This window comes from Euwallacea similis, chromosome 11 (assembly GCF_039881205.1).
Source record: "Euwallacea similis isolate ESF13 chromosome 11, ESF131.1, whole genome shotgun sequence".
In the NCBI taxonomy this organism is placed as follows: domain Eukaryota; kingdom Metazoa; phylum Arthropoda; class Insecta; order Coleoptera; family Curculionidae; genus Euwallacea; species Euwallacea similis.
Window position 1 is genome coordinate 3,873,894 of NC_089619.1, and position 144,179 is coordinate 4,018,072.

General features: G+C 35.1%; 5 protein-coding genes and 1 non-coding gene across 8 annotated transcripts; 2 read left to right on the forward strand and 4 right to left on the reverse strand.

The window, feature by feature from the left end:
- Window positions 1-14,222: 14,222 nt before the first annotated feature.
- LOC136412272 (uncharacterized) lies at window positions 14,223-22,561 on the forward strand. 2 transcript variants are annotated; one of them, XM_066395299.1, is made up of 3 exons: window positions 14,223-14,356; window positions 20,923-21,053; window positions 21,104-22,561. In XM_066395299.1, the coding sequence occupies exons 2-3, from the start codon at window positions 20,947-20,949 to the stop codon at window positions 21,903-21,905; spliced, it is 909 nt and encodes a 302-aa protein (XP_066251396.1). In that variant the 5' UTR covers window positions 14,223-14,356; window positions 20,923-20,946; the 3' UTR covers window positions 21,906-22,561. The 2 variants fall into 2 exon arrangements, with proteins under 2 accessions (XP_066251396.1, XP_066251395.1); XM_066395298.1 differs by lacking the exon at window positions 14,223-14,356 and having other exon boundaries at window positions 20,948-21,057.
- Window positions 22,562-53,359: 30,798 nt separating this feature from the next.
- LOC136412090 (uncharacterized) lies at window positions 53,360-57,086 on the reverse strand. The gene is made up of 5 exons (XM_066394985.1): window positions 56,941-57,086; window positions 56,238-56,507; window positions 53,848-54,129; window positions 53,666-53,788; window positions 53,360-53,615 (listed from the first exon to the last, which is right to left on the reverse strand). The coding sequence occupies exons 1-5, from the start codon at window positions 57,005-57,007 to the stop codon at window positions 53,422-53,424; spliced, it is 936 nt and encodes a 311-aa protein (XP_066251082.1). The 5' UTR covers window positions 57,008-57,086; the 3' UTR covers window positions 53,360-53,421.
- Window positions 57,087-59,684: 2,598 nt separating this feature from the next.
- On the reverse strand, window positions 59,685-86,822 carry LOC136412006 (uncharacterized). Of its 2 annotated transcripts, XR_010752377.1 has the most exons (2): window positions 81,651-86,822; window positions 59,685-59,696 (listed from the first exon to the last, which is right to left on the reverse strand). XR_010752377.1 is itself a non-coding variant. In XM_066394846.1 (1 exon), the coding sequence occupies exon 1, from the start codon at window positions 86,023-86,025 to the stop codon at window positions 83,128-83,130; it is 2,898 nt and encodes a 965-aa protein (XP_066250943.1). In that variant the 5' UTR covers window positions 86,026-86,822; the 3' UTR covers window positions 79,899-83,127. The 2 variants fall into 2 exon arrangements, 1 of the variants encoding a protein (XP_066250943.1); XM_066394846.1 differs by lacking the exon at window positions 59,685-59,696 and having other exon boundaries at window positions 79,899-86,822.
- Window positions 59,729-61,892, reverse strand: LOC136412141 (uncharacterized). Its single transcript, XM_066395071.1, has 5 exons — window positions 61,752-61,892; window positions 60,605-60,871; window positions 60,225-60,509; window positions 60,045-60,167; window positions 59,729-59,987 (listed from the first exon to the last, which is right to left on the reverse strand). Exons 1-5 carry the CDS (start codon window positions 61,816-61,818, stop codon window positions 59,806-59,808), a joined length of 924 nt encoding a protein of 307 aa, XP_066251168.1. The 5' UTR covers window positions 61,819-61,892; the 3' UTR covers window positions 59,729-59,805.
- A 16,044-nt stretch (window positions 86,823-102,866) lies between the features above and the next one.
- Window positions 102,867-102,939, forward strand: TRNAV-CAC (transfer RNA valine (anticodon CAC)). The gene has a single exon. It is a non-coding gene; the product is annotated as a tRNA-Val (tRNA).
- A 4,430-nt stretch (window positions 102,940-107,369) lies between these two features.
- LOC136412021 (piggyBac transposable element-derived protein 4-like) lies at window positions 107,370-108,404 on the reverse strand. Its single transcript, XM_066394875.1, has one exon. It carries the CDS (start codon window positions 108,402-108,404, stop codon window positions 107,370-107,372), a length of 1,035 nt encoding a protein of 344 aa, XP_066250972.1.
- Between the last annotated feature and the right edge of the window lie 35,775 nt (window positions 108,405-144,179).

Below are 144,179 nucleotides of genomic sequence, written 5' to 3' on the forward strand. Positions count from 1 at the left end.
AATCGACGTCAGTATAGATATGAAATGTGTTAAATCAATAAATCAATAAAAGTTTTCCATGACCTTCTAAGAAAAAATACTAACACACTCGTATGTTAGATAAGAGACATTAACGATGGGAGCAGCGCAATGAACTACTTTGATTAAAAGAAATAATATGGTATTGTATTAGTTAATTAGACAAAATATTTCCCTATCAACACCTTAGCTGCACCCTTCACGTTCTCAATGCAGCTAAAAACTATAAATGTCGATAATGATATTTATCAAATTGTCATGAAATGTTTCAGTCAAAAACAAATCGGTACTAGGTAGGAAATACCCTCAATCAATATTAGTTGATCGCCATCAATTAGCCAGTGATACAGAAGTATTAGGTACCTAATAGGTATAATTTTTAGTAGTTATTTTTCTCAAAATTTGTTTGTTACTATTGTTTCGGTTCAAGTTTCTTGAATCACTTAAAAGCAGGCAGAAATTGGCAATGCCGAAGGCAAGTTTGTTATTCCTCTTGGAAAATATTATACCAGCGTGACATCTGTCGTGTTCTTTTTGCTCCGTTAACATCCTCTTTCCAAAGTTTGATAAAATTTAATTTTCTGGAATTCTTTTTCTAAACAATCTGCAAAGGTGCTTTGCTCTCAATTTTGTATACCATTCCTTTTTCTCCATAGATGAGAGGAATGGTTTCCTTTTCTTGTTTCATGATTAGATTCCTGTGGCGAGTGTGGATACTTAAGGACAGGCACCATAAGCCTACAGAATTAATTTATTACTGTTATTACGATGGACTTCTGTAACATCACAACCAGCATGTAGAAACATTAGAATATCTAATGAAGAAATGGACCATGTCATCGAATGGTAGTACCCAATTCCCTAAGAAACCCAGACAACGCTCCACATCGCAAGAACTTTCTTCTGAACTTTTATGCATGGCACTGTTGGTGGCATAGCCAACCAATCTATTCTTTATGCAGTAGCAATATCTGATAGATTTCGATAGAAGGAAGGAGGGAGCGAGACTAGTCTTCAGAGAAGTTGAATCCAAATGATGTGTCTGAAGGCCCAGATTATTTGGTGTAGAAGAGTGCTAGTCACCTCAACGTGGCAGTTGATGTGCATCCCGAGACGGATGAAGGAAGAGTCGAAAAAGCTGTTGAACCACTTGAAGAACCAACAACATTCACTATACCGCCACTCTCTCTCAGAAGTCCTAACCTAAACTGACCTGAACCGAATCGAAATTGAGGAAAATCTTGACGACCTTCCACCTGGAGCAAGATACAGTCTAAGATCTGTTCTGCGGATCGAGGGATTATAAAAGTTCCTATTACTGTTGTTTCCTCGTTTCCTGCAATGTCGCCTTCACTCTTCTCTATAGCTAGTAAAAGCGTTTTTGTCTAATTGAGCATTTATTTTAAATACTCTTTTATCTCTTGGCTTGTCTCATTTGTTGGATTAGTTGTATTCACGTCATTAAACTTGCCGGATATAATTTGTTTTTGAATGAAATCTTAAAAAAAGATAACTGAGTCCGAAAATGTTGAATTTTAAAAATCGCTCTATCGCTATCAACCTTCATTTTGTAAGTTAATTTTAACTAAACTTACGTTTTTAGTTTTAAAAAAATGGTCACCCTGTATATATTTCTTGAAATTAATTATTGAACTCCATCATTCAGAACGCGACGACAATCTCCTGTTTGTTCTCGGTATGTCGATGGAGGCGGCACGAGGCGATGCATATTCAGGTAGCAGGAGAGCAGCAAGGCTTCTGGATGATGCCAGGAAAAGAGTTAAGGCACGTGCTTGTTTTAATGCCCGTGTCTAAGGTGATTACAGCAAACCCTAAAAAGTTTAATGCCGTCTAAGGGCATCTTGGAACGGAATAGCTACACCACATATTTAGTATACATTTAAGTTCCATGTATCGGTTAACCACCTATATTGACTAAATTATACTAAATTACGTACATGTAAGACGTAACAGGAGAAATATTAGAACCATGAACAGTATTGAATTACTTACAAATATCATCCAAATATAACTTTAAAACATTTTATCACCTTAACCTAATGCAGTAAATTTACTTCTTAGTAAAATTATCTTCTCGATATCTTTTTCTTTATACGTTCATATATTCATTATGTAATGTTTGCCTCGTGATCAATCATCAAACTCACTAAACCATTTAGCCTACATTATATCGGATTCCTCGACCTATTAAACTCTTTCCTTTCACAATCCGAATGAATGAACGTGTTTTTTCTGCTCTCACATAAAGAAAAACATCCCTTTATTGATAGGGGTGGAATTACTTGACCGATGTTTAAGAGGGTCCGAAGAATTAATCTTTTCTGACAGAGGAAGCCCGTAATCAAAAGGTCGAGTTTATTCTTTATGTTGTCGTGATTCGAGATATCAACACCTCATATTTTTCTATAAAGCGAGGATGTGTGGCCTCGAGAAAAGTGCTACTTGATATCAATTATTAGATTTCTGTACACATTTTTTGAGATGATTTTTTTGAAAGCCAAATTTGATAAATTTTTTTAATAGTATGTTACATTGCAAGATAAGATATTTATATTTATTGATTATACTATGTACATGTCGAGGCAATAATGAATTCCTATCGAGAATAGGATACCATTTTATTTTGAACCAAGAGTTTTAGTTAACTTTGAATATATTGAGATGAAAAAATTAGAATTAAATTTCAATAATATTTGGTTCTGTACACGATTGTGTCATTCTGTTTGTTTTATAAAATGTAATGAATTTTACTACTTATTGTCAGTATCAGATGAGTAACATTTTTCAAAACACTGGTAAATGAAACGTTTTTAGATCATTGCTACGCGTAAAATAACCGACTCGATAGTAATCGATAATTTTGACTTGAATGTGAAAATAAATGCCCTTACACGCAATTTTCTTTCTTGACTTTACTGCTGTAAAGTAATTCAACAACCAATAAAGCAGTAACATAAAAGATTTGTCATGAATGTAAACTACCCCTGGCGGAAACAAACAAGTTTGTAATTAGTGATAAATCTTATGTAGGACATGCTGCCGTTTAGAGATAAAATCACGATTGATGACGCAACTCCACAAGTTCAATATTCGGACTATATCTCTAATTGGAGATTTTGGGTTACTGGTTATCCTTACGTTATTAGCAATTTGCTGTTATAACTGTAGAAAAAAACATTTTTATATTAAGGGCGAAAATAAATTTTGCACAGCGAAGTTATTGCCTTTGTATATTTTATAGGATGAGTTAATGACTAACGTGCTCTATTTGAACGAATCGGTACAAATAAAAGCTACCTCTACTATCGTGCCATTTTGCGGCAAAAATTTAATTTCCGTCTGTTCATCAAAGCTGCAGCTCTAAAATGCCTAACACTGCTTGGTACTATGAATCTAAAGCCGTACAATTAGAGCTTTAGGCATCTAATTTGCCATATAATTTAGAAATTATGTCTCATCGACCTTTGTTGTTTCGACTATTATTTATAAATGACGAGCTTGTCGTGTGTCGACTTTATTAGGAAACCCAGCCCATTGTTTGTTTTAAAGAATGGAGATGGATAATTTGAGGCATGTTTTGGGTGGTGCAATCTATTAATATTAATTAGGTTAGTTTATTCAGTAGTAAATGGTTTAAAGATCTTTTCAAAATAAAATTTTGATTTTGCATTTTTAATTGTAAACTAGCTGAAATCTTGATGTAACCTAAATTAACCACACCATGAGTGATTATGTTATTGCTTCCATATTATTTTCTTGGTTTTTTCAACGCATACAAGAGATAGAAAAATTACATTTGATTTTATAACTATTAAGAATAGGAAATTTTAATTTTGATTTCGCATTTTTATGTACGTCGAGCCGATTAAATATTTAAATCCTGTTCCCCTCCTCGTTTTTGACATAACCTGTATATTATTTACTATTTTTAAGATGTAATTTCATATACGTCAGTGGCGTATCAAGGTATAAGTGAGATCGGAGTAAATTAAATTCATACATCACAACGTTTTAGGCTCAGCAATTTTCCAAAGTTATTTCTCATGTTTCTTTTGCTCTGAGTTATAGCCTCAAAATTGATTCCGCTACGCCATTAATTTTTTAAGATATTATGTTGAGGTGCCTTTCTGAAAGACGTCTTTTTTAATACCCAATTTTTCAAATTAATGCGTGTATATAACTATTTTCTTTTAGTTTTTGTTCTTGGTTGTCACTTGAAAATTGTACTATGGATTTACGTTTTTGCTTTTAATGGATTAAAATGCATATTTCTGAAATTGTATAAAACTCTTGCAGCACTCATTACAATTACGACATTTTGTTGGCGTTTCAATTTGCATGAAAATCAGTGACATTTGATTTCTTAAAATCTTTACAAATATTTTAAATATAAAGTGATTAATGACAACTTTTTTTAACGTTTTAATGATTGACAATTGACGCCTTTAATATTTTATAATCTATTTAATAAACTCGAGGTTAAGTAAAATTAATCTATCTCAAGTTAAAAATATTTGAAACCTTTTTTTGTGAAAAAATCTGACTTGTTGTTACTAATTTGAGCCAGGTCAGGGTTCAGTATGCCACTGCAAAACCAAGTTGAATATTTCTTTTTCGACTAGAGAAAGAATGTAACTGAAATTGGACAAGATCACAGTGACCTAGAATGTTCTTTTCTCAAGTTATCAACACAACTTTAAGCTTTCGCAACAAAAGCAGTCACAAAGTCATAAATGAATGATCAGTTTTCGTTCAACTGAATCGAATTTTAAATCATTATTTTACAACTGGACCTTAATGTTGGGGCTTCCAGTGGCATGACAAAAGTTTTTAGAAATAGTATTTTGAAAATTATATTTTTAGATAAAAATTGTAGTTTCCAGGGATGATCCATGAAATCAAGAATTGGTAAAACTCTCCAATGAGTTGTTGCACTAATGATATCTGCAGCGATTTTACCTCTAAAACCGGTTTAATCTCAAAAACTATATGACAAATCTGCTCTAGAAGTCGAGATTTGAGATAAACTCTTTCGTTGGTGCAGCTATTATATTTAAGCAATTTTTTAAGTGCACAAATTTCCAATGAAAAATGTTTCTAAGATTGTATTTTTCCCTGTATTCTTCTTTCCGTTAACGAATATTGTCCGTTTACAATTGAAAGCCTATGGTGCAAACTTCTAAATAATTTAGCCCGAAAAGCAAGGTCCGCGCAAATAACACGCAGAGAGAGGTAAAAAGTGGGGGAATTCTTTTGAATGCGACCCTCATGTTTCAACCCCATTGCGTAACGCACATACACCCTCATTGTCTTAAAGTTTAAAGTCCAGCTTCGCCCGTACGTAGCTGACCATCATGAGAGGAGAAAGCACGGTGCCAGCGTGCCGAGGTATTGATCTTTGAGAAGGGAAAGTTTACAGCCCCTTTGCTTGCGAAGCACCCCCTTGGCCCCCCGCTCACCCCCTTCTAGGCCTACTACGGCCGCTGGTCATTTCGAGGGGCCGAGGGGGGACGAGTTTGCATATTCTCCTGCGCGCGTAAGGATCTGACGTAGCAGAAATTTGATTTTCTCTCCACCGGGGAAAATTTCAGATATATATATATAGTATATGTATATACATATATATGTATATACATATATATATATATATATATATAGGTGATGTCGACGGGGATGGGGGATAAGTTTAAGTTAATTTTGACCGGGTTATCCTTGCTGCTGATAGGTAGGTATCCATACTTCATAGGTGGATGAGGTTGGGTGATGTCAAACGTTACCTACGTTAGAAAGTTTCTGGGAGATCTAATATTATTACTTTCCTTAAACTGAAAGTTAGCATTACCGAAATTAAATTTTATTCTTCTTACACGATCAATTGATGTTATTATTATTATCGTTAGTATTTTGCAATACGAATATAATGGTCTCTATTCAATCAAGCGTTATAATATTTCTGTTAACATTCATGTATAATAATAGATAGATATTTGACATACACTAAAAATTCCCTTATTGCTAAGTTCTTTAATGTCCCCTTTAAAAATCTCTCTGCTTTCAATATTGGGTGAATTGTTCTGAACCAATTAGGCCCACTTTACCTCAAAGAGCACGAATTTAACGGATTACTAATAACAATGAAAATTTTAAGATCTAATTAACCCTAGAAATTTGATATGATTTGTGACCTAGTTCCCTAATTTTCATTTTAAAAATTTTTTAGAGTTTATTGTGCCATCTAGGAGTGTTATCTAAATAGTGTCCAAGGAGAAATCAAATTTGTTGCTGATATTGTCTTTGTCTATTATTACTACATCTTCCGTTTTTGAATTCTAAATTGATTTACAAGGAACTTTAATTTATTTTGTACATTAATTTATATTCTTGAGACTATTAAAGGATAAATCTGATCTAAATGAATTGCAGGTGTCTAGTGGCACTTCTAGAAGTCTCTTTATTAATTGTCTTTGTTTCACTACTGCTTTACCTCGTAAAGGGCCGAAAACGGGCAGTAATATTGTGGTAATATCATAACATAGGCTTTTGGAGACAGCTTCGCTATCGTAAAATTACAAAACGTTTGGAGACAAGGTATTATAGGTGCTTACACTGTTTTCAAAATAAGGAGGGTTGGCATTGGAATCTCTTACATGGCAGAAGACGCAGAGTAGATTAATTGGGAGAAACCTGTTACTTAATAGTTATTTACCTAATGTGTGTGGAAAGTGATACTTACCGCAAGTCAATTGCCGTCGACCGAAAGACACCAAGCGAAGTTTGGTCAATAGTCGAGTGCGGTGAAGACACTTTGGCACGTGTTAGGTGCAGCATTTTTTCTACTAGCGCATGTGCGTTAATTTTATTATCTTCCGTAAGTTTGGTTAAATATTAGTGTGCGGTAAGATCTTATCGCACGCATGTTAATGTCAAATACTCACAAAAAGTTTTGATTCTGACATATCACATTGATTTGCCTGTGGCAGAATTAGAGTCAGAGAACATATATAAAGTGCTACTTTAAGGTCTAAAAATAAAAGTAGCTTCATGAATTCACCGCTGCCATCATAGTGGCAATAATGTTGTAAAAAACTGTATTAAACTTTACCATAATAGCATTAGGAACTTAGATTATGATTTTGGCTTATTAGGTATGTTTCACATATTTATATGACATTTCGTTTTCAGGAAATCCTCATCAATATACAGAATCTACCATTCACGGATGGACAGGTGAGTACTCTTAAATGTAAAAAGATACCAAAATGAAATTTTAGCCATCGATAGACGCTAGTTGTGGCCACATTTCAAAATTGTTTTGGTTCATATGACTTACTTACTTACAGCATGACCACGTAAGTTTGTGTTCTTGTATTCTTTAATGGGACACCTTATATATTTTTTATATTTAGATTGTTCTTAATTGATTCATTATTGGTTTAAGTAATTTATGTAATTTATATTAATTCAACAACAAATGTTAACGCACTACAACTAAAAAGGAGAAGCCAAACGGGAGCTTCCCAGGCTTGGATGTGAGAGGAAATCCTTTTCGGAGAACAAACTGTTTGATCGACCCTCAGCTGTCCGAAAGGACATTTGGGGGCCGATCAAACGCCCAGACGGCTTCTATGCTTTCTCTGGAAGGCAAACGCCAAACTTCTAGCGAAATGCCATTTCCCAGGCAGTCTGAATCTGAATGGAGATATGAACCAGCATCCCCAGGGCAGGTCAAAACAACACAGAAGCGCGGACTGGGAAGTTTCGAAAAAGGCAGTCAAACTCTCTCTACTGAAAACGATAATTCTAACTTTTCAACCTCAAACGTTTTATTTGTTGCAATAAAAATGTAAAAGTTTTGCTTGGTATGATGTGGTGTAAAATCTCAAAATGAGGAGAGTAGTCCTCCCTTGGGAAACGGCAGTCAGTCAAATAACTAAAAGATAATCAACCTGGAGGTGGATCGAACAAAAAAATCCCCCGAAGAAAATATATGGCTCAAAACATAATTGAAGGGTTGTCCAAAATATTAAATTGGATGAAACTTGGAAAATTCTCAAGATGCTTGAGTTAAACGAAGTCTCAAATTTTATTTTAATGATTTCGAATACCGTCCTCGTCGCATTCATGTGCTGCAACAAAAAACCATCCAGGACATGTGCTTGGACCAGGTAAGAATAAAACTGAGGCGAGTTGTCAAAACAGTGGACAGTCAGAACAGTGGACATTTATCAAAATTCTATATTTTGTGGAATGGAATGCTGACGTTACAATTCAACTTCTGTTTTAAAATATGTAACAAGTTGCCAAACAGGTAGCTGAAGGACCAAATTCTCAAATTCCTTCCCTTCGGTGCTGGGAGGTCAGGGTTCACTCGGGAATCGAGGGTAATGGGCTTCCTATCGCCACGAAGGAAGATGGGGCGGCTATACCATATATCTAAAAAGGAAAAGAAACATAAAGAAAAACAAATAGAAAGAGTGAGGAATTGAAATGTCTCACCCAAGAACTTGGAACACTATTAATAAGGGCACCCAAATCTTCGAGACCGAAACTCCTGTAACCCCTGAAAAACTAATCGAACATATAGCCACACTTTGCGATAAGATATTTAAACGAAAAAAGTCATACGTTCGAGAATTGATAATTTCGATTCTTACGCTATCGTAAAATGAGTAGACTGGTTAGCATCAGTCTTTTGCGCCATCGACTCCCGGCATATACTTACAAAGTGTTCTACTATTTGCCACTAAAAGAGAAAAACTGCAGATTTCAGGAAAAACAGTCATGGAATAAGTAGAAAAATTTATTTCAGAACAAGTAGAAATCTGATGACCGGAAATGAACATAGTTCCACAGACAATTCTCTTGTTTGCAGGGGAGGAATTGACCAGAGCATGCCTTAAAGTGAGAAGAAGAAAAGTCTTCTAGCCTCGATGTTGTGTTGCCAGAGACAACATACCAAAATATTTTTCTGGGTTCATTAAAAACGCCTGAAAAAGGGCAAATTTCCTTGTATTTAGAAAATTACTCATTTGGCGAGGCAAGTTGAAATTCAGTGATCAAAACAGTGCTATAGACACCTTTGCTGAAGAAAGGAACGAACAAAACTTTATCGGCAATACGCAATTCGGGTATCAGAAAGGTAAATCTACAATGAAAAAAATGTTTTTTTGGCAGCACGTGACATATTTTCGTGCATAATATCTCTGTAGTTATTTGTTGAAATATAGAATGATACGCCCCTGTGAGCTCGAAACTCCTTTAAGTAAAAAAGCAAACTCTTCCTGCGAAAGAAGAAAGACAACCCTCAATTCAAGAACAATGCGAAGAGAGACAGAAAATCAGAAGGGTTCAACGCTGACGCTAATGCTAAAATTATGTTACTAATTTATACTGCTAATTATCGATAGAGCTTTTGGCGATAGGTTTTGAATTTTTCATTCAATTACAGTCTATCGTTGATTTTAAGCAGGATTTTGGAGGTTGAGGAGTTTTAGAGACAAACAGCATTTGCCTAATTGGAAGTGGTTTTTGGAAGAAATTTACTCCTTTAACAGAGAAGGATTCAACAGTGGAACAATACAGTCATATATTAAAAGGTAAGCGCGCCTTTCACACATTCCTGTCGCGTATGTTCTTCAATTTCCCAATTTTGAACAAAACTGTGTTATGAGCGATAATTAATTTGCAGCTTGCATGAATAGCCGTATTTAATCAGATCGTCTCATGCAATGTGGGGCAGCTCGTGGGAATATTGCACGTGTTTTTCAAATTAGGTCTTGATACTCATAATGGGAATACCGACACGGCTTAATAAGCTTAGCTATTGCTGATTGTTCACGCATGTTAAATTTAGAGTCAGATAAATGGTCGAAAAACAAGTTAAAAAACACCCCAGAGTAATTGGCAAAATATGGAAGGAAAAGATTGCATTTCATCGAAATTAACAACACTCAAATATCGCACATTCGGTCAAAGGGAACATTAACTGCTTTGAAGTTTCTTCACGGAGTTCTGATTGAAACTTTGATTACTATATGTTATTTGATGGTAAATGAATGACTAATTATCATCAATTTGCGATTTAATATCTTCCGCTGTTCATAAGAAAGCAGATGCGAACTAATACACATGCCATTCGAGGAATATGTTGCCATCATCATTGCCGTTCCAAGAATATGCTCACTTATGTATGTAGTGTATTGTTAAAATGTAATTTAGCCACCCGTGTCCGTGTAATCCTGCAACATTGGTTTAATAATTATTATTACTACTATCAGTGCTCTTACTTTGTATTACTTTTCAACAGTAGTACCTGATATAGTTTTGAAGTTGTTATATAAATTATTATACAAAGTGTTATATAACATATTATAAAACTTGACTACGTAATACTATAGGTGTATGTGCAATAACCTAAGATGCAATTTCAGAACTTTTCTTGAATCATTAATCAAATCAAGAATAAGTAATATAATTCATGTGGTGCAAACGCGTCACAGACATTCCATTCGCATCTCAAATCCGGAAAATTACCATTTCCGGTACACAACGCTCTTTTGTTAATCAAGTCCCATCTACGAAGCACCAGATTCTGATAGTTGCGAGGTCGTTCTCATGACCATGAATTCGGTCTTTTATATGTATGATTCAATATGGAGTGAGCGTTTTATAAATGAAAAGAAAGCAATTGTATGAGATTAGAATAAAATAATATCCTCATCTTTTTTTGAGATGTACAGGGTGATTCACGACTGATAGTAGGTTAGAGTTATGCCGAAACGGACATATGACTTTCCCGAGACTTTGCAGGTAGATAACTAATGTTGCTCTATCGACTTCAAATATTGCCAGCAATGCCATGTTGTTAGTTATAAAAAAATAGAAGTAGGAACTCCGATATGTTAAATGCGACCCCCTATGTATTATTTCATTTTCAGGTTTGCTATTTCTTCTTGATCATTTTTGCTTAATAATTTTTATACCTGTTTCTAGCGGTTTTCGCAATATTAATTAATGTTCTTTTTTTTGTTCAAAATAAGATTTCCGTTAAAACGAGAGTTTAAATTCAAAAAAGACAGAAATTTTGGAGATTTTTTCCTCCAGGTACGCGAATTAACCCCATGCAGAACAAATGTTCCACCTTTTCATTAATAATGATTTATTAGTCGATGGAAAAATGAAAAGTTAACCAACGACTATACACAGCAGTAAGATTTAGGATAAAACAAAATTGTTGGGAACGTAGGAAACTACTTAATTAGTACTTAAGTGACAAAAGTCAAAAAATGACGGTAGTTCCAATTTAAATGCAACTAGGTAGAATACAGTATTACTTCAACAGAAATCCCCACAGTTGCACAATTGTTGGCTGTGCTGAGTGCGGTTATTTGCTTCTTGTAATTTTGGTTTCAAAAGTGAATATTTACTTATATGAGTGTTAAGGAAATCACCCAGTAGACAAATAAAACTTTACGACTGTGTCATAGCTCTTAGAACTTATAATACAGAAGCAGTAATAAATATGACATACCAGCAATGACATTCACGGCGAAATCCTTTATTCTGATCGGTTGAAATATTAATGTGAATTTCGGGGCTCGTTTTATTGTGCTGCTCGGTTATTAAACAAAATTTATGAATTGTCGGCGTTTTGTTAAGAACAAAATGTTATTATTAGGTTTTAATTGGAATTACAAAAAATGCGGTTAACAGCAGACGTAAACGTGTTTGGCGGAATATTTCGGCTAAATTATAACGTCTGCGAACTTTGCGAGATTGTTATCGTTATTAATGCAAATAAGCGAATGGTGTGGAACAAAGAAACAAAAGTATGTTCACTTCAGTTTTGATTCTGTGGAAACCAAAATGAGGTTTGCAAAATGTTGATATTGAGAACTTTAGTACGGATCTTGCATCCAAAGATAAGGAAAAAGCTTCATATAAATATACATATAGGGCCGCAAATGATTCCTTATTACCGTGATACAGGGTGTTAAAATTTGAAAATGGGTATTATTCTTTTCCCTACAGCTCCTAGAGTTCGCTGTTCTATTATTGGTATTAGAGAAATTATGTAAACATGTAAGTTGACCTTTTATATCATTTTTGATCATAGTAGTTTTAAACTTGGCTTAAATTTTGAAACTTAGCATTTTCAGATTTCAATGAAGAAAAAAGAGGCGAAAAAGGCAGGTGTTTTCTTAGTTCATCTCCTAGAATAACGGTGTAGATATGTGTTTTAAATACAAATTATTCGTCTACGTACATCCAAGGTATTACCTGCCAAAATTTGAAAATTAACGAAAAGTAAGTAGGTGCCTATCTATCGCCTTGGGAGCAGTAAGAGATACAAAATCGGTAAATGGCAAAAGTTGTTTGTTTTAGAGCCTAATGAAATGATGTTTTAAAATACGAAAAATATTGACTGCACCCGGAGATATTAAAAAAAAACGAAATTTTGGTAAAAGTTTCTTTTTTTACTTGATTTAAAGGGATAGTTAAAATAAGTGACACTTTACCTTTGCTACTTTGTGCCTTTTACAACGTGGTGATATCAAAATTAAAATCCGATGTTCCTTTCTCCGTTGTGATTCTAATTCTATACTTTCTTTTTATTTTGAACTCAGAAATATATGACACATCGATATTATTGCTCTGAAATTTTGATAAGTCTATTTATTTGTGAGGTTACTTGTAGACAAATTACGAATAATATTTAACTAAAACATTATAAAGCAAAAATCCCACATTACAACAAATATTCAAAGCGAAGGCCTTTCGTTTCTAAGCAAAGCTAACCCTTCTTTTTGCTGTTGCAACAAGAAAATTAGAGACGAAAAAAGAACGAATGTACGGATTCCCTATCTAATGATTGATTGAATCTAAATGCAGACAAATAAGGCAGAATCCAATAAGATTCTATCTGGGATCAGGTAACATTGTTAAATGTAGTTTCCGTATTATCGTAAATCCGCAGTATCGATTAAAGAAAGAACTAAAATAAGTAAATATTTTGCAAGGATGCAAGTGTTAGCTGTCACAGAAACTTTTAGAAATACAAATCAAAATCTCAAAAATTGAGTTCAGTGCTAATCGGCACTGAAAATAATGAAATTATAATACAGTTATAGACAAACACGTAATATATAGCGCATCAGAATCTTAAAAGTTTAGAGAAAACCTAAATACCAATAACCTTGTTGTGTCACGTGTCACTGAATTTAGAATAAAAAGGAGGTTGAATCAAATCCGTTAAAAAAATCCAACACCGTATTTAAAAGAATTAAGTTGATGATGGTTGCCGGAAAACAAAACGTCGGATTTTAAATATGATAAAACCTCTTTAAATGAAGTCAGGAAAAATAAAGAAATTATCAAAAATGTCGTTTTTTTTTTTCAAATATCTCTCAATCTTCAAATAAACTATCTATTTGAAAAAATAAAATAAGACAAAAAATAATGTACCTTCTCTGTTGCACAAATATAAATGTGTTATAAAGGGTTCCGGATAATCCAACATAAATTTTCAAACCACATCACGATAAAATTTAATCTACCTATTGCAATATCAATTTCTCCTACAGAATATCGAATATAACATTTTAGTGAATAACGGCCTCGATTACTATTTACATTATTTCCGAAAAACTATTTATCATCCTGGTGACGTAACGAACATGCAACCGCTTCAACATATATCAGCAGTAGATTGACGCAGCCCACATGATAGCAACAGAGCAGTTATGGTTGCGTGATTCGTAATAAGTTTTTCCATGATATACTTTGTTCACCAAGATTTGCAATGAAAAGAGTAAAATTCATCAAATGATATTTTCATTCATCAGACCTGTATTTGGAAACGTATTTTTTTTTTATTATATATAATAAAAACATTTAATTATTGTAGTTCGTTGATCATTTTGGAGTGACGTAAATGATCAAAACGCCTCATAAAGTTATGTCCTGATAGTGACGTTTGTTAACGGGTGCAGCATCATTTAAACTTTGATTTGTTCAAAGAGCTGCGTAGAAGCAAGAAGTTTTTGATCGTTCCGTATGGCCCGAGATGAACGAAATGTGCCAGCGCCTCGCACATCGAGCTTGAAGGAACAGACTATATCGTGTCTTTTCCCAGGTAAGTTTTCGCTCGGGAGTTTTAAAAACTTCACTTAACTCCTGTCGGCGACTTGAAAAGGGTATGGAGTAGCGCGCGGCGGAGTTTCGCTGGAAAATTGAGAGGTCAATTTCCATTAGATTCGAATTAAAATTGTATTTGAAGCGATGTCTGTTCGAATGGAAATATCTTGTCGAGTTCGAGGTAAAAAATTTATCATATGATTTTACTTTGTCGTTATGCATATTTTTATGACGGTTTATAACTCAGGAAGGTCACTAGTCCAAGTAGTATTTACGCACCGCACGTAGGATTATTATAGTTTTATTCTTACAAATAACTTTTCCTTAGAGTCTTATGACCGTTTACACTAAGCTTTTTTTAAGTGTACTTATTAAAGTTAAGCATTCCTTATATAAAATATAGCATGGGCGTTTTTGACTTAAGTGTGCCTTAACTTTAAGTATAAGTACTCGAAATTGCTTGGTGCAAACGGCTGTTAGAGTAACATTCGGCCAGAAAGGTTCAAATACATAAAGCGTCCTTTATTTGATTCGAAGTCTACACTTATTTTTTATTTTTATGAAATTTATTATGTTTTTTTTTAAAAGGGGCATCTACTTGACGCATACATATATTGTATACTCCTCAATAGGCAATTAACATGTTTTGGTAGAAACGTAATTATTCTTTAATTTATATTTTATTACAGATGTAACACGTGGGTACCCGGAAAAACCCCCAGAACATTTCCTTTAACCAAAGTGCTCGTCATATGTTGTTATTTGCGATTATTTTCTTTGTTTTTGTGACTACAACTTCTCTACAAAAATGTATTCAATTTTGTGAATCCTTTCAATACTCACAAGACTATTTCAGATTTTCTAGAAAAATTGTAACTCAAAAATGCTCTAAAACTTTTATAATTTTTAACGCAGTTTAAATTGGCCGTTATCGATATCATCAGACTTTAGTCAAAATATCGAAAACAATTACACATTATTTGAGAAATTTAAATACTCCGTAGATGTTACGTGGATTTTATTTTTGTTGCACCATATTATTAGACATACAATTAACGTCACCCAACTAGGTTGATAAGAAAATCAAAGGGAATTGATTTGTAATATTTTTGGTAAAAAAATGTACTTTAACACAGTTCTAAATGAAATAGGTGTATTTTTGCAATGGCTTTGGACGTAGCTTTCGATTTCTGTTTAAAATTTTTCACTAATTTTTCTCACATTTTCATTTTTAAAAAGTCCATATCACATTCATTCCAGTTAATAAGTTATTTATAAATATTGAACATAAAAGCAAAATACCATTTGGGTTTGAGGTTTTTGTGATAATTACATATTAGAGCGGACGCCTGTAAAATTCTCCACGATTTTCCTATCCACCTATTTCCGCTATGATTTTCTTTGTGTACATTTAGCATAATTTAAAACAGGCGTGATAAATGGTTCTTCTTAATGGATCGCCATAGTTAAGAATTCTTAAAGGAGCCGGCCGTCAAGGCTGTTATGGTTAAAAAACCCATAAAAATTATATATTTTTATCAGATGGATAAAGAATATTATACATAGCTGATACGTATATAGCTTACCGAGTTGGGTTGATTGTTAACGTGGCATAAGCGTCGGCTTACAAATTCTAACCCCGTACGTTATTTATTCTATTAACCTTGTAACGTTAATGAGCATATCATCAAACGAGCCGGCACTGTGCGAAAAAAGTACCGAGTGGCAGGTAGATAGAAGGTATCTGTAGCGCACAGTTCGTTGGGTCATACACTTGCGGGGTGTTTGAGCAGTGTCCACATAGATGGCTATACCGGTGACCGAATTGAAAATTTTAGTTTTATAAAAATAACAGTTCTTTCTCTTCATGAATTAATTCTTGAATTAGCTCTTGAATTGCTTCACGCTTCCTGGTAGTTTTCCAGTTATTTGGAGGTTTGTGAAACTCGGCGACGTCCAAGTTCACGATCCATCCCAAAAGATTCTGGTTTATTGCTAGGTTTAAATAATCAAATCAATGAATAATCGTCAATAACTATATATTTGTTTTTATAAACAATTACTATTTTTTGCACAGAATCTAGAAACTAAAAAAAGTTAAACTAAAAACTATTTAGTAAGTTTTACTTCACGACCTCGTAGATATACTCGTAAACATTGACGAAAACTTGAACCCGCTTTAATCTAAATTTTCATTCTCGCTCTATATCCCATAAAATTACATAAAATTCTTTGGATAAATTTGTAAAAATTTATATTTATACAAGATCACATTCTTTCAAGGATCGTGGCGCCAATTAACTTGACACAAGTTTCCCTCCAAATTCGGTTTATTGTCCAAAATTGCATGACAAATTCGATCAATAAACCGAGTTTGAAGGTAAACCTGTGTCAAGTTCCTTGGTGCAAGTGCCTAGGAAATCTAATTTAATGCAGGACCCATAAAGTAGCATCTACCACTCCATTACATATCGAATTCGATTTGTGCATTGTCAAAATATGATAAGTTTACGCATAATTAAAATAATTCCACGAATATCGGAAACAGTCTAGTATCATTTATTACGGCTAATATCATAAGGTAACAATCGGGAAAGTGACAAGGACAAGGTTAAGTTTTTAAATAATGAAATCGCAGTAGAATTGATACTATTGAAAACTTTTATGCAGTTTTTAGCCAATGCCACCGAAAATAAAATAAAAAAACATGTTCGGGGTGACTTGTTTAGACCATATGGAAATGCGGAGTTCCCGAATAGCATTTTGCATGAAAAATGATTTCGAATCTTTCCGAATATGATAAATAATAGTAATAAAATCTCAACTTCTTTTTTGCATATATAGTTCAAAATATTCTCTTGATATTCAGACAGATCCATGCTGATCAACAAACTGGCAAATAAATAACCAGTATGAAGTATCTAAGGAGAGCACATTAATGACTACAAAAAAAAAGAAAAATAGAAGAAGCCTTGGCGTTTCGTGAATTGCTTGCAAAGTAGTACGATATAAAAATATGGACTTATATTGCGATTAAAAAGTTTTCCCATAAACTTTGGTAGTAAGTGTTTTCTATTTTTGGCGTGCACTATTTGACAAATAAGGTTTGTGTGCCTGTGGTAGCTGAATTCGTTGCATGTTATAAGTTAGAGTGATATATTATATAGGCTTTTAAAGTAAAGCAGGTAATATTTTGAGTGACATAGTTTTATAATCATTGAAATTAGCTGTTGTTTTTGGCTTAAAAGCTATAGAATCATTCGCCTCGGAAAGTAGATGTATAGAATAACTAAATTTAACTTATTGAAAGTTTCAAAAAAAATGTCAAAATTTTCTATTATTTTTCAATATTTGGAAAACTACAAAGTAAAAAATTTAAGAAAATATTTATGTTTCTTAGGCAATGTCCGATCATTTTTTTTTGTATTTCTACATTTCCAAGATATTCAAATCAGTCCGCAAGTTTGTAACAACAATTTTATTGTATTAGAGTAATTGTTTTAATGAATAATTATTAGCTAAAGCTGTTATAAATAAATCTTTGTAAAGAAAATCAAAATATATAAAAGAATTTCGGCACGTCTTCATTCGAAGTTCACCAGGATTATTAAGCAAGTATTCAGATTAACTTTTCACGGCATTTTTCCCAAACTAAGTGACACAGAAATGGTTTATAAATTCTTTTTTGTATACTTTAGGAATAACACCGGTAGACAACAACTTTTCATAATATATGTTGCCCCTAAAATTAAAAATAAACTACTTTACTCCTGAGCCAATTTCATAATTTTCGAATCCCCCCATATGAAATGAGATATAGAAATTTTGTAAACTACATTTTAAGTTTGAAGGAATGCACAAATTTTTATTAAGAATAAAATTTTCTAATAAATTCAAATTAAAAAAAAATCTCATATGGTGCGTACTTTCTGCTGGTCACTGTATATCATAAAATGGGTCGCCTCGGAAAAGTGGATATATAAAACTAATTGCACTAAATTAAACTTATCATGAGTTGTCAATAGTGTTGCATGATAAAACCTTATCGAAACTACAGACAACATTCGCACCACTATAAATACCAAGATTAGCGTCAATAATGCTGTTTCGAATTTTATTACCTTTGAAATGATTATTATTCATAAAATGTAACGTAGTAAATAAAGATGCTGGAAATAGTAATGGCATAGTCAGAGCTAATTTGGCTATGGTGTGTTAAATGAACTATAAAAATAATTTGATGAACTATAAAACTCAATTTATATTTTTATGTCTCTCAGGTCTATTTCGGAAATCTTAATAAGGATTGTTACATCAGTTGATGCAGCATTCATATTTTAATTCTTTAATATCCATTAGTTTACAAGAATGAATGTTAATAACCTAGAATGAACGGGATAATGTGAGTAATCTGAATGTTGTATTTCGTTCTTGATGATGCCTCGTAATCATGTAGATGTCTAACACTATGCAGAATATGTGAATATTACCCCAAAAGGGAATACAATTTTCCTTCTAAGGCTTTTAAAGATGGGCATACAAATTATAAAACTCATATACTTATATAATATATTATATATTATCATGTATAATAAATATATCATATGCATATTAGCCTGAATTTAAAGGGTTAATAGGTCTCAACAGTTTATTAAAATTTTATAGGTCTTGTGTAAAGTAACCCGTTTGAAAGTACGATTTTTTTACGGTTACGGGTTTTACGATTACGGGGGACATTCAAAGTTTTGAAATTTGGAGGCGTGTTGAGCCAACACGACTCGAATTAGAAGATTTAAAAAATTGCGGAATGATGACCAGTCTTGAGTACTATGACCTTCATGTAAAAATTTTTCAATTGATTAATCCGGGCAGGCGTAAAAAAATAAAAACCGATTTCCCACCTTAATCTTCTATGTCCAGGGTTCCCCTGGACACCCGATATTTAAAAATATACATTAAAGGAAATTAGTAATTTTTTTATTTTGATTTGCCAAAAAAATCAAGTATAACTTAAACAGCATTTTCTTATTAAGTATGGAGTTAAAAAAAGAATAATCTACAAACAGATGCACCCCACTGCTTAGGCCAAATAGAAACACAAAATAGCAACTGTTCCATTTCTGTTTAAACACCTGCATGGCGTAAATTCGATTGTGGCCTTTCTTATGTATTATGTCAGAAAATGGAACGAGAAAGCCATTCTTTAAAATATCGAATGGCGTCAATAATGGTTTGACGTCTGAACGATTGGGGGTGGAGAACAAATAATTTCTGTGCGTGATTTTTCTATTGTGGAATTTGCATCAGGACATGTAAGGGTGTGGGAAATTTTAAATGTGCTTCCGTTGATGTAATACAGTTGTTTTGAGAAACAATCTGTAGGCCAAATGTGTATACAGTGTCGCACATAAAGAACGCGTCATATGGGAAATGATTTTACTTACCAATTTAGTTACAGTTGATTTTTCAGTTCTGTTTCAGAAATGTTTCAGAAATTGGTGAAAGAACAAATGACTGTTTATAACTGTCAAATTACATTAAAAAAATCAAAATTCTCTATTATTTTTCAAAATTTGGAAAAACTACAAAGGAAAAAGTTTACTCTAATTTTCAAGTTTCCTGCGCGACTGTCAATTAATTTTTTCTGCGTATTTCTATATTTCCGACATATTTAAATCAGTCCAGCAACTTTGAAACAACTAAACTAATTGTTTTAATGATTCATTATTAGCTAAAGTTGTCATAAATAAATCTTTTTAAAGAAAATACATCAAAGAACCTACGTATGTACGTCTTCATGCAACATGCATCTGGATTATAAACCATTAGGTTAGCTTATTGCGGTATGTTTTCCAAGCTAATTGACACAGAAACAGGTTTATAAATTCTTTCTTTTATTCATTGGAAACAACGCCTCCCTCACCAGTAGAGGTTGATGGAGCGGTCGAATTTCAAAAAAGAATAGGGAAATGGAGAGAGAAAAACCCAACAATCTCTACTGGCGTGTGAAGAGTTATTCCCCCCCAAAAAATAGTAAAAATGAACAATTCGCCTCAAACGTATGGAACATATTTAAAGTTAGAAGAGAAAAGCAAAAATGTATTCCAAAATAATAATTATTGTGGTATTAAAACAGCAAAAAAACAACACCTATTTCCATTTTTATGGAAATTTAATTTATGATATATATAACGTTAGGCTTAGTATTAGAAAAATGTATCTTTAATGACAATTGGTAAAAAGAAAAAAATATATGCTTCTATGTCCTTGCCATCGCGTTCAGACAGACGTGTTGTCCTTCTAAATACAGTTGTAATTGAATTTTTCATGGCTTGCGGACTTATTTTTAAAATACATTCTGGAATAACTGTTTCAAGACTATGGATATGGCAAAAAGGTCTTTCATTATAAATATTTTGTTTAATAACAAAAAAAACATACAAATTCCAGTGGGGTTAAATCTCAAATCTCAAGTGATTTATCTAGAGCAGCCATAGATTTGCTCCATGGTATGTCCAATTATTCTGCTGTAGAAAATTTTCAGAAGGTGTTCTTTAACGCTCCTTGAATTATCTTTATTTGCACACATTTTTTTTTAAAGAATATTAAGCATGGCATTCAATTAACAAATTATCAATCAAAGTCAAAATTTGCCTAAATTCATTAAAAAAAATTCTCATATGATGTGTACTTTATGTGTAACCCTGTGTTTAAAAAAAAATATATATAAATATATTTTTATTTCAGGCTTTCAAAAGGGTGGGGCTCGTTATGAAGTGCACTAAAATAGTGTTGAATAATCGTAATAATTCTTGTAAACCCAGGGAGATAAATAAAAATGAAGAAAATGTAGTTTGGATTACTACTGGCCACCATGGGCAAGTAGAACTAACTATTTTTATAAATATTTTTTATTTTCCTTCTCCAGCTACTCCTACAAACTCTCGGCTAAAACCAAGCAATTCTCTACGCCGAGAGGATCTGCTGAGCCTCAGCTAACCATAACGACACTAATGTTCCCAGAAAACATAAATAATTGGAATACGGGATCATCTCTGGAGAGATGGTCAAGAAAAACACCAACACTAGTATCTGCAAAGCGAAGAAATTATTCATCAAGGAAAACTATGATGGACGATGAATACGAATTTTATTATCCTGTCTCAGATATTCTAAGCGAGAGCAAATTAGAGGATGAAGATGCATATAATTATAATCCAGAACTTCTCGAAAACGGCTGTGATACATTTGATTTTAAAGATTATTATGTTTCTGAAGACATAGAAGAGCTTGTGTTAAAGTCACAAAGAGCAACGGAGGAGAGGTGTGAGAGGAAATGTGGCAAAAAGCGTAAGAACAAGAAAAAGGATGCGGGCAACGATGACAAAGGGGACAGCGCAAAAAGCAAGAGGAACAAATTCAAAAAGACAATTAGATTCTCTCTGTCCAAACCACCTAGCCCTGAAACTGAACAAGTAATCCGTGTGGACGTCACCTCGAACGTTTCATTCGATGACACAGCTGAAATCGAAGAGGTCATCAAGGGCAATCCATCTCTAACAGTGAACAAAGACTACAAGAGAAATTTTAAAGCAAACAGGAAAGAATTATCTGAAAAACCATTCGACAACAATAATAATGAAAGACAAGACAATTTAGGCATTGAAGGGGTTGAGGAAGAATTCCTTGTTAAATGTAGGCAATTAGCTTTGACTAAGAAAAAGCGATAAGGGGTAGGTTTAATAAATATTTATTGATTTTCTGTCCTTCTTTGTAATGTTGGTTATTGAACGATGAATTGCAGGGAAATTAATGAGGAAAGCATTCTTTTTAATTTGATTTTTTTGGTGTTGCTAAGTGCTTTCAGATGTGGATTATCAACTCTTATTTGACGCAATTGAAAACAGAAATCCAAATTATTGTTAAACGTCCTTGGAATTGTAATCTTTGCTACGTAAATTAAAACAAAGTATAAAAAGCGGATGGCTTAATAAGATGTGGTCTAGACTAGCCAATCACTTGTGATCAGATTTTCAAGGTGCATCTATCAAAAACGCGAACAGTTATAATTTCAGACAGTGAGATTTTTTGTCTGTTTTCGAGAATCTCAGACAATGCAGTTCTCGGAGCTATATCATATTTCAGTTTTAATTATTGTTATTAATTTTGACCTTTCCATGGGAAACACACTGGTCCCGAATATCGTCATGTGATTTGTTCGATATGGTCCTGACGTGTAGTATTTTTGCCTTCAATATAATCTTAGTATAATTTAACTTCTGACTGTAACAGCAAGTCGAGACAAATCGATTTGCAGAAAAAAATGTGATTAAGAGGTATAGATTATATAACATTAGCCGCGTTTACAATTAATTCATGACTGTTTAAATTTGGATGTTAATTTTCAACATCCCTAACTATTTCCTTGTGTGTGTTTTAAACAGGTAGGTTCCTTAAATCATACCGCAGTACTATGATTTCGATTCCTACCTTTTTTTTCTTTCCTAGGATTTCTACCTCTTTTGTTGATTTTAAGCATATCGGTGATCTAAAAAATGAACAAAATCCTTGATCACATTGAAGTCTGATTAATGTCGCCAAAATCAACATTCCTGGAGACATTCATCAAGAGAGTTAACAAGCACCATCCATAATGCAAATTTAAAGAAGGAATATACTTTGCATAGATAGATTGAGGGACTTCTCACCATTACACCAAGATTCATGTTTTTCATTCACTGTTTTGTGTTGTGTTAATAAATAAATCCTACCCATTTCTAATAAAGTTTTATTTGAAATATGCATAATCATTTGCTTAACAAAATACACAATTATTTGGGCGGTAGACGCAAATGGCATCATTACAAATCACAATCAGCATAAGGCGGTGGATTATGGGGTGATGTCCCTCATATGCGCATTCAGCAACTATAATGGTTTATTGACAGGTTAATGACTATGTGTTGGCCAGAGGAAGGTCTGGAAATTAGTGTCTTTTTTTGTTGTGCAGATATATCGAGTGTCAGTAATCAAGTGGGTGAAATTTCACGGTTAACCAATATTCGGAAGTTCCGCCGTACCGAAAATATTTTACATTTTTTAAAGTTTAATACGATTGCGAATGCTCGCTCACATTTATATCCCATATGACAGTAATTTCCAACTCCCGTGTGTTAAGCGACATATAAAAACCGTATATGATATTATCTATCGAATTTTGTACGCACGAGCATATATTTCTCACGCTATTTAAAAGATTTGGACCATATTCTTTAGAACCACATTTCACAAAAAAACCGCAAATATACCTAAAAACGTCCCCATTTACCCTAATTTAGTAATATGCTCCTAAATCTGTATCAGATGCACCATAATGTGGCGATTTATAAGTGTGCATTTCTTTTATTATATCCAAACCGCGTTTTTTGCTCAAAATAGCATACAAAAGCCTAAAAGTACGTGGAATTTGACTTCTTTTTTAAAGACCACGTTCCGTTGAGCTAATGTTCATTTACATAATGGAAAAAACGTCAGATCAGGGGGACCTTAATTCTATTTTCCCTATATTGGCATTTTTATGGTCATTTTAGGGTCGAATTTAATCTGGAATAGGGAATGAGGCCCGGCCATCTGGTTATTTCGCCCTCATTTTTTGACGGGAGACAAATTTATTCATTTTTAAATGGTACGAAATATTTGATACGTCTAATAATTTCGGGAATTTCTAATGTATTTTGATACGTTTTATCGGTTTCAAAGTAGGTCGAAACTTTTAGTCTTTACGTAAAAGTTGACGAATGGTGCGAAATGGACGAACGCGCAGTCCCATCTAATTTGTTAACTGCAATTTTTCTTTGATAATTTTGTTTATTTGGAGGAACTATCAACTAATAATTAATTTTTCCAGTGATTCTCACGCACATCTGCATTAGTATGATTAATTTTACTTTTTAATTTGAATAATTCATTATTTTAGTACGAGAAAAAAATGGTTCTAACCGCTTCTAACAACGTAAAAATCCGGACCGTTATTAAGTTTTTCTCTTCCAAATTAATAACCTGTCCAACCTGAAAATAAACCATCATTAAAATCTCATAACTTGATTTACTTGCGAAATTTTCACATTTTTGGCCGTCGAAATCACGAAATTAAACAAGATTAACATTTGGCCTCAAATTTACTCGTTTTTAGTAAATTTTAACTTTTTCTATATTTATTGGATCACTCGGATGTATTTCTTTGATCGAAATTTTGAATTCTAGGCGACGAATTTTAGTTACAAAATTTGAAATTCTTATTCAAATTTAGCAATTATTGATATTTTGCGCCCTCAATTCAAATCCAACAAATTATCTTTTTGTTCGTAAATTTGATTTTTTTGGAGTTTTAAAGCACGAAAAACGCAAATTATGTAATTCTGTCTTAAATTACTGAATATTTTACACTTCGTATCTCGACTCGAATCCCTCGAATGTGATATCTGACCGCAATTTGGAAACTTTTGCAATTTTAAAACACAAAGTTAATTCAAAAAAAATGTAATTCAGCCTCGCATTAGGGAATACTTTACATTTTGCATTCCGGTTTTAAACCCAAAAAGTATATTTGTTTGTTCGAGATTTTGTAATTTATCGCCATTTAAATCGCTAGGTGAAACCACGATATACTTAAATCTGGATAAGATTTGGCATTTTTTGACAAGTTACAGCTACAATTTCAGCCTCAGAGTTTGAATTGTGTCCAGGAATTTTGAACTTTTGAATTGTATTTCAAACTATTAAAAAAAAACAGATAACGTGTACTTCTATCTCCAAATAATGAATATTTTGCATTTTGTGTCTAGAATGGAATTTCCAGAATGTTTAATTTTGATCGAGATTTGGAAACTTTTGTCTCTTGGGTTTGCGAAATTAAACCATAGAATTTGTAGTTCTACCATGAGTTAGTGAATAATTTACTTGCCTTTTGTGTCCCGTATTTAACCCTTAGAAGTTATTCTTCTCGTGATTTTCAATTTTTTTGTCATTTAGGGCACAAAGTTAAAAAGTTAAACTTGTAATTCTGTCTGAAATTGAGATTTTTTTAAATTTTGCACTCGCAATTCAAATTCCAGAATTTAATTTTTTGCACGGAATGTTGAAGCCTTTGGCGTTTTAGCGCACGAAGTAAACCACAAAATTTACAATTTTGCCTCGAATTTTGCATTTTTTTTTTGTTTCCCCATTTGAAGAAGTAAAGTGAGAAGGCAAATTAAAAAGGACGGTAGTTAAGGTGCAGAGAATTGTTTGAATTCGTCGTTTTTGTCATAGATACTCATTGTTCGAATTACGAGAAGCTGCAAATGATTAAAAAATGTGTAAGCATGGATTAAAACAAAATTAAAATGCGAAGGAAGCGTAAAGTACATAAGTACCTAAAACAAGGTGTGATCTCCCAAATCACTGTTTTGTTAAATGTCTAATGAAGCGACTTTACTACAATTTAGCCGACGCACTGTGAACATCTCTTATGGTTTCTGAGATCTCAATGTCCAGCCTCACGAAGGCGGACCGCCTTGTAGAGAATGTTCTGCACACTGTTCTTATTTACAACAATATTTTTAAGTTTATGATAAGTGCGAAATTACACATACGGTAATTTTGTAGTAGCGTGCTAACGTTCGACCGCAAGTCTAAATGTCCATTGGTTACTATTCAAAATTTGTGCAAAATGTTTTTTTGATTGAGTCAGCAACAAATTTTAATTTAAATACGCTTGAAGCGTCCTCATCTCATAAAATATTAGTAGTGAAAATTAGTAAAGGGTATTATATTCCAGAGGGCTCGTAATAGTTTATGATGAAAACTCCATTATAATTACATACGCATGCAAGTGAAGTTCCTCACAATTCTACAGACATAACGTAATAATACTTTCCTAATTTTCTTGTCTGTTAACATTCTCCTTAAACGAATAAGAACAAAGTAGGGTTAATCGTCCATTAATTTCTGCGGAAAGCTTAACGTAAGTAGGGACCAAAGTAACAGGTTGGGTCGGGTCCACAAGGGATGAGATCTTTACCCTTCTTAGCGTTTGATAGACCCCAGTGGCGATCCAGTGGGAAAAAACTTTTGTTTAAAAGAACAAATCGTTCATTCGACGAATTGAAGTAGGCTCGAAATACAGCAGGAATTGATTAGGTCTGTTAAATGATTTTCAAATAATATCGCAAGGAGAAGAGAGAGGATCGCTCTCTTGTTAACAGAATTGGCCGCAGAAAATTCTAATGTATTGCGTGTATGGCATTACGTAAATATGTAAATATAGCTTTATTTAATTAATATTTTACGTGCATACATTTTCTTCTATAACAAAAGTGTTACACAAACAAAAGATGTCTGCTCACTAAATTAGAAATACCAACTGACCTACCTTGAAAGTCTTGTGCCGAATCTCAAACAAAACCGCTGCTAAATTATATGTTTTTTTTAATGCTTCGCTATTCGTTTAATTTGTCGGCAAACAGAATACCAAAACCCAGTCAGACTTCTCATATTATACTGCTAATAGGATGATAGTTTAAATAGTTCACCGGAATAGTTTAGAGCGAGAATGTAGGTCATTGAGACTTGGTCTAGGTCTTGGTTCGTCTGGCGACCTTCGACAAGTTTTTTCAGATTCTTCTCACCATTGTCAGTGCAACTTAACTTACATAAGAAGGAGGCCTGCATTCGAGGAACTGATTATACACGAATAGAATTAGTCCACTAGTTTCACTCTATTTGAGTTAGACTAGGTTACTAAACTAAGACGTCGATAAAAATTTCGCACAGTGACTCATCTAACTAAAAGCAAACGGTTCCCTCCCGCGGCTGGCAAATCCCTATCAATCTTAATAACAGACATAATCGAAAAAAGTTTCGAAGCAGACGCCGCCTTATAAGAAAGGAAACCGAAAGTGTGACCTATTACGCCAACATCGCATCATCAGAAAATAAAGTTCATAAAGTTTCCAACCCTGACCTACTCTAAAGGGGATTCCTTCCACTTTTATCCATATCAATGGCGGACCCACCCGGGAAAAGCAACCGCTCTTAAGAAAGGGAAAGCGAGATGGATCCCAACCGGGACGACAGAATAGAAAGTGCATTTCCACTTAATGCAGGGGCGTACAACATTTGATCCAGACTTGTCATCTCTATACATACTTCTTCATTTCGCCTTTTTCTCAGACAGTTTACAAACTAATTTGAGGAGTACGGAATACTCGTAGCTATTTACCTAACAAATCGAGCTGAGCCCTTGCTCTGTGAAGTTGGGAGCGTTGTGCGCCCCGGTGGAATATGTACAGGACGGTGGCTTCTATGATGGAAAGAGAACTTGTTCAGGTTAACTTGTTCAATTTTTTTCATGCGAGTCATTCGATAGAGAAAAAATGGTTGTTACCACCACTACTTCAAAAATCTTAGTAATAGCATTTAACATTTTCTAAAAAGCCTACGGTCGACTCCGAGCGAAAGGCACTTCCTGTTCGGGTGGTGAACACTCACCGCAAACCATGAGCATTCCTGCTATTTCATCAACAACTCATTAAATATGTATGTATTGCCAACTCCTGGTGTTTATCAATTATTCGGTTTTTTTTATTACATTTATGTTCTTGGATATTTTTTCCAAATAATTAAGAATATTGTTCAAAACTTAACGTAATTGAACTGAGAACTTTAACTGAGACTCCAAATTATATCCATCCATCCAGTATTTTTGGTTTCTGAAACGCATTTTCATTAAATCGGTATGTAGAATTGAATATTTAGAGGAAAGGAACACGGCACGCTCTGAGCTTTGATTGGGCTATTTATTATACAAAGCCGACACAAACATATAGGGATTTCAATGGAAAATACAAGCAAACTCCTGTTTTCCGTCCAAGTAATTTGCAGATTTATACACACGAATCCCACAAGACTAAAGAAACTGAGCTCATTTACCAATGATTGCTTTACCTACTCAATTCGACTCGATATCTCGGGCTTTGATTACGAGAAATTTCTCGGAATATGACTTAAATGCCCAGAAAGCAGCAGAGAACGCGAGGAAACACAAAAATTAATAATTAGATAAAAATAAAATGAAATTGAGATCCAATGACAGACAATTTTAGACATCTCCATGGAAAACCCGAGTATTTGCTAACATTTTTTGTTAGATCACCTGCTGCTTTTCCGAGCATTTTCACATGAAAAATGGCAAAATTTGACTACTTCTACTTGTTTTTTTCGCATTTTAGAGGAAATGTCATAGATAGATAATCAACAGAGAAAACTCCAAGTATTTTTTTGCGGCTGGACACATTATGATATCTCTAATGGAAAAAGCAGGTTTTTATTTTTCCGCACTTTACCCTTCGACTTGCGGGACTGCCTCCAGTGCAGGAAAATTGTCCAGGATATGCTCTTTTCAGTCTCGCTATGCAAAATGGTCAAAGCGGCTTAAATAATGGAGTCATTACTAGAAGCGAGCCGTGTAAGCGAAAAATCTCGCAATACTTAATATATAAATTATTCTTGTTCAATTATAAAGACATCATGGTCGCAACTTTCTTAATAGACACATTTGTTCCTTCAGCCTCGCTCCCGTAAACTGCTTTAGCTTCGTATGTTACAAATGAGTTTTTAAAAAGTAATCAAAAGAGGAAATCACACGCTGAAAGCTGGGAAATCAGCAAGACCTGTTGCATGAGGAAAAAATGAACCCTATACATTTTTTGTCGGGATCGCGATGGGGATCTGCCTCCCACTGTGTCTGGCTGTGGTCTGGCGTTCGCTTGGGCTGTGTGTGTATATTTGGGTGGTTTTACCCTTTTAAGGGGAATGAAATGCTTCCAATTCCGTTATTGGAATTAACAGGTGATGCAGGTTTATGTCACAAAAAAAAAAATATATATATATGTATATTAAGGCTGAATGCGTTACTTCCTCTATACCAAAGTGGCAGTACATCACGACGTCGTAAGCCCATCATCATTCCTAACAAGAATCCCATCCGAAACCGCAATTATTTGAACAATTCAAGTATAATTCGACCTGGAGATGCGATTTTAGCATTTTTTGTTTCAATCAACTAGGATGATCTAAGCGGATATTGGAAGTAAATTTCTCAGAATGCGTCTGAAGGAATGTACGCGTAGGTGTCATTAATAACATCTAAGGATCCTCAGCCAAATTCATTAAGGTTCTTAAGTATATCTCAATGTTACCCTAGCCAACAACGAATGTTAACCAGCGCCATATAATTAGATTTTGCGGCATTTCTCCGAAATTTTGTAGCACTGACCGCTTAACCTTCTAGAGCTCGATAGCCATGTCGGTTTCGAGATTTATTTTTTTATCGCACTTTGTGTTTGATGTATTCTTTTTGTTCTTTCGGGGTGGACATCGATTTAAAACATATTAGCGGCTTGGCCTTTAATCCTGTTTTCGGTCGTGACAGGGAGATAACTGCAAGCAAGTTAGTTATCATTTTACCTGATCCTCGAAGGCATTTCATAAGCACGCATTTTGAGGGTAATGGGGGGATATCTGCAGTTAGTAACGTGTGCCATTTATTATGTTCCCATTAATAACGTTCGAATTTTAGTTACGGACCTGAAAGAAATCAGATACAATTTTTTTTAATTCGACAACAAAATTTATTTGCAAAAGTTGTGCCTGGTAATGGGCTCCTGTTTGAATTGTTTTTAAGTTTTTCACGCAACATTTCGAAACAATAATTATAAAATGCGAGATACGATGGTACTCCGCGAAATAAGAAAAAAACACTAATATACTCATGATCAAAAATGTATCATTTTCGATATACGGAGTGGTGAAGTTTGACACTTTTTTCTTATATTTTGCGTTTTTTTCACGTATGCCTTGAGCCAGTTTTTAAAAATTTACTTTAAGACACTCTACAACCAAATGTCTAAATCATCAGTAGCCATATACAGGGCGTTACGTTTTTTTTGGGTCGTATATACTTTGTATCTTGAACACCTTGTATGAGCTCAGATACCAAATATAAATTACTTCTTCAATTTTTTAGCTTTTTAGTCTGTCGTAGTATTTTCGCATCTTTTGCCATTTTCGTAGATTTTGCAAAAATGTCCATCGATGCACATTAAGAAAATCCAGTCTGCATAAAATTTTATTTCGGTCTGTAGTCTAGGATGCAGTGGCGGAGTATCAGCTATTTTAATATATTTTTTTTGATCTGTAACCTTTTGTGCTGAAACTTTTTTCGGCCACAGCTTTCAAGACGATCATTTTTGTTTATTATTAAAGAGTGCGTCTAGTAGGACGAGAAAATAGATGTCTTTTAATTTGGCTTATACTCTCAAATGCTATTTAAAATGTATTAAGAACCATAATATTTCTACCTACTTATTTCTTAATCGTTCAAGACTAATGACGTTTCTAGGAAGGAAAACATCCCCTAATGAGGCGATTGTTAAACGCAAATAAATAAAGAAGAATTTTGTTTATTCAAGGAACAAATGCGACTTATCTCTTAGTTCCAAAAATCGGAGAATTACCAAATTTTAAGCTGCTTTTCATGAAACCTCTTATCCTGTGAATCGGTCCAAATTGAATTTTCCTGTCTTCGTCTATAGGTACTCTGCCTCGGCACCTGCTATCTCTTTCTATCACAAGTGTTCAATCTCTGAAGTAGGAAACAGTTAGTTGCAACCCCGAAAAGCTCATCTCCGCACAAGGCCAATCTAGAGGGTTGGTCGTACTATCGGTCTTAAGAATGTTGGTTCTTGAAGAATGTAGAAAGTACCACGGGCATAGGCGGGCGGAGAGAGAAATACGTAGGATGCTTACATTGTAGTAGTTAATTTTTAAAGATTTATTTACATACATACGTACTATGTATATTGTCTACTTATTAATTATATTGTTTTAGTGCCATTATTAGCTTAATGTTTATATCGTACTTTCCGTATAGGGATTACACATTATTAGGAGCCAACAGTTTGTGGCACCACAGAATAAATAAATACATTTGGGTGGTACTTTTTCAGATCGGATAAAGGGAGAAGTTTCCCCATATAGATTTTTTTGAGGATGAACATCCGTACTCACTTTGAAAAATTGCTTTAAACATTAGCGGCGTAGCTACAAATTTGCCCCCCCCCCCTCTCGAAAGCAAATGCAAGTTTTATGTTAGGTCCCCCATACAGGAGGCGCTTTCTTGGATTGTCACGCTTAATATTTCTGGCGAACCCGCATCATTAATGGGCTCCCCGCCATCATGATGTTTGGGGGAGGGGGCCTAGCGACGCCATTGTGAAATATTTGAAAAGCTGTGGATAAGAAATGAAAAGTAACTTAAGAAAGCCCCCCTCTTTTCCTCCTTTGTAAATCCCTGTGGTTTGAATCCTTGACCAATTTCGAATCTATATTAAGTATACATATTAGCTTATTTTACTTTTAAACCTCGTTTGTTATAGCTCACAAAGCTTGTATACCTACTATTACATTAAAAATAAACTACTGTCAAAAATTCTAAAAACTGTAAAAGTAATAGAGAGTTAAGTTTTAAAATTACCCTCACACAGATATATTGCATATTTTATTATAAATCATTGTTTTTATTTTAGTTAAAATGAAGCTGAATAGGATACAGTCCAGTTTACAGACGAACCAACATGCCTGTAAGAATAAAAAATGCGAAGAGGTTAAGAAACCAAAAAGTAAAAAAAAGAGCATTTTCTTTGATCTCTCCTTAAAAATGTTTAATTTCGATTAAGGAAGAATGAAATCATTGTACTTCATGGATTTAACGTATTAAGTAAGCATTATTCTCCCACATATTTTTATCAATTGCATGTTATCCTCTTTATTATTTATTTATTTATTTTATTATTATATACCCTATTATACGACCTGCCAGAAAACACTTTCCTATCTAAGTGGGCACTCGTAATAATACCTTTAGAAAGCTTCCTCTATAATGAAATATGAAACCTGATCTTATAAATGGCGCTTGGCAATTTTTTCCATAAGCGGAGAAACGGGGCAAAACCTGCGAGTTATTTACTTTTTATATATAATTTATTATATTTATTATAGTATAATATCTGGCATCATATGAAAGTTTTAAAATGTTTCTCAGCTTTTCCCTCCGCTATTATTTTAAAGCTTTCATGATACTTAAATATTCTCAAAACAAACGACACATTTTTGCTTGCAGCTTGGTACATACATATATGTGAGCATGGCATAAGGTGAATTTTCAACATAATAATCAGCAATTTCTTTTAAACAATCGCGAAAAAAATCTATACATTCACTGAAATAAGCCCATTATATAATATTAAATCAAGACCTTGGCCCGTTCTCCCTTAATACCAGCAAAACCCTTAAGCACCACCTCGAGGTTTTCATTATGTTTCGCTGGTATTGGGGGTGGGCGAAGTGGCAAGGTGCCAGGGGCGAGGGGTAGGTAAGTAATCAGTTGTGCATCACCTTGACGTCTTTTATGCCGAAAGACTCAAAAACGATCTCCAAGAACTTTGAGATTACATCCAGTACTATTCAACCTGAAAAGATAGAGCAGTGCGCACCTTACGGGGTTGCCAGAACTTATCTCACCGCTAATAAGATAACGTGGGTGTGAAATTTGTCGACTGAGAATGAAACTCAGATGAAAAAAAACGGATATTCATTAATTTTAAAGCTTAACGAAGATACTTTATTATTACGTAGCCTTAATATTAGAACAAATATGTAAGGGTAAAATCAATAGGAAGCATTAACGCACTGAGGACAAAATGTAACTGTGGCAACACTGTGTGCGCATAATTGCGTTTCTGCCTCGTGGTGGTAGATTTTCGGTATGGCATGATCACACCTTATGTTTTGATGATTTTTGTCTTTTAAGACTAGAAAATATTTTATGCCACTATCGATTTGTTTGCTTTGCATTTCATTCGATATCTATGGATATTTTTAAAACAACTTTTGGTTTTTAGTCATTTTATAAGTCGCCGGTCTGTCATACGTATCAATAATCAATATTCAATGAAATAAAAAAATTAAACAAAGGACCACCCGATAGTGAGGTCGTTAAATTTCATGAAAGTTAAAATTAGTGGAACTTCACTGTTAATTGAACTAAACTTCGAAATGAAAAAATTCACGAATTTGAGATAGAGAGATATGTACACCAGAGCTTGTGTTTTAACGAAGTATCTCAGGTATCGGGATCTAAATTAAAATAGTTTGAAAATGAATCATAAAGTTGTTTTGGAATTACCTGCAAATCTTCCCACGAAATAAAATTATTTTTATTATCTGAGAAGCAAATTCCTATTATACGTTTTACGCATTTTATATAGGGTGTGTAATATTTAAGTTACAATTTAAAAACATCTGGGAAGTGATACTGCAGATTTGATTATGCTCTATGTACATTCCTGAAATATTTCTAAAACTGCGTTGATGCCGTTTCCACCATCAAAGACTCGTTTCTTATTTCAAAATAATTTAGCAATCACTTACATATGTATTACATCAAGGACCATATTTTAATGTAGTCTCCAAAAGGTTCTTGAAAAACGGCATGAAATGTTACACCCTGTAGAAGTAGTAATCATACCTTACAAATTTTAATATTGACTCATCTGAGTGCGGTTTGCTTTACTCTATAAAGTCAATCGCAAACCGGGAACTATTAACATATTTAATAATTGATTTTTTCTTGATTTTGTTTAGGAATAACGCGTCACGTACGAGTAAGGGTTGTTGACGCAACGAAATTGCACATTCTCAGCTCAAACTAACTATGAAGAACATTCACCAACCGCAAAAAATTATTTGAAGAAGGAAAATTAACAGAGCTAAAGTGCATACAGTGTGAATATATAAAATATGTGAAACACTTCGAAAAATTACGCACTTTAATCGGTGAGGAATCACGTCATTCATATCTTCGTTCCAAAAGACTGATTTGAGGTAAGTGATTGTTGTTTGACTATTGCAGTTAATTTGGCCTGTTTTTTTATTATCTTTGTTATTTGTTTTTATTGTTTGTTTGTATTTTTGTTTAATTTTTATTGTCTGTGTTGGTGTTTTTTTATGTGTCTGAGGTTGACTTGTTTCTCAAGCTTATGTAACCAAGTGGTATTCATGCAATTCATGTTACCCACGCTTCTTTGAAATGATTCCTTAGATAGGATCCAAGCGTCGGACAGGCGTGCGAGCATTAATACATACGTATTTTACCTATCGATTTCCCTATTTTTAACATATGTATATTTAGAATTCTTTAATTTTTTTTAATATGATTTTTATAGGTGATGTTTTTTTGTGTTCATTTTCGCTTCGTGGTTTCATCTTGCCAGTTTTGAATGTAGTGCGTTTTCTATCCTAGCAAGAGTTAAATTTATTTCCTAACCGCTTGATTTGGTCTGATTTACCTGCTATGTATGGTATAAAAAGATTTGTAATAACAGACCTATTATTTTTGATTTTGCCTCATTATCCCAATTAAAAAATCGCAATTTGCGAGGGAACAAGACGTTTCGTTCAAGCTTCGAAGAATCGGAAATGTTTTATATAAAATGCGCGTTCGATGTCGTTATAAAAGTTATTTGAGTTGACACAATATTCTCGTTAAATATATTAACATTTTCTTAATAAAAACCAGGGTGGGCGGCAATAAATTTCACTACTAATGACTAGCACGGATGGATAAAAACCCATTGTCAGGAAAGCTTTGGATCTTTGCGGTTTTTACAATACATCCACGTTTGACATTGATATTAAAATAGACCTTATCTGCGAAATTTTGTTAAAGAAATGCCGGTGAGCTTTTACTTCTTTAATGATCCAATTTGGAAATATGTGGCTTAAAGGCCTCTGAAAGAACGATGGAAAAAAATAACTTATCGACGCAAATTTTGTCGTTTTCGACGATTAATATTATTTGACACAGGTCTCAGATGAATGTTTCTTCTAAGATTCTTACCCTGAATTTTCTTGATTATATTCATGCTGATTTGCCAAAAATGCATCTTGTGTCCATTGGCTGGAATTATTTGTTAAATTTTTTTCTGCTGAAGTAAACTACAGCAATTTCAATAAAACTTTAAGCTTTTCTACCGGAATAATCGTATCAGACGGTGTTCGTTTCATATTTAAATGCGGTTCCCCAGTGTCCGAATATTTGTTTCGTTTTTTACGCTCCACAGCACGAGAAGCATAAGCGAGATTCCATTGATCAGGTTTAGTCCAAGAGATGGTGAATCACGAAGATGCAGCGTCAGACGTAGAAAACATTTCAGTACTAAGCTGCGTTGCCAAGCTTTATTGTATTTTAGAATAAGCTCTTTAATTCCATTGTGAAAAATCCAGCTGAGGTTGAAGAGATGGAATTTATGGAGAAAAGGCTTCACCCCACAGAAAGATGTAACATGCTCATCAGACCCCATGCATCATGGATGATACTCGAACTCATTTTTTCACGCTGAAACGTATCTCGGCGCCGCAGCATCGCATATCTCCTTTAAAATATCTTAGAACTTATCACTTTAGTTTTTAAGCATTCTCGCTCAGAATCTTCAGCTTAGATTCATTAGATGTTTTGTTTAGGTTTGCGCCGATGTAATATAGCTTCAACCCTGAGATATTAAATTTACAAGAACTCGGTCTACCAGATGGAGACGTTAGAAAATATATATTTTCAAAATGTTTTCCTCGATTGAAGTCCTTTTGGTGCTGCCATATTCAGAGCTAGTACGGATGATCGAGAATCAGGATGTTTTGGGTCCGAAACACCAGAGTAATTTCTGGAATATTTTTGGAAATTGTGATTTTTTGCTAAATCATGGTTAAATCTTGTAAAATATTAGGATATTTCGAAAGAAATCAGTATTTCAGATAGATTTTGGAAAGTTCGGCCCATGCTGAATGTGGTATAACGTGGATGTGACAGAAATCAGCCGTCATAGTAGCTACATACAATGCCAATGTGGGTGGACTAGAGCTGTTAACAATACCATTGAAAAGTATCCAAAGCATGTGAAAACAAAACAAATGGATTATTCATATTATTTTCCAAATTTTTATATTGCAGTTTAGTATTTGTAGAACCAGCCAATAAGCCAAATTTAAAAAAATAAAATAATTGCTGCATCATAAAATAATATGATGCGCCAATGGTTTTTAGAGTTTGCTTCCGGAGTGTAGAGATTCTTTACAAAATGAACATTCTGCGTTTACGTACATTAAATCAAGGCCGTGTTAGATACATTTTGAAGTCCAAAAAATTACAATTAAAAGAAATAATTTTGGAATATTCCTAAGTCTTAAAACATTACAATAGACTAACGACTTATTTGTATATTAAGTGGTATAAAAATTTCCATATTTTTCAGCAAAATTTGGTTTTTAATTTCTCAGCGATGATTCATCTGCTTTTAACCATAATTGTCCGACATGGCGACAATAAGTGCTTTGCAAATTTAGTTTTATTCATTTAGGGATTTATGACATACTTCCTGAATCTTTTTCTTTAAAGATTTACAATAATAGATCATAAAAACAGAATATAACTTGCGGCAAAAACACAATTATCCAAAAATTGATGATAAGGGAAATACAGGTTCCAAACTTAAAAATATTTTAAAAAATTGGCGAACATCAAAGTGAAATCATTTTCCATTTTTGTTAGTTTATAGGTTTTAAATTTTAGAAAACATATCGGGGCATGTGAAAAACTGATATTGAAAGTTTGAAACTTAGAAAATACGAAACAAAATGCAAAACTTTAGGTAAATACGGGCAGTCGAAATAAATTTTACTGGTAAAAATAATAATGTTGTGGGTTGTATTCGTTATACAACAATTCCATTTGATTTTCTTAATGTGTGCAATCAGAACAGATACCTACACGGTTAAATGCATGGTAGTTAAGTATTTTCTACCTTAAGCACACGCTTGAGTGTTTACCGAAATTTCCTGTACACTAAAACTAGTTTTTTCTTGTTTTTTTTTTTAGCCTGGATTCATCGATTTCAGTGAGTGGTCCGAGACAGAAGGTATTCTTAATCTTTCTCTTTGGTTTGAGTCATGCTCAAACCTACATTCAAGCTTCCTAAATTGCACTCAACTGAAATGCAGCAGTGTTTTAGTTCCTGATATATTCATTTTATGCGTTATACCAATTATCTATCAACATTCTAACTGACTCGACTATTTTACAGTAGTGAAAACCTGAACAACCAGGCAACGTAGCAGTCTATATGACCCGAGGCTGTGGGCCAAAAGTGACCTTCAAAAAATACATTACCAGTTCTAAAACAAAGAATCCACTCCACGACGTGATGGAGTTGCAGCCAAACACCGAGAAAAAAAGAAGAGACTGATGAGGCACATGAAATGAAAATGAAAATGCAATGACTTTTTAATGATGATTTGCAAGTCTGACGAGTGTTATTGCGTGCGTTTTTTTTTTGCTACGATAGGTTTTTGACTTGTTTTACTCGAGTTTTCGACTTGACATCTAATTTAACATGAAGAATGGCTTTCTAAATAGCTGCAAGATCATACTGATGAAATTAATGAGGGAGATGCAACGTAAATAATGCAATTTAACCTCGATATAGACGGTTTTTTGTGCGTCGAATATGGTTCGAAGCGGGGTTTAAGAGTGTTTGTGTAATTAGTCATTATTAGCCAATATGATAATGATGATAACAATGTTTCGATTCCTTTTGTACACAAATATGCATTGAAGTTCATGGAATAATGGCTGTAAATTCGTATAAGAAGCAAAATTCTTGAGAGAGGGATAGCCGGTGAAACAAGTAACCCTCTGTGTCGCAGGGAAACATGTTTATCAAATTTATATGATTATTTTCTGCAGAATCGTGATTCATGGTCTTATGTTCCATTAGATTTGCTCTTACCTTTTATGATATTATTTCACACCCATAAAATAATTCATTGTAGCACTAGTACGATAAAGTTGTTTTCAACGACCATACACTGATTCATTATAATCCTAGTAGAATAAGATAGGTAACATATGCACTTACTGTAAAAGCAATAATGTATGCATATTTATTAACGGACACAAATTTCTTTAAACAGACGATTAAGTATTTCGGAGAAGTTCTGAGACAAAAAAGTAAAGTTAAAATTTCAAATAAATGCAGCTCCACAACGTACAATGAAGAAAATAGTATATTTTTCCACGGGTGAAAATAATATTTTGTGTGAGTGAGAGAACAATTTACCAAACGAGGCGAAGCCGAGCTAGAATTACACAAACTGATTTACGACCATAGTTTGCATGCAAGCGGTAATGAAATTATTAAAAAATTTAATCACCAATTTTAAAAATTGTGCCTTGGTAGAGCATGATTCTATTATAGAAAGCCAAGAATACACAAAATCTGTAAAAAAGGGTAACATTACATGTTAAATAATTACGGTACCTCTACGTTGCTGTTCTCGGCGCGTATCCGCACATACACAACAGACAGAGATAGATTATAAAACAATCAGTTTTTTGCTGCTTTATGTCATAATTAAGTCATTGTCAGCCGGTTTGAATTTTTGAAATAAGCTGCTCGCATATTTCCAACAATACTCCTATGAATGGAGAGGTGCGTTCACGTGCTACTGTCAAACGTCAAGTTTCGTCTCTAGAGCCGAAAGTTGACGTTATGGGATATTCGTTTTCTAAAGATGAAAATAATATTTTCAGTTAGGGTCGCGTATGATGAAAGTTATCTTTTTTACAAAGCCATAGAAAAAATGCTTTTTCTAATTCGAAACGATTATGGGCACTTTATCGCGCCGCAACAGTTTGATTACGAGTTATATTATCGCATTATTATGGTTATTTTTTCTGTTGTGCTTGGTTAAGATTAGTGCGTATCATTTAAATGACAAATTTCAGAAAATTAACTGATAAAAATGATGTCTAGAAATGTGAGTTATTTTAAGGTAAAATGTAAAAAAAGTAATCATTTTTGATTTTTTATTATAATTGAACGCCCTCAGTAAAAAAGTTATATACATGTGAGGTACATGTTTCATAAATCATCACAATAGTGAACGGGTTTAAGGTTGCAAAACGAGAAGGGAAGCGACGAGATGGCAATGGATGAGTGTGAGATTATCTTGTTATATTAAAAATTAGCAATACGAAAGAAAATAACTGATGATATCACTCTTCATGATTGTGCCATTTTTTGTCTCAAACAAAACACTTCGCTTTAAGGGCTAATATAAATATTTGTCTCTTAAAGTCTTACTCCGGAAATAGCCAACTCTCAGTATTTATTTTAGCCTTTCTAGGAAATTTAAGTTATTAGCTCAAAGGACCAAATTATTGAAGTGTTGCTAACTTACCCAGGAGCATAGTTTTCAAGGAATTGCAGCAATAAACCAATTATCCTAAATATTCACTTTAACAAGAATGTTAAGTATCCCCTAAATTTGACGGAGAAATCCATACTTTACAAGATAATATAAAATAAAGAGCAAAAATTCCTCGCATCTTCTCTCCTAATTCTTCACTTTGGGAAGTTTTTTCAAATTGAAAGAACTGTCGAGCAAAACCTTTGATTTAAAAAAAATGAATCGATTGAAAGCTAGATTTGTGATTTGTTAAGTATGGACACCTATTCGGCACTTTCTGTTTGTCAAGCAAGACTTCGTATTGTTTGTGAAGCAAGACTATTTCATGCCCTTTTTAATAATCTACCCATTCACATGAATGGGAGTTCTTAAAAATTACCGTTTTTTTTCAGCTACTGTTTTTCCAGAAGGGTTAATGCGATATTATCCATTCTATGATTGCTTGAAAGTAATTTTGCTCTTATTTTAAAGAATGCAATAACATCAGTTGGAATTAACACTCAAATTGCATTTTTTTGCCCTACAACTAAAGTGCACGAATTCCGACGTCGAAATAGGTATAAATCAAAGATGCCCAATGAGTTTTTAATCGAAATCTTGATTAGACGTCGGAACGACGTCGGAGCGACGTCGGAAAATTGCACATACATGTAGTTGTCTTTATAGTCTTTGTAATAAATCGTTATTCACATGAATCGTTATATACGATATGTACATACAGACATCTGTGTCTTCTACAGGAAAAAGGTATTACGAACCGCACAGTCTAAAACCTGTAGACGTAGAAACAGTCGTAAATGCATAGCTCTCTTACATTAGATGCAGAAACTGTAGAGAACTTTGTGGTTGTTCTGCTACTGCAGGATATCAGGACTATGACGAACATTGAGAAATCTTAATGCTGAATGTTGCGTTAGCAGCTCTGATAAAGACAATAGTTCAACAGATTATACTGGACACAATTTTTTGCTGTCGTTGGCAATTTCATGTATTACAAACATTTTCGTTTAATCAAAAATTCACCCCATTTCGATTTATTCGTCTCAAGTTGTACGATTTTGGTAAATTACCGCATAAAATACGTTCTTTATGTTGCAGCCCGGACAACACCCTGTACACAGAATATATATAGGAATTCGACTTAATTCAGTGATAGGAAATCGGAATCATTGTTATTTCACAACATATATATTTGGATAAATTGAGTGCTTCTGAGTGAATGTGAATTCTGTGTTAATGTATAAATCTCTGCTCCCCCAATAACAGAAAGAACGATGCTCATAAAATATCTAGTATGCATTAATGTAACTGTCCTTTTTTTCTACTCCCATTTAAAAACATTTTTATCTTCGGCAATAAAGGAAGTTTTCCATAAAAACTTAAATTTCCTTCCCATTATCGCATTATCGTGGATCAGAATTGTTCCCATGATCGCCTCCCTCGCGCGCCACCTGTTTCTCTTCATTACTTCGTTTCCGGTGATAAATCAGAGCTGGTTCGATACTCTGCGATGGGCCCTTTTTAATTAATAATTTCGTGGATCAGCCACATCAAGCAATTTTTTGATTGATAATACATAACTAGTTCATTATTTTTGGCACTTTGAATTTCATCATACCTTGGGTGTCTTAAAACACGCATTTATCAGCACGCAATTATTCTACGGCTGAAAAATGTAAATTAGCCTGTCATAGTATAATAATTATGTAAGAACGTTACAGAACTATTACGCCAGAACGTAAAGGTAGATGTTGACCACAAAAAGTGGGTACACCCTGTAATTTCTTTCAAAACTCATCTACATACATAGTTTTGTCACCATTACGGAACTATTCGGAAAATTTGGAAAGTTTTCCATTTTAAGTACCTTCGAGGTTGGCCCAAATTTTTGGCCATTTTTGTTGTGTTCCTAGTCATGTATATGTGGTATAATTTAATAATTTATCATTAATTTTCATTTTCTGTGGGCCTCAGTTCTTTTGAAAGTTTGACCTTTAACATCTTTTCAATATGGATAGATGGAAGTAAAATGAAGTTTTCAAGGCTGACGAAACAAACTCAGTTCGTGAACGAAATAAAATAATGCAAAAACCTGCCGTTTTTTTTTCGGCTTCGAACACATAACACATTGACACATAAATTAAATCCCTCCTTGCAAGCACGAAATTTCTTAAAATTACTAAGCAGAATATTCCGCAAACGATTTGGACAGGACAATAGATCTTTAAACTTGAAAAAATAATACGTTTTCTAGGATTTCACGCTGCGCCCGTTCGGTAGTAGACCACCTAAATATAGAGAAGTTCCACAAAGCTTCGGTATATCTAAATTCAATGAGCCACTGTGTCTTTAAGGGTGAGTTCAGTCGGCCCATGTGACGTAGAACAGCTTTAGCACCCCCCGCTAAGCAGTGGAGATGAGAAAAAGCTAATGAGATGATCGTAGGAAGATGGAATTTGCTGATATATATATTGTATGAGTGGTTTAACTTTTGGTATTACAAGAATTCATAATTTAAAAACTCCTCACAAAAAGTTTAACAACTACTTCAAGGGCTAATGTACCTATAGACATTAAACTGCACTGTTGGCCTTAATATGGAAAAAAATACAAAAATTACCCTTCAGACGATACACATAGAGTTTAATTGAATAGATCTATTTTCTACGAGCAATATTTTAAGTTTGGAATGTTTAGCGTTTACCTGTTTTACTCAGTTTATAGCCATTGTACCTATGTACTTGTACGTAAAAAATAAAAACTATAAACTTTAAGTATTAGTCGTAGAAAATGAAGCTTATACTCAATTAAACTCCAAATACAGCTCCTGCTAGGTAATTTTTGTAAATTCTCTTCTCATTCAAGCAAACAGTGTAGTTCAATCTCGATGGGGCTCTTTGCCCTCGAAGTATTTGTTTCTGTTCGTCTCCTTTTGAAAATATTTTTTTCGTACCTTTTATTACAATCAACTGAATGGGTGTAAAGCAGATTTGCTTGCAAATTTCTATTTTGCAATTTTATTACTTACTTCATACTCGTTGTAGCTATTTTTGCTTAGAAGCTAAAAATTAATAGACCTTTAATTCAACTTAGCGTTCTTCGAAACGTGAAATAATGACTATTTTTTTTCTCTTAAAATGTTTTGGCTCGTTAAAAAAGTTTTCCGATTACTTCAGGTTCTTGTGGGCGAAACATCTTAAAAACAAAAAATATAAATGTTAATTTAGTTAACGAACTTCAGGTTTATTTAAACTTTGTTTCATTAGATCGAGGATCTAGACATAGAAACTCTCTAGAGCTGAAAAATTTATTCAGAGGTAAGAGCTCAGAAATTTAAAGCTAATTCAGATCCGTTAGGAACTTTTCTTCATTCCCCAGTATCATCGAGAAGTTTCTTCAGGTGAAGTTCAATAAAATTGATACTGTGTACTGGAGAGAAAATACAGATTTGTATGGAAACTTTCCTAATTCTTTTTAGTGAGTGTTTGACTCTTTATTTGTTATTTTAATGGATTTTCGATGTAAGAAAAATGGAAATCCCAGTTAAAAACCAATTAGTCTGGTGGCAGAAGGTGTTTGATTTGTGTTCATCTGCTCGTTTACACTTCACTTCTAAACTATGACCTCGTGTAACCATTCCCAGGCATTATTGCTAATAATTTTGATACTCTCTTAATTTTCTATGTCCAATAAATTTTACTGCCCACAAGTGTATTTTAGCTTATAGTCTCCAAAATTATTACCAATAGCAGAGAGAGTGGGCAATAACAAGAAAGTTTACAGGGCTATTACGGCCCTTAGAATTTTAGTGACCATTGTAAAGGTGGTGCCCAAGGTTTACTTTAAAGGGACCGCTGCTCTGGCGGCAAAGATTTGTTTTGATCTAGAAATATGGAATCGTATACTGCTATTTTTGGCGTATTGTCGCCATAAATTGGAACATTATAAACAATGTTAAAAGCCGTTGTAAATATTTGAAGAAGTATTTATGTACCCTATTTATCTTTGCCGTATTATTTTACACATTCAAACGGTTTTAGCGTAAAATTCACCATAGATTCATTAAGTGCATTTCAACAGACGTTCTCTGTGCACCTCTAACGTTTTCTCTCACCTTTCTCATAGAATCATATTTAAGCTGTACCAATCAAATGCACACCCTTCTCAATCCCTGCACCTCTTTCAGATTTACTCAAAATAACCAAAAATACTCTATACACTTCCCCTATTTACCCACACGGTTTAAAAAAATCTAAACAAAAAAACCCTATCCGAAAGGTGTAAATCGCGGAAGATAGTTGCGGAAGGAATCCGGTAAAGGTGTATTTCAAGGGCGGTGCGATGGAAGGAGAAGAGAGTTAGGGTTGAGAATCGTGGGAAACTGCAAGGGTTTTAGTTAGTAAATAGAACGCAGCTGCACCATCTCAAATCTGTTGAATCTTCACATGGTACATCCTCGCTGACGGGGTTGCTCATGTGGAAAAAATATATAGTAGGTATTGTGTTTTGGCTAATTGGAAGTTAAATTAATCAAATCTTTGGGGACTTGGTCTTTCAGACCTCCGTAATTTTTTGCATTACCTGTCCTAACTTTGCGAATTTGCAGCTTACCGCGAATTAAACTAGAATTTTAGTTTTTTAATTGTCCTTTCGGAATTTTGAAAAAGAATATACAAAATTGACATGATAACCATCATAACATTTGCCACGTAACACTGTCAATAAAGAGTCCTATGAATTAAGGGGAATGTTCACAATGATTTTTGTTTCTGAAAATGAAAATTTTAAATTATTACAAACCTAGGGAACTCTTTTGGAAATTTCTAGTAACCTGAACTGATCCCAGAGAACCTTAAAAGTGGTCGTTAAAAGTTACCCGATAATGTAAACATTTTTTGTCAAGGAGTTTTTCTGTTCAAGTTGCAATAAATTTCATTTATAAATATTCAACTACCCAAAAAATATGATAAAAATAAAAATAAGGTGTCTCAAGGAATTGCGTGAAAGTCTTCTCAAGTAGCAAATATTTGGAAATTTCAAAAGGTTTCTTAAATTTCAAAAAATGTCTATAATTTCCTTTTTCCTTGGTGGTTCCACAGAATTAATTGATATAATGATTAGTATAGAAATCTAATGATAAACATAAAAACCTTAACAAAGAGGTATTTTTTCATTTTTTACTGAATGTTTTCTTTCCTCTTTAGTTTCTGTTCCCTCGCATCCATAGCGTCCATGGCATTTTAATCTCAATATTTAGTGTAAAAAATATTTTCTTGATATCACTCTCCAGCAAGTCTATGATTAAAAGCGCTCTACTCACCATGTAAAAACGATCGTTATTTTTATTTTTAGCATTTTTTCCAATTGCCCAAAGTGATGAAAAATGCGATTAAAATATATAAAAAATATTCTAAAAAGAAAGCGTTTTTTTATAGTCATCCTTGCTTGGAAGGACTTAATAGTAAAAATTAAATATCCCAATGTCGATTCTTTATGCAAATATTACATCAATTGATCTTCACCGGTTGTCAAGCTGAAAATATAAATCCATTTAAAATTCTATCGACGTTATTGAATGTTATCAACTATAATTAATACGGCACGACAGAATTTGAATAGCGGTTAATGATGTAATAATAACATGTTTTGATTGTCATGAATAACCAAATAGCCGCAATCACCAGATTTATTAGAAATACGTAATTATTTCCTAGATTTAATAGTTCGGCTAATTATAGTGGGTTAAAATCTGATTATCTAAATTACACGTTTATGCAACAATTTAGAGAGGGTCAAAATGGTATTATATTAACGGAAGGAGTTCTTCGTTTACCAGGGAACATCTATACCGTTTGCAGACTTAAAGTAAAGAATAAATTCACGATATGTTAATTTAATCAATATTTTTATTAAATAATTCTTGTTCGCGTTGATTGTTGTTTTTGGCATTTTTTTCCACATTTGTCAGATTTTTTAATACAAAAGGAAATACGCAGGGTAAAACATAAAAAAATAAATTTCACGACTGGCTCTCTTTTTAAAAAGATTTTGCTGCATGTTTAATGCCTATATTCTAATTCGAGTGCAAAAAATAACACTTAACTGAATTTTTAATAATATGACACTTTCTCTCAAAATAACTAATTTTTATTCAGTTTCAGTCAACCATCCACCAATTCAATTTTAATATGAAGATTACACGCTTTAGGAACATCGGTAAATCGAGTAGCCAACTGCAAACTGCACCTGGACCTTGTGACGTGTTGACAATTCTCTTCCTTTGACTTGGATAAATGCTTTTTCTGATACGAATCGAGCGATTCGGTGACGAGGAGCTTTTTCAACTTTCGGGCTTTTGTGTGGAATTCTTGTTTACGCGCGGCTTCTTTTTGAGTACATTCGGAAATCTATTATCGACAATTTTTTTTGTAACTGTCTTTCTCCCACACAATTTTTTAAGTTACCCTGAAGAACATTTCTTAGAATGCCTACAGATTTTTCAGAAGAATCTCTAGTCTAAAACGGGCAAAAATTGGCTCGGGTTAACACGATTTCATAACACGACTAACAGATCTTTTAAAAACCCTTGAAGCGGCAACGAATTTCAAAGATTCGAGCCAAGGTATTCTTAGGCTGCCTTGACATAAATATCGCAAGAGATATTTAAATAGTTATTTACTTAACAAGTGCGGAAAGTGATAATTTACCACAGGCTCAATGCAACTGACCGAACGAAGCGGAGTTGGGTCGGCAATCCAGAGCGGTAAAGACACTTTTGCACTTGTTAGGTACAACATTTTTTCTACGAGCACAACTAACCTCATTGTCTTCCTTAAGTTCAGTTAAATATTAGCGTGACATGAAGTCATCAGAAGCACACTTTACCACACCCTCACAGGAAATACTAATTTTCTGCCACATATACTTCACCGATTTATCGCACGCTGATTGCAGTCGTCCGAAGGACACGACGAGGAGTGTGGTAAAGGCGCTTTCTCACGTGTTAGGGGTCAAACTCTTTTTTCTATTTCGTTGTATATTGCAGCGAACATGAAAGCTTTACCGCATTGTTATGACCTCAAAACAGTATCAGAGTGAGATTCTTTCGATAGCGTTTCTCGAAGTTTGCCCTTTGATATTTGAGGGCACTATTGAATCTGTGGAATTTGCTAGTTTTACAGGCTTAGACCGTGCAGATCCATTATCAGTCGTCCACGTGGCAACGTGGACTGTTGCGACATTGAGGTGCCACGTGGTGTATGCAATTTATAACCTATTTATCGCACAAATACAGTAAAGTGCTATATCGACCTTGCAAGTAAAATGGCTTTACTGCACGCTCGGATGAAAATAACTTGTATCGGTCTGTTTAGCGACGAACCTGCATATGCGTCACTTTCCTCTTATTTAACCAAGTCTCTATCGATTACCGTTCACGAGATTCCGATGCTGGACATCCTTATCTTGGAGATACCATACAGTCGGATTAGATATATAGCTTGTGTGGGGTTGGAACACATATATTTTGAAAGGGGGCCCATTTTTCACCCTGTAGTCACATCCCTCCGTCATCAGAGCACCACGTGAAATTATCTGTGATGCGGATTAAGATATTTGAATTTTTCTGTAAAAGCAATGCAGTGACCGTGCCCTTTCTCAGAAAAATTCCAAAATTTTGTGGGAAAAATAAATTAGCGCCAACACATGTCCAAATTCGATCCGAGCACAGTCCTAATCACCAGTTTTAAGACAACTACTCAAGATAATAAAGCGTTATTTTACGTTTTTAAATTCAACCCTTTGGGAATCTCAGCCCTCCGGGGGAAGAATTCAAATTATCTTACAGCAAAATCACTAGATACTTTCGCCTTTAAACATCGATTAACAAGATCGCAATAAAAAATCTCATAACCTGATACCCAGCAGAGAAATTCATTCAGCACATTAAGGAAACCCGTGAAATGACCTGAAGTTGGTCCCTTTTCGCAGGAGAGTCCCAAAGTTGTTTTTGCGAATTGTATAATATAAAAATGACGGCTTCCTTTCTTTTGGGGAAGGTCAGGATAACAGATATCTGGTCGCGTGTCGAAGACTTTTTTCTGGGGTTTGGGTTAGAGGCTCTTGATTCGATTAATTCGATAAAGGGGATACGGGCTTTAATCTGGAGCAGGCCTTAGTTAAATATCATATTCCTGTTAGGTTTGACGACGATTATTATCATTTTTTGTCATGAACGGAAATTGGCTAAGTAAAAACTGAAGAATATTCTTTTTGGCCCGAAACGAACGGAAATGTAACCCGACCCCACCTTGCTCGTAGGACGAATTCTGTAGGACATACAATGGTAAATAGAGATTCGCATATCGCACACATCTTTTAATACGTCTGTGCGAGGCTTAATAAAAGGGACTTCCTGTCAAGCATCAAATAAAAAAAGAGAACATAAAAGTTTAAATGTTTGAACAGGTTCAACGGGCCTTTTGAGATTTTTAGGGGGTTAGATCCGAACTTTTCATGACTGAGAATTCCATTCGCCGAACCGGTTCTCATTTACCACGTATGATTTTGAGCATGATAGTGTTGAGTATGGGTCTCTAAAAGCATTCGGTGTAATTACTACTCATCAGAGTGGCCTAATAACCTCGGATATTGTTTATAATGTGGTTTTTATTAAAACGCTAAAAAAAAATAAAATGCCGTTTTTGGATGTCTTAAGAAAATGGTGCACGGTGTTTGCACGTACCCGGACACACCAGACTATTTCAGCTTTTCATGCAACTTTCCATTGATTTTTTTCGTTTTTCTGATAAACTTTCAACCTAAATCATTTTTGTCAAACCGCCGTTTTGATGTTTTCCCTCTTCAACTAACTTCGAGTCTCTGTCGCACGCACCTGAATTTTGCACCAGGTGACATTACAAATTTAAAAATGAAGAGAAGAATTTTTCGAGAAGATTAAATGCGTAAAGCACATTGACGTATCTTGTATAGTTTAGCAAGGGCAAACTGCTACAAAAATTGAATTGTTATTAATGAAGAAGCAAATTGAAGATATATGGAACAGAAACTGTTAGAACTTCAAAATCCATTCAAAACATTGATGTGTCTTGGATATTTGAGCTGGGATGCAAATATTTTATTTTGGCAATATCTTTTTTTTTCAGTTAGGATACGTTGAAAACTCCTTAACAAGCATTTGAATTACAATGGATGAAGCATATTTTAGAATACAATGTAGATGTTTTGCAGCAAAAAATGAACATGAAAAATGCAACATTTTAGAATATCTCGGTTTTTTTTCGGTTTCTTAAATTATAATTTTAAAAGCCATTTTAGATGCCATTAAGTCCTTTTCTTTATTCTTTTTCTGACTTTCCAGACTAAATATAAAATTTCAGAATATGGAAAGGAATATTTGGAAAATTGACGCGTGTGTAAAGAAATTATATTAAAATTCTAACTGTATATTGGGATAACTGAATTTTTAGCATATATTAATAATTTAGTAAAAATGCGAGTTAAGCAGCTCCTTTTAGAAGGATCTTTGATACTCTCCCCAATAAAGAAAAACTGATTAAAACTCCTTCTGGATTGATCATTTTCTTGTCCATTTTTTTTGTTGAAAATGTACATTATTATTCCCCGTATTGCTGGAAATGCAATTTTTAACATTAGTTGCAGCACGGTATAAGAAATTCGAATAAAAGTGAAACAGGATAAATTTTATTACCCAATCAAAAATGTGGTTTTGTTTGTTCAATTAATGGACGCTTTGTTTTGCAATTTGGGCAAAAAATTTAATTTGGATTTGTGCCAGTAAGAGGAAAATCAAAACGTTCCAAGATTTCCAGACTAAGCGCCAAACAAATATCGTCAATGCTCCTTGATTAATTTTTAATTTTTAATTAATACTTAATTAGGTTCTGTAAAATGCTGCTTAATGAGAAATGATCAAATTGAGGCCTTACACTTGAAAAAACGTGTCAAACGTGTTTTACAGGAAAACAGTTTTCTAATCATAACAATTTTTTTAATCCAATTTTCTCAATCTCGCTAAGTCTATGTTATATATGAAAAATAGAAAGTAAAATGTCCTATTCCTAGGTTATGAAGAAATAAGGAACAAAGAGGTGGTAGGAGATAGGTATAATATGAAGTAAATTAATAAATACTAATTATTATCTAAACGTAACTATTCAAAATTTTGCAAGGCTTTTCGCATTTGAAAAGTCTTAATTAGAACTTAAAAATAATTCCCTTCGTGTCAACTTTACTGTAATTGATTGATACAAATTTACGAAATCGTCCACCTCACCTCATGATCTCCAGTCATCATATAATACTCCATACCACACCCACGACACCCATTTTAAAAAGGCGGAAATGGGATATTACCACAGATACCATCCGCCACCCACCAGCATATCCCCTGGTTAAAATTAAATCCGCAAATGAGGTTCCGGTTGAGGTGCATTTCCTGTGAATTTAGGGCCAACCTGTTTATCCGGCATGCACCTGATGATCACCTTGCCTTGACCTACCTTAAAAACTACTGACCATCGTGTTTTGCTGCCTGACCCTTTCTAAGGGTCAGGTGTATCCTTTGTGTGGCGATTTAAAGGGGTGTTTATTATGCATAACGCGATTAGATTCCCATTTTTTTTATTCGTTTAGCAGAACTATACGAAAAATAAAAATGCTCTTTTGTGAGCTGCTGTATATTAAGCCTTTCGAGGAACCGCAAATCGGCGTTAAGAAAATGAAGGACACGTCTTACCGTTTACGTTAACACAACTATAAATTATTTGCTTTTAAGGCTCAGTTGTAGCGATTTATTAAGTCGAGTAGTTCAATACTTTTATGACATGCTTGACTTCAAACTTGCAAAAATAAATGCTTGAGTTGGCTTGAGCTAAAATCTGTCTTGATGCCAAGCTTCCTCAAAGGTCTTGGCAGAATTTTAGCAGAAGTGTCTCTTCAGAATGCACGACTTGAAAATACAGATTTTTCCCTTTGGGAATGCCAAACATTGGGAAATTCAGTGACGTTCTGTGAGAGAATGTAACATACTGGAGCACCGTCTACTTCTTATTTTGCATGACGACGAGGGTCCAGCAATAGATCTTGCAACGCTAAGAGGAGTGTAAAAACCATATTATAATTTTCAAAACCTGTTGTGTTTCAAACGTTAATGCCCCAAAAATACGTGAAAATGTACTCTCAGAAATTCAGTAATGTGAAGAATTATGAGTTGAGATAAGAGTGCTGACATCAACTTCCAGTATATCTGGAATTTTCTCAATATTTTTACTGAAACAGTTCCATCGCCCTTAGCACAACTATAAAACTGAAATCTTTTCCATGATAGCCCTGCTACACTGGACAGTTAACGTTCTAGCTGAGAAAACTTGTATTGGTCAACCACTTTATACCAAGTACTTGAAACCATCGTGCCAGCTACCAAGCTGTTAGTTTCCAATTCGCGCGGAAGCAGAGAAAGGTAAATAATAACGCAAGAAAATAAATAGGTACCGTTTTCCAAGTACCACGGGTGGTATGGAAGCACACCGAATTTTTTAAAAAAGGTTTAGCATACCTGCTAAACGTAGGTTTTACCAACCGAGGGTTCAAGAGGTGTGAAAAACGTGCTACATGGCGCCTTAGTAGTTATCATCATAAACCCGGCACATTCCTCGAGAACAGAAAAGAAAAGAATGTTTCTAACCTGCCCATATGGGACCTTTTGGATGCTATAATGCCCTCCTTATACCTTTCTTGGCTCGTGCCTGTTTTGACCTGGTGCTCGCGGATAAAGTAAAATTTACATGCTTTGCTTAGGTCGTTTATTGCAGAAGAAGCTGGCTAGAATTGGCAATTCTTTTAAATGAACATTTTTAACCTGCTCCAGGTAGATTCTCCAGCCATAATCCAAGCGATCTTTACCCATTGTTAGGCTCGTGCCAAACAAGGTGAGATTTTTAGAATGGCAACCTTTTCGTTCAAATGAAGCTAAAGGTAGTTATAGTAATTATTGGTGCAATTTGGTATATTTGTATGCTCTTAAGGAGCGGTTCTAGTCAAGAACTATGGGTGTGACCAGATAAAAGTCCTAGGGACTTTATCTAGAGGATTACATCCGTAGAAGCTCTAAAATTAAGGCGCAGCATTAGTGAGTTTTGCGATTTTCATGGAAGTGATCTTGCAGGTAAAGCTAGCATCAAATTAGCCTAGGAACCCTAATAGTAACAGAGAGATGCGAATTTTACTGCTAAAACTTAAATACTCATTGAAATGTTTCCCATTTTAACATTTGTATTTTTTCTATTCTGGTGCACGAAAAGGTATATTCCCGCAAGGAAATGGGAGTGCGAGAAAGTCTCCTTCAAGTGTGTTTGTCCATCTGCAAGTCGTTAGGAAAATGGCCATTTTCATCTCCTCGCAGAACCACCCCGAACTTCTCAAATTTACTTTCCATTATTGGATTCGTCAGAAAGCTCTTAAAGTTTTAAATTCAGCGAAAGAAAGTTGTAAATTTCGTTGCTCTTCAATTTCCCAAAGCATCTTTTGAAAGAAGCAAATAGTGCGTTAGAGAATTTGATACCTCGATCTCTGCAAATGTTCACATGAAAAGCAGCTTACTGAATTTACCAGATAACGTCGTGAACTACGGACGTAAGGGATAATTAAGCGGTAAACATAAAGGTAATTAGTAGCCACAGAAAATGTTTACTTATTTGCAAAGTCAAAGAAGTACTCGCACAGAAAAAGGTGAATGCTTGTTTTGAATATCGAATTCCGCAAGTTTTTTCCTTAGTTAAAGAGCATTTATTTGAAATAAAAGATCGATGGAAAAAGTGCCTATTTACTTTACTTTTAAAGTACTCTACGAGTATTTACTCATCACGAGAATTTGGCATTCTCAAGTCAATATAAGAATTGCTTGATGCAAGTTCAAGCTTTATTTCTATAGCATATTTACTTAAGAAATATGCAAACAAAACCACAGTCAAGAAAAGGACTTCCTCAATTTAGGAAAATATATCATCGTTACGCATATGTGAACCTAAGAATACTCAACATGATGCATTAATATTTACTTCAAGAATTTACTTTTTACGGTGTATGAGCCGCCAACCCCGCCACTCCGATCCAAGTTTTCCGCTGGCAAGTTTATACGTAGAATGAAGTTCAGTGTGGCCATTTGAGGATTTTTCAATGTGGCGGCATTCTCGAAGAAACACTCGGGCTACAAGCCAAACACGCCCAAGAAAAAACATGAAAATTTATTCGGGAAGCTCCAAATGAGACGGATGAGTAGTAATGTATAACTGGTGAGTATTCGCAGACGAACTTTTCGAGTTAGATAGTTTTAAAATCATTTTTAATTAGATTTTTAGTGCATGTTACCCCTACATAGTTTTTATAATTTTTGAAATGTTTATCTGATATTTTAAATAACATCAATCTGTTTTTGAGATATATTTCAAACTCATGGTCCACCTCGCTTGCCCGTAGCATGTATGTACCTGACCCCCACTATGGCATCCAAATAATAGCTCCTGTAATCAAATATGCTGCAAAGCATACAGGAATGGAATGGAAACAGTCTTCAGCCGGAATTCGTACTGATTATTATCGAATCCCTCTTCTATAGCAAGTAAATATTATTTAATTGAATTACTCGATTATATGCAAAGATTTGAAGCAAGCCTCAGAGGGTCTAGAAAACTACTCAAAAACGTTAAAAAGTGTGTGAGAAAGCGTTAAAAAAGAAACGGTGAAACATACACTTCTTTGGTAACAACCATATTATATTATTGGCACACTATAACACAATATCTGTAATCAACTTTCAAGAATCTTATCAGTCGTCTGAAGCAGAAATGTGATATTATTGGATTTGCCCGCCTCATTCTCTAGCCAGGCGAAGACATCGTAAACATAATCTTTCGTAAGGTTGACTACGTGAACTGTAATGGGATTCTTGCGATGACTATCACCATCTATCTTAACTTTGTAGCGCTCCTCATAATTCATACCTAAAATTCACAATATCGTACCTTTTAAAAGAATTCGAAAAAATACTTACCAATTATTAGAACAACCAAAGAAAATTCGCACCTATATTCATGATAAAGGGGAACATTGAAGGTGAGGTCAGCAAATGTGGTATTGGCCTTTTTATCGTTAAGTTCAGGAACCCTTGGTGGTTCTTTTAGATGGAAAAGATTAATTATTACAGAGCAATAGCAAACTCCATAAAAGACCTACCACTTGCTGGTGTTCTAATACTTTCTTCAGCTATAGGAGCTGAAACGTCAGTCTTAACCTCGGCGTTAACCTGAATTGTGTAGTTCATGCATGGAAGAGGATTATAAATTGTGAAGTTTGTGTCTGTTTGAGATATAGTTTTTGGGTCACTCTCTTCATTGAAATAAGTTACGTCGTAAGACGCAACACAGCTAACTAGAGAATCGTCTTCCAGTTCCCATGTGAACGTAAGAGCTTCTGTAGTGTCCGTCATGACATGCAGTGAAATTCCAAGATTAGCATCTAGAATAGGGAATCACCTTTTTTTGTAATAAGTTGTGCTGGGGTCATAGATCAAAGTAAGGAAAACTTTATCTGTTATTTGATCTCTATTCAACACTTTAGATTTTTTCGGTTTGTAATTCGCATTTTCCTTTTTTAGAAATGTTAAAAGCTTTTTGTATTTTAAACATAGAACAGAGTACTTGGCCCAAAAGGTTGATGTCTGTAGTTGCTTCTACTCTTCACGAAATTATATCAGGGTTTCTGTTTAGTTTTCGTCTACTTCTTTCTCTTCCCATTATTTTTTGAAGTCCATATAGTATTATGTTTCTTGTGTATCAATTTTTACTTTTTCGATTTAAATGATGCGGTGACTTATTCTGTAGCATCATCAATGGTAGATCTATGCATTGCGCTCTTCTTTAAGAGAGCCACATTCTTTTTGATTTCTAGCAACATTTTTAGTTCCCAGTAGTTTTTCCGTATGTTACCCTGCACTCTTGTAAAGCCTCGATTTTCATTTTTATCACTAGGAACGGGTTATCGGTGTTTTTCTTTCTCTCCAAGTCACTTTCTGGATTAACTAAGGTGTTCATGTCTTTTTGTGCCTCAATTAAAACATGGAGCTCTAATTGGAGCCGTAAGGACTCAGTAGATTAAGCACTTCAGCACTTCGTCGTGCCACCAAGTAGCGCCACTCGGTCGCTTGTATTAGTCGTAAGCTACTTTGTCGTGCCAAACAGCGGGTCGTGTCATTTGTGACAGATGGGCTGAGTGTTGCTTCTCGCAGGGGCGACGAAGTAGCCTGGCTGAGGGAATTTTAAATCTACACGGTTTAAAGCTACAGGTTGTTCTATAATTTCCATGACTAATCTTATATCTGAACCACATAATTCTTATGTAAAAATATTAAGTTTAAGCATTTAACTTGGTTTACTTATATCCATAAGGATATAATAAGCGAATAACAGGTTAACAAAGTTAAGAAATATTTTTCGATAGTGTGTAGTATATTATGCAACTGGTGCCGAAAATCGCACTTTTCACACAACTAAAATAGACCGGTGGCACGAGCCGAAGGCAAGTGGAATATCTTATCCGCGTGATAAGTAATTTTCACACTAGAAGTAATTCTACAAAAGGAATAAGTCTTCAAGTAGAAATAGGAAGAAGACGTTGGGCAACCCAGTGACGCGTGTTTTTATTTATTCGCTTCATCAGGCATGTGCGCGTATAAAGGAGGTACATACATTGTGCTGCACATGTCCTAAGACATACGCATATGCGGGAGTAGCTTGTAAAAGATGGAAAGAAAAAAAGGGTCCATAAACAGGTATCAGCTCAGCGTATTGCGGAACCACTCAAACTGCTTGCCGTCCTCAATTGTTTTTTCTTCCATCCTTCCCAGGCTACAACCGCATGTGAATATCTCTTCAAGCATGCGCAGCATGACGCGTGTTTACCTATTTTGTACATTGACATATTTGATGGAACCAATAGCTGGAAATACATGTTTCCAGGTTACCCAATATCCTTTTTTTGTTTGGACTTGAACGTTCATTCTTTTTGCGGACTTGCCCCAAATTTTTTCTACTCTTACGTTGATCCACACAAAGTTTTCCTTTGTTAAAAATATTATGATGATAACGTTAAATATGAAATTCTTTTCAAGCACTATGCATCTACCTAAATATTTCATCAAAACCTGCAAAAAAATTGTTATATAATTTACTGGATATTTTACTCTGGAAAGAGACAATGTTATCATTGTTTAATTAACGTGTGGAAAGTGCACTTTTCGCACCCCTATGAGTGTGCAGCGTACGTGTACATGATCTGTGGTTACTGATAGTTTGCTGTCTGCGATGTTCATGCTATGTTACTAGTGTACTGTGATTATTTTAAAGATAGTCGCAGAAAAGTTTGTTATTGGGCTTTTGGAAAAACAAACGTATCCTTCAACAAAGCGTAGAATTTCTTCGTTTGGAACCATTTCTTTCATTTCAAAAAATTCCTAAAAGATGGGACATTATGGTACCTGTATAATTACCATCTCTGATAAGTGCAATTGCAAGTGCATCGCAAGAATACTAATTTCAACAAATGAAAGAAACTTAATGGAAAAATACCTTTAGAGATGGATGTGAAGAGGTTCTTTTCAACAGTTAGTCCGGCAACATGGTAGTTTGAAATCGCACGAATATCAAAAGTGTAGTTTTGGCACGATTGAAGGAAAGGTAGGTCTACTTCAGAGTCGTTCACAGTGTACGTATACACAATGTTATGAGTTATATCATAAATGTCTACTATGAATTCACTGATGGCGCAACCCGAAGCAGGTGTGGTCCACGTAAGGTGAAAGTTGCTGTCCAGTGAGATGTCCTCAACATTCTCAGGAACTAAAGGTAGAAAATAATTAATTATTTTATTTTTTTTTGTAGACACCTCTATGAGCAAATCAGCTAGTTTTAACAAACATCTTAAGGATGGTGCTTGGGTCTTCAAAGGTAGGTACAAAGACAGAAGATTAAGAACAAGAAATATATTTTCTGGATGTATGAAGAGATTTTACTAAGAACATCATATTACATTGCATTATCATCAAATTCTAAATCATAATCGTGTTAAAGCATGAAATGTTGAGCATCACTTCAAGTATAAATAGATCTATCAGCACAATCAAAATTGGTTGATTTGTGAGTTTTCACTAAATCCCAACAAATGAAAGATACAAAAATGTCTAGAAGCTATAAGCTATATACTTAAAAGCATTTCAAAACGTTTCAAGAACTTTTACGTCCTTACCTATTTTTAAAGCTATTTGTGACTTACCGCAGGGATCGGACCTAGCGTTGGAAGTCGTTAGAAGCACAATTGCCAAAATAATAAAATACTTCATTTTGGAACAAACAAACAAATTAAAATGTGCATCGGGAGCTTATATACTTTCTGCCTGCTATCGATCCTATAGATAAATATTGCTGATTTCATAACGTTAATTATTTATTATCTGCCATATGGAGTTGTAAGTGGTGAGAGATACTTCAATTTGCAATTTATAGCGCGTTTTATAAAACTAAAAATAAAATAATTAATTGATGGAAAGACCAATTTAGTATAAATGCAAAGTTTTCACTAATTTCTAGAACGATCAAGGTAATATGTTAGAATTTCCTAGACTTCAAGATCATTAAAATACCTATGTGATCATAGGGAGAATGGCAGCGGTAAACGTCACTAAAATCTCCTCAATTTAAAAATGATTTCGAATTTTTACATTCTAACTCAATATCTTGCAATCAACCTTTCAAATGCCACAAAAATGTTCATATTAGTTACTATAAATTGCGTCAATCGGGTCTATTACAAACTTCAATTGAATATACCATTCGTCATTCTGATTCACAGAAATAATTATTTTTATTTTCAAGGGAAATCGAAAAAATGTAAATGTAATAAAATCTATAGATGTATATAAATGTATATGATACATTTATATATATATATATATATAATACATAGTAATAATGTATATAATAAGTGATAATGTACAATAGTATAGTGTATATAATACATATATATAATATAAATAATCTATATAGATGTATTCAATCGATTCTCGATCATTGTGATGCGAAAACTAAGAGTCTTGGTGATTATAATAATAGTAAGATTCCGAAATATCGCACATTTCAATGAGAGGCACGTAATTTGAATGACATACCTTAGAAGCGTTTTAGAATAGGTGTAAATGAAATAAGGGGACATATTCCAAGAACTAATTTTACATTTGAAAATATGAGGTAAATTGGTATAAACAGGGTCCGCAAAAACCCCGTAAGGATGCTACGGGCGTTCGAAGGTGGCCCCAAGAAATACGGAATGGCGTGCGAAATCAGGGGGGAGATGCATTTACTTGACATATTCCTGTATCCTTTAAGTTTTATGACAATATGACATCGGAATATGATTTCTTGTCTAAAATTACATAAAAAAGTTACTTTTGATAAATTGCCGTAGGACGAACCGTTTAAAAGATATGCGGCTTTAAAGGAAACATTTCAAGGTGAGAAGTTGAAACTGTGTGTGAAATCGTCTAGCAAAACAAAATTTATTTTTTGGTAGAAGATATGAAACGATAATAAAGCTTAAAAAAATTAAGTTAAAAAGCAATATTTCTTAGGAGCCACCTTCGAAGGGCCGTAACTCCCCTAGGAGGACCCACGTTCATATCAACCTTTCTTCGTATTTTCAAACTTAAAATCAGTTTTTAAAGTATGTCTCCTATTTCATATACACCCTATGTAAGAAACGGCGTGATATATTTTTCTTCACTCTTTGTCGTTTTTTACTTTTTTTTTGATCTGTCAGTTTCTTTTTTTAACTTACTCAATTCGCCATATTCCTATGTATGATAACATGGAAATATAAAGAAGCATTAAGCAATGAACTAGAACTTTATGTCCATTGAAAGATGGAATGTTTCTTAAAAAAGAAGTCTAATGTTCTGTTATAATTATTGGAGTAGTGAAACTTTGATTTTAACACGTTAAGCAGTTGGAATGATAAGAAATTTTCCAGGAAAATTTTTAACTCACAAGTGATTATCAAGTCCACTTCAGGGGCCAGATGCTTGATTTTGAGAAATAGTGTTCCTTAGAGAATATCCTAAGAGAAACCGAAATAAACATAACTTTATCTTAATCCCAATAAAAATTAGCTTGAATGCACTTCTAAATAATATTGACATTTATGTATTAGGAATAGATTGAATTTTATATTATTTCCGTCCGGGTGAGCTTTTAGTGATGGGAACACAGAGCAATGTCCGATTTTTGACATAAAAATAATGCAATTTTGCAAAATTTATGTTATACCAAAAGTGAATAATAACGGAGATACAGGGTGTCAAAGTTGAAAAGTGAAATCACATTTTTTTAATATTTCTCGAACACTTTGAGCTAATTTCACGAAATTTTCTATTTAGGGTTTTTTGAGATGAGAAATTCAAATTTATCGACAATTTTGGAATATCTTTTACAGGGTGCCACAATCGACGGTTGAATTCTCCCCTTTTGCATATTTATGGATGACTTCTATTTTACAATCAACTGGGAAGTCCTGCCCAGTAGACGACAAATTATTAGCAAAGACCGAGCCAGTGTCCTAGATGTCTAGACGTCTATTCTTTATAAAGTAATTAAAATGTTCTCGAGCACTAACCGAAATCTTACACCCAGACTGTATCACATACATATGTGATTATGGAGTTACCACAACTAAGATGATAAACCCTGGATTTTGATAATCTTCTCGTCTTGTCTTTAATCCTGACGATGTACTGGCAATATGCTTTTTGAGTGCTGACGCTCTACTCGTTATATACTTTAGAGAGAAATTTTCAAAATTGATGGAACGTAATAATTTATGGAAAAGGAATGGTGAAATGAAAAGAAGAAGTCCAAAGGAAAGATTGGGAACTGACCGGAGCACCACTTGACCAGAGGCGAACCATTCCGGGTTTTAGTCCTTTTCTAATAGCATTACCTTCGAAGACCACTTAATAAATCTTCAGACCCCTCAAAGGACTCTCTTAACAACAAAATAAAGAGAACATGTAGATTTTGGATCAAATTTATTTTGCAAATAGTTAAGTATTAAGCAAATTAAATTTACTAGCGTCTTCTATTGAATGGTTTATTTACTCGGTGTTGTGAACTGAAAATTTAATTTTGCTGATGATCCCACGTCGTTCTCAGTCCAGGCATAAGCATCGTAAACAGTATTAGGCTGAAGGTTTTCCACGTGAATTGAAACGACACGCTCACGAGAAGCATTGTCCACTATAGTGGCATTGTACTTCTCATCAATATCTGGACCTAAAGATAAGTTTACAATAATAGATGATTAATTATTATTACTCCAATGTAGCTTACCAACTATTTCTAGATATAAAAGAAAACCGCATCGATATTCTACATAAGTCTGCACAGTGAAGAGAAAATCAGACGTGGTGGGTGTAAAAGTATCTTTAGTAAGGGAAGGTTTATCTGGTGGATCTATTGAAATGATTAAAAAATAATGAGGCAGAAGATAGAAAAATGATAAAAATATACCGGAGGCAATTGCCCTAATAGATCCGTTAGTTGACGGAGGCGTTATTCCTGGCTCATTAACATCAGCATTAACCACCAAATAATACGTCATGCAAGATACAGTAGGCTTAAATGTGTAACTCTGCTCGGTTACATCTTCGGTTACTGGACTATCATCTTCATTCCAATGGACCACTTTATATGAGGTAACACATCTAGTTACAGATGGGTCCGAGAGTTTCCATTCAAAAGTAACACCACTTGCACTGCTAACTTTACTAGTGATATCAACGCCAACATTATCATCTAGAGCAAGGATTAATTACGAGACATAAATATCTTGTATAATGGACATTAACATAATTTATATGGAATATAAACAGTTGAAACATTTTTAATACCTTTGGAAAGTTTGGTGGTGAGGTTCACATCGTGGGTTGGTCCTGATACATTTTCTGAGGTAATTGCACGAACGTCAAATGTGTATTCCTTGCACAATTCAAGATTTACATTTAATTTAGTCCCATCCACATCGTAAACGTTATGAATGTTCGTCTCTTTGTCAAAAATATCTATAATGAACTTAGTGACGGTGCAGTCATTGGGATTGGATACCCATGAAACCACCTTGGTGCTATCCAATGTAATATCATCAATTTCACCAGGCACTATAAAGAGAAGAAATATTTAAATATAGATTGTGACTTCCATTTGAATAATAATTTTTATATCAAATATACAGGGTGGTCAAATACGGTCAATACATCCTATAACTTGTGAGCTTCTTCAGATAAAAAATTGAAGAAATTTGAGGTGGACAAAATTATTTACTAAATTAAAAAGTATAAAAAAAGATACTTCAGTTTCCCTAAACTTCGGTATTTAATATAAACTAGCAAACAATCGTTGGGTATTCCTGGCTGGTATGGACTGTTGAAAATGTGGATGTAGTTGAAAAATGTTGCGAGTGACCGATTAGATTTCGTTTTGTAAAAGAAAATTTCATATTATGTAGTAAAACAATGTATACATGGTGTTTTTTTAATGATTTCAGTGTTACTATTTCGGATACGACTAGAGTTACAAGGTTGGTTAAATTAAACTCATATGTTGTTGCCACACATTGAGTAGTTCGTGATGCTGTTTTTCGTAAAATCATTTACGAAAAACAGCTCTACTCCGCAAACAAACTGTATTCTCTAATTTAACCAATTTGGTAACTCCATGCGTTTCAGAAATAGCAATATCGAACGCACATAAATGAGACCCTGTATGCCATTTACGACTTTTCTGCAGGAAATCGTGTTAGTTGATCAATTCTAAAATAAAATCGGAATATTTACAAAAGAAATCACAACCGAATTGATATTTGCTTTTACTATGAATTATTCACAGTGCATTAGGTAAAATATCAATAAGGATCATTATTAAAATCTGAAACAAAAACAAAGCCAAGATAAAAAAATCACTTAACTTATTTTATTAAACAAATCATTTGACTTTGTTGACAACTTTTATTGGAGAGAAAAAATCCCTTTTTACACTTACCGCAAGGATTGTCAGCGAAGGAAGACGAAGATAACACAACAATAAACAGAAGAACCAAAAACTTCATTTTGTAGACAGTAGATTCGACAATTTGTACGAAATAAATTCATCAGATATTTATATACTTTCTGCCTATCGGGATACAGATAAGCTCAACTGATTTCATTAAATCAGTTGTTCAACATCATGTGTAGTTTTACATATAGACGAGTGGTTGTAGCACTCGAATTTTTAATGCGTTTGTTACATATACCTAAGATATCATTTACAACTGAAAATTTTCACTCTTAACTGTTAATTATCCATAACTCTTTTAATGCCTTAAGAAGCGTCATGATACAAAAAGAATACCGTGTATTATATTAGCAAGAAAAGCGAATAAGAGGTCAACAAAATGCTGGGTTGGAATTTTAAAAAATGGCATATTCCAATTTAAAAATAAGACTTCATTAAAAAAAGTAATCCTAAAATAATAATAATAATAATAATAATAATAGTGCTTTGGGACGTGACGTTTCCGCGAAACTGAGTTCCCTAAGCCGCTAAGGATAAATGAGTCAGGCTGTAGGTTTGGTTATATGACTTACAGATGGATCCAAAACATACCAATTACAATACATTCCTGGTTCGTGCAATGAGAGTATATGTTTTGGAATTAGATAGTTCAAAGGTCTGGAAGCCCTTTCTGGAAAGTCCTCATTCTTAAAGAGAAACATTACTCATTCCCGAAGATGAATTTCAGAAACTACCTACAGCCAGAGTTCTGCAAACCTCCATATAAATCTGTAATGCGCATGCCTAACATTTCTCGTGCTGCTCTCTTCCGATAAGCAAATACGATATTTTGGTTATCTAACGCTAGACGGCTTGATAAAACTCTTATTGAATAGCGAATGGAGTATAACTTCCTAATATCACGAATATACACATTTAATTGCAAAGTGTTATCAACTTGAAGTCCCAAAAACTTGGCCGATGTCGCCAAGAGCAAATTGCCCTTTAATGAGGGTAAATTGGACAGATACACAGCATCTATTGTGAACGAGATCCATTGAGGTTTTTTTCCTTGTACCATTCTTGTCCGCATTTTGGCCTCAAACTTTTACAATCGCTACGAAATATTGTCATGTCCACTATTGTTGTTATTTTTTGTTTTATTTACAGTCTAAAACTGCTTAGACCCGTTAATAACTTCAGAAACGACACGTTTCTACATTCTTCCAGGTCCGGAGGGAACGGCCTAGATCATTGATTATTCAGTAGCAATTGAGCTGTTTTTTGTTCAGTAATTTGTATCTGCTCTCTCTTTATTTTCATCCCTTTCTTTTGTTTTTTATTATTCCCCTACTATGTCGTTCAAGATTTCTCAGGCAGTATCCATCTTATTGTCAGACTATTATTTTTCTAAACTTTTGAAGCAATTCGTTATACTGCTTCATCTCATTACTGTATTGTTCCATCCTCCCATATCATCCATTCTGATACCAAATAAGACATTGTTGTGTCAATAGCGATTTTTGGAACAAAAAATTCGATTCTTATAAATCGAAATAGTGTGATATGCCCGTGAAAACCTATTGATGACATTATCTAAATCCACCTGTTTCAGAAATGAAATTCCTGTTAGATGTATGTATAATTATGAATGTTGTCATTTTGAATGTGTTTGATACATATTTGAAATTACTCATATTTGTCACGAGTGGACCGAAAATCATTCTAGAATACTTAAAAAGGGGATTTATTCTTATCGTTTTCTACTCAGAATATCTCGTGCCTACTTGAGCCATTGAGCCGTATTATTTACAATTTACAATGTACTCTCGATGCCAATGATGTCTCATTCCCCTAATCAGGACTGATAATTCAACTATGTTGACAGATCTGTATACAATAAAAGGAAAATTTTAAATAACTATTAAATTAACATATTGAGTATTCTCGGGTTCGTGCAGAAGACCAAAAAGGTATTCCTACACCTGTTGAATTACCGTACTTGTCTATGTATCTTTAATAGTTTTGCGGACTCGGAAACATACAGAAGACAGTTATAAGCTAGCTTTAATAAAGAACTCCTTAAAGCCAAATAAAAATCAATATTATTTATTGCAAATAAAAAATAAACAATAATTGGAGATATTCGCAGGACACTTTCCTCGTTGTGGTTTAGTCTGCATTGAGCAGTCGTTCCCATGACTAAAAGTCGAATGGAAAGATCCACTGGTGTAAAGTGCTCTTATTAAAAAAGGAAAATGAATACTCGAAAAAAATTTTAACTGCACAAATCAGGTCAAAGTAAAAAACACAATGGCACATCTATAGCTTACTACATACAATTAGGTGGTTAAAGTTAAACGGTTAAAACACCGAGCATATATTACAATTATAGAAAGTTCACTCAACCGCGGTGCTTTGATCTAGTTAGATCAAAGCGCAGCACCGATAGAATCCAAAGAGACCAGGTATTCACAATTCTCTCGCTTATTTGGCTCACTTTTATCATCTGATAACACGTTAAAATACAGTTACTGCTTTCTCCGCTTCCAGTGGGCAATAGGTGTCTAGTGATTAAGGGCGTATTCGGGCGTTTGACTAAGTGAATTTTCTATGATTATATGTATTCGGTGATTAAGCTTCAAAAATACTGCTAGTTTGGTATATAATATATATTCCAAAAATGTGTTGTTATTGAAATACAGAGTGTTAATTTTTTTTAGCTTTTACTTCACAACTCCTTCAACTTTTGAGATATCCATACTTTGTATTTATAAAAACTACTTTTTACTATTAGAATCTACATGACTGCAATTGACAAATGGTTATCAAAGTCTACAAGATGATACTTTTTCGTAGGTCAAAATTGTATATATAATCCCAAGCTTTTTTGCCGCACGTCATTTCCAACAGTCAATAGTACACAACAAATTTTATTTATTGTTTATTATTGATTATATGAACTATTATTTGACTATTTTAATTTTTTTTTATATTAAACTTCGTAGGAAGGAATCAATAACAACATAAGTATATCAAGCTAGAATAAGTCGAACATTATTCACACTCGAAAAGACTTATTGCAATCTGGAGTGAATGATAAGCTTCAAAACGTTTTTGCATTTCTGAACAAATAATTCAGTAAAATTTTCCATTTTCTTACAACAAAGCATAATTATTTTTTGTAACCTTCAACGTCCTTCAAGAATCATACTTAAGTTTTACTATCGCAAATTTAACTATTATTTTAATTCAATTATCATATCAACTTACTAGACTCTTTCTGTAATCACTTACACACATATATCCAATGTCTATTGAGTGTTTTGTTAATGATTTTTCCTCTACTTAAATAAGTCATCAATATTTACTTTGCTTTGAATATTTTTGTTAACTTAGAGTAATTGTTCTCTGATAAGTTAAGTATTAAGTCAATTGCTTCCGCGAAATTAGGAAGATTAGCGCTAAAACAAAAAATTTCAATGAAATATTTAGTGTCAGTGTAGTATTGATAATATACAGGGTGTCCCAGATAAGGATGAACAGCATGGGGATCTTGGAAACGGTAATAGATACAAAATGGTTTAAATTGGGAAAAAGTTGGGCAATTTAAAGCAAATTAATAATCTGTTTTTATATCGACGAAATTCCGAATGGTTACGAAGATATCCGGAAAAAAACGAATTTGGCGGTTTTCGTTTTTTGCAAATAACTCTTATACGGTTATAGTTAGAGGAATAAAAGTTTTACATTATTAAAGCACTTTTTTGAGAACTGTTTAGCAGTGTTGCCAGTTTTCTTGTTACATCCTTACTTTCGGAGAAAAATGAGTAAACTTTTGATTTTCATATGGGCGTGATATCAATTATTTATATTTTCAAAATCGTCATAAAATTCCCTTTTCAGCCATGCATTACATTTAATATTTTTCTCAGAAACTCTATGAGTTATAGCCATTAAAGCATTTTTTGATAAGCATACCTATGCCTGGAAAATAATGGTGGTTTATTTGAACATTTGTTATAATTTGAGATTTTGATTCGATCCAAGTTTAGCCGCATTGTTGTTATTAAATACATAATTTGAAACAATTATTTTTTTAATTTTAGGGTGATACCAGTAATATATTTATACTTTTAAATAATGTTGACGTTTCCACAGCATTCATTTATTTAATGTGCACCATTACTATAAGTCAAAATCATGGCCTACTTATCAAAAAATGCTTTAATGGCTATAACTCATAGAGTTTCTGAGAAAAATATTAAATGTAATGCATGGCTGAAAAGGGAATTTTATGACGATTTTGAAAATATAAATAATTGATATCACGCCCATATGAAAATCAAAAGTTTACTCATTTTTCTCCGAAAGTAAGGATGTAACAAGAAAACTGGCAACACTGCTAAACAGTTCTCAAAAAAGTGCTTTAATAATGTAAAACTTTTATTCCTCTAACTATAACCGTATAAGAGTTATTTGCAAAAAACGAAAACCGCCAAATTCGTTTTTTTCCGGATATCTTCGTAACCATTCGGAATTTCGTCGATATAAAAACAGATTATTAATTTGCTTTAAATTGCCTAACTTTTTCCCAATTTAAACCATTTTGTATCTATTACCGTTTCCGAGATCCCCATGCTGTTCATCCTTATCTGGGACACCCTGTATATTTACATTTGAATCTAAAAATTGTAATACCAATTTCAATTTTTTTGAGATTTTAAGTTTCTCATTCGACTTGTACTAACAATGTGATCTTTTTCGTCATTTTATTAGGTTTTTTTTTTAATCATGTTTGATCATACTTTTAACATCTATTTAAATTTTACCAGGATCAATACATGAAATAGGTATTTTAAATTTTTGAAATTATTATGAGGTGTCTCAAAAAAAGTGACATTCATTTCTAATTGGACCGTTGTGTACCTACCTTCTTAAGCATTAGAAAGATTATGTTCTCTACCTCTGAAGTCTTCTAGTACATTTGCCTCCGATGGCAGCTTAGAAGTTATCGAATAAATCACTGAACTTTCACGAAAGTTAAAAAGAAAATTTGCGCATGTATCTGGCAATTTTTTGTATCTTGCGAGGAAAACTTGCAAGGTTTAATGCGGCCTTAATACATAAATTGAAATATGTTAACCGTAAAACTCGATGTTTTTTAAACATCAAGACGACTCTAAGAAATGCATAGAATTCCTAGACACCGAAGTATATAGAAGCCACATATAACACTCTTATTTAATACGCGTTATAGGCATAAGTTTTGGATTATGTAAACTTACATGCCTTTATTAGAGAGCCAAATTATAGCTCTTCAGATGGAGTTGAAATTTTCCCTTATTTGAGGTTGAGATAATTTTCATCACATTTGCTTTTCAAAAATGAAATCTTAATACTCTCTTCTTTTATGCTGTTGAATAAAGAAATCCTCAAAGCATATACCCTGAAACCTTGACTTAAGTAGAATATCTCTAGAGGACGGCGCTCAATAAGACGTTATGACAACAATGAAATTTCCAATGAATAAGCATGTAAATTTTGACATTTTTTAAATCGCTATAAAAATTCGAAACATTTCATGTAATTTTCATATGTTGATTTTCGACTTTTTTGAAGATAATGTCGTTTGAGCTTTAACCACTATGCCAAAGACGAGTCTTAGGCTTGCCGCATAGATCCACGTAACATATGTATACTGCATCATGCATATGAATATGTTTAGCTACTTAACGATTTGTTACGAGAATACATAAACTAGGCTTGAATCTCTAATTTGACACCTGTCAAATTTTTTGATAGATGTGAAATTTTGTATTTTTATTCGTCTTGATAAGCTATGACAGCAACGTGCGATTCAACGGTTGGGAAAGTACGATTCTTGAACGTGCGAAACGCGTAATATTTCGAACGTCACGATCGCGAAAATAGATGAAAATCAAAATATGTTGTATTACATGAAATACTTAGAATTTCGAGACTATTCCAAAAATGTCTAAATATACTGGGTGTTTCCTTCCATCACAAATTTCCAAGTTGCCATTGGTCACAGTACAATTGCCAGTATTTTTTTTTTTAATTTAACAACCCTCAAATCGCTGTTCTTCCATTTAAATTATTCTGCACTAGAAAAGTTTTTTTTTATCCCAAAAAAATTATCGCGAAGGCAGAAATACTTAGAAGCTACTTTCTATTCAAGTTGCGCTCGTCGTCCATTTGTCATGTCTCTGTCGAACTTCTTGTGCTAAACAAATAAATTCACAGAAATCCCGAGTGGTGCTCGTTAGTCACGCAGTGAGATTAGCAACGGCCGATTTCAAACACTTTTAAATAAATATAACCCCTTCAAAACTAGCAACATGTGTCAATCTATTCAGAAAGCATTAGACACCACCCATGCTTGCTAATATAAAAAATACAACCAGATGTTGGGCGTAACTTTGCGTAATTCAATTATAGTCAGTCTGTTATTTGGGTAGTTGTTGGATTGCTACTGGATTGAGAAGAAAGGAAAATATAAATCTGTAACGCATTGGCGTAGGTATTACTTAATAATTTAGCAACTTTATACGTTTTTATGTTTTGGCTACGAAAGTCACACCGCTTTTTCTCGATTTCATGTATAGTGTCACTAATAAACTACACATAAAACGGATTTTTTTCGTTTTTGAAGCAAAATCGAAAAGCGAAGAAGGAATTCCTAAGAAAAAAAAATCACATATGACGTGTTCTTTATGTACGACTCAGTATATATTTTTTATTTACGGTTTAGACTACATCACTTGCACTTTGATCTCACTCAAATATTGTCAGTTTTATTTAAAAAAAAAAAAAAAAACACTACGCCATTGAAACTGAAAAAAAATGTTTCATCCCCCAAAGTTCGAAAATCAATATACATATGTGGGGTAAGACGTTAACTAAAAGTACAAAGGTGTAATTTTACTTGTTTTATTTGCTATTGTTGAATCATACCACAATAATTACCTTTTACAGGTCTTCTGTTGGTGAAAAGATTTTAGGGTTGAAAAGAGTTATAAAATGGGTCAAATAGGGTAACATTTTTATTGTGGTCTCCAGAGAGCGAGCCTAACCTTTAATTCAATCACTTAATGAAAACATAATGATTCGATTTCAAACTAAATGTAAAACCGAAATAAAATTAAAAGAGCGAAGAGGCAAAGTTTTTGACCCATTTTGAATATTTTTCAACGTTGCCATGTTTCTATGACTTTGAACACGTGGTCAGTCGGTGACCCAACAGTTAAGTGGAGCATTTGGTTTTATTGCAATAGCCTTTAATTGTTCGGCTTTGGTCTAAGAATCTTTTGTCGGCTTTTTAGAAAGACATAAATTCGTGTCTTTCCGTACTATTCGGTTTTAAATTTGACCATAATTGTTTAGCACAAGGACAGTAGTGAGTGCAGAGAACATTAAACCAAAGAAAGTCTAACAAACTATGAAAAACCGTTTTACCACTTACTTTTTTTTACTTTTAAAATGGGCCAATATATATCCAACATTTTTCTGTTTTCCTCCTTTATCTTCAAATGGCAAATGATTAAAAAATAATTCGAAATGGTGATAAGTTACTTACATGAGTTGGGCTCAATAGAGTCAACAGTTGTGCAACTGTTGGGATGTCTGTCAAACGACGGAACACCCTTAAAATAGAATTATAATAGGTGGGAGTTGATTTTATTTCTGCTCCGAACCGAAAACAGTTGCGAAGTGTTGCACAATTGCTAGTTCAGGTGAATGCGGCCATCGTGAATCTTCATTTTAATTAAATTGTACTTAAATATTAAATTATTTTTAATCCTTGACCAATTATTAAACGAACATATTACTTTTAATTTCTTTATGAACGTGCCTGTAATAACAACTAAGACTTAAATATATAAATTCTTCGTATAAATAAAAAATCAAAATGTGTCAGTATGATTGTAACCTTTCAGGCATTTTGGAATTATTAACAGATCTATGCTTTTATGTTCAAACATTCATAACTTTGGCAACTTCATAATTTATCATTACTATTTTGCTGCTGTTGAATCTTTTCCTATAGCCCCATACTATTCGTCAATTTTTTTGATCATATTGTTGCCGGAAGATTGGCGTGAATATGTACGGAAATATTTGTATAAAATTTTTTTGAACATGTTGTTTATTAAGAATTTATTAAAAGCCTGTATCGTCCTCGATTCGTAGTCTTAAAATATACTCTTTGCGCATCCCATATCCTATATTTAACGTTTTAGTCTAGTTTTTTAGGTTTTCTTAATCCATCTACGTTTTTTGGCAAAAGTCGTTAAGTTTCAAGAATGCAAAGATACTGGCTACGATGGGAATTCTCTCCAATTATAGTTCAGTAAATGGAAGAAAAAAATAGAGATTTATTAATGATCGCCTCTGAACGTGGCTAAATCGCTCTCTGCTCAGATAGACAATTGGAGAGACTCTTTGTTCAACATTCGACTGAACAGTTTTTGAGATATTTACTTCAAATTTTGATTTGCATTATTTCGCTGCGTGATTTTATATATGTAGTGTATGAACGTATCACCCCAAAAAAATGTAATTTTCATTTTAAAAATAATGAAAACTGCATTTAAGAAGATCGACGTTATGGAAATAAATAGTAGTAATAGAACATTTTAAAGAAATATACACATTTTGTTGACATATCGCAGAAAAGAAATAAATAGTTAATCTCTTCCACCAAATAGACGACACCCCAATAATGACAAGATGAGATCTGCACAAAAGAGTCTTCAGTTTACTGATGCATGCAGAGCTCCATCGAAGAGTGAAGAACTGAGATTTGGCCCACCTGGAGCAGTCTTTGTTTCTGATAACAATGGTCTGGTAATTCTATATTATATGGTTTGAATTCAGATATATCTCGTGAGGATTACGTCAAAAGAAGTTGGGGAACTATTGTATTTACATAAAAGTTAAAAGCATTGATTTATATTTAAATCCCGATAAATAAAACGGCTGAAAAATGTGGTTTTCGAATATCGTCGTTCGTTAATATCATGTATTCATTAATGATTTTCCTCAAGCTATTAACTGTAACACGTAATATTCGTAGCTGCAGGGTGGATCAAATTGGGTAGATCGATTTTTATGTAATTTGGAAAGTTGCTGGAGTTGGAATCTATTTAGGTTATGCAGGTATTGATGTTTTGTATCAATAAACAGTAACGACTCAACCACGCTGAAGGTTTAGCGACATTGAAAATACATCCTTAATGTTCTAATTCACTAAAACATGAGCTATTTATTAGAGTCCAACCTGCAAAAAGTCTCTTTGCAATATGCACTCTTTTTAAATTTTTATCTTTAATAAATAATTACAATGAAAGCGGATTTGCTTATAAATTTCCATCCTATCTACTTATTTTTAATATTTTTAAACTTTCATTTATCTTACATTAATTTGCGAAAATACTAAAAATGATGCTGACAAACTAATAGGAGCAGTTCTAATGAACACTCTTTTATGAGAGTGATCATTTCAGATTTCGTGTTCTTTCATCTTTCATTCTTGAGAATCCAACTAATTTAAAATCTTTTTATTGGAAAAATGAAAAATTCAATTGAGTTAAACATTTCTACTTCTTTATGATAAAAAGTTGAGTCATTTACTGGAACCTTATGCGGAGGCAATTGCTCTACGTCTTTTCAAGATATATTTTCAAAATTTGCAAACTCAACTACTACACACTAAAGTGAACTAACAGCTGGAACAATGCCGATTGGAATTGCAAAGAGAATTAATAATTTGAGCTAGACAGGTGGTACATCACCCTTTTATCAGACGATTTATTACAACTCTTAATGTTCGGTTTTTCCAAAATTCTATAATGTACCGCAATGGCTAGACGTTCCTTTGTATATGCTAAACTTTCCTCCCTTGTCCATTGTTTAGAGGATCGTAAATTATTTAGGAATATTGGCATACTTAATAGCATCCATGACGAATTTTCAATGGTACCCAATTTTTGGACACGGTTGGTGGTTTCTCTAGAGATAAATGTCACCGCGAAAGGTGTCTGTACCTGCCTGGGATGACCCGGACATTAAGATTTACTCTATTTTAATTTAATAAACCAATTTTTGAATTGTTTTCCATAAAATTTAGATGTTCGTTGAAGATTTCTGATGCAGTACCCATAAGGACCTCTCGCAGAAATGTCTCACCTGTGAGATTTCCAAAGTGCCAGAAATTCCGAAGATTTACGGTCTCCTATGACTATCTAGGTGAGTCCCAGACATTTAATTAACTCGCTCGTCTTTAAATCCAGTTTCTGGAGTACTAAATTTAACTGTGTCTTGCGTATACCGATTCTCTAAAAATTGCTTTCGAGGGCTGAAGACCATAGTTCTCCATCTAATGCCATGAATTACAACATGGTCAATAATAGAAACTGTTTTTCCTGGTGCGTCCATCAAGGACTCAATTGCAATTTACGATACTATTTTCACTCACATTTTTCTTAACCTGGTCATCAATTTGCAGCAATTCTCACCGATTCTGAGAGAGTAATAGTCGGAACATTAAAAAACACCCCTGTAGAAATTAAACGGTTTTCTAACGTAAAGAATAGATAATCACTTGATTTCCTCTATTCGCATTTTCCCTTCTAAACCGAGCTCAGTTTTTGAAATCTTCAGGCTCCGACTATGATGAAAGATATTCCAAACAGACTGAGTTCCGTGGGGAGTATAGAAACAACAAACAAATTACAAAAAACGGGTGCATTTTTATGCTATTTTAGATAGTGTTTTGAATTTGAATCTGTGTACAGAAGTTCTCAAAATGGGAGCAAAAGAGCTTCAAATTGTAATTTTTTAAAATCATAAAATATCTAAATTAATTGTTCAAAATGTTGTCCGTTAACTTTCTGGCAGTGAAACAAGTTTGCTTCGAAACGTTGTCGCACCTTTTGGAATACTTCGGGGCTTATTTGGCGGCATTCATTGACAATGCATTCTTGTAATACTTTTAAGGTATTTGGAGGAGTGGCATAAACTTTGGCCTTGAGATGGCTCCATAAAAAGAAATCTAATGGGTTCAAATCTGGGAACCTTGCGGGCCATTCAATTGCATCCCTTCTACCGTTCCAATGATCAGGGAAACTTTCATTCAAAAATTACCGAAATGCTAATAAATAGTGTGGTGGTGCACCATTTTGAAATATTAAGAGATTGTCTGAATAATTCCGATTATTTTCCACAAGATCTACTAACTGAGGATAAACGAAGTCTTCTAGCCACTGTAGATACGTTTCACCAGTTAGATTTTCAGGAATAAAATACGGTCCTATTATGTAATCTCCAAAAATACTCGCCCAAACGTTTAGGTTTTGAAGGTATTGAGTATGCGCTCCATGGAAGATCTTTGGATGAGCACTTGACCAATATCTGCGGTTGTGGCAATTAACAATGCCGCTTACAGCAAAGCTTGCTTCATCCGAAAAACAGATATTGAAAATGAAATTTTCATTTTTAGTTGCTCTTTGGCTCATGAGTTCGCAAAACTGTAAGCGACGGTCAAAATCGTTCTCGTTTAATTCTTGTACAAGTTCAATTTCGAATGGGTGAAATTTTTGGTGTTTTAAGATTGTCTGAATACTGGTTGCATTTACTCCAGTGGAAATCGATCACTTTCTGGTACTAGTTGGTGGTTCTAAAACCATTAGTCCCAAAACCTCCACCTTCATCGCTTCATTTCTAACCGGGCGTATACGTGTTTTCTTTTAAATTAACAACCGAACCAGTTTCTTTAAATTTCGCTACTAATTCCAACACTCACTTTCGGCTCACATACTTGTCTCCATGATGTTGGTTGAAGACGTTAGCTGCTTGGCTTTCACATTTTTCATTTACGAAAAACAATTCAATTATCTCAATCCTCTCTGCAATCGAATAAACTATTTTTAATGATAAGTTGGCACGCCAAACTAGCAAATAAAATTTCTCTTCGAAATTCTTACAGGTAAAAACGTGCCGATAGTGATTTGATACCAGTGTTATAGCAAAAAACATTAAACTGATGTTGTTGTTGTTGTTGTTGTCTCAAGTCCAAAGTTAATGCCACTCCAAGCACTTTGGAAGCATTGCGAGAACGCATTGTCAATGAATGCCGCCAAATAAGCCCCGAAATGCTCCAGAGAAGGTGCGACAGCGTTTCAAAGCAAACTTGTTTCGCTGCTGGGCAGCTAACGGACAGCATTTTGAACGATTAATTTAGATGTTTTTGCGCTTTATGTATCATAACAGTGTGCATACAGAAATAAACGATTTACTCGTCAACGGTTGTTTCAAAGCGAGAAATTTCGGTATCACCATAAAGCCCTTCAAAAGACCTTTAATTCGATGTCGCACTCGACCCCCCTCGCCGCTCAAAATTTTGGTGGTGGTTCTTCCCCGGCGTAGGGGGTGAAAGAAGTCACCGCCAGTATTTAGTAAAAAAACAACCGTCCCCCGCCATACTGAAGTTGACGTGTCCGAGGATTTTTGTACCATTTCCCCGTCGACCGAGAAAACGGCCCTGTCTCGTTTCAATGGGCGCACCCCATACGAACGTGAGCATGGAAAAAAGTCAAAGATAATTCAAGACATAACTATTACTATCAATCCCCACTTTTAAGTATAAAAATATTATTTATTTCCTAGGGCAGGCTTTACCCTTTATACCCAAAAAAAGCCACAATCATTCTTCCTGTGTGGCAGAATCTGCCATCAACTTGAGATATTGCAAGTCACGCCCGGGGCAGATGTTGACAACCGTCTTGTTTGCTAAAGCGAAAGAGAAACAACTGCATCCCTTTTGGAGTATTAGCCCTTTTTCTTATTGGTCCATCTCTGATCCACGACGAATTGTTTTCGTATTTTTTTCTTGCTGAACGTATTGTATGAGGTTAATAAATAGGTTACTGTTTTATGAGAAGGAAGTGGATGATATTGTCTCATCACGTTTTTGTGCCCTTACGCATGCACGGTGTTTGTGTGGATTTTAACGAGTTTGGTATTTGCAGGGAAGGGTTGGTTGGAGGTTGGATGTTTGTGCTTAGGACGGTACGACTCGAAGGGATACGTTCCACATATAAATAATCGACGGTTGGCGGCAAGTGAACTGAGCGCACAAGTTCAGCTTCTCTTTATGCAAACTTTTCTTTCCATTTGCACGCTTTTTGTTGATCTACTCCAAAAATCCGAGAAATTGCAGAAATTTCCGCACTGCAAAAATCTCAATAAATTACCTTCAAAACCGGTTTTTGCTCCCTGTTCCGAGACTTGGTAAGCGTTAGTCAGTCCCAGTGTTCGAAAAAAAGGGACTTCAGGTAATTTCTCCCTCCATCTCATTAACTACGCTAAATGTTCGATTTTTTCTACCTTTTGCACTAAATACGTTTGCATTTGATGTTTTAAATTTTTACGTGCTGTATCTCGAATTCAAATCTCAAATTAATGTTTTTTTTTCTGGAATCTTGAAATGAGTGAGAAAAGCAAATATGTGGTTAGTCATTTTTGTGCCAAGGGCGTAAAACTCAACATGTACTCACGTAGCTGAAAAATGGACCAGGGCGTAAAATGGTATTGCACCGGAGGAGCAAATACATTTCTTTTCTAAAACCTCCAGGGAAAATCAAATATTTCTCCCCTATTTCAGGGAAGAAAACCGCGCTTTTCATGTGTAAGAAGAACATTTTATAATCATAAATACATACAATACCTGCTTCTTTTTCTAGAAATCAGAAAATTGGCGATAGGAAAAATGAAATGCTCTGGAGGAAAAGAGTCTTTTACTCCTTTGAAACTTGCGAGCCTTGGCTTCGCATTAGGCTTCAAATTATTCGCAGAAGTAAAAGTAGCGCTTTCCTCCCTTGTTGTGTAAATAGCTATTGTAAGATGATTGAGTCGTCATGAAATTACATTATTTCGTATGCTCCAAATTGTAAGCATCAATTTCGTCGACTCAGCATATTGCCTTTATTTGCTGATGTTCATGTCTAAAAACGTTGCCCAAGTAGAGTAACATAAAATAAATTTAACTGCCTTTTTTATCTGATTTTTAAGCCTTAGGATGTAAAAGTGTAATTTTATATCTGAAAGTAAGAATCTGCTGACGAATCATTAAACTTTTCCATTATTTAACCGGCTTTGTATCTCTTTTAGTTTTCGTGTTCCCAATGGCGAGCCTCGAATTAACACCACATGTGCATGCGAAGTGTCTTTTTTAAGAGTGTTCACTATTGCCAATTGGATTTCCGAAACGGTGGGAGTTCGAAGGATTATTGAACTAAAAAGAAGTGACCATTCGTTGAGGTCATTTAGGAAATCTTCACGATGTTACCGAATGTTGGTCGAGAGTTATTTGAGAAAATAATTTTCCAAAATTAGTACTTTATAAACTATTTTCCTCACATACTTCGGAAACAGAAAATTTTCTAACATTTGGCGACTGAAAGAGATTTTTTTGACTGAGAATGATTATTCTGCCTATTTCGGGTTACCTACACGAGGATGTCAAGATTTCAGAAGAAATATTTGTGCATTATAACTATTTCCATTTAAAAAAGGTCCTAACGGTGGGTAACACAAAAAGTTCCCACCTTTATGCTAGGGCTAACATGGCAAGGGAATCGAATTTTATTACATTATCACGTACGTGATAGTTCTTAAGAACAACCTTGCTGTTCAAATGTGCCTGGGTTTCAGTAAGGAATAAAGAAAATGCGAAAATCCACAGATAAAACTCAATATATGTATTAAGATAGGATGTAAAGTCAAGACAACCTAATCGTATTTTATTTCAATTTAATCAATTTAAATTCAGTTTAAATCAATTTGAACATTTCGCTTTTTTCTTTAATCCCAGTCCTTCACAGTCTTCTTTGAGATCCGGAAGCAAGTCTTTAATTATACGGCTTTTCTCTGTTAACATTGAAATATTTATTTATAATAAAAATGAGACAGTAGGATAGGCAGCAATTACTCGGGGTATCCCGAATCAATATAGGGGGTTCAGGCCGAATAAGAGCTGAACCAGAAAATTAAACAATATAATAGGGACGTAATGGTTTAAATGAGTATACAGAGTCATTCCTCAGAGCTAAATGGCGTGGATGAAAAATGCATACCTACAGTTCTGGGAAAATATTAGGTTATTGAAGCTTTCACCTTTAGACTTCATTATTTGGTAATTAATAAAGCTCGATATCAGCGCCTTAACATTTAAAGTTCGGCGGTCCCACAGAATTCCCAATCACCATACAAAACTATGCATTTTTTAATAAATCGCTATTCGTGGGCAGTGTGGATGGACCTCACGGAGGGGCGAAGTTGGACGACGGTCCAAAGCAGCCCTTTCTGGTCGACGGTTTTCTTGGGGGTAGGGGGGCAGTGATAAAAAATTTCGCCCAGGGCTCCTAGACATCCTAAAGCCGACTCTGTTCATGGGTGATTTCACGTTAAGAGTATTTTAATTACGCAAAGACTCTTTTTAAAGAATGAAAGTCTGTTCTTTATACAGAAAAGAGACATTTTGTTTTGTTTGGTGTGTAAACCATACTTTTCACTTTTTCTCCGTATTGTAACAAAAACTATCGTATTGTTTATCGGCAGCCAGTTTAAAACGCGGAAAATTAATTTATTAAATTACAAGTTCTCGTTACCATATCAGCCCTTTGAGGGCTAATGCTGTCTCGGTCGCTTTGTGATGAATTTTTTGCCTTCAATTGCGGTATGTAGCACGTAGCGATCTCAGTAACATTGTTGCGAAAGGCATTAGTAGGGAAATAAAGAAAAACATTTTTTTTCCTATACTAAGAACACGCTTTAATTCTCTGGAAAGTTTCTTTGCGTAACTAGAATTTACGGACTATTAAGCCCCCTGAAAGGCGTCCTGAGTAAAATCACAGTCGAAAGTTATCTGCCGCACTATAATTAAATTTCTAATCCATCTGCTTAAAAATATACAGCGTGCCCCATTAGAGACTGGCGTTAACCCAGCTTGACAAAGACGGACTTGGACCGAGCTTTAGTAACCAAACCCAGTTCAAAATCAATAAAGTAACTTGTGCATAACGTAACTTTTTAATTACAAAATTACATTTTCCAGCTAGTTTATCCTTCGTCTTCGTGCGACGTAAATGAAATTACAGCTTATCTACTTCGACATGCGACTAATATTTGCTTTCAGTTTAATAACTTGTGATATTTTTTTGCTACATATTTGTTTTATGGGTTCAACAAACTGATTTGCGAAACAGCAAATTATATGAGTAAAAAAAAAGAAATTAAAAAAATTTATTTTAAAGTAACGCGTACTAAGATAATGAGAAAGGATTAATGTGAACCAGAGAAAGATCAACAAGAAATAGAGCATTCTCAATGTCTTGTTTGGAGACGAGTCTAGTGATTTTTTTCCGTGCAGAAAACACTACTTTCCCGCGCGCAAATAGAAAGCTATTTTAGTGCTTGGACACTTGAAAATGCGGCTTGCAGAATGCCTTGGTTTCGAAGTTTATAATAACCATAAGGTTATTATAAACTTAAACTTAAGGAGGCCCTTTTCATCAATTTTTGCTAGGTAAAACTATAACTGTTTATCTTTTAACGCCAAATCCCAATACGTGAACAACCCACAAATGAGTAAATCAACTTTTCTACATTTTCTAAGGGCTTCCTTGTCTCTTGATTCACTTCTAGGACTTCACTGATTTATCCAAATCTAAATCTTCATGCTTAACTGAAGCTTTAGCGCACTTGAATCCTTTCGATGAAAAAAAAACGCAGCTGTCAAAAATCAACTCCATTTGACAGCTTTAGCTCACTTACGCCCTCCTATAAACAATCTATTGCTGTCAAATTAACTCAATTTATGATAGTAATATTAGTCTTATTGGAACTTCAGTTCATGTTGAGCAAAGCTTAAGCGTAGCTTATTAGCTATTGGACGACGGAAAGTTCGTGTCGATTTTGAAGGAAAATTGAAATTTAGAAGATTTATATAGGTGCCATTCTGTTCTACAACCTTTTTTCATCTTTCACGCAACTTGAAAATTCCGTCCTTCCAGAATCTCTCAGGTTTTTTAGCGAAAAACTTGTGCACGTGATCTTTTACCATAAAGTTTTTTCCATTAAGGGATTTTGTAATGATCGAAATAGGTGGAAGTTAGAGGGCGCGAAGGCTGATGAACCTGATAGAACATCCCAATCGAGTTCCAACATCTGTTGTCAAGTTATCAAGGACACATGAGGCCGCGCATTGTCCTGATCAAACACGACGCCCTTCCGATTCGCTATTTCTGGACGTGTTTGTTCAATTGCTGTATTTATTTCGTCTAATTGGGAAGAATATGTTTCTGAATTTATTGTCGTGTTGTTTGGGAAAAGCTCATAAGATGGGATCCCTTTCCGACCCTACAAGACCTAGAACATGACTCTCTATGGATGAAGACCGACTTTTGGAGTGGCTAAAGATGGTTCATTCCGTTTTCTCTTTTTTGTTTGTCGCTTGTGTGGCATTTTTACCTTTTTGGTGAAAGAAAAGCATTAAATGCCGAAAATGCACTTTGTTTTTTTTATATTCGAAGGTGTGTAAAACTGAAGAAAATTAACGTATCGTAACCAAATTTTTTCTCAAATATGCCTGAAGTACCGTCTTTTACGATTTGTACGCACGTTATTTGTTTTCAGTCGTTCTGATGTATTCGGATTTGTCCTTACCTCATCTGCTCAAAATTAGAACGAACTTTCCGAACAACCTAATAAATATTATGTAGTTTGCTCGTATTATCGGGCATTAGAGGTGTTTATCAAAAGTAATAATTGCTATACGTACCTTTTGTACGCCCATATCCCTTTCTGGGAAGTTTTTGGCATATTTAGAATAACATAAGTAAAGATAAGTTAGACATAAACACTTTCCAGGATGATTTTAAGTTTAAGTTGCCATTAATGTTTTCGGTTATCCAGATTATAATTTGGAAAATCGGAATACCTATTAATAAAAATAATTATTTTAGTAATTACGTTAGTTTAATGATTATTATTATCCCACTATGTATATCAGCGTCATATACATATTTCACCGCACAAGGAATAATATAGGCAATAAATAAAACAACCAAATTAATGAAATTATCATTTATTCAATGACAAGTTGCCAATATAGCCTGATTACTTTTAAAACATAAACAGTTACCAGAGATGAATAAACAAAAAGTAACACAGTAAATTACAATGGAATGTAACGTCTTTTGAGAATATTAGTTTATAAAGCAACTAGTGAAATGAGAAACATCTCTGTAAAAAATGGCTGTTATTGACTAACGTTATTGCTAAAAATCCGAGATCTTTAAGAAAAAAAAACTGCCATTTTCTTTCAAAGAATATTTCCTCCAGATTTGACATAAAAATCAGGCTAAAGATCAATAAACACTATATAGAAAACCTTACTAACTAGACAAATTAGAAAAAAATACTTATTCCAAATAGTTAAGTAAGCAATGTAACAAATTCCTTACAATGATACAGGGAAATTCAGTCTTAACAAAAAATACACAATCCGAACTTTCAAGAATACCTGCGCCAGATAAGACAACTTTAATAATAATATAACTACTATCAAAAATAATAACTGTACAATAATACACCTTAAAAACAATTAGTTTTCCAAAAACAACACAATTTGGTAACCACCTAACACCTAGAGACTTTTCGTAAACTTAGCAAAAACTTTTGTTGTTCAATCGGCGCAAAAATATACAAATTGCACTAAAAATAAGTTAGTTCTCAAGTTTAACACAGAAATTTGAAAACATGAATCAGGTCACTTTTGAAAAAGTTTTGGATTAAAGAGAGCGAAGCAGACATAATAATCTCGAATAATTCAGTTTGTACGGGAATTTTAAAAACCCAAAGTAAGAACAATACTCTCAAAAATATTAAAAGGAAAATATTAAGCTTGAATTCAAAGTCTCAAAAATCAAAGTTTAAAAAATAGCAAGAAATGACATGAAGTTGATATTCCGCTCCGGCAGCCAAAGTCATACTTTTTGGCATAATTAGTGGTAATCAAACTATTAAACAAATAATTGAATTAATTCAAAACTTTTTCTTTGATAAATTTTATGTCCGGAATAAGTTCGAATAGGAAACTTACTATAAAAACACTATAACCACAGTTAGTCCATAAACCTGGCACATCAATTCGTCTTTTTTAAGTGTAAAAAGGAAATTGGCACAATTTAACTGAGGTAGTTACGTTATCTGTAAAAGATACTATTAATTACCTATCGTCAACAAATCATCAGTATGTACATCAATTCACACCTATTTTAAAATAATATATAAAAACTTGCGTTGTTCTGTATTATTGCAATTGGTTTATCGCTTTGACAAGTAAACATCATCAGGGCAAAAATAGTTTGATAGGGACTGACTGGTTTATTCTCCAAAACGATAAAGCCCCCCGTTTTAATGTCAACATTTTATTTATGTTTCGAATATTTTATTTATTTAATAAATCAAATCCGAAAAGTTTTTTTTTCCAGACTCAATTATTAAATCTCAAAAATATTAAAGTTAATATTTTTACACCACAAGTCAAATTTGTTGCTTATTAAATCCCTAGGTTTGTACATTGACATTAATTAAGAGTGTTCTTAAATGTATAGCTTCTGATATATAAATATTTTATAATCTATTCTTATAACTGAGATATCTGAGGTATTGCTGTTGGATTAGTATTGTAAAGATATAAAGAAAAACTTCGTGATTGAGCAATTATTTCTATAACATCTCTTTTAAAAAGAAACTGGTTTTCGTTAGTTTTTCGAAACCAACAGAAATATTTTTTCGAAAAAATTAAGGCTCGAAGACAACAAATCGTGGTCAAATAATCATATAGAGAAACTTAATAACGCTAGTACAATTTAGATTTTTAAATCTTTTAGATTTTTTTTTGCCATTTTGAACTGTTTTATAGATTTTTTTTACGAAAATTATCATTCTCGTTATATTTACATCTCAATATACATGATGTCTCAATTCTATTTAGGCGCTCAAATTGTTACTTGATCAAACTTCATTGAAAAGATGATGGTTAAGAAAGCCGCTTTCAATAAGCATTTAGAAATATGCGGAGACAGAACCAAAGCGGAATGGATTGAACGCTTTTTACTTTATCCAAAACTTGTAGTCCATATTCGATTCTTGTAATTACTATTGTTTAATATTTAGGAAATGCTACAGCACGAAGATACAAAATTATTGCCATTTTGAGCATCTTTGGGCCACCCTGTACATGCATAGTGCGTTCAACAGAATGGTGGACTCCACTGGAGGTGTCGAATTTTTTTGGTTCTATGTAAAGATATATTTGAACCTTTTTTTTACATTTAGAGGACAACTTTTTCTCTTCTACAAAATTCATCTCTCAACGTTATAGCACAATACTCAATATTTCTGGGTGCATCCATATTTTGGACACACTACATATAAGCAAATGAGCCTTGAAGGCAGCTTCCTTAACCGTAAACTTTTAGTCTAAAATTTTATTCTCTAGTATGTGAAGCGATGATATCATCTAGGGTTGGGACGCCCTGTATACACGGTCTCTTGAAATTAATATGCAATCAAAATTCTCCGCTAAAAACATCACAAAAAGTTCACATGAAGTTAGATCCAAAAACGCTATGTTTCTAAGTCAGGGGTGTTAAAATTTAACATTTTATTATATTTTTTGCAATGCATCATAATGAAGCGTTTTCCGACCTGCGAACTTTTGCCATATTTTTCGACATAGAACGTGCTGTTAAATTATTGCAGACTAATTTCGAAACACACTATATATAAAATAATTACTTAAGGTGGAATAATTAAATGTTTAAATACTTTGGCAAGAAAAACTAACAAAAACTCCATAACCCAGTTACTGACCTAGATGAAATCCTTGAAAACATATATACAACGTTCATAAAAAATCTCGAAACATTAATAAAAAATATTAATAAGTCAAACTGCCCTCCCTTGGCTTGAAACAAATCAACACTTCTGAAGTATTAACTACTCATTATTTACAATAATAGGTAGAGTGCCAGTTAGTCAGCAAATGCATGGTACACGTTTTTAGCAACTTTTTTGCTTAAAAATGTTGTTAAAAACGTGTATCAAGTTTTGCTTAAAACTTCCATTAGGGAACAAATACACAAAAAAAAACATCAATTTTCTTTCAATTAACTAGAAATAGTTTTCCCTAAAACTGTTAAACAAAGAACATAAATGATTTATGTTATCTGTTTAACAGTTTTTGGTAACACTCACTGACGTCCGAGTTGACGCCTCATTTTAAAGCTTTTCAGCTTCTCATTGCACTAAGTTTCTGGTTCTTCCTCAAATGGGTGTCCATGTGTTTGACCATGTGGTCCTTTCTGATGAAACCTTTTCCGCAAGTTTGGCAAGCGTATGGCTTTCTGCCAGTATGACAGCAAATGTGCCTCCTCAAGTCAGTTTTATGATTGAACATTTTTGGACATTTTTCGCATTTATGTGGTTTGTCTCCAGCGTGCTTGCTAGAGTGCCGCTCAAAAGTTTCCTCATCCGAAAATCGTTTGCCGCATCTTTGGCACTTGTACGGTTTGTCGCCGCTATGGAAAGTTTTGTTATGCTGAGTTAAGTAGCAAGGACGGTTGAAAACCTTATCACAGTCATAACACTTTGTCTTGCTTAGTTCCTCCTGGTTTTCGTCGGTTCCAGGAGTGCTTGGAGTGCTCACGTTCCCTTCTTCGTAGTTCTCCTTGCTCTCTCCTTGGGCATCTTGTGGTGGTACCGCTACAACATCTTGCGATTGCACATTAGCCTCGTGGTTAATATCGGCATTCAAATAAGTGGTGACATCTGTATTGCCAGTGGTGTCATTGAAGGAGACATCGTTATTGTTATTAGTAGATGTTGGGGAGAACTGCTCGCTAGGACAGATGTTGTACAAAACATTTTCCCTATTGAAGACCTGTTGCTGGGCAACCCCATCGTTCTGAGGTAGAATGGCAAACCTATCCAGATTGGTCAAGGAACATCTTCCATTGGCATCTTCTTCCCTTAAAACCAACTGTCTAGAAGCATCGTTCAATTCCACTCCGTAAGAACTTAAGAAATTCATAGAAGGTAGGGTCGACGTGGACCCCGAACCCCCCACGCTAGCATAACCTCCTCCAAATCGATGCGCTTGGATATGCGCAAAACTGGGAAGACGTTGGTTCTCTACTTGGGCTACATAGTTCTGTTCTTCACCAGTAATACTGGGGTTGTTGGTGATAGCCGTAACTTGCGTAACGTGGGGGGCATACCCGTTTGGGTACATCGAAATCTGCGACGCATCCATTGGCATCATGTGTGGCTGCGGCATCATGTTGAAGCCATGAGTTGATGGAGCCATTGAAGTCAAAAGGCCTCTCGTGTCCTGTGGCGAGAGACCTGCATCCCCGTTTGGGGGGCTCCCATTGGATATTCCAGGAAATCCTGGACTTGGCATCATGGGTCCCGCTAAAGCACTTGGATGTGGTAACGGGCCATGATGCTGACCCAATGGTGAGTGTATCGGCGTTGCATGGTGCATCGATGGTGACCGATCATATGGACCATTCGGCGAGGGTTGGATAATTCCAGACATTGATGCCAATCTAGAATCATATTGTGCCATTCCGTTACTATCGTCCCCTCTGGAGTCTTCACGCGGACTATTAGAGTTCTGTCGGTCATCTTTGTTGGATGCAGAATCTCGAGCTGGATGATGGTGGGCGCTAATTGGCATTGTGGCTGGATCTGGTTGGCCACTAGATTTCACGGCATTCTTGTGCAAAGTGGTATTATAATGCCTTTTTAAATGCCCTGAGCTGGTAAACCACTTGTTACAAGCGGTGCAGTTGTACGTCTTAGGTCTTCGGGCTTCATTGCTTTTCCAATTAGCGCTTTTCGTACCTGATGAAACGGTTGGCGTTGTGGTGCTAGGAACTTGGGTCACCTGGGAACTGCTGATCACTGAATTGGCAGCCGGAGGTGATAAATGCTCAAATGATCTATATTGTTGATTTACAGAACCCATATCTGGATTAGATGACGACGATACGCCGCCATTAATAAAGTTTTGATTCTCTGCATGATGTGCAGGGAACATCTTTTGGTCGGCAGAAAACAACTTGCTGTCTTGATGGATTGATGGCAAACTAAACAATTTTTGATCCCCCGTATCGTTTATGTAAATATTCTGATCAGCTTGAAACATAGTCTGTTGATGAGCGGTTTGACTAGGCCAAGGATTTAACATCGTGGAAATGGTATGTGAATTTCCAGGCTCGCCATTCGGCCGTTTATCGCTGGATTCCTTCGACTCTGCCCATGCTGGGTGAACCACTTTTTGGGAGTCGAGATCTAGAATCTCACTTTGAGAAACTTCCTCCTCTTTAACAGTTGTCTGTTGTTCAAACATATACTGATTACTGGGATTATTCAAATGATTAAGATTGGTGTGGTCTATTAACTGGGCAGCGGTTTCACACATGAAACCACATTTATCACAGTGTTTTGGGCTCGGAGAAGGGGTTGGCTGGGGAGGATAGTTGGGGCTGCCTGGATGGGCAGTTTTTGATGAATCATAGTATTGTTGTCGCACATAAGGGTTATAACGAAAATTAGAAGAAATTACTTTGCTGGAATGGGTCTCGTTCGAATACGAGTTATTCTGCTCCGCTTGAAAAAATTCAATTGGAGCAGAATAACGTTGTTGTTCAGGAAAATGAGAAAATGGTGAAAAATGGCTAGGCTGCTGAAAGGCTGGGGAAACAGACTCATTTTTTACAACTTGAAAATTTGAGTAATTGGATGTAGAGTATATCGAATTGTCGTTGTTTTGATACGGAGATGCAGCGCTTTGATAGCTTTGGGGGGTCGGTGGGTGGGTATAAATGGCCTCGGGGGTAGTGCGCTGATACTCAGGGCTCCTTTTCTGCATATCAGAACCATCGCTCTGCATAGAATTGCTTGAAACAAACTCACGTTTGATGTTCGCGGCTTGCTTCGTCATGTTGTTATTCTTTTCCTCCTGCGCGTTCTGTGGTTTTGCAGCCCACTGTTGCATTAAATTTCCTGCGTGATACTGGCGATGGACTTCTAGCGATTCTGCCGAATTCAGCGTCAAGCTACACTCATTACACTTAAACTGCTGCTGGAAGGATTGGTTAACACCACTGCTGCTTGCCATTTAACTGAGGCACTGTTTTCTTTAGTTCAGTTTTGAAACGGAAAAAATAAAAAGTCCAAATAAAAATACAACAGTCACTCTGTCACTATCATAACATGACCAACGTGGTTAAGTCCGGTGGCAGTTTTGTTAAGAAACTAGTGCAAAGGCCAAACTCAACGCGAGACATAGTCATGAAACAAAAGAAAATTAAACGAAAAGAAACAAACACACGAAAAACAACACGTGTTTAGCCCATTGCGGAGGCGTCATCCGAATTTTTAACCGAACATTTCACTGACCGGCAAATCCTGAACTGACCGTTTAAACGCTGAGCCACAACGCGACGTTCTTGTACTTTTTCTCTCGTTCGGTCCGTCGACTACTTTCGGTAATGGACAACCGGCAACTGAATGAACAGATCTCGAACTGCCGGGTCCTCTGGTATAATTTCGGGGGTCCAACGTGCGTGTATAGTTTCGCAAGTTCGCATAGGCGGCTCTCGGCCAATGGGGTGGTCCGAATTAATGTCCAGGGGTAGTGGAGGGGGTGATAAGATGCTGCATTTTTGAACATAGACAACTCGCCGGATTATGATGCTTACACTAGCCGGGATTAGGGTGGGGGGTGGATGGGTGAGGGGTTGCTATTATGAGTTTGCAAAAGAGATATTTGGGGGTGGGCGAGAGGGGATTTTGTGGGGATCGAGTAGAATTTAGATTAAGGTGGAAAACGTAATTAATAAAACAAACAAGGAAGCGTACTTATGGAATGTCTATTTTAAGAGTTAGTGCTGGTGTCGGAAAATAAATCAAATATTTCAAACCATAAGCAGGTACCGATAGTGTTTGTTCTTGGCTGCTTACCTCCCAATTTTTCGCCATTCGCGGACAATCATAATCGTCAAAGATGGAGCGCGGCTTGGTAAACTCTTCCAATCAACGGTCCAGAAATTGGTTTATCCGAAAAACTGATCATTCCTATTAGTGGCCATCAACATTCCAGGGCAATTTAATAAGCGGGAAGAATTTTATGGATAAATTTTTAACCTCTTCAGATCCCAGGCGATGCGTGCGGTACAAATTTATTTTTACGCATTGAAACGTGTTTTGGTGCCGCACCGCTTTAATTTTTAAGCACGCTCGTTCAGAATTTTGAGGTTGAATCATTAGGTCTTTGATTTGTGTTAACCGGGCGTGTGGCTTCAAAGTACAAAAAAGAACCAATTAATCGGGTTTCTATTGTTGTTTTGCGTAAAGGGCAATGACCGGCCACTCGACAACGCATAGCACCTTCTGGTTTCGTCGAGAAGAATAAGGTTTTTTTAGAAGCCAAATTTTGTTAACGCATCACCGGAGATCCGTTAGAACTTTGCCATTGCAACGTTTTTGAGATCTAAAAATCTTTTTTTCAGAAATTTTGACGCATTTCGCAACTGCAAGGTCTCATTGATAATTCGGATCTTCACAATTCAGATGTTGAACAACTTTCTGAAAGTGGTGACGCATGTGATGTTCTTTTTTGAGCCAAAATAACGGGCCAGAAGCTTAAAATAAGCGTAACAATTCCTTATGAGGTAATGAAGCATAAGCGAACAATCTATCTTTCCGATACTTCTCAAAATTGTTAGGTCTTGCAGTTCTTAAGATTTTCCAGAGATTTTGGAAAATTCAGCCCTTGCTGAATAAGGTGCGATATGGATGTCACGAACCCAAGCAGTCTCAATAGATGAACAAGAGATTCCATTTCACGGAGAAATTTACATAGAGCAATACGTTCGGGAACCAACCCAGTGACTTTGAAGAATTTTATAGCTACGACCCCACAGACACTCCATTAGATTTTTGTTTCCACCAAGAAGTACCATCTCTGGAATCAACTCTTACTCCGACACCCATGAAAACAGATAAATCAATATTTTTCATCAATTCTATTAGTTAGAGGATCATTTTCCAAGCAGATTGATCACATCATTTTATGCATTAGTAAGGCAAAATAGAAGAATTATTTCGATTAAATGGCTCAACTAAAGAGCTGTGCATTTTATATGTTGCACAGGTCTTGAGTCAAAAAGTTCAAAATGCAGTATGGAACCTGAAGGTTCATTGACCAGATGGTCCAAGACTGATAGTAGTTCTCTACAATATTAATAACATACATTTTGTTTTTAGTCTCTCAGCTATGAATCATCTGCTTTTAACCGTCGTTGCTGACGAGACGATAATAAATGAATGGTAAATTTATCTACATTCATATATATTTTTAGACATTTTCTTGAACCTTTCTAACTCACCTCACTTCAACTAATTGGGAAGTTTTTTATGCCTGCAAAAACCAAAAAATGAACTATGGTATTCTCCCTGTTTTTGATTTTGTGGTTGCCGCTAGCTGGCTGCAATGCCGAAAACATGCTACCTCAACAAATATTATTAAAAAAAGATGTTATGAACTATCTGAATTTCAAATTGTGGATGGAGAAAATTCAGGTCCATTGAGGTCTCTGTAATTTGAAAACCATGCATTTGAGACCAGTAAAGAGAGAAACGTATAGATTACAATTTTCTTTAAGTCTGAACTCGCCAACAAGCCAAATGAAAAAAAATGGCAAATTGGTGTATCTTAAAATGGTTGATTTGTCAATGATTTTTAGAACTTGCGGATGGCAACAGAAGTTTTCCACAATGTTAAAATTCTTGTACAAATTTAGTGTATAGTCCTTCAACTATGAGTCATCGACCTTTAATTTTTTTCTGGAAACGTGACAGCAAGGAATGCATTATCAATTTGCCTATTTAAATTTATGGATTTATGACACTGTTCCTGTACCTTTTCCTTCATAAACTTGCCATAATAGACAGTGAAAGCAAAATGGATTTTAAGATAAAAACAAGTTTATCCAAATGTTCCCATTATGTAAAATACAGGATTTGGCTTACAAAAATAACAAGGCAATGTCATCATTTGTCAGTTTATGGATTTTACAGTTTAGAAAACGTGCTGAGACATGAAGAACTGAAATTGTACGTCTCAAACGTAGAAAATTTAATAAAAAACAAAAAAAACTTCAGGCAAATAGGGACAAATGTTTTGAAATCACCATTGGTGTTGTCGATTGATTTGACTTATTTGAGTTAGTTTTTTGGATTGATATAATTAAAAAAAAGAAGTGATAAAAGTTTCCATGGGAAAAATGGAGACTTGACTAAATATTGAGGAAATAAAAAGGCACTTTCCGCAGTTCATTTTGCAAGGGTTTTTTTTATTTTCGAGAGCCCCAGGTCAAAATAGGAAAAATCTTATGAAGATGGGTTTAGAGACGACTTCTAAGGGCTCTAGAGTCCTTTGAAGGCAGCGCCCAAGAAATGAATGTTTGAAATAACGCTGGGTACATTGACTTACAAAATTGCGTTTTTCTCGGAAACGGAGAATCCTACAGGTGTTTTCAGTAAAACGAGCTCTTTTACGTAAAAATATCCAGAGAATCGATATTTTCTTCTGAAATTACGTTTCCCAAAACAAAAGAAGCTCGTACATTTTTAACCCAACTGCTCGCGTTATTTCCCTACTGCCTTAAGGGCTAATCACTCAACGTCCTGGCAACTTTATCAGGAAGATAATTTCCATAGAAATAAAGGAATTGACCGATACTCGGCTCCGATTTCGTCATTTTTGTAGAAATTATCGTGGTAGATTGACAGCTATCACAAGTTTGGTATATCAGTTTGCACAATATACAGCAGTAATATAACATACCTTCGAGGTACATACCTCCGAGGCACCTACCTCGGAGGTATGTTATAGTACCTAGAAAATCAGTATTCATCAATGGGCATTTAGTTATTAATAATTTTAGACCACCATTGAATTTCCTTTATCTTTATTGCATTCCATTTAAAATGCTTCGCAAAAGAGTGCCATTAACAATGGTAATTCATCATCTTAACTGCAGACAAAACCAGATCCGTTTTTAAGCAGAGTTATAAAAAATTAAACTACAAGCTATTTAGATATATAATTAAAACACATATTATAATATCAAAAAATTTCAATAAAAACCGACCGTGGAGAACACCTTTATACCGACCAGTCGGTGAAAAATTCGCAGAGTTAAAACAACATGACGTAAGCCAAAACAGACGGCAGTTTTCGCAATGTATGCTGAATATTTATTTACTTAGTGTAATTTAACTTTACCACCAAAGAGTACCACCTGCATAGCGGTTACCGTTTTCGAGACAAACTGCTGTGTTTTAAACAGAATTTGCATCCTTTCAGGCTATTATTTTTTAATAAAATCTATGTCCCAGTTCGTAGTTAACTAGAAAGAGGAAACCAGGTCAAGGAAGTTTAATTTTCCTCCACATCCCAAATAGTACCGTAGCTCAAATAGACGTTAGAAGTTTCCGGTGCACCGAAATACTGGTGACATATTTTTTCCAAAAACTTATGGCGAAATGGCCTATCTCTGTTTAACTTAATTTACGCTATAGGTACCTAATGATTGAACAGAAATGAACGCTGTAAGACCTAGATGTACATGTCTACCTCGATGATTTAGTAACTATGGCTATGGCTAGCAGACACTATTCTCGACTTCGACAGTAATAATATAACTATGTGGTTGATATTACGTCGCAAATTGGTAACGGCTACCATGAGGTAGTTAATCATCTTTGCCATTTTATTTTTTTGCCAAAATCTTTTTGTGGCAACAGTCAAAAACTTAGAGCAAAGCTATCGTTAAACGTTAAACAAAAGTTCCAGTAAGGTTAATTTACCATAAAAAGGTGGGTAATAAAATAGGCAGGTATACGATGTCGAGACACTTTCTCAGCAGGACCTATTATCACCTCTACTTTCTTCTGGCATTTGATCATGACACCATTCGAAAGCCATTTGTGGTAATTGGGACCTAATAACTTCTTGGATCAAGAAAAGTGGGAACTTCCAACCTTTATGGTCAAATTATTTGTTATAGGTACGTGTCCAAAATTATTTCTTCAACTGACTATAGCTGTTAGGTCAGAATTTAAGGTAATATGCATCGCAGACTGCTATTTAGTGGTTTTTAATTTAGGAAACATTTGTACGGAATAAGAACGGTTAATCTTTAATGTGTATATAGTTTCAATCTGTAAAACACCTTTTGTTGTTGCAAGAATCGAAAAATATTTTGGTGCAGTCTGGCATGCAATGGATAAATAATAATCTAAAAAGAGGACTATACTTATTAAATATTTTTGTAGTGAAAAAACGATATCGACAAAACATACAATCGCAAAGCATGTCCAGACAGATATCTTTAATAATTTTTACTGTACAGGGTCTGTTATTGATAGTGTCCAAAATCGAAAAAAAGTGAGAAAGCAGATTAAATGAACGGAATTGTGTAGGCAGTACATATGAAGAAAGAAACGTATATTTGCGGGAGTTATTAATGAATGAAGTGCCGAAAATAATTTTGGAATCGGCTAAAAAGACTCCTCCGGGCCGGGGAAATGTCTTTTACTGAAAATAGGTGCGAATGAGTTGATCCAAGTGGTCAGTCACTTAATCAATTTAAAGACGTTAGGCTGTGGTGTCTTTCCAAACAGTTTAAAAGCAGTCAAAATGATCCCTTTTTATAAAAAGGTGACCTAACCAGTATTGAAAGCAACAGAGCAGTTACCCTGTTGTCTGTATTTGCGAAATTTGAACTAAACCACCTATGCCAAAATAATGATGCCGAATTCTGGCACTTGCGAAATAACAAACGCAGTACTAGAATTCAGAATTCTGCTGAAAAAATTCACGTCGTCGGTCAACCTATCTAACAAAGATAATAATATCTCTCCTTTATGAGCCATTGTTGAAAGTCGAAGATAGCACGTCTAGATAATATCAGAGAGATGGAAAGGAGCTTTATACATTTTAGTCCCGGTTAGTAATAAATACTATCCAACTACTACATGCTTACGTCCAGGGTAATAATTGTTCAGCACAGGTCTAAAATGATCCTTAGCAGGTAGCAATTACTTTAAAATAATTCTTCCTTTTACTAACGAAATGGAAGTAAAAGCGTGCCTGGGCAGTCGAGGCTACTAGTTACTGGAATGTATGTAGCCAATATCATACTGTTTGCTGTTGGGAAAACTAGTGCAACATTAATGAATTCTTATTCTGCCGTGCTAAAACAAGATGTCGAGACTAGCAAAAAATCGAAGATTAATTTTTTAGTCTCTTTTTAATGTTGAGTCGTCACCATGGCGGAAATGGCTCAATTCGGACGTCAAATTTGTCGCAACTTTACAATTCTACAAAGATTCTAAATCAGTTTACTCTATGTGCTTCATATTAAATACAATTGTCTCAAATGAAGTTGCATTTCGTTTTACCTAAGTCGCTAAATTTAATTCTCAACACAAACATCAAGACAGGATTAAATGTTGTCACTACTCAAATTTAGAGATATGTTCACGTTTTGATGACTACATTTTTAATAGAAAACTTATGTCCGCAAACGCACTATTTCCATGGCAACTGTAAATTTTCATTACAGCAGTCAAAACTCGTCATTTATTCACGTTACAAGACAGAACATTAGCATTTTGCAGGGCGAGTGAAGTAAGTTCTAGAATGAGCTGTAGGCGAAATTAACGCCTTTCTCAAGATTTTTCGGATAGACGCAATGGAGTAATGTGAAAAATCGTCACATTGAAAGCTTGGAAAGCTCTGGACAAACACGTTTTTGGTTGTGTAACGTACAATATTTTTTTACGTTTTATATTTGATTTCACAAAACAATAATTAATCGTCGTAAGTTAGTTAGACGTTAGTGGCTTATAAAAGCCTTATCCATTGTCATGGAAACGGTGGCTTTCCGGACTTGGGTTTATCGCAGAAAATTATGACATTTTGGCTCTTCTCCAAACTCAGTAGATTTTAGATTTAAATAATTGAGGTAGGTACCGAATTTATCCGATGTGCCTTGACTACGCCCTATATGATTGTTTTGTTTAAGAATAACGATGAACTGTTTCATAAATATTCGATCAAAAGCAATTTGGTAAACACGAATTCCCAAAGTTGTGTTATGTTATGACGGAAAACAACATTGAAGATATGCATGTTTTTTTACTGAGTTTGGAGCCGTAACTTATAAGACGAGATCAATCTGCCGCATCTTCTATTAATGTAAGGTCACAACAAAATCTTTTAAATGTTATATGCTCCTATAGCCTTAACCAAAATGTCGTGGCTATTTAAAGATCAAATAACAGGTGGATTGGACCTATTTTGGTCAAATACATTTATTATTAATAAAGTAAAAATACATAATTTTTTAAACCCATAATAAATCTAAAGCGCAGGAAATACGCATTCGACTTCTAGTCATAACGCAGCAGTATTTTATCTTCTGAGGGTGATAAACTGGTGTACCAATACACTAAGTTCTATACCAAATGTACCAATGAAAATCAGTATTTATCGCGACTTCGTGGAGAGAACTTTAAGTACATAACTGCCAGTTGGGGTTATAGTGAGACGATTCAGAAAATGCATGATTTTAGTGTTGGGAAAATTGAAGAATAATTTACAGGAATTTTATCTTTTAATTGCTCTGCAAATATTTGCTACAGGGCTGTTGGTATCTCACCCGGACACAATTCTTAATGTCAGTATAGACGATACCATATTTCACAACTTCAATTTCGACCGATGAGTCACCAATCTGGTTGCAGATATCTGGCATTTAATTGCCTTTTACCCTACTAAAATTTTATTAGGTCCCTAAAGGTAGAGTAATTATGTACTGTTAGGCCTCTTTTATCAATTACGTAATCATTAATAGTTATGCCTGTTTTTCTGAATTCGTAATAAATATTTACCTCTAAAAGATATTACTTCTTTTAAATGTTTTAACAAATTCCCAACATCAGATAGACAATTTCCTTATTTTTACGTTTTCCTTTGTCTCGACTATCAGTTAATTTAGATACAATGGGTCTAAGATAAGGATGTCTAAGACAGTGCACACATCATTTTTAACTATTCTTAGTTTTTTTTGCTTTTATGTGACCTTCCCAGAATCTTTCTTTTTCAACCAGGCGGGATTAACAATTGTTAAAACCAAATGGCTAATTATTAGAGATAAATAAAGTGGAAATTCAATGCGGCTATAAAAAAATTTGATGTACTGACTTCTATATTCTAAATAACATGGATCAAGCCGGAAACCGCTTTAGGTTTCCCAATTTTAAAAAAATGTGTTCACGTCTAATTTTCATGTTTTTGCAATGAACAATTTCCGAATAATTTAGGAAAGTGAAAATCCAATTTTTTGGTATGCACCGGATATCTGCGAAAGCAGCTAGAACTACGCAAACTTCGAAATATTATTTTGTTGCCCTCAAACTAGGAATTTTTTTTCTAATTTATCCAGCCTTGTTTCTATGACCTCTTCCCGGGCAAAAATGCATTGAATGCAGTTATCCATTTTTTTATAATTCGAGATAAAATAAACAAAGAAGTTTCCAAATTATACGGGGTGTGCAATTTCCTGAAACCCTACGGCGCGGGAATATTTTAAAATTGAAAACTTTTGCCACAGGAAAAATTTCCCGATATTTTCCGGCTATCTTTCATCTGTGGATGTTAATTACGGCAAAATTGTAACTGCGATTATTTCTCAAGTTCTACATTTTTTACAGAAATCTGTTTTTCTTCACACACCTTTGATTAATGCGGAATAATTATCTTCATACATTTTCACATTTTTTTCCTTTAGTGTCACGTCCGCAAACGTGGTATTCAATGCCAAAACTCCCAATCATCAGATGCAAAATTTGGAGAGTGCAATTTTCGGCTGTGCAAGGACAAAAGTCCGTTTACCTCATCTCAACATCGGATAGACGTCCTATAATTAATAATAACCATTCTTTTAAAACCAGTGATTTGGAGGTTCAAGGATTTCTGTCACATCAAACTTTTATTATCATTTATAATTCAAGTTTAAATGAGATATGGCGACGACAGTAAAAAATTGCATCCCGGGAAGATACTGTTCCGCTAAATTGTTGTTTGGTTGATGATGCACGCAACTTCACAATTTTTATTCTGTATCTCTCATTACATATAAGCAATCATAGAAGTATTACGGCATAAAGCACTAATTATAATTAGATGAAAAATATATTATCAAGTAAGACTCAAAAAGAATCACTCCAGTTATCACATGCGCAAAGTGATACTTTTCCAATTGAGTTTCTGGTACTGTTTTTTTATTTTTTCATAAATCTATTTTCTGAGCTTACTCTCAGAAATACAGAAAAAGGATTTAAACTTTCACTTGAATATTTTTCAAATTTTGCAAGAGTGAACGAACAATTTCCCCGGCATTTCATTTTCTCAGAACCATCATCTTTGGCTTTTCATTTAAATCTAAAGTCAACGTTCTTAGCAAAATGTAACCTTTGCTCTTGGTTAGCCTTTTTGTTTGTTTTATTATTTTACTTGAAAAAATTCGAAGTGTCAGAAAATTTTAATAGAGTAACATTCAGGGATTTAAAAAAATGCGCTATTGCAACTAAATTAGATAGACTGCATTGGCCAATTTTCGAGAAAATTCACACTTCAAAGTTGCATCGCCGATATCTCGGGAAGCCCCGGAGCATTTGCCTGTTTTAGGAACTGGCGAAAATTCTCGATCTAAATTTAAATTTTTTGGGTGCAACCCTGACTTCCTAATGTATAACTTTTGGTTTTTGACAGACTGCTCCATTCCGCGATGATGCCCATTTTTCTTTTATTACATAGAATGTAAATAAAAGGTATACATTAAGTATATGTCAACCTCAGCTTTATTTATTGTTTTAATATTTCCTACTAGTCCACTCTAAACTGGCTTCACCCCAGGCATTTACGAGACGAAACTAGAATTTTACCGTACGTGTAAAAAGACTTACCGCGCGCCAATCAAATCGACATGTGTCAATGTCAAAACCTTTGCGAGTATTTGATATTGACTTTTAACCGTACGTGTGCATGATTTACCGCACACAAATATGTGGTTGAATTTATAGAAGGCAATCAAATTAACACACATACACTTGTAGGAAAAATATTGCACCTAACACGTCCGAAAATGCTTTTACCGCGATTGCTGACTAAATTCCGCGTTGTGCTATTCAATCACTGCAATTAGCCTGCGGTAAAATATCACATTCCGCAGTTGTTAGGTAAATAACTATTATATTGGACTTGACAAATCAATAACTTGAGACATGAGAGGGTTTAGAAAAACAAAATAACAGGGATCGGGAAATGGTTTATTTGCCGATCCCTTAGGACAACCTTTCGGTTCAAAACCTTTACCAGCAGAATGTTATGTCCATCTAAATAAATCGGATAGAAAGTTAACGGCGCAATTAACTCGCAGATATTACATTTGAAATATAAATTAATATCCATATCTCCTTATCAATCTGGCAGGAAACCTGCTGAATAAGTTTGATCAGATCAAATTTCGATGGTGTAAACGTAAGCATCCTGTCTGCATGAATTAGCTGCATCCCGCGGCTATCCATTCGCGAATTTCGGTGCCGATGCATCATTTCAAGGCCATTCTTCGGGACTCCGGTTCGTTGAATTATTTTGGATGCTGATTGTGGAGGACCGGATGTGAATTACATTACAACGACGGCTGTTTATGGTATATTGTCAAACATTTTAGCCCATTTTATGGTAAACATAAAGGGTCAATGCTTATAGAGTGTCATGCATAAAATACATGTCACAGGGGAATTTTTTCTTTTTCAACAACGTGGGAAATTTCCACCCGCTGGTCCTAGTTTTTTCTCACTGCACCATTAGAGACCCATGAATTGCTTCTTTAACTCTAAAAGCTTGGTTGCAAGCATTTTTCTTCTTTGCGGATTGAGTTTTCGACTTAATTGCCCTCAGGCAATCCGCGGTCACTCTATGCACAATTCACGTTTTCGACTTGAGGGGCTATTTTCACCAGTTGACTTTAGATTCCTCAAAACAAACATTAACGTTTTAGGACCTATCTTATGCTCCAAATAGAGATTTAACCGATACCGCCACTTCGAGTGTGGCTGACAAATCAATTGGAAGTTTATACCCAGTAAAGACTTAAAAAAGGTCATTTTATGACTGTTGGAGGAAAACAAGAGGAAACGCGATTGATGTGATTTTTATGAATATTACTAAATTCGTTTTTTGCATTTAATTATCTTTTTCAATTAGACTTCTAATGGCACATCATTAAATCAGAAACAGCAATTATAACAATAAAACGTGTGGTAGCACTATTTTTTCCCATATTCGGGCTTCAATATCCTATTCAGAATTCGTCGTTCCAATTTCGAGAGTGGTCATTTATGGGGCGATCTCAGGTCAAATTAAGAGCGGTAAGCGGAAAACCCTTTTAAACTATTTTTCCTTTCAATTATATGTGATCCCCGGAATTTTGTGTGTCGTTGGTGTTGGGCAGTTGTTTTTGCTATGGATAGTATTGACCAGGCAAGAGGCAAAAGCAACAATGATCTGATGTCACATCACACTTGAGAACTCGCACTTACAGCGAGACAATTAGCAGAAGACGAGTTGACTGGATAGTAGCAACTCGCAGACTTTTCCGTTCCGAAAACTGAAGTTTTTTATGCTCAAACTGAAATCGCACCCATGGCAAAATCAAGTACCTAATAGCTCAGTTAGATCAAGTCAACGTTCGGTTAACCCGTTCTTCAAAAGAAGTATTAAATATTAGGAAACAGCTAAAAGGACAACTCAACTGGATAGAGCACTATTGGAACTGATTTGTATGGATTACCAGCCCCTCAAAATCGTTGATGACACGGGATTTAGCAAAAAGCTTTATTAGTCTCCTGGATGCTTAGTATAATTTCGTCACTCTAGGACTATGAACTGAACGATTCTATGCGCCAAAAGCAAATAAGAGAGATGTTAGGTTTAATTTGAAAATTGGTCTGGCCTTGATTTTTATGATGATGAAATGTACCACGAAATTTATTATATTATAATTAGTAATGGCAGTTGACGACAGATTTTCCTTTGAAATTTTACCCAGTAAGGCTTTAAGTAGACTTAATAATAAGTCAATTCTCTTTAGGAAAAGGTACTTCTTAGAAAACGAAGGCGATACCCTTCAATTTTCATACAATTTATTGACAGCCGATACAGCGAATAACTTAAGAAATATATAAAAATACACCAATGGCGCAGGATTAAATTTCTCTGAAGAATTTTATTTGTCACGATTTCAGAAAATATCCTACCCTGTATAGTAATTGAAGGCAAGCTACTCTCGTATTAAGCAGCATCTATTATCTAATACTCATATAAAATCTGAAAGCTCTATCTACAATAGATCAAACACAATAAAATAAAAACATAATTTTTCCTCAACAACCCTGTAACTCCGCTACCGGTCGCGATCGGATACATACTCATATGAATTTTTTTCTTTATTTTGTATTAGAAAATACACAACTCAAATAGTGTCGCGAACACCCTGTACATGTAAAAAATCTCTTTGAACGCTATCGACGGTTATCGATAGTTGGCTGTTTAACTATCGATAACTCTTGATATTGCGAGCTCTAACAACAATCCAGTGTCCATTATCGATTTTCGTAACAACCTAAAGAAATAAGTTCACACTAAACCCAAAATGATTGAGGATTATTCATGGGGTTGTTGGCCTGGGTATTTATGACAAGAATACAGATGATAAGGATTTGCACCCTTCCGGAGTACTTCTAGGTAACACTGCTTGATTTTTGTTATCTTAATTACAAGATAGCCCCAATAAAAATATACTTTCTTCTACCTGAAAGAATCTGTTGACTATGAGTCGTTTTTCTGAGACTTTCCTGTCCTAAATTCAGATTATGTGGACATTAGGCGTTGCTCTACTCTATGGCTTTATTAACATATCAACGCTAGTGGTCGGTTGAAAAAATGGAGCATGATAGTTCGATCGTGAGAATATCGCATGAAATGCTAGAACACCGAGAGATATGTTCATAAAAAGGAAATTTTCTTATAGTTGTAATATTCATCCTTCCTGATGTCTAGCGAACCTATACGTGTTTATTTATGCGCATAGTTGTGCATACACAGCTCCGGTCTTAGTCAAGTTAAATTTGACTAAGTACTTGGTATTAAAAACAACTTTTTATTATATGTATTTCCAAGTTATTTATCAGATCTGCATACTGCAATTGTCTGTGCAAAAAGGCAAAGGTCCATGACACACTACACCAAATGTTAATACCAAGTTCAAGGTTACCAAAACGTGTTTCGCCAGTCATATCCCGAATTATCTCTTTAATTAAGATACTACCAACATCGTTGTTAACTGCTAATTTGTCTCGTTTAATTTTTCAACCTCAGTAATTCTGAGAAGTGATTAGAAATTGCATTTCGTTCGGGCATTTTTCACAAAATAGTCGATGCAGCCTGTTCGGTTATAATGAAAGGAAATATTATGTGCTATGAGGTTCCTCTGTGAAATTCCCTTTCGAAGAAATATGTGAATCAAAATTAAAGGAAAAAGCATGCAACAACCGTTACTTTAATCACCCCCTAAAAGCCAATCTAAAAGCGATCAAATAACTCTACTAAAGACCAGCAAGGTAATTAAATACCATGGGGTAAGATATATTTTTTAAATCTCGTTCTCTAAGGCCTTGAATCCAAATGGTCTTTTTCGAGTCATAGGCGGAGATGCCAAATTCCTGCTCACCCAAAGGCATATATACCGTAAGAAGTAAACACCGGAATTAAGTGTTAATTTACCATATTCAGTATTCTTAAGTCCACGTATCAGCAAGATGGCGCATTTTTTTGAATTGAGTAAGTCAATTTCTTCGTTGTATCTATTAATTCGAAAAGTCCATATGACCAAAAATTGTCACCTTTAAGAAAACTTGTATCATAAGAATTACAACATCAATTCGAAATTAAGAAAAAGAAAAGAGTGTAATTTGCCTTATCTGGTTTAACAAGGTAATCAGTATACACATAATCGCAGTTTAATGACATGCTTCTGCTTAATAAGGTTTTAAGCAATGCAGTACTTCGAAACTGAGCAGTAAATAGCATAATATTGGGGCCTAAGTGTACGAGATACCTCCGCCTCTGTCTTGAAGAGATAATGATCTATTTTCATGGCTCAGTGGATTTAGAAATTCCTTTTGTGAACGGCCGATATTCCACCCTATCGTGGATTTCCTAATGTTGTTTTAGCCCTACGGCTATTTAGTGAAAAATAAATATTATCCGAAAAAAACACATGTTCGTCAACATCGAGTACACCATTTATACTGGCTGATTCATCCTTGAGTAGTCGGCACTAATCGTTGATGATAATTTATCTTTTGCAAGGAAATGTTTGAAGAGTGTTAAGTTTTCGATAATTGTATTCGAAACTCATGGCAACATGGAGACATCTTGCAAATATTAACATTTTTAGAACTACGTTTATAATTAATTCGTGACCATATCGCCCTATGCAAATTTTCAAGGAAACTTTAGAATTTTTGGAAAGTTCCCACTTACGAATGGTTTGAATTGTGCCTGATCAATAGTTTCCACATTCCGCAGGGATTCTGAATTTTTTAATGCAGTACGAGTTAAAACGTGTTGTAGTTATTATCATCTAACCCCCCTTAATAATTCCTGTTTTTACATGCAGTTTGTTTTGTAGGATTTCAAGCGGTTGTTCTGGGGGTGTGCTAATTATTACATTGTTTAGGCACCTGGGGACGAAAACTGCTTATGATGGCAAATAAGCAGATGAGCCTTGTGACGTCAAAACGCTAGTCTCCCGTAGGTATTATCTGCTAGCCACGCTATGTTCGGCATATTTATCTTCGATTTATTAGAAAACTAAAAGTCTTTTCAGCACTTTAACACTTACCACGCGATTGTGTGACCTTCGAACTACCATTTTTACCTGTAGGCCTGTAACATAATCCATTATGGGCTATGGCATTATATAAGGTGATTTTTAAGTTGGGATTTCCTTCTATCATCAGTAAATAAAGCTAAAAAAATATTTTTCTCCCCTAACAATTTTCAGAATATCAATACCAACCGAAATACGGAGGGTTGAAGGTCTATTTAAAAAATAAACATTTATTGATTTCTGCGAAATCACTTGAGGTATTTGAATGCAACTTTGTAGGTATTGGTAGCTAGAAGGAATGCATATGTAATATTTGAAGTTCTACCAGCATCGCGCGTCCCAGCAGTGGCGTAGCGTTTTTTCAGAAAAAAGTGGGACGTTACTGATGTTTCAAAGGGACAAAACTATTTTTTAATTCTCAGTTTATTTCTAGAGTGAAAATATTTTTACTTACGCGACATTCCGTCTTGGGGTAAGAAAACGAAAATCCAAATGAATCGGTATTTGTTCAGTATTTGAAGTTGACGATTTTAATGAGGAGTCATAGTCAGATTGCATTCTTAGCCTTTATGAGAACTAAATCTAAAAATAAATATTTTTTTTAGGTGTCAAACAGGGTACTTTCGATAGTTTTGGTATAACAGAAATTTGTCAAGGGAAACAAATCCTCGCAAAACTTTATTTCCTGATAGGAACAAATCTCCGAGCTAAAAATCAAATAATACGGGCATATAATATGCAGAGAGATCTCTTTTTAAGTTAGTAATAAATAAGCTTGTTTACCGGATATTGTTTTCAATGTATAATAAGACCGATATTAAGGCCATTTTCTTGTCGCTTTGCAAACATCTGCAAATAAAAAAGCAAAATTGCATTTTAAAAATAGCTAGCGAAACACATGCCACAGTAAATATTATGACTGTTGTTCGGCCGGCATATCCAAACAAAAGTAAAACGACTCCTTCCTAATTCAAAACGAGATTCAAGGTGAAGGTGAGAGTGTTCTCATTTCATCAGCCGCCGACTAGTCCGCCAGTTTCGGCACTTTTATTCTTCTCTGGTCAAGACGACTTCGTCTGCATTAATTATTGGCCCTCCTGGCTGTTGGTTCCACTGTGTAGAAGATTCCGGCTTGAAAGATTAATTTCAGTGCAGAGAAAAGATTATTCTTGTAAGAACCAAGTCTCTCCAAGTTTCGCCTTTAACCGCTGATATGACGTCTGTGAGACTTCATATGTAGGTTTTAGTTTGGAGTGTGGCTCCAATATATATATTTTTTTGTAAGTGATATCATATGCAGTGCCGCTTAAAACAAGGTTTACACATAAATGATTTATCGGCGCCAGTGCCGGTGCAATTACTGGCGCCCAAGAGTTCATCATATTTATTGATACGAAGTACTGACGCCAATTTACTGGTACTTCAAAATTTACAAAAACACTGACGCGAGTCAACTGGCGTCGATGATTCAGGCATGTGTAAACCCTGCTTAAATACTAAATTCAATTAGAAGCAGCTTTTGGAATGAACGCATTATTCACTCAGTCCCCTTATGGCTAATCACATACCGGCACATCGGACAGAGTCCCACGCTCCTGATATCTGATAATTTCAGTTTAGACTAACAATCGGAAGTAATCATAAGAAACGCAAACTGGAAGACTCTGTACGTTTTATTTGGAGTAAACTCCAGCATCATTTTTTCATAACTGATTCCACACGCGATATAGTCTTATGCTACTCTCAATTATAAATGGCATATGGAGTAAACAACTGCACCCATTATTCACTAAGCCGCTGGATGTCTTAAACCTGGACCTACAGGAATGTACGAAAATTGTTCTTTATTATTTTCTTCAAGGCTTATTAATATGAAATGAAAAAGGGTGCCTCGGTATATAAACATCCAAATCCATAATGAACGCAAGTTTCCGTAGTGTAGTGGTTATCACGTGTGCTTCACACGCACAAGGTCCCCGGTTCGATCCCGGGCGGAAACAGGCTTTTTTAGTTTCATTTTAAATTATTTTTATTTAATTTTAAATTATTTTTATTTCATTTTCAATTATTTTTATTTCCAAATTTATTTTACACTCCTTACTTTTTCAGTTCAAGCTTTATTTCTGTTTTTATGAAACGTTCTGTTCATAAATAAGTAACAATTACAAGGGTATTGCATTCTCCCTGAAAAAAAAAAATTTTTAAAAACCTTCAAGCTCCATGTATTCTCGTTTTTCATGAATTGCACGCGCAACAATAAGGAAATAAACATATTTCTCACGGCTTGGTACCGGTACCCTCCGTAATGAGGAAGAAAAACATCATCAGTCCGGTTACCATTTTAGTGGCAGTGTGCAAATTACATTTGCGTTTTATTATAATTAGATATATATAATTAAACATTTACTGGCAAGTAAGAATATGAATCAATTTACACCATAAAAATGAAATATAGTTGTCATAAATTTAAAGTCTCCGGCTCAGAAATGAAATGGTAATAAAGGGTAGTTTTTGGGAATTTTAACTTGTTTATGGCCTTCTACCCAGGTCAATTTCAGTTATTTAGGGCCTAAATTGGAGACAGCAATGAGTAATGTGAAAGTTTCGTTCATTGTGTCGTCTGTTGACATTGATGCTAGTGGAAGAGCAAATTGGCACTTTCCAGTTTGGCTTCACTCGTAACACACACATTTAGTTTTTCTCTGTATTTTCGTTTGTTACTGATCATCTTAGCCGTATAAAGTGTTGTTTGATACAATAGTGTTTCCTGAATTACTGTTTGTGTGCTGGCTCTCAAATATCCACATAAGGTGGTGATTGAGCCGGCACGGACATGTGGATTTTTCACAGTGTATTGGTCCTTCGAGCCAGATTAACCATATGTAATGTGTACAGCAGCACGGACAACAACGCCAGTTCATCTGCACACAAAAGCAAAGTTAGTGCCAAAACGATATAAGTTAAAGTAGTGCAGTGTCTCACCAACAGACGGGAATCGCAAGGCTGCGATGAAAAATTAAATTTCGCAAGGCAGTGGCGTAGAGTAGACAACCAAACGCTGAGGTAAGTGAACAATCCTTTACCATCAATCACCTTTTATCATTATTTACAACATACATTTTCTATGTGATTTTGCGCGTCAAATCGATTATGCTTCTCTCTTGAAATTATATATTCGCTATGGCTGAAGCGTAAGAAACCCTAAAAGAGAACAAACTAAAGCGAAGAATTTTAAAACTGCTGTTAATGCGGTTTGATTCGGTTTCTTAGTCGGAACAAATAAGCCCTGAAGTTCTGCTAAATGCGCGTTTGACAAAGTGTCAGTTAGTGTCAGGTGAATTTGAGATATTCCACTTAACAATAAAACTCATCCGAAACACGCCTCTGAAAGCCAGTTGCTCAAGAGAGGCTCATTTGAAGACAAATTTTTTAAAATTAATTATTAGCGCTCAACGTTTCTTAGCCCCCCCATCGAAAAAATATTCGTGTCCAAAGGAATCGCCGGTCCAATTCGCATTCAGGACAATGAGTTTAGCGTTCGCTTACCACCAATTGAAATTCCTATATTTTTGGATGAAATATATTCCGATTGATTACACTTCTTTGAAGCATTTCAAGCATATTCATATGTAAGCATAGTTCAATAAATCAGATTCAAAAATGTCATTACCGTCAACAGTCCTAGATAGGGGAGCTAGGGAAAGCACAAACTCAATTTTTGCGAGTAATTGTGATGTGATTGTAAAACTTTTACGAAAAAGAGAGATCTTAAAAACTACCAAAGTAAACCGAAATGGCAGCAATAATAATAACTCACACTTAAAATTCCACAAACTACCAAGATTTTGAAATATGACCAAAATTATACATTCGGACACTTGATTTATTGCAATATCTCGAAATTCGTTTTCGCATAGATAGTTCTCAAATTTATGTATACCATAAATGAGCTAAGGGCTAATGTGCCATGACCATGACGCCCCTCATAAATTTAGGCCATTATTGGACGAAGGTACTTGGCTTGCTTTACCACGAAACTCTTTTGATGAATATTTGGTTAAGTTACAAAGAGGGCATCATTTACGGCGTCAGTATCAGTCTTATCAGTAAGTCTCACCAATAAGATACGCATGACGTACATGAATACAAATTCTTTTATAACTGCTGAAATTATTGCCTTGCGAAGAACATTTCTCGGATAATGATTTATTATATTTACATTATAAATGAAGGGTCTCCGGAAAGATCATGTCATAAATTCTAGGAGTTATAAAGAAGGCTCATATGAAACAAAATCCTGGCGGACCTCGTTACCAAATTATTCGCCCTCAAAGTAAGAAGATAAAAAAAATATTTTTGCTGTAACTTTCAAACCATTATCATGGTGATAATGAAAGTTGTGCGGTTTAAAAAACTCCAACGCGTGCTTATTTTTATATGGAAACAGACGTTTCATATGTCTTCCTTATGTAGGGGAACTCAAAATTTCTCATTTAGACTCATTCATTTTTTCCCATAATTTGATTTTTTCATAATTTTTCTACAAAATAGGTGTACTTTGCTTCAATTGATATCTTATACCATTTTTGAGAAAATCGCATTTTATTATCAACATGCACCATACATGCCAACAATTTGAAACCGAATAAAATAGCAGTTTATTATAACAAAAATGGTATGTATTACAGCTAAATTTATCAAGAATGTTCAATATATGCACCTTGGACTGCAACACAGCAGCGTCGACCGCATTACCTTCTGCAAGTGCGAACTTTAAATGCATACCTCCATAATCCTCGTTACTAAACTTCATGATATTATTAAAATAACTAATGTTGACGACACTGAATGTTGACATAAACGTTCTTGATAACTTTAGCTGTAACTCATCCCATTTTTTAAAAATAATACACTGCTATTTTATTTGATTTTAGCTTGTTAGAATAAATGCGATTTTCTCTAAAACGATACAAAATACTGATTAAAGCAGGGTATATCTTTTTTGTAGGGAAATTATGAAAAAATCGAGCATTTCAAAAGGTGGGATATATGGGCAAAGTCGTAAGTCACAGAAGTCGTAAGTAATCAAGCCAAATCCATATTTTACTTATCTCGTCATCATCAAAAAATACATTTGATACAAAAATTAATTGTCCAAACACGGTATTTTCTAATAGTATTTGTGAAAATCCGGCTGCAATTTGCTTAATTTCCATAATTTTACCGATAGTGTATTTAAGAAAAACCAAAATCGAAAAGTTTTTGGCGGATATCCCTGATAAGATGGGTGTTCGGAATTTTTCCTATCCGAGCGCAGATCATAAATGAGCATTATAAGAATAATGCGCGGGAGAAAAAACAGTAAAATTAAAAAAATGGTTCTCGAACCACATGGTAGTAAACAAAAAAGTGATATTTTTGAAAAAGTCAATAAGTTTTCTACAAAAAAGTTGGAATGTACAGAACGTTGAAATAAAACACCAACTTTCGGACTTGCTAATGCCTATTTGATTGTATTACTCATAAGCTGACGAATGATATCGCTTCGCCCTTGAAGCACACAACACAAGGTATTTTACAAAAAATGTGCGGCGTGCACGTTTTGTGGATCTATACACAATGAGTAGTAAAATATATTGTTTGGTATGTTTCGTTTTTAGGAATATAAAAATTCCAACAAAATACACGCATTTTTGGTATCCAAATGCGTTGACGAAAAGTTACAGCTAGTGCTACAATATACCAAAAATAAAATAATCAGTTTTCTGAGTGGAATACTCTAAAACAGGGAGATAAGCAAAGCCCAGGTTGATTAGGACACGTGGGGCAATAATAAATAGAATCCTTTCTTATCCCTCTGTTTTCAGAGCAAACCTCGCATCTCCTCCTTTTTACTCGACCGCTGGCCTCGTTCTTGGGGCACAGTTCAGGAAGGTGAGCAATCCTCAATTTTGGTAAAGGCTCTAGTGGTGGCGGTCCAAGTAGTTTTTCAATCACACTCAACCTGTATTCGTAAAAGCTTTTCTTGTTGCTAAGGTTTCCTTTTTTGTATAAAAAGTATGAATTCAGCAACATGGTTTGGAAAATATGTATGGCCAATTTTTTATACCAAATCAGTGTTTTATGTTTACAAGAATAATACGAGATCATTTGATGGGAATGATCAACTCCGGCCATGAATTGATCATACTTATTCAACAGTTCGGGTTTCAGGTTGTCTTCACGACCTTGAGCCGAGGCATTTCGCAGTTCTACGTTATACTCACTGGAAATAGCCAACACCTCTTGTCGGCTTTTCCATTTGAGGACGCATATATCCTCGGAATTATGTATATCGAACGACCAGTTCTCCTTTTTTCTTAGGTTTGGTTTTCAAAACACCTTCAGGGTTTCCTTTTCTATTAGCTCGTAAAGTCCTTGTCACATAAGTTCAGTGTTCAAGCAATCGCTTAGTAAGTGACACGCTGTTGTAGTAATTGTCCATATAAAGGGAATGTCCATTATTTAGATGGTCTTTCAGGAGCTCAAGCACGACTTTTTGGGTATGGTTGGGTCCAGATAGCTCAACGCAAGCTGAGCCTGTATATACAATTGTCTTGAGCACAGCGCCATTCGATTCGCACAACTGATACATCTTTATACCAAATTTGTATATTTTACCCTTTACACATGGACGAAATTTGAGGCGCCCTCGCCAAAACACCATGGATTCATCAATGGACAATTCCCTTCCCGGATAATAAATTTCCGTCATTTTGCTATTGAAAAAATCCACTAGAGGTTGTATTTTTCCACATTGAGTTCGAGACTGTTCACTACCTATATCTCCGAATTGCAAACATCTCAGTATTAGTAAGAAACGGTTGCGGCTCATAAAAATCGAAAAACACTTTAAATTGAACATGTAGTGTTTTTTCCAGCAATCGTTTATCCTATTCAACTTTATCGTTCCCATATGGAGAAGTAATCCGAAAAATTTCCTCATTTCCGCGGCAGTCACGTCCACCCATCGAGCAATTCTGGGGTTTTCCGCATCGCTGTGTGCAAGTATATCAATTGCATGTCTGTTAGCCCGCGTACAAAGCATATCAAAAAAATCATCTGTCGCTAGAAGATTGAAGTAATCAATAGGTTTCTTTGAGTTATTTACATCTACAAGTAAGCCGGGCCGTTTCGAACACAAAAAAATTGGAGATGGGACTTCCACGTTGCTCCAACCCGGAATCTCTGCGGGCGAAGGCAGATGGTGAGGAGGCAGATGCAACTCAATTTCCCCTTCTTCGTCGGAAGGGTTGGATTCCGGCGAGCTACTGTGTTGTGAGGCACTATAGTCCTCACTCTCGTTTTGGAACGGATCTTCGTCATCTTCCGACACCTCTAAAATCTCCTGCAGCTCTCCTTGAATCGAAAGCGTCTGCGAGTCCTCATGCCTAAATCTTTTACAAGGCCCGCGCTCATCTGCCATAATCTGCAAAAAAGTCATGGTGAAAACTCGACACTGGACGCATCTGGAGCAGGCAAGATTTGCGGATATTTTTATTTTTAACTTAAAAACACATTTAGATGTATTTTTATGCAAAACGATACCTGTCGGTTGTAAGTTAAATTTCACTTACAGTGTTAACAGCCACGAGACAAATTTGAATGTTGCTTGGCGCGAACATGAAACTCGCACCTATGAAATGGCAAAACGTACTGGCGTTCAAATCCAAAGCAAAGCCCAACGATGTTACACAACATGGAAGCAGCAATGTATAGCTATGAACGGCAGGACTGCAGGGGCGGTCTCGGCGTGGCAGGCGAAACAGTCATGCCCTGGCCTTTGATATTAATTTTTAATCATAGCATATCATAGAGCATTGCATAACATACCCTCTACCTATGCAATTAGCTGGAACCTGTATTTGTATGATGTACCCGCATACTCTGACTGGCTAACAGATATACGAGGTAGAGTCAAATGAAAACCGTAAAAGCGCCAAAAACACCACGCGCAAAATTAGATGTTATAAATTGGTAGAAATATAGTCCGTCGGTAAAGTATCCGGAATTTTAGATTTTTCCTAATTTTAATATATTTTTTTATTGCAACATTCTACGACAGGAGTAACGTATCAAATAGGTTATGTCGATAGTGGACAATTGTCAAAATCACATGACAACACCGCCTGTCAAATATTGTTAGTCGTAAACAGGCTTAGGATTTGTCAAATAACGTCGCAGATAGGAAAAAGAGTTGAGGTGGAATATTTATACAGAAAAGGTTTTCGAAACGTTAAAAAATTAGTATAATTGACTGAGCTCGGGAAAAGTGCAGTATATGAGACATTAAAGAGGATAAAAAAATGGCATGGATATGAAACATAGACAAGTTTCGGGAAGACCGCGTAAGATTAACGGGAACAATTTAAACGCTTTAGTGGCCCTAGGACGACAAAATCCGCGCCTAGGGTTTCGAAAATTGGCTAACAGATTTGGAAATCAACGAAGATTAAAAGAGTGTCCCGAAACTGTCCGCATGTCTCTTAAAAGACAAGGCTATATATCAAGGAAACAAAAAAAAAATCCCTGTAATGACACCTCTACAAAGGCAAGGAAGATTAGATTTTTGTCAACGTTTTCGAGAAAATTATTTTGGTAATGTTTTTTATCTGACGCAAGTTGTTTCCAGCTTGGCGTAAATCACTTAAAAATCATATCAAGAGAAAATGTGACCGTTCAAATTTCCCACTAAAATAATAGTTTGGGCAGCAATATCTTAGCGTAGTGCTACACTTCTCTGTATACTTGATGGTACCGTTAACAGTTCACAGTATTGTGACATTCTAACTGGTTTTCCTCTTGAAACGACTCACGCTTTATATCCAGAGGGGTGGAGTTTTCAGCAGGGTAATGCAAGATACCATATTTCTGCCTATTCCTTATAGTTAAGATGCAAGAAGACCAATGGACAACAATTCCGTGGCCAGCAGCTTCACCAGATCTCAGTCCCATTGACAACATATAGGGCTAATGAAGATTGAAGTTGAATGAGCAGCGCCATGTAATAAAAGACATTTGATTCGGTCAATTTTACAGACCTGAATCACTATCACGGAATATTACGGCGGTGACCTAGTTTGGGATGTACCTGGATGTTTAGTTAAATGTTTAGAGTTAAATCGAGGTTGTATAAGTAAATGAGATAAATCATTTTTAGTAATGTTATAATTTAAACAACAAAAGTATATACCGAATAATTACAATTGAGCTTTCTTTTTTCCGAATACTTTCTAGACGGACTATATTGTTTTTTAAACGTAGAAGGCTTAGTAAGATTCGTGACGTATGAACAAGTGAAGTTGTTCACGAAGTGACAGTTCCAAAATGGCAACTGCACTAGAGCATCGCACCAAGAAGGAACAGCATTCTATCATTCGTTTTTTGCGAAGTAAATGGATGAAACTTATTGATATGGAATGAAGTTACAAATTGTAAATTCATGTGTGTCCCTCCAGCAAGTGTATGACTGGAGGAACAAATTCAAAAACGAAATGACTTCCGTAGCTGATTCTCCCGGACCTGGTCAGCAAATCGTGTTGTCACGCTTGAGTCGATTTCAGCAGTTCAATTGTTAGTGAAAGAAAATCGTCTTATTATTCTTAACGAAATCGCTGAAGTTTTGAACGTGAGCTCTGGTTCCATGCACCACGTTATGCATAACATTTTCCAGTTCCATAAAGTGTCAGCAATATGGGTGCTAAAGCAATTGACCTCAGAATTGAAACAATGATGTGTTGATGTTGGTGAAGAAAACTTGCGTCGGCATGAAACAGAAGGGGATACCCGTCTGACAAGAATTGTCACTAGAAATGATTCTTGGGTGCACTATCATCAACCTGAAACCAAACGAGCAAGCAAAGAATGGCGTTATGCTTCTTTACCAAAACCGAAAAAATTCCACATCCAGGTTTCAGCAGGAAAAATTATGTTGACCCTATTTTGGGATGCTACAGGGGTAATTTTAGAAGATTACATACCTTATGGAGGTACAGTTACTAGTGTTATATTCTCAAAATTTCTGAAAACCCGTTTCAAGCCTGCTATCAAGATCAAAAGGCGAGGATCTCTGAGCAATGTCGTCCTTTTGCCACACGATAATGCGTGATCACATACTGCCCGCACAAGTGCAGCAGTCATCCAAGATTTAAAGTTTGCATATCTGCCACATCCTCCATATCCGCCTGACCTCGCCCCCAGTGATTATTATGTATTGGGTCGTCTTAAAGAAGCTTTAGGTGGGAGGAAATTTCAAACTAATAATGAAGTGATTCAGGCGGTGCGTGAGTGACTTTGCACACTACCAAGATATTTTTTTCTTCGGGTATTCAAGTACTTCCAAAACTATGGAGGAGGTGTATTAAACATAATGGGGACTTAGATTGAAAAATTACATATTCGTTTTTGACATTGTTTCAATGAATTAAGTTTAATATTATTGTTAAGGGTTTCATTTAACTCGTAGAAATGAAATCATATAATTGGTCCGTGTATTAAAATTAGTATAATTTTATTCTCAATTATTGCCACAAACAGAGTTATATGGCATAAATATGGGAACAATACAACTTTTCAAAGAATGCCAACACAGTTCTTGAAATAATGTTGTTGCGTGATAGGTGACAAGGACCCAGAGAGAGATGTAAAGGCTGTAAGTGTATTCTAAGTATTAAAATAATTAAAATGTTATTGTTTTAATAAAGTAATAAACAAGAAGATATTACCTGCCCGATGGACCTGTATAAACGACATACTTAACATACGGAAGCTTAAAGTGCATGGGAGCTTCAGGAAAGCAGCATAAGAAAAAATGGCGTTAGGGATTAACCCGATTACGATTTTCCCCGCGAAAAAATTATAAAAAATGTTCGGTGTTTGCAACAGTTTAGTTGCAAATTGTACTCGCGAGAAATTTATTTGCATAAATATACTATAAAGAGAAATGGCCCCTACCGTGGGAGACCCAACATCACTTTCACTGATTGAATGCATTAGTGATAATTGGAGGAAATTCGGAGAACATTTTGGCATCTATAAGGTATTTCTGAAAAAGATAAGGAGACTGAGGAAATTAAAGTTGCGATTTTCTTGAATATAATAAATGAGCACGGCACATACAAGATAATAAAGTAAAAAAGAACGCTCGATAACCTTGATAGACATATAAAGATGTTGATAGATCAATATCGACAGGACAAATGGCTGGAAGCATACTAAAAAATTAAATAAAATAAAGGAAAATGATACTCGCAAAAAATTTAAAAAATATTACTGTATAAAAAATAAATACTGTGGGTACAATCAACAAAAATGGAACAGAATCATACAGAAACAAAGATAAAGCTGACGCATTTGTGGGACTCTTTTAAAATCTTCTACAGACAGATTTGATGAACATAACTGGAATTTGGTGAGCAACTGATACGATAACTACCCTGTTCAAAATAATCTATGGAACAAGGACAATTGTTCACAAATCCTCATATTTGATACACCTGTGATAAAAAATGTCACTACTTCATTTTTGATGTCTTGCAAATTTTCTTAACGAAAAATTGGAGATGTGGTAGAAAGACATACTGACGGTACATGTGTTACAACAGCAGTGCAAGATCATTTTCTGGTCTTTCAAGCTAGGCGTACATACAGCTAAGGATTTTATTGGAAACCCACACGAAAACAACGATGTGACTCATAAATGGGCCACCACAATCACCCGACTTGAATCCCATAGAGCACCTATGGGACATGCAAAAACTTTGAAAAGTTTCATTTTAGGTGCTCGCCGAGCTCATACAAAACCAGCTGACCAACTATATTATCAATAATGCAATTCCAGAAATGAGGAAAAACGGAAAAATTATACCTTTCCTGGAAAACGAATTGAACAATACATAAACACAAAAATTACAGACTCTTACACAGATTGTTCCCAGTACTAAGCAAAGTTATTGAACACTTAATACAAAACAGACTTCGGGAACTGATCGCAAAATATATCAATTTGGTTTTAAACCGAAACACTCAATTATTCACCCACTCTTTGTTTTGACGAAAAACATACAAACAACGTATCAAAACTGTAGACGATCAGCAACTTTATTTATTGACATTAATGAGGGATTTCACAGATTCCTACTTGATATTATCGTTCATATGATTTAATGAAAGTATTACAATAATAAATGTTGTGTAATAAGGTGATATGAGTCTCATTTACATAGGTTCGGTGTATGCTATAAGCCATAAGCTGATTGAGGATGGAAAAGAGTTCTATCAAATATTTATGATCGGTAAAGACTAGACCCATATGCAGCAGCATGTTTTTTTTATAACTTATGATAATTTGTAAGCCAAAAGTGGCCAAAAAAAGTATGGCGTTATGTGCTATTAATAGTCAGCAACATGACTAGAAATACGTTATTGCGTAGAATTTGGCCATGATGAGATTAAGATCAGCCGAGATTAATACTTATGAGGGACTCCACTAACATTTCTGTTAGGGCATCCACATGCGATTGTCTTCTCCCTGTGCATGACTGACCGCATTGTTCTGATTTTCAAGTTACATTTTTGACGATATTAGGAAATGAACACTAAGCTTGTGCAATTTTGAGTGTAAGTAGTGTTTTTCCTAGGCATTTCTCATGATATGGTGATAACGTTAACACCCTGTTACCTTCCATTTTTGTCAGTGTGTCAACGTCAAAAGAGAGTCAAAGTCTTCTTTCCACATATCTGCTTGAAATGTCAATGTTCTTCAATATCTTTTGTATCTAACACGACATTCTAGGATTTTAAAGAGAATCCAAAATAAGTAAGTTCACATCTATTCTTGGTTCAATCGGAAGTGAGTTTGACGTGGACTGCGCATTACCATTAATTTTTTAGATTTTTATTATTTGCAGTTTTCTCGTGCATTTCTGGTAGGACCTCCCTGTACAAGCTGGTTCATCAATCTTTTTTAACCATTATTTGATTTAATATTTTCTGATTTTGTCATAATAAACTTTGTAGGCCCTGGATAAAATTTAACCAGAAACCTTGCGGGTTATGAGTGATTTAATGTCCAAGGTGACAGCACTACAAGAATACGTCAACGTCAATGCGTTGTCAAACGTTCTATTCTTTGAGCGTACGTTAGAGACATTATGTGCTTTCATTAACGTAACAAACGACTACCATTCCTAATTAATTTCGGTAAAAGCACTTTATCAGATGACCCAAAGAAACTAGTCGCACGGTTTTAACGATCCCAAACAACAAAAAGATATAATAGACCCGAGCAATAGCTTACGTTCGTATCCCTGACCTACGCTGCAACTTTTTCATTGGACCAATAACAAACGCGATGTTGCCAGCCTTCGGCACAACTATGCCTGCAAGCTTTTCACACTTCATTGGCACAGGATTTATGTTCGTGAACTTTGATGTCAGTCATAAAAAAGGTTTATAATTGAAATTAGAATTATATTTTGGTGGGTGAATACAGGGTGGTTCGCTCTAATTGCCACCGGGCATTATTGATATCTACGAAATCATAAGGGGTACTAAGTCCAAAAAAGTGAAAAAGGGTTCTCAAATTCAATTAAACTATGTAACGGCTTTTCAAGGAAATGTTACAGTTTTTGTGTTTTTTTTGCTCCATCTACCAATGTGAAAGATCTTTTGTCACCACATTTCGCTTTTGAAAAAAATGCTTAAATGTGTTTAAATATCTATTCGAGGTTTGGACAACAGTCATGTATATACATATGTATATCTTGTTTTGCAACTATGTTGCTCAATCATTTCAGGATTACGAGATTTTTGAAAAATTTATCAAAATTGCAAAAACTACCAATCTGACCAAAACAATTTAATATTTTTTCTAAAAAATTTAACATTTAGGTTTTTTTTGTTTTTAGCCACCAGAGTGTTTCCAAGTGTGCACTTATAGTTCAGTTATTTTATTCCTCAGTGAAAATTCTTCATGTGCTACAGAAAAATAGCCATATTGGCAACGTCGCAACTAAACAAAACGTGAAGAATGAAAGAATTAATGCATTAAAAAGAGATAAAGAGATCCCTTGATGATTGCAGAGTGTCTGATTCTGTTTTCAGGGGTCTTTCCCGGGTTGGACGCAAATAAAAATATGAAACTTTCGGGTCCGTCCGCAGGGGAAAAAGTAAAAGAATGCGGAAAGGGCAACGATTTCGTAATAATCAGCTCGAAATATTGGGTTAATGTGTCTTTGGGGAAGGTTTATCAAAAAATGATGTTAAGTCACGATGCTCTAAATCTTTGCCTCCTGGGAGGAAATTGAGATAAAGGGGAATGGATTTCCGATATATTTATTAAACACCACTTTATTTTTTTATTATTGTATCACAATGTGCTTTCCATCAGCTTTTTCCGTGCAGCGTTACTTAGTTCAACGACCTATTTTCAGTTGTAGAATAATAATTAATTAAACTTTGCGAAAATGTCCCGTGGCTTATCTATGGGGATTCCAAGTCCCAAGTTCTGTCCAATCCAGTGCGTAACATCGGTAGGGAGGTCACATATAAGGGATTTCGCGAACACTTTGATGTCCTAAAGAAGAGCCCTATGAGGACCAAGCTGATTTCATCGAATATTCCAGTCAGTGTCTTTCTTTTAGTTTTTTTTCGACAAGACTGTTCGTGTGTGAGTGCGTGTGACAACTACGCGCCCCCTTTATGCTTGTAGAGTCCCAGAGACAGTGACCACTCGTCTTTGGTTGTAGACGTGAACGAAAAATGCAATGTAAAACAACATTTCTGACTTCTACAGTAGAGCAATAATAATAATTAAACGAATTATACAATTTAGGAATTTTCGATTTAATTAAATTTTTAGAACCCAACTCACTTTTTATTTTCGATTTATTTGTGAAATTCTTTCCGAACAATAACGCTTTTATCGCACGCATTTAAAAGTGCGCCCATGGACTTTTGGGTTGTGTGCGTACGTGTGTTTAGATGTCTTTTGTCCCCTAATCAGCCTGTCGAACTTTTTCTCGATTGTTTTTTTCTTTTTTGGGATTAAGAGAATTTTCTATTGAAAGTTTTATAGACTGAGTCGAAGTGATGTGAATTCAATTCATGGAATAGAACAAAAACACAAGGGAACAGCAGACTTATTAAATTATGTGTTTGTGGAATAACTTGGGAAGGAGGCGTAAAGACAAGTGGCGGGTTAGGTGCAGAAAACAGACAAAGTTGCTTATTCAAGGCAAATACCACCTAAACGCCTTGTTAAATGTTCGCTCTATTGGATTTATCTCCATCCTCATTTACCTGCAACCAATCAAAAACAATTTGCTCAAATTAAACAGATTTCGCTTTTAATAGCAATTTAGTATTTACCATCAAATACCTGACTAACGCATGAATTGATTCTAGGCATCCCTCTGATAGCATCACGCCAACCTAAGTTTTTATGATCTAACCATTGTAAAATCATCATCGATCTTTAGATCACCATCTTAGCCTTTAGTGTACCATCTTTAGTTTTTTTGCGATCAAAAACTGGACTGTGTTGAACAAAAACACGTTGAATGCTTTTTATTTTTTTCGAATATAGAGCCTGGAATAGAGCCTTGCATAAGAGAATTTATAAAACTATCCGTTTAAATAGTGTATTTTTGGATTGCTAAAAATAGTGGTCAATGGGGTCAATACATCTCTCTTTTATCGTTTCCGACCTGCAGGGCCTCAAAAAGAGCTTTGATCAAAAGAATTTTAAAATAATGCATTTCATTTTTCTCGTGATTCTTCCACCAAATCTCGACGTTCTTTAGTAAACATCCTGTATATTTTTAGACTTTACGAACTGTAATCAATACACTGTAATTAACACAAAGTTATGTGGGAATGTGAATATTCCCAAGAATACAGTTACGGTCTTAGTCATTAACAGGGCACTATGCAAACCATGCAAACTTAAACAACAGAGGGATGCTGTTTGACCCAATTATTTTCCAATAAAATTGACTAAATTGAACCGACAAAGGTATATTAACCGTTTCGTATCTTCTACAAGTCCTTAGAAGTCCTAGAACCACATCGAATTTAGTTCACCCTGCATACTGGAAGATTAATTTATGATTATCCTGAAATATATTTTTGCTATACTAGGTACCTACCCTGTCTAATGCTCCAACAGAAGTTCTCTCTCAATAAGTAAAAATCCAACAAAAGTGTCATTAACCGCACATCACCAAGAAAAATATCAATTTAGCCCTCTTACCCAAAAATGCCCGGATTTAAATAATTTAAATCCGAGCGTTTGAACTGCGACAACCTCCATAAATAATTCTATCCAAATTCTCATTGCTTGACAGCTTAAGATGTGTCCATTACTGTCCATCCAAAGCAACATTGAAGATGATACAACGGATCCATTATCAACCCCTTTCGTTCCCCTCTGCAACTTGGGGAAGGGGGTTGGGGGAGAGGTCGCGGGGGAATCGCAAATGTCCGCTCTGGGCATCTCACACGTTTCACATACTAAACAGGCTTCCCTGCTGCGTTCGTTATAAGATGGGGCTAGCCAGCAATATTCCCGGCCAGAAATTCAGTTTTGCATATTATTGTCTTTCCTGTATTTTGATATAAGCCTGCCTACAATCTTTTCCAGTCTGGGTGCAGAAGAATCTTGAAGAAGCACGGAAGAAAATACGCTTGTAAGTGGGTGATATTACTGTAACTTTTAACATTTGCCGTCATTTAAGGAGTTTGTGGATGTACTGCTCTTCCCAAGAGAACATCAGCGAATGAACGTGAGAAAGAACATGATAGAAGTATCTGGAATTGTAATACGCATAGTAGGCGATGAATATTACCTATCAGTATGTCCACTATGGCACCTTGTCCAGTCTCCAACTCGTTTCATTTCCTTGTAGCAAAGCTTTTCGGTTTAGAGTTGGTGTATTCTAAATTGCCACTTTGCTTATGCCATGGATTTTGCAAATTTTGGATGTAGAGCTTTTAAGTTTGGGCTTTCGAGCGAATAGAATATGTAAGCTGTCAGAACCTGGAATTATAATAAAAGTGAATATTTAGGTATAGGCCTGGTTTTTAATTTGGGAAGATTATGGTGAGACACTCCATCGGAAAAATGAATGTTATACCGGATGAAACGTTTAACTGCAGAGTAAGTTCTGCAGGGGACATTACGGTGAACAATGTTTGTACAGAAACCCCTAGTCAAAAATAAGCCGTTTTGGTTCCAGGGTCATTTTTGTTCAAAAGATTTAGGTATTCAACTTAAGTTAATGGAATAAAAACCAACAAAAATGAACAATTTCTTTTCTTTTCTATTTCATTAAGGACGTTTATTAAAACGTTCCAATGGAGATACAGGAGAGAATGTGGTTCAACATGACGGTGCACCTGCACATTTTGCCCGTACTCTTCAGGATCATCTAAACCAACATTTTTATGTGCTATGGATCGAAAGAGGCGATCCTATTAGATGGCTAGCCCGAAGTCCCGATTTAAGTCCGTTGGATTTTTTCCTGAGGTTACATCAAGTCGTTGGTGTACGAAACTACTGTAGCTGCAACTGTTGGAAAAAGTGATGGCAGCCGCTCTTGTCGTGTAGCAACATCAGCGCATCTTACAGGGGGTGAGCGATTCAATGATTTAAAAAACAAATTTATGTAACCAAGTTGGGATCGTCATTTTGAATCTTTATTACATTTTTTTGCCTTATCTTTAATAAAAATGAATTAATTTATGGAAGTCATTTGGTGTCAAGGAGCTAACATTACGTTTTTGAATAAAAATGAATCTGAGCTAAAACGATTAGTTTTTGCTTAGGGGTTTCTATGCAAAAATTGTTGACTGTAATGTCCCTTATAATCTCCTGAAATTTGACACAACCTTTTCGGAAGACCCTGTAAAGTAGTGCCTCTCACTCCTAAATTAGTGCGGTAAAGGCACACTCCCGCACGCGATTAGGAAGAATTTTGCATATATAATTCCTGCAAATTATATATGCAAAATAATATGTTACATTCTTTTTTTTAATTCGTTTTCTATATTTTCTTACGGGTCAATAAATTATCATTGTTTAAGACCACTGTTATCAGTGATAAAATCTGCAAGAAAACTTCCTCTTCTTCAGTTGAAGTTCGATGCGAAACTATTAGAGTTATTTATCGTCTTTTATTCACATCTTTCAACCACTTCTTCGTGCAAGAATATTACATAATTTGTGTTCTTTGTCCAAATTTCTACCAAAATTAGAAATTGGAGAAAACACGTGTGCTACACATAAACCATGTCACCAAACTCCGAAGTGAACAAAATAAAAACGACCATATACAGCACCTGCATCCAATCTAACCAGAAATTAATAACCCTTTCCAGCTTCCGAAACAAGTAAGATTACATACTCGGTGCGTAGGTCCCCGTTTTAACACGGGGCCAAGCGGGCAAAAGGGGGGCGAGTGCGTGTCAGCACACACACTCCATCCCTCTGCACCCCTCTAGGCCTCCAGATCAATACCTTGGGGCAGCCTCGCCGGACCTGGGTCCACCAGCCTACTTTACATTTCCTTCCCTTGCGTCTCCTCATCCTCCCGTGCCTACTTGCGTTGGTCTTACGTCATTAGTCCGAGAGTCCGGGAAATTTTAAATTAAAATCAGCTGGACCTTTGTGTTTTTTACGTGGATCATAGAGAGCCCCAGGAATTATGGTTATCATGGGAGAATTTCATTTTGTTCAACTCGCTCCTATGAGGATTATTTAAATAATCTATAGGATGAAGTATTAATTGCATATTAATGTATGCAAAATAAGTAAAGTAAAATTGATCACAGTAAAATCAAGTGAAGTTGCAGAAAAATTGTTTCATCGCACGCATTCGGGAGTTGAAAGTAGTGCTGTGCACATGCGCTGTAAAAATATTTACTGGAACCAAACAAATTTTTCATGCGGGAGGGTTGAAAGTAATGTAAAACTCCTTACCGCACATGAGTGTGTTAATCTATTTTTCCCCCGTTAGCATTAGGTCTACCGGAAAGTTTTGTCACATGATTTTGTTTGAAGTTTGAACAAGTATGCGCATGCTCTTTTGAGCTATACATGACTGTGCCTATATCTGCATTTATACACAAGTATCCTTCAATATTAAATACAGTAAAGATGTCATAACTAATAATGGAAATTATACCGTACAGTAAATATTGTTAAATGTATTAAAAACTGTCTTATTTTCTTCCTCTTTATAAACGGCCAGAACTTTCTGATAGACCTAATATTTCATTAATAGACTTACAGACATACCCTTGTAGAAAAAATATTGTGTTTAAGTAACACGTGCGGAAGTATCCTGAAGCGTGCGGCAAAGTGACTTTAAAGTGTGCATTAAAATTTTTACTGTAAACGTGTTCTTCACATTTGAGGTAGATGGTTCATTTTTTCTTCTATTTTGTTAAATAACATCTTACACACAAGCATAGGTTATTGGAGCGGTGGAATTTGTTATAATTTTGTAATTTCTGTATCTAAACCATTATCTGCGTGGTTCTTCAGTTTTTCCAAATTGTCGTGAAATAAAATCTAGGACGCCCTGCATTGAGAAAAAACACAGTTTTTTATCTAAGGATACCAAGGGACATATTTTTCAAGTTTTTTAACGAGAAATTTGGGTAAAATTAAGTTTTCCAATCCAGCTAATAAGTCAGATATTTACATGGAGAGAAAATTCAATGGAAAAATTGAAAAATACATTAATTTAAAAAGAAAACAAAAACATAAAGAAGTTGTTAGGTGACCGAACATAAACCCATAGACTATTTAACTACACTTGCTTTGGTCTTGCTAAGCTGAGCGCCACAGATGTATTCGCCAGGGGTGAGAGGGGCAAGTGGGGGGTCGAAAATGGGGAAGCGGAAAGGGGAAAGTTTAAAGCCGAAACAATGGTATAAGGCGCAAAGCAGGAGATGTTGGTCAGTCGATTTTAAAGTCAGTATTTCATCCGGATTGTACAGCATATTGATGATGTGACGTCAGCAAGTGAGGTACGTCACAGGCACCAAAATTGCCTAGTAAATTTAATGAAGGTGTATTGAAAAAGGAAAAAGAAATTCGGGGAAATAAAAGACTTTAAAGAAATTTCAGTGCCTGCTAGGGAAATAATTCAGAGAGTTAAGAGATAAGGCAGTGAACTGCTATCGATGTGCAAACACTTTTTTGCGTCTAGTGGTGTTTCGTTGGTATAAATATATCGAACTAGGGTAAAATTTGCACTCAGAATCAACTAAGAAATTGAGTATAGAAAAGGTTTAATTTGTGAGCGTACTAATATGCCAAAACGGTAATTGTCGAGAATCCAGTAGCTAAACACAAGTATTCAAAAAATTTGATAAAGCTGGAAAGCGTCATAGAAAAGTAACTATTTTCAAAATTTTGGATAAACGAAAGGTGTTAGAGTTACAATTTTTCCAGCTTCAAAAGAACCAAGAAATTTTAGATTAAACAAAAATTTGTTTGAGAATATGCATTTTTCAAAAAAAAAATCCTGTTCTCTTTTGAGTTTCAGGATACCATTGCAAGTGGTGGTCGACAAGAAAATTTTCCATTTTTAGTTCTGTTAGCGTTTTGTAAACGTGAACGTAAGATTGTTGTCACCTTATCGCGCAAATCACTATTATTTAAAAGAAGAAATCATAGCTACTACAGTTATCTAGTAAAGTATTTAAACCCCTCCATAACCGTACAACTGACAAATGTTCCCTCTAAAATATTCCACAGAATTGCCTTTACCTCGAACGTCTTGAAATTAAATTGCCGTAATATATTTTGCAACTGGATTGAACACGTTCAAGTGTTATCATGCTCAATCTTTAGCAAACCACTTTCGAGGCAAAATCCTTCAATCCTGTCCTCGAAGCTACTTAGTTCGAGGCAGGTTATTCCCTGCTGACCATTTAACAGCAACGGGCGACAGCCTGCGAAGACTACAGATAGCGGCCGCAGCAGGAAAACGCGTTTTCTCCCTCCAACTGGGCCGTTTAGAGAGCGGACCAGGAGATATCCGGCGCTATCGGACTCCGTCAAAGGGATCGTTTTTTGTAGGACAGGAAATGGAAAAAATTGCCTAAATTGTTTCGGATATGTGCGAAGCATGTCGTTAAAAGCCCCCATTTTCTTTAAGCAAATGTCATCAGATGAGAAAAATCGTAAGAACGGAGAGAATTATAAAACCGGGTGACTATTAAAAAAAACTGGTGTAGTATCAGAGGTATGTCGTAGATTAATTCATTTGTAGTCCATCGTCAGTGTCAATGTTATTGTCAGTGTCATTGTCAGTGTCACTGTCATTGTCAGTGTCACTGTCAGTGTCAGTGTTATTGTCATTGTCAGTGTTTGTGACTCAATCAACGTCCTACGTTTAGTGCGGTAGAAGGCGGTGTACCGCCTTCTACGAGCTCTTTTTAACACATTATAGTAGGTGTTAATTGACTGAATCAACAATGTGCTTACAGAACAACAATTCTCTAACATGTGCCCTCTTTCGTCATTATTTTAAATTCATCTTGAACTAAAACATCTAGGAAGGGCTTCAAATCGATCGTAGAAACAGCATGGAGAAATTGAAGCGCAATAGGAATCAAGTCAGTTGATAGGTCACAGCAATCAAAGGAAAATTAAGTTATTTTTAGGGGTTTATGCGCAGTTCGATATTTTATAGTTTTTGATCTTATGGTCGGTCTCGGTATAACTAGGCGTATAAAATATACTACATATCTACAGAGCAAAGCCATAGCCAGGGAGATTCGGGATTCAGATTTGCATCGGTCAGAACGAGCCGAGATATGGGCTCGTTTCTCCACCCTCTATAACCGCTCGGAAATATCACTTTACACACATCGAGAAAGATTTGCAGAGTCGGCATTTAGTAACGGACAGTAAAAGATAGTGGGACATTTCTTTACGAGGGAGTGGGATTAGCCAGATTACTTTTGAGTAATTTAGTCTTGAAGTAGATTTTATTTCCAATGGGCATCCTCAACAACTGCAGGAAACCGCTTGACGCAGTAAAAAGCCTTAAAATTGGACATTCGCTGCTAATTTAACAGTTCGTCTTGGGCGTTCTTCTCATGCATGCGTCATTCGACGGCATGGTGATGCAGACAACTGAAGCTCTGGTACAGCCTCAAAATGTGGCCTTGGTCCTCTCTGGCAAAACTACTATGGAATACTGACCTCAAATTATTGTTCTTACAAGAAATATGAGGACGAGTGTTCTCGATTGAAATTTCAACATGTTTATTTTGTTTTGTTTTTACAAAAAAATTCGCAATTGAAACCAGGAGAGTTGTGTCGTGTGCCGTGCTCATTTCTTCTAGATTATTCGATGACTTAATGAAAAGTGTGTAGGAGACACAGAAAATAAAAGTGGCTGGTAAGAATTTGGACAGCAAAGAAATGTTTTAATCGCAATTCAAGTAAGCGATGTTCTTAACGATTTCTAACAAGTTTCGTGACCCAATCCACAGGCTAAGACGAAGCGAAGAGGTCTTTCTCATACAGGTCTCGTACAGGTCAATTTCTGGTTTCTAATTTGATATTGTTGATATTGTATTGGCTCGACTTGAGTCGTATATTTGTCACTTTATACAGTACAATTCTCACAATCATATTACAGTTTTTCACGGTTTTACGAAGAAAAGTATACGATAAAGTACACGTAAAGATAACGATAGATTTTCGGTTGTGATTTTACTCAGTATGCCTTTCAGGAGTCTTCACACGGCGTCAATTTTAGTTTCGAAAAGTTCCTTTTTAGAGAATGACACGTTCTTCATATAGGAAAAAAGGATATTTAATTTCTTCACCTACCATACGTTTGCTACAATTTGACTCAGACTGCCAAGCGATCTGAACTGAAGCTGAAGGTAAGAAATTCATCAGAATGCGATTGGCATACCTTTGGCCCTCAATGGCTGGTGCGGCCACGAAAACTTTTCCTTTAATAAATCAATTTTCTGCGTTTCGGACCCGGCTGCCAATAAAAAAATATTAAACTTTATGTTATAAAACTGAGACAAATTGAAGAGATACCGGTCAACTTTGTTAAGATATGATTTATACGGTAAACAGAATGAAAATGTCTCTATTCGTAATTAGAGCTGAAACACGATGAAGCCTACTGAAAAGCATAGTGAGCTTTTTTATGACTTGAGTCTTAGGTCCTGCTTTACTATCAAAACGTGCCATCACTGGATAATGATGTTGATCTGAGCATCTTAAGGAATGTAAACTCACATATAGACAAAATTCTGATGATTTTATGAGAAGTTTAAAATTGTTTACGGCCCTCATTTTTCATTTCTATTGTGTTAAGAAATGTGTGTTTAATTTTAGTAGATTAAATTTTTAATCATTCTTTACAAATAATCTCACCTAATTACAATTAGCTAAAGATCCTTTCAAATTATCTAGTTCTGCCGAGTTTCACTTCATCTTATTGTAGCAAAATACTTTTCAGCATTAATCATTTATGGGTTTAAATCGTTGGGAAACAAAACTGCTAATTGTGGAATAAATTCCTGTTGAATGAATTTTAAATGCCGCTTCCCATCAGTTAAAATTTCTTCCAAAAATATAGGGCTAATAATGCCCAGCTGTGTTTTTTAATGGTGATACTCATGTTCTTTAAGGTAATTAATTTTTGTTTTGGCAATAATTCATTAATCGCTGCTACTTTTTTTGAAGCACTTAACTGGTTAGGTCTTGTTACGCTGCTAAATTTTTTTTATTCAACCAGAACCCAGTATTGCGTCAATACTTCTTACGCGAAACAATAATAAAAATCTCATTATTCACTTGTTTTTGATTTTAAAGCCTTTACATCGACGCACGCCTCGTAAAAACAAACAAAACACCAGGGCGTAAAAATAAATTTGAACCGGATATATCACCCATGATACCTGCGGTCTCAAGAGGATAGAGGAAAGCATTACATATATGATTTTAATGATTCCGTGGGATTTGTTGCAAGTTTGAACTATATTTATTACCAGCATTTTTTAAATCTGATAGTCCGGCAAGGCCCCATTTCACCAATTAGCATTGGACATTTGCGAATGCGAGTAAACCCTAGACGTTCTAAACACCTCGAATATGAATTAAAAAATGTTTTTTGGCCAGTCCTTGTAAGCAAAGGGTGGAATTTAAGACCATTCGCTAGAACGGGGTGAAGAATAGTACGAATTTGCATGGACCGCCGCCTATCTGCTGATATATGGGGCGTCCTTATCTGCTCTGTCCACCCCGGTCGACGCTGTGCGGCTAAAGTTTAATTTATGCTTCGGCCACACTGCATTGTCACGTCTTACGGATGACCAAACTGCCCAGGAGTTTCTCAAGTGCCGCTCGGTTAGACGCTAAATACTGAGTTTAATTTATCTCGGCAATAAGATCTTGTTCGAGCGAGTGTTCCGAATAAGCATTTCACTTGCTCAAATGAGAAATCGTTTAAACATAATTAACTGATGAATGGGAGTTTCGAAGCTACGAATTTATTATTCCATTGTCAAGTGTGAGCTGCGGTTACTTGACAATTGCATAACAAATGTGCGAAGATCTCTATGGTCAGCGTCGGGAAACTGCTCCGGATTCTCCAAGGACAGAATAATCTATTTATTACTTAGCATGCATTATTGATTTATTACCACCGAACGCAGTTCTAAAACAAATTTTAGGTATATTTCTAAGTTGGTTCAAGTTAGCTTTTGACGTACTGCCGTATCGTCTGCGATCCAAGATTTACATTCATGTGTAGAACTTAAGGCGCCAAATATGTCTTCAACGCTAGCTCATGCTTAAGAAAATCCTTAAGGAACACCATTTGCGGAATATTTTGTTGAGGTGCTTACCAAATCAATATGAGACAGCTGCAGGGGTACAACCATGGATAATTGATTTGCCAACACCCCATTGGTAACCAAACTACTGGAGTTCAAATATAAATGAATCGCTGACATAATTATAAAGAATAAAGTACTAATTCTTGTCGGATTGTTAGACTAAAGCGATTTTCTAGACCAGTTTTCACAATAGAAAGTATGTTGGTTTGCGATGTGGTGTGCGGAATGTGCCCGAAAAATGCGAGGGAATTATATGCTAAAACTTCAGAAGCAGCTGGGGCTCAGACTCCCCGCGTTATTCAGAAATCTGAAGGAATCTTTAGTGTCGATACTAACACTGAAGGAGGGAGAGGATTAAAAAAACAACAGTACAGACTATTTTAAAGAACTGAGGACAACGACCTATTGCAAAAAAACTTCCAGGATATTTTGTAGAGTACAAAAAATAAAAGTTTGTTCTGAATACATTAATTAAGACAGTTTAAAACGTTCACAGATAAATATTTTTAATTTTTGTCTCCTAAGTTTGCTTATCTTTACAATTTTTGTTCAGTTAGTTGTTATCGCGCCACTGTTAAATTGCGCGTAGTCCGGACGGCACCATGTTACCCGGTGTTGATCATGCAGCCACCGAACAACATAGAAAGTTCAGTTCACTGCCGAACTTTTACCCACTTCTGCGGCATCAATGTGATCTTTACAGATCTATATTGAAACTCCTCTCGGGACTGAAAACCTTTCAGTAGGACACATGCAAAAATAATGCTAATTGAAAATTATGCGCGAATTTACCTAAAATGAGAAAACTTTCTCCCCCTTTCAGTTATCACTGTCGCATTTTTAATAAACAAAAAGCGGTACATGTTAATCATGTTAATTCCCCCGAGACTTTCTCTCTCACCCAACTGTGCACATTACAGAACTTCTGTTTCGGACAAAGTTTTAACGACACTAGCGCGAGTTCTACCGTAACATAATTCTGAATATTAAATGAACATATTTCGAGCGTTTTGCCTACGCAACTTATATAGGGTGGTGAAGGCTGTCCAGAAATTCGGTGGAGAAATTACAAATTAATTTTAGCATCCAAAACTCAGTAAATAGGTAGCTCTCTAAACAACTTGAAAATTTCATGATACGATCATGGAGCAAAAAGGTTGGAAATATGCGTAGAACAATATTTCCACTCCTTTTCAATTTACATTTCTATGTGGTTGATATTAATAAAATTCTTCTGTTTCAGGATTTCACAGCGCTAAACGATTATTTGATCATTTTCTTCAAGAATTTCTTTCAACCCTTTCCGAAAACAGATTGCCCATTCGGACGAAATAAAATGTTGGATTTCGAACCCTTCCAAACAATATTAAATCTATTCGAGTTATTATTGAAAATAACCTGCGAAGTTCACCTATCTGAAAGCTGTTGTGGTTCAATAAGGGCAATATCTGAGAGATCTGACATAGCTAACTGAAAGCGGGGGGTGGACCCCCCGTTTCGGCACGCACGAAGCAGAGGGCTATCAGTGTCAGATTACCCAGCCAGGACTCCCAAACTATTACAAATTTCCAATTTATACTACCAAATTATATTTTGTGAAACTTAGTAACGGAACATAGGCCTGTGGTTAAGTATAGTCCAACTAAAAAGCACGACGACATTAGCAGGGAAATTTTGTAAGGGAAGTTCTGGAAACCTGTTCATTTTAATTTAGATTGTAATTCCAATTATTGTACGCGTTCCACTTCCGTCAGAATGGGGAACTTGCCCAAAAGTTAAATGTGGAAAATAATGCTTCCAATTTAAAGTAAACGTAATTAAAAAGTGCGTACCGCTCAGAAATAAAGATATATTGACTTGAAGCAGAAAATGAAAAAAGGTGTAAATATTTCACTTCATAAAAACCGATTTTTGACCTTCTCCTCATTAAGCATGAATAACACTTAGTTACCTATGTTAAAACAAGAGTCAACCGCGGACGCGTACAAATAAACTAAACACTAACAAAAAACATTTACAGTAATCAAGAACACAGATAATAAATTTTTTAACAAAACAAGTAAAATTAGATATAATGATGAGGGGGTCGAAGCCCTATCCGCACCTCCACGTGGTGACCCCTGGATGCCTCTTTCCTTAAATCCAAGGAACCAACCCCGGAGGAGAAAGAGAGAGAGAGGTAACAGACGCGGAAGGCCGAAGAAGAGATGTGCAATAGGTTAAACCGCACAGCGCTTGGCTCGGACCTGCCGAAGGAACGACCTACTGCGACATCAGAAACAACCTTTTTAGAGCAAGTAAGATAAGAAAGGCCATAGAAAGTAAAAAAGATGAAGAGCTCAAACAGCCGAGCGCTGCTATATAAAAAAAAGTATGGATGTTACAACACAAAGAAAAGCATCTCAGGAGAAAACGCAAATAAAACGCATGCAGGAACAATTTATATTGCCGAAGAAAAAAGCAAAAAAATCTGTCGAATCCATAAGCATTGGTAGCATCACGTTGTGAGACTAGAAATGTATAGACAAAGTAATTGGGAGAAGAAAGGCACAAATCGAGTATGGGAAATCGCAAAGCCATCAGGAAAGCCTTCTCGATTACAGGAAGGGCGACAAAAACTAAAACAGAAGTGAAAAGACTCAGAGAGACAGTATACAGTAATGTTCTGCAATTACACCAAATGAGAAGAGTGCGAAACAATTAGCAGAACACGAGTTGACTAGATAGTAGCAACTCACAGTCTTCTCTAACTCTCACATTATATTCTTTGGGGACAGTTTCCAAGTTGGAAAAAATTTCTTTCAACTCGAGGTTTTTACTGGCTGGGCGCTTCAGCAAATTCCACACTATTCGGCAGAACACCAAACCTTTTGATGAAAAGAGAGGTACAATAATCAAATACCAATTCCTTATCTTAAAATGAACCTTTTGGAACGGTCACATGATTAATCCCAAAAAACTTTCATTCCTCAATAAAAAAACAATTATTTTTCGTAGTTTTGGTCACCCTGTAGAAAGAAATCATGACCTCAATATCTAGTACATAGAAGTTTCGTAAAGCAACTGATTGTCGCACAAGTAGAACCAGTCGTTGCATCGTTCCTCTATTTGAAATGGATATGTGGAACATGTGTTTTTTGAATTGTGTATTTATGCTATTTGTTCTACTGAGCAGTGAAATAATCTTATCGATTGAAATGTCACTGTTACGAAATTTGCAAATACAACATATTCAATATCGTTAATCAAGTTGTGTAATCAATAATTAAATCGGGAAAATGTCTTTAAAGCGATGTAGGTTGAGAGTTTTATAATTATATATTATTCTATGTTGCAGTTTGCTTCTCAGGTTCATCAAATATGACAAGGTGATCTCAAGCTTTTTGAGATTGGTAAAAAGTGAAAACCACATTTATGAATATTATTAAAAACTTATTCACTTTTATTTTATTACAGTTTATTGTAATAAATAATCCTAACTATATGAACTCTATAAATTTTAATTCGGACATCCTTCATTGTGTATTTACTAAAAAACCAAAGTTTGTAAACCACATTTGGAATGCTTCATGAGAATAAACAATTCTCAATTAATTGTAAATTGTTCACGCCCCTTATAAATTATTTTTTGATCTTAGGCCATTTTTTCCATGTGCCCACCGCCTTAAATCCTGACACATCCTGTGGTTAGTCTATCTAGAGTCAGGATCCGGACTGCCAAAACAGCGTTATCTGGTTCATTTGCTTGTCTTGTTTTATGGCAACCACCTCTCCAATAAGCTCGTACTAATAGAGGCCACAATTTTCGACCCATGAGCAGTTGCTTTAGGGGCGAATTATTAATATTATGTCAACTTTAGCTTTAACTTCACTTACGATTTTCATATGTAACTCTACTTTGTGAAAGTGAGCTTTGGTTTGGTTTACATCATGTTGTTATTATATCTAAATAGAATGTGTCTTCTATCTGGATTTACTAAGTTTACCTGATAAACTTCAATCAACGTTTTACAATTAGCAAATGTTCGTTTGAACGGATACCTCCATCTAAAATATCCATCTAGGACTATAACATCGCTGGCTATTTGTAAGCAATCCTGCGTGTCCGTCCTATCATCTGTTACGCAGTAAATGTACGGAAAAACTGCGAACGAAGTTGTCGGGAAGAATTTATCTTGGACAGTCCTTTATGTGCCCATAAATATTGGCATGGGGATGTAATCAGCATGTTAAGTCCGCCACTGGGGGTGTGGTAAGAGGGGGTTCAGTTCCAGTCAATACTGTATAATGGTTAAATTTTGTATTGACTAAAAACTGTGTGAATGTAATAATATACTTATTTACCTGACCAGTACGGAAAGTGGTTCTTCACAGGACGCTGATTGCAATTGGTCAAAGGACGATGATGAAACAAAGTTCAGGTTGGCAGCAATCGAATGCGATAGAAACACTGTCACACGTGTAGGGTAAAATATTTTGCCTATGAGCACATATGAATTAACATTAAAAATTAGAGTGCGTTAAGGGATTTACACGAACATTTGCTATTAAAACTTTTACTCCACGAGTGTTAATTGCCATGTCTGCCTCATTACGCAAAAATATGTTTAACACTGGAACAGCCACTTTGTTTTGCGTACAGAACAAAGTATTCAGTTTTACTTTCACCTCTCGAATGTGTGCGGCATAGCTATTTTACCACACGACTTAAAGAAACTCTTTTACAATGAATATGAATAAAGTAGCAGGGGAGGATGAAATACTTCCTCCTGGTGTGACGATACTTGCGGCAAATTCGCTATAATCGAGACACGTCCCGAATTCAATTTGGCAAGTCCGTTATTATGCAAACGTTGTAAGTTCGAGCTGGTGTTATTTTTAAATCGAGCCTCCGAACTGTAGCAGAAGCAAATACGGTCTAATCATGTATTCAACTGCCGGCCTGTCCAAACAGCCTTTGGTCAGCAGGAAAACGGAAGAGGGAGACCAGCTCAAGTTGTTCCATCGTGTAAAGTAAATTTTGGATGGGCACTTGCAAGAAATTATGTATTATTGTTTACTTTATGAAGAGAAAATGTCACAAGTTTGATGCGAGTGCTTACATGCTTTTACTAATAACATAATTATTGTAAAATGATTTTTTTAACTTATCATATATGTCTTCTTTCGATATTTTCCAGGCAGTAGTGAAATCAATCTCAGGATTTTTCTATACATAATAGATTTTTCTCCATTCAAGTCAATAGTAAGTAACAGAATTAAGATTACTAATCAGTCCATGGATAATCTTTGATCAAATTGAGCTATCAAATACTAAATAACGAAAAATTGCTGAAAAAAAGTTGAAGGAACAGATGATCCATTCGAAGCCCGAAGGGATCAGTCATATCGAATGCCCTTTTATAGTCAGGCACTACAAGAACTGCAGCCATGATCCCGAGCCGTCATAACCATGTCATCCACTATGTCAGAAAAAAGCCCTAGAGCAACTATGCTGAAATTCTGCGAAATCCAAACTGTCTAGAAGGGATTAAACGATGTTCAGAAACATACTCATCTCTTTGATGATACACTGCTTTTTTAAGAATTTTTGAACAAATGGGAAGAATCGATATGGATCTTAAGTAATAAGTTACTCCTTTTTGGTAGGTAGGCAAAAAGAGATTACAACGTAAATGTTGAAATTTACCTAAAAAAATTCATTTCGCCTGGTTTAACTGCCATTCTCAAGGGCTAAATTATTAATGTACTTAAGATCAAGTTAGTTTCCATAGAAACCAATAACTTGACCAATACCGACACACTGTATCACTGGGTCCATGGGAATAAGCTCGCAGATAAGTTTATAATACGTTAATATAATTTGAAAATAATAAGCCTAAAAACTTCAATGGTTGATTTTTCATGGTATAATTTGCAAATTAAAATAACTTCACAGTCATCTAAAGGTAGCCCCCAAGTGTTAGTCTTATCAATTATTTCTTTTTACAGCAGTTTTATACCTGAATTGTAAACCTTACGCACGCGTGTCCAGCTGTGTCAAAACGCAACCCTTTGGCCCCTTGAACACAAGTTGGGTCGCCAGTAATGAAAATTCGATTAAAGGACCCCTCGATTATTCTAATCCTTCTTACATGCGAAATTGGTTATTATACGGTCAGGACGCAAGCATTCTACTTAGCCGTTTCGTAACGGTCGATTTCTTAGTCTAATTACACTCAAAATTGAGCTAAGGGTAATTAGTTCGGAAACGAATTTTCTCCAGGAGATCTTCCATTAATTTTGATATATACTGCTAGAGGTTATTTTGTGGATCGGTTCAATAGGTCATTACTTGGTACAAAAAGAACAAATAAATACCCACTAAGGAATAGGAAATAAGAAGTGATCTCTCTGGGGGAAAAAAATACCCGAAATTCCAGGGACTTATTTAAATTATCCCTCCAATTTTCAGTAGGACAGCCAGGCAGGACGATCAAGCAGGACGTTAGGAACAGAACGCAAAAGAGGCGTTCGCTCGGAGAGTCACACATTAGGTTATCCAATATTCCGGTGCTGTGGAGAACGCTAAGCATGTAAATTAAGTGAGGGGACAGGGAACTGGGTTTCGGTGGGTGGGGACACTTGGGGGATTACAAAGGTCACAAGGAGACTAAACTTGAAATAATGCAACATTTATATTGATATAAGGATTTAAAATCGATTAAACTCTAACGTTAAGAATATTCTATAAGTTTCATAGTATATTAAATATCAATTAGTACCAATCAGCGAAAAACAGATTTTTCAAAGTTATTTCTTTAAAACGTGATTAAAATGCCAATTTACTTAACACAAAAAGTAAAGTTTCACAAACATTAAAGATTTTCAGGGTTTCCAAGAATAGAAGGGTGTGAGAGTCAAAAGGCTTACCAACAATATTCTAATGAATTTTTTTTTGTTTCAATTTCCCCAAAATTTTTTACAATTTCAGAAATGTTTTCAGATTCCTTAAGATTCAAGTACAAGGCAGCATATTGCAGAAAATTTGAATTTGAAAAAATACAGGTTCTTCCTAGCACCAGTACCGATCGGGGGGGGGAGTAGGATAATGGCTCAAGGCGACAGACTTTCCTGGTTGGCGGTTTTTTGAGGGTAGGGGATAGTGGTTACGAATTTCCCCTAGAGCGCCAGACTTATTACGACTGGCCCTGCTTAACGCTAATACTAAAACTACACCAAAAATTAATTTTCTTTTATAGAATAGATTCCGTCTTTCAACGTAAGCCAAAATTTATTATTAATAGGTGTCAGTAATGCTTATTATTAACATACAAATAATGTTTGATAAATTATTGCTAAAATACTTATCGAATTTACTAGGATCTCTTTTACCTATTTATCGCCAAATAACGTTGACTCCTAAATGCACGTGGGGTTAAGAAAGCTCGTGAAAGATATACAAGGGGTTATGAAGGGGTATTTTATGAAGTTTAATTAAATTTTGGCCACCTTGCCCGCACGTCAAACGGCGCTTCTGGGTAACGTATTTTAAATTAAGCGAAACAGGGGGAGAAAGGACAAAATCATTTTTCAATTTTTCATCGGAATTACTTGTCCTTTTTCAAAATTATGACTTGAGAGTATTTCAAGTGGTGATGATTGGCATTATTTGAGGGGGAAGGCTACTCTTTGGGGCTAAAACGTGAAAATCTCTTCAGTGAGACGATTTATGGTTATCCAATCATGAAAAAAAAAACATCGACACCCAAGAAATCTGTGAAAATTAGTATAAGAAATTAAGGACAAGCTGAATTTTATGAAGTATTGTAAATATGCAAATAATAATAATGTCCTGATAGGGATCCTAATACTGTGAACCCCTGATATGATCAAATCCGGTGTTAAATTACTACACCAGTAGCGGTCATTTGAACTTTACCCTTGCTCGTGTGACTACTGTGTACACTTACACCCCATTTGATATATTATTTAGCAGGAGATAAACGAAGGGTGGAGAGATGGAATCAGGAAGCATAAAGTACAATATGTACTTTTCGCCTTTGCTTCGTTCCTTTCTAATCACTTATAGGTGTTCATATAACATTTTCTTCTTAATTGTGGGATAAAAATCTTATTCACAACCATACTAAATTCAACACACGGAAAGTCGAACATTCGAAGGCGCCCATAAAGTTGTTGGTATTTGATTAATGCCGTGCTGTCCAAAAGATACCGACCGTCATAAAAGTGTTTTATGTAAGCCCATGAGGGCATGTTTATTTGCTTGTTACTTTTTTTAGACTGTACCCTTCTGTATAAAAAAGGCCGATTCTCAGTTGACGGGGTGCAATTGGGCAGATAAAGTTGGAGGAAGTGACAGTGTATAAAATAGCAAAGAGTTGGAAATCCTCATGTTTAAGTTTCGAGTCCGTGAAGAAATTTACTCAGAAATTAATAATTGCATAAATATTAACCACAAAGTGGTTCCAGTCTTAGTTGAAGATATCATGGAATGAAGTCTTAAAAACTTAAAATGTTACGCGTTAGAAAAACCACATGTGTGCGGTAATAACTTTTACCACATACAAAACTGAGTCGTGGATGTGGCTGCTGCAAAATTGTTTAAGAAAAGTGGCATTTATCACACAGCTTCAAGGGTCGTAGGTAATACATTACGCACGTTGTGCAATAATGATCAATTATATGCTATAAAAGTTATATTATCACATGCTTTAATTTCATGTTACTTTGCCGTACTTCATTTCATTTTTAAAATTTATGTTGTTTAATTGTTGAATTGGTATATTGCATACATGACGTTACAAAATTGAATTCTAAAGCAAATTCTATATACAAAAAAATATATATGAAAATGCCCTAAAAATAAGGTCTGAACATTGGCTTTACCGTTTCTAAAGCTTATGGGAGATTTAGTTCGAATTTTAACTCTTAAGGATATACATAACATGACATCTCGCTTGCTGTGGTCTACAGATGCAGGTCTACAGCTAAGTCTACAGATCAGTTGTTGTTTTAGGGCATAAAATAATCGAAAAATAAATGAAGTTTGACCTAAAATCAACATTCACTTTGTAGATTGTCAGCTCTAACTGTGATGATTTTAGTGTCATCATATATAATTTTCCTACGAACACGAGGATAGGTGTTATCATACACATCTTCAAACTGAAGATAGCACTTTATCACACGTCATTGATGTGCATGCTTTAAAACTTTTTACCGTACAAGGAAATTGAACTAGCGAAAAAGAATGAAGGTAAAAATATTTTATGTAAAACGTGTAAAAGTATCTATTTCTATTAGGTTGTATTTCGCAATCAAAATAATAGCTATTATGAACTGAAAACAATATCGCCAGCTTGGACGACTGGGTCGCTCCTTCGAAACTGAACGGTCAGAGACCCCTTTTAGACATGAACGGACAGGGCTCTCCCGTCACACCTAGGCGACCGGGGTCCTTCTTTTGAATCTGAACGGATCTTTGGATACTGTTTTTTAAAGTTTACTCAATGACGTTATCAAGATTTACTCTCAAATCAGTTTTCTCTTTGAGAGATTTCTACAGATATAATTATCGACTGAAAACACGTTTCCAAGAGGTAAATAATGAATTCAGACTTCCTCGAATTCATTCTTGAATTTCAGCTTCTCAGGTTAAACACTTTCGAGATTTGCTTATCTCCTTTAGGACTTAGGATAACTTCTTAAGGAGGCATGCCAACGTGAAATTAAAATTTTCCTTGAAACGAGAAAATTATTTGCAATTTTCACCATTGGCACAAATTCAAGAAGAATTTTAATTCTAGTAAGAGTGAAGAAACATCAATCAAAATTTTTTTCAAAATTACATGTGTACTTATGTACGTGTACTGTAATAATTATTTTTAACAAACCCTCGTTAAAAAAGTGATTCGCAAACACATTTTACAAGACTTTTAGCTAATAGTAATTGAAATTTAATCTTTGTCGAGCCTTCGACTGACCTAAATCAAACAGTGGACATTTCCGATTGAATTCGTTCAGGAGGGAAGCCCAGGTAGATTTGATTTATACTACGGTGAAAAAAAATCAAAGGATTGTAACAATATACTGCATAAATTTAACTTCGTTTCACGACCTGTGTCCGTTATAACATTTCTTCAATGTAAATTGCCACTTTATACATTAGAAAGGGCATGCACAATCGAATTTCAGGTAGCTCTAGAAGGTTTAATAAAATTTATGGATGCATATACTAGTGCGATCCAGGTCTCTACATTTGCATTGTTTCAACGTTAACTTATCTTTAATAGGAGTCAAAATAATTTTCGCAAATGAATAACGAAATTGGTCCATTATGAGACATGAGACACGAAACAGAATATGAACATAATTTTGACTATAATACATACAAATTTTAACAGAACTAACCTGTCATTTTTTTACTATTTTTTACTAGAACCTTACTATTTATTTTTACTATAAATTTTAACAGAACTAACCTAATCATGTCTGCAACACAGTTAGTGAAAAATTCAAATATGTATTTCAAACCATCAAAAAATGCTTATCTTTTCTTGATCCGTTTACACGTGCAATTCGCATTTAAATGTTCTTCTCTTCGATCATATTCCCTGCAAATGATCAATTTTATAACCGTTATATTTGCCCATAACAATTGACGGTGAGTTACTCCCCAATCTCTCTCCTAATGAGCATATCTTTACGACCTTCCAACGTATCTTCTTTTATCCCAACACCCCTTTAAAGGACTCATCGTTCTTTAGTGCTGTACGGGAGGAGTATTATAACCCTTAGGGCGTTCCCAAGATAAATTAACAGCCTTTTTTATTACATATTTTTACCTGTAGTACTCTATATAAATTCATGAAACGCAAAGGTAGGAGACAGTATCATCGAAAAATCCTTTCGTCTCGTTTACAGCATAAATAATTGAAATATTTCAGTGGAAGTCTCAATACCACGGCAATATTCTTAATGCTTTTTATGTTAGTGTTAACGTTGGTATTAATATTAAATTTAGCGTAGCTGTTGGGACGGCTTATAAAATACAATTTAAAGATTTGTCAGTACCTTATGTTGTTGCTGAAATGGGTCTCTCGTGTCCAAATAATATTTTTACTAAGATAGTGAGATTCTTCACATTTGAAACATTTGAAAATTCCAGCTCACTTAGACAGTTTATTTCTTTGAGTAATTATTGACTTATGGTTCAAACCACGCATGTCAAAAGCTTCGTATCACCAGTGATGACACATCTTTTCAAAACTAATATAATATATAGCAGGAATTTGCCAGATATTGGTGCAACGCTATCAGTATTTAACAGTACTACTAAATCCAGAGCAAATAATTATCATGCTAATCAACAAAAAACTTTTAAAATAAAAGGAATTTAAGTAAAGCCAAAACGTCAACCAATTAAGTGGCAACCATGCAAAAAAGTGGAATTATGTTTAGATATTCAAATATATCTTTATCCTTTTTCAGTATATTAAATTTATATGATTTGTCATTTTACGTAAGACGGTTCTTTATTGTTACATTTTGTGACGTGAATAAAAAGTTACGTGATTTGAATCATACATATTAATTTTCTTTCAGCGCTCTTTAGATTGCCGTTCTCGGTATCACCAATTCTCTTCTGGCCATTCTGGTCCACGTCGATGAATTCGCATTAAATGGCTCTTTAAATGTGTTATTGCGAACCTGCCGTTCTGAAAATGCTTCAGCCGTGTTCCTTCAGAGCATCCATATTTCTTAGGTTCGTTACAAGCGTCTCGAATAATCCTTAAAAAAAACCTTAAAATCATTTTCAAAACAACATCAAATTGGCCACTAAATTCCCTTAAACTTTTCCCATTTATGTAGCTTTTATAGTTCTCAAGATACTCGTAGGTGCAGGCCCAATTTGTGAATTTGTCTGCAGTTTGTTTTCCAAACTTTGAATCAGAAATAAGTCGGGACTTTCACTGAATTTGGCGTGTTTAATGATTTTTACTGAACGCTAATATTTTTTATGATTTAAAACATACACCCAAAATCGAAATTATCCTCCAGGTTCTGAAAAAAACAATAAAGGGTAATCATTAAAAAAAACTCAAATTAGTGGCATATTTTGGATAAATTCATCAGTTATTATCTACTTGTGAGATGCTTCGTGATAAATAGCAAGAGTTTTAATTAACACTCTACGTTTACGCTTCTCTGTCTACTACAAGGTTTTTTAATCATCACCCCTTATCCAAATTTAATAAAGCTCGATTAGCGTCATGCCGGTATGCACAAGTGCCTTTCGTCGATGCCTAACGGCTCTCAAGTTTCGTGCAAGTTTAGTGCATATAGTAACCACCAACGAATCCCCTTACTAAATCCCTCTGGTCTTTAATTCTTGAGCATATTATGTTCCGTTTAACAAGCTGTAAGACAATATTTTCTTTATCTAACTAAGCACACATCCCAGAATTGAGAAGCCAATAACTAAATCCTCATCCTTTCAAAAGGGTCCCTTAGACATCTATTGTGCTTGCAACGTCCTTTTCTGAATAAGATGATGATTTCGTAAATTTACATGCAGATGATGATTAAACTCATTCCAGATAGAATCTTTTATGAAAATCCATATTTACATAACATTCATGAATTGATCTTGAATGAATTCTTTCTCTTGCAATTACTTCAGAATTTCATAAAGGACGCTTTAACATGCCCTCATGGCATTAAAATTAGCATTCATGGCACGTCGAGTTAAAACTAATTTATTTTGAATGCATTGAGATATGAAATTGAAGTCTAAAACATACAGGGTGATTCATTAACAATAGGACAACGGAAAGCTGAACGTACTACATGTCAAATGGTGACGATTGGAGAAAATATACCTTATACGAAAGTTGATAGTGTCGGATATATGGAAGGGTGTTAAAAGGTAAAATTTAAACATAGTGTTCGCTAAATGGATTTTTTCGAAAACGCATCAAGATGTCGAATTGAAACAAAAATAGATAATTAATCGAAAAATAGTTGCTCTTTAAAATTTTGAATCAAATTTCATGTTAGACCTACGGGGTAAAAAATTATTAACTGTAGATTCTGTGAAATTGACCGTAAGTGGCTCTCTGTATTAGCAATTCGGAAATTGCAAAACGTATCTTATTCATCACCCAAAAAAAATATAACTTTATATGTTTTCAAGTGTCTAACATTGTTATTTTCAGAATAATGACAGAAAAATGAATTAAAATTTTTTCTTTCAACATCCTGTATATGTGCGAAACTATCAATTTTCGGAAAAGGCATATTTTCTCCAATCGTCACCTTTTGACGTGTAGTATCTTCAATTTTCGGTTGCCAAATTGTTAGTGAATCACCTTGTATACAACTCATTAAGCTTTATACAGATAAATTTGCCAAATTTTTTTTAAGTCTTCAGGGTCAGTTCATCGCTTTACAACCACGTTGTTTCGCAGTGCTCTACTGAGCACATGAATCTTAATAATGAGTTTAGAATGTCATAATATAATGCTTTAAACAATGAAAATTACACACTTTTTACCTCTCTCTTAACACAAAACAGCACATCCTCAACTCCTCCCTGAGCATGTCAACTGTCTACACCGCCTTGCATGGGAGCTACGTAGCTAGATCGCTTCTATTTGTTAAGCAAATGCCCGTAGTGGAGAAATTAAATTTGGCTGTTGTCCGAGGAGGTTAAGTCGGAGCATGCAAATCGGCCGGTGCCATAAATTAATTACACAGAATAGGACAATTCCCGTTAACGAACTCCTCCTGAGGCCTGCTGACTGTTTGTCGCTCCTGCGATTCTCTCCTGCACGATTTATTGTTAGCTTTGTTCTGCTCGCCATTGCTTCGGCTTTGCAGGAATGTAAACGCCCATCCGGAACGAAAATTTTAGCCAAGGCAGAGATAAATTTCAAGATGTTGAATTACCCCGTACACGCACCTTAATTTAGGCAGTTGCAACCTCAAGTAATAAGACATATAATCAAACTGGCATCGTAATCCGCAGTTACTGGTCATATATCACGTGACCGCGTGACAAGGCACACTTGGACACCGTGATTAATTTTGCAAATACCGAACAATCTGGCATTAGTCTCGACTCTCCCTTTCTCTATGATGATCTCAAAATTCCCCTGCTCGAAATTTAAAACATGTTTTTTTGCAAGAGTTTGAAATACGCAGGGCAGATTCTCCGTTTTGAGGGCCGAGTCTCTGTTTTGTACGACAAAAAAATTTAGAGATTATCGAGAACACAGGTAATACCTCAATTTTCAATATTTTTGTTCATCGGCGTACCTCTGCCTGTTTCTTTATACGAAAAACTAGAAAAGCCCTCTGTTTCGATGCTTTCACGCATTTAATTGGACACTTAAGATCTTTATTAAATGAAATTTCTTATCAAAATACGACACCCGGACATGCAACCGACAATTGCAGACTTGAAATTTCGTCAAAATCGGACTTACATTGAATAATAGCTTCCACGCATCGGAAACACCTGAGTACTTTCCGAAGCCCCCTGTGGGGATAAAAGTGACTTTCCTGAACTTTTCGGGTTGAATAGATGGCACAATGTTCGATTTTTCTTTTACGTAAATATATACGACGATAGTCCCAGAAGTATTCGACCTAACAGTTAAAGAAAAAAAAATTGAAAATATTACATTATTTCTCAACATAGTCTCCTTTGAGATTGACACACTTTTCCGAGCGATGTTTCATGGCTCCTATACCCTATTTATAGTAAGCAGTTTCGAATGTTTCAAAATAGCTATCAACCTCGGACTCCCCCTCTTCATTATTGACAAATCTCCTTCCACCAAACTATTTTTTCAAGTTTGAATATAGAAAATAATCTGAGGGGGCTAAATCTAGCGAATAGGGTGGGAGAGGAAAAAAGTTCGAAACCAAGTTGATTGATTTTAGCCATCGCTATGGCGGAAGTGTGGGCTGGTGCGTTGTCTTGATGAAACAAGACTTTCTTTTCCGTTAAATGCGGTCGCTTTTTCCTAATTTCTTCGCTGAAATGCTGCAATAAATTTGTATAATATTCTTCGTTTTTTTTCGCTTTTCCTTTAGGGAGATGGTCAATAAAAATTATCCCACGTACATCCCAAAACTGACGCCATCACCTTTCCTGCAGATGGAACATTTTTCGCCTTCTTTGGAGCCGATTCTCTTTTGAATCCATTGTTTCGACTGCTCTTTCGTCTCAGGTGTGAAATAATGGACCCATGTTTCATCCACGGTTATGAATCGACGCAAAAACTCGGCTTTATTGCTACGAAACTTTGGCAAACACTCCCCTGAAACATCCTCACGGCGTTCTTTTTGTTCAATTGTGAGTAATCGCGGCACCCATTTTGCGCACAGCTTTCTCACGTCCAATTGTTCGATCAAAATGTGATGTACTTTTTGAAATGACTATCATGTCTGCTAATTCGCGCAATTTTAACCAACAGTCTTCCAGTACAATTTTGTGGATTTTCATCACAATTTCTGGAGTGGTCACCTCATTAAGTGGACCACTGCGGACTTCGTCTTGACAGCTCGTTCGACTCCGTTTAATCTCTACCACCCAACGTTCTACAGTTGTTAACGAAGGACCACATTCCTCTAAAGAAGAATCTAACTCCGCTTTAATGTCTCGACTTTTTTACGCCACGGTTCTCAGGGCATAATAACTGGATGTCAGTCTATCATTTAACCCTTCCATATGCCTATCAAACTTCAGTTTTCTAGTCATCCATAAATCTGGGACTAAGTTATCGTTGAACCTACTGATTAGTTGGACAATCTCCACCAAAACGGTATTCAGAGTGTCCTTAAATGGTATCCGTCTTATTTTAGAACTGTCATGCGAGAACGCATTTACAGTACACAATTGCAGTCTCACTCAGCTTCGACTTATGCTCATGAATAGGAGAGTCATCAGCAAAGACCAGATATGCCTCAGTGATATGATGGCTTAACAAATCATTATTGGAAAGTAATGACTTTGTCAGCAGAATTCTAGTCTTCAGCAGGACAGGAATGTCACCACTTTTTTCAATTTATTTATAAGGAAATCCCATTCCAATGGAAATGAGATGAGCTTTCAGGTTGAGTTCACAGTATCGTTCTCTCAAATTTCGACATAGAGAGTAATTTCTAGCAAAAAATGTTATTTGCCTTTTACGTGAGGAGTAGTATAAGCGCTTAGGATGGAGAGAATCATGGAAAAAATTTTGAGGATGGACATGAGCAATTTATCACCAATCTAAGTCGATGAAGAAACCAGTTAAATATGAGTCTCATGAGCTGGGTAGGGATCGGTGTGACAATGATGTGGTGAACGGGAGGAGTCAGTTTCTACACTAGCATTGACTTTTGGGTTATCAGTGGCGTCGACAGAATTTCCATTTCTTATGAATTATTTCAGGTATTGGAAATATCTGTGTTCTGAAACTAGAATAACAAGGCTAGATAAAAAGAACCTAGAGACAGAATTTATAAATTGAACGTTTTAGATTTGAGAAAGAAACTGAGTTACTTGTTACTTGTTTTCTGTAGCTTCATGTTGATATGGATGAGAGTTTTCCTGAATTATTTCACGATCTGGATTAATTTGAAGTATCAGACTCAGATAAGCGTTGATTCTAAGCTATATTATTCACTCCAATCCACTTATAGTACCCATTTCGCTAAACTTGAAAGGAGTTGGACAGATTGTTGAAGTTAGGAATTAATTTACGTGTTAGTGACTAAACTAGCTTTGTAGGGTCAAGTCTAGTAATCTTCAAAAGGAAAATTTTTTGATTTTACAGAAACTACTAATGATCTCACTTTCCACTTCCCGAAGGGAAAATTGCTTTGATCAAATTAAAGGAACCAAAATTTTTTTCAAAATTATTATAGATGCCTAATTAGTGTTTTATCAAATCACATCATTCTCGATTAAACTTGGAAAAGTTGCCTTTTTCACTTTTTCACTCAGAATTTTCAACAGTACATTTACACAAATCATCCTGTATATCCTGCTGGCATATCGCGAATTTAAGTTAGCACCAGGAAGACTCAATCAGTCAATTCTAAAACCTAAATCTCGTGTACTAAATTCATGAACCGGCCTTCATTGTCAGTTTTGTCAACTAATGGTCAGCAATTCAGGTAATGTGAACGTGTAGGGATGAAAGTTCATGAGTGGACATGTTAAAAGTCCTGTAAGGTTGACATTAGGGGTCATTTCATGTTTCGAGCTGTACGTTTTCCGGAATTTCCACTTTTTGAAGGAAGAGCTTGGGGTAACAAGTATTTGAATAGGAAGGTTTAGCACGAGCTAAAACGTCAAGGGCTTTTTTACGATATACTTTAGGTCATAGCTTTGCTTTTGTAATATACATATTTGCAAAGTTGCGATGATAGAATGTAATAGAAGGGGGGAGGGGGATTAGTAAATGTCGGTAATATTGAATTAAAAAGTTGTTATAACTGAGATATAACTAAAGCTCAACTGTTGCAAAACATATGCAGCGGAAAAAGAAACAAAATGCGTAAATGTGGCCTTATATTTGCAGTTATATTTGTATCTCCCAAATAAAAAGGGTCTGTTACCCAAAGTCTGTTTGCTCGACCTTCGGCCTTGTTTTGTTACAGGACAGGGACCTCCTGTAACGGGATTAGATCACTATTTTGCCCGTCATCTTTGGGGATTGTCCTAATGACTTACATAATGTGTAAAGGAAGTTTCTTGTTCCCTGTGGCTTTACTTTTACATGGATTTTTCGTTTTCCTCTCGTAAAAAAGTATGCGTTCGAATAGATCTTAGATGTTCAGAGCACTAAGGGTGTCCCAAATTCATAAACACCCAAAGGGATCACAGAAACCGTAACAGATGAAGAATCATTTTCTGAAAGTCATGTTTTGTTTTATAATCAGATGTGGACAATTCATACATAATATTGAAGTTTTAGTATTTACCATTTTTGGTAGCTGCCATAACAAACTTCGTAAATCCTTGCTAAAACATAAACAGAACGCTTATACAGGGTGTCCCAAATTCGACTTCTAACAAGGAAATGTAGAGCGGTAACCGTGAGAGATAGAGTATGAGTTAAATGGAGACGAAGGTGCCTTTTTTTTGACGGTTTATATCCAGTTTTAGAAATTTATAACTTCCTAGTACCCTAAAGAATACCCAAGAAAAGACAAATTTATCAATTTTCATATTTACATTTTTTTATATTCATATTTTCTCCTGGCTCTGTTTTTGAAGGATCAACCAAAACTGATTTTTACACAACCTTTT

Bases quoted from the DNA above. Each gene is read 5' to 3' on its own strand.
- LOC136412272 (XM_066395299.1), top strand. From the start codon at position 20,947: ATGAAGTGCACTAAAATAGTGTTGAATAATCGTAATAATTCTTGTAAA. The intron at 21,054-21,103 runs GCAAGTAGAACT...TTCCTTCTCCAG, and splicing joins ATTACTACTGGCCACCATGG to CTACTCCTACAAACTCTCGG.
- LOC136412090 (XM_066394985.1), bottom strand. From the start codon at position 57,007: ATGAAGTATTTTATTATTTTGGCAATTGTGCTTCTAACGACTTCCAAC. The intron at 56,508-56,940 runs GTAAGTCACAAA...TTCTACCTTTAG, and splicing joins CGCTAGGTCCGATCCCTGCG to TTCCTGAGAATGTTGAGGAC. The intron at 54,130-56,237 runs GTATTTTTCCAT...TCCCTATTCTAG, and splicing joins CTTCACATCCATCTCTAAAG to ATGCTAATCTTGGAATTTCA.
- LOC136412141 (XM_066395071.1), bottom strand. From the start codon at position 61,818: ATGAAGTTTTTGGTTCTTCTGTTTATTGTTGTGTTATCTTCGTCTTCC. The intron at 60,872-61,751 runs GTAAGTGTAAAA...TTCTCTTTATAG, and splicing joins CTTCGCTGACAATCCTTGCG to TGCCTGGTGAAATTGATGAT. The intron at 60,168-60,224 runs GTATATTTTTAT...TCATTTCAATAG, and splicing joins TATTAGGGCAATTGCCTCCG to ATCCACCAGATAAACCTTCC.
- LOC136412006 (XM_066394846.1), bottom strand. From the start codon at position 86,025: ATGGCAAGCAGCAGTGGTGTTAACCAATCCTTCCAGCAGCAGTTTAAG.
- LOC136412021 (XM_066394875.1), bottom strand. From the start codon at position 108,404: ATGGCAGATGAGCGCGGGCCTTGTAAAAGATTTAGGCATGAGGACTCG.